Source organism: Gymnoscopelus microlampas (assembly GCF_963454915.1).
Source record: "Gymnoscopelus microlampas genome assembly, chromosome: 6".
NCBI lineage: Eukaryota > Metazoa > Chordata > Actinopteri > Myctophiformes > Myctophidae > Gymnoscopelus > Gymnoscopelus microlampas.
The window spans coordinates 37,079,444-37,223,622 of record NC_139943.1 but is presented as its reverse complement, the minus strand read 5'-3'; the positions used below and the strand labels follow the sequence as shown (position 1 = coordinate 37,223,622).

The 144,179-nt window shown below is 41.5% G+C and overlaps 4 protein-coding genes across 8 annotated transcripts; 2 read left to right on the top strand and 2 right to left on the bottom strand.

Moving 5' to 3' along the window:
• Positions 1-46,052: 46,052 nt before the first annotated feature.
• ces2b (carboxylesterase 2b) lies at positions 46,053-68,545 on the bottom strand. Of its 3 annotated transcripts, none has more exons than XM_084060357.1 (26): positions 68,455-68,545; positions 58,688-58,877; positions 58,453-58,591; positions 57,611-57,744; positions 57,368-57,521; positions 56,942-57,046; positions 55,238-55,339; positions 54,883-55,026; positions 54,490-54,570; positions 52,535-52,682; positions 51,542-51,691; positions 51,391-51,463; positions 50,466-50,639; positions 50,181-50,381; positions 49,909-50,056; positions 49,684-49,817; positions 49,417-49,570; positions 49,172-49,279; positions 48,968-49,066; positions 48,667-48,810; positions 48,189-48,266; positions 47,821-47,986; positions 47,565-47,714; positions 47,375-47,447; positions 46,893-47,247; positions 46,053-46,387 (listed from the first exon to the last, which is right to left on the bottom strand). In XM_084060357.1, the coding sequence occupies exons 1-25, from the start codon at positions 68,531-68,533 to the stop codon at positions 47,064-47,066; spliced, it is 3,312 nt and encodes a 1,103-aa protein (XP_083916483.1). In that variant the 5' UTR covers positions 68,534-68,545; the 3' UTR covers positions 46,053-46,387; positions 46,893-47,063. The 3 variants fall into 3 exon arrangements, with proteins under 3 accessions (XP_083916483.1, XP_083916484.1, XP_083916485.1); XM_084060358.1 differs by having other exon boundaries at positions 47,821-47,977; XM_084060359.1 differs by having other exon boundaries at positions 47,821-47,968.
• Positions 68,546-74,243: 5,698 nt separating this feature from the next.
• Positions 74,244-91,656, top strand: nudt4a (nudix (nucleoside diphosphate linked moiety X)-type motif 4a). 3 transcript variants are annotated; one of them, XM_084060390.1, is made up of 6 exons: positions 74,244-74,416; positions 74,543-74,787; positions 81,394-81,504; positions 87,686-87,730; positions 88,433-88,520; positions 90,934-91,656. In XM_084060390.1, exons 2-6 carry the CDS (start codon positions 74,689-74,691, stop codon positions 91,158-91,160), a joined length of 570 nt encoding a protein of 189 aa, XP_083916516.1. In that variant the 5' UTR covers positions 74,244-74,416; positions 74,543-74,688; the 3' UTR covers positions 91,161-91,656. The 3 variants fall into 3 exon arrangements, with proteins under 3 accessions (XP_083916516.1, XP_083916518.1, XP_083916517.1); XM_084060391.1 differs by having other exon boundaries at positions 74,396-74,412; XM_084060392.1 differs by having other exon boundaries at positions 74,244-74,787; positions 90,938-91,656.
• A 2,183-nt stretch (positions 91,657-93,839) lies between these two features.
• Positions 93,840-116,966, top strand: eea1 (early endosome antigen 1). Its single transcript, XM_084058995.1, has 30 exons — positions 93,840-93,976; positions 97,440-97,520; positions 97,741-97,853; positions 98,023-98,077; positions 98,210-98,275; positions 98,528-98,558; positions 98,641-98,745; positions 99,060-99,181; positions 99,653-99,808; positions 102,270-102,386; positions 104,026-104,364; positions 104,761-104,910; positions 105,235-105,354; positions 105,757-105,960; positions 106,404-106,604; positions 106,911-107,024; positions 107,740-107,895; positions 108,045-108,184; positions 108,897-109,227; positions 109,493-109,594; positions 109,734-109,928; positions 110,109-110,291; positions 110,723-110,908; positions 111,056-111,187; positions 111,815-112,000; positions 112,470-112,708; positions 113,028-113,148; positions 113,514-113,612; positions 113,747-116,034; positions 116,066-116,966. Exons 1-29 carry the CDS (start codon positions 93,953-93,955, stop codon positions 113,867-113,869), a joined length of 4,191 nt encoding a protein of 1,396 aa, XP_083915121.1. The 5' UTR covers positions 93,840-93,952; the 3' UTR covers positions 113,870-116,034; positions 116,066-116,966.
• A 134-nt stretch (positions 116,967-117,100) lies between these two features.
• plekhg7 (pleckstrin homology domain containing, family G (with RhoGef domain) member 7) lies at positions 117,101-138,195 on the bottom strand. The gene is made up of 17 exons (XM_084058999.1): positions 138,092-138,195; positions 136,220-137,020; positions 135,140-135,168; positions 130,863-130,978; positions 130,573-130,613; positions 128,575-128,676; positions 127,432-127,581; positions 127,112-127,207; positions 126,247-126,339; positions 124,675-124,788; positions 123,985-124,159; positions 121,230-121,345; positions 120,622-120,709; positions 120,419-120,498; positions 119,951-120,104; positions 118,738-118,835; positions 117,101-117,964 (listed from the first exon to the last, which is right to left on the bottom strand). Exons 2-17 carry the CDS (start codon positions 136,871-136,873, stop codon positions 117,854-117,856), a joined length of 2,217 nt encoding a protein of 738 aa, XP_083915125.1. The 5' UTR covers positions 136,874-137,020; positions 138,092-138,195; the 3' UTR covers positions 117,101-117,853.
• Positions 138,196-144,179: the final 5,984 nt, after the last annotated feature.

The following is a 144,179-nucleotide window of genomic DNA, read 5'->3' as shown; positions in this document are numbered from 1 at the left end:
GCGCCACAGACCCCCATACAAGATCTGTGTGGATTTGGAAAATATTCCACAACCCCCGTCCCCCGTCCCCCGTCCCCCAAAATGTCTTCTTTAAAAATAGCCTATCTACAACGTGAGCTTGTAGATCATCTATTTTCAAGTATCCAATCCAAGTATTTGTACTGTATATAGGCTTAAAGTGCTCATAGTCGCTTTTGTTGAGCTTGTTTTCACAAACCTGGTTGCTTATTTCTCTCGCAAAATCTGGCAACACTCACAGACAACGACACACACACACACACACACACACACCGCTCGCTCTCTGTGTGTGTGTCTCTCTCTCTCTCTCTCTCTCTCTCTCTATCTCTGTGCAATGGTCTCAAATAAACAGCCCCCTTCGAGCACGCTCACTCACTCTCATTCTGTTTTATAATAATGTTTAACTTAATACAGGACTGGACGGTAACTATGCGGGGGATCTGTTTGTTGTGGTCAGGTCCACCGACCTTCCATAGCCGCGGTGGCTGTAATGTGCTCTCATTGGCTGTTGCGTTCATCTCCTCGCAAGGTGGTCGCAGCTCCTTTCATATTGTATGATATTGTCTGCTGTCCTGTCTGGGACAGAGCTGAATATCTAACAGGGTAGTTATCTGAAAACGGTCGGAAAGCCATCGCAGAGCGGATAATCGCGGCCGGATCGTCTCGCGGAGCCTTTCACACACAGTGAGCATTAGCTCGCCGATCAAAGGCCGATCCGCGTCAGATCGGGAGGTTTTGTCGGTGAGCGCCAAAAAAAGTCGCCGACAGCAAAATCGGACCAAATGTCCTGCAGTGCGTACCTGCCTTTAGGCAGTGTTTCTCTTACATTGGGATTGGGATAGAGCATGGCTAGAACATTCATGACATCTTCCCGGTCCATTCCCTCTGTCCAGTCTGGAGGAGCAAAGAACTAAAAGAGCAAGCAGGTTTTTCTTTTTGTTTGTTTTGTAAAATAACAACATGAGCAAACAATATGTTTTATAAAGACAAAGACTTATGAGTGAAGTAATGTCAAATGTACTTACCATAGGGAGTAGCCAGCCCCCTTCATGATTATTAATGCCTGTTATGAAAGGTATTTTAAGAAGTTCATGGTTTTTGTACAGTTCATCCACAGGTTTTGTCAGGAAGTGTCCATCAACAATAACAGGGTATCTTAACATGTTGTCCTTGAGAGAAAAGCATACCAATGTGAAAGAGATTTAAGAGTTATTGAAATGAAAATCAAACATTTCACTGAGCTCTAATCAAAGATTAAAAATGAGAAGTTATATACTGTTTGATCAAATTGTTATATCAGCAGATTATGTCTACTACATCACTTGTACATGTCTAACCTTTTCAATAGTCAGCATTGCATCAATGTCCATGGCTCTCAGGCAGGCAGAAATCATTGTTGTACTTGTGATGTCACAGCCTGATACATTGGCTAATAGCTGGTGATAAAGATCAGAGAAATATATAATTGTGAAGAAGAAAACATATCAATATTGTTTGCATAATTTACTACATATTGTGTATTTACTTATTTTATACACTAAAATGTAAACTCAAGTTCCATATAGGAATGGCATGTCTCCAGTGGGGATCTCTGACTGGCCAGCCTGTACGTGGCATAGTCATCTACAGGGTATTACATATCTATTACGTATACAAATTTGTAGTCAGGGCGTCATTGACTTCCATTATAAGATTTAAGGTAATTTCTCAAATACCTACTGACATTGTTCATAAGAAATCTGTCACTGATGGCTCCAGCTGTTTACAAGATTAGCTATACGGACAGACAGACATAGAGTTATAGACGGCTAGACTTCTGACGACTTCTAAAAAAATAAGTAAACTGCTAAATTACCTGGGCGATGGGCAAAGGATCTTGCGGAAAGAATAACATATCTAACGCAGCAGTGCCACTCTCAGCGATTCCTCTGTGAAACAGGCCATCAGACAATGGAGACAGAGCCTGATAATTCAAGAAACACAAAGCATGGAATAAATGCCTTCAAACTCATTCAAAAATATTCCTCTGTGTATTCATTCTTAGCCATTTTCCCTCAGTCATTGAGCTTCAGAGAATATTTTTGTGTGGATTGTAGAGGCTACTGTACCAGGAGGGACACGCTCACTCCACCAGCAGACTCCCCAAATATGGTGACTGAACCTGGATCTCCTCCAAAGTTGTGGATGTGCTCCTGGACCCATTGCAGAGCTGCCACCTGGTCCAGTAAACCAAAGTTTCCTGAAATCTGTTCATCTCCAGTACTGAAAAGAGCACATGATCAGGAATCGCTAAAACAACTCAGACCAAGGCATAACTTTCCACAGGATGTCATCATACTCACATCATACTTCACCTTCCTCACCTGAGAAATCCCAGTGCTCCTAAGCGATATTGGACCAGAACCACAACTACATCCTGGTAAGCAGCCAGGGCAGAACCATCGTACAATGAGGCTGAGCCACTTGTTAGCCCTCCACCATGGATCCAGACCATGACCTAGGAAGTGGAACATTGATTATTTTTATCTTTTGAATTTTACCAATTGCACTCACCAATTCTATGAGAAAAAACAGAGATCTTACTGGGAGTTTGACATCTTGAGCAGCTGTTGCTGCAGTGAAAATGTTGAGGTAAAGACAGTCTTCTGAGATGTCAGGGATATCTGCTGTCATTGTGAATAACATATTTATCATATCCAGAAGAACCTGTTTATTTTGGACACAGCTGTGAAAACAAAACAAAAAATAATTGGAATAATGGAATAAAACTCTATCCAATAAACACCTACTGGACTGCATGAAGGACTTACATGAATGGTTGTTGGGTGGCATCCCTCACTCCTTCCCATCCCTCTGCAGGCTGGGGTGGGGTCAGTCTCAGAGGTCCAACAGGAGGCTTGGCAAACGGAACTCCCAGGTAGACATGGACCCCCGTATCCTTCCCCTTTACGCTCACATGCTCTCCTCTCAGACTTCCCAGTTTTGTGTGGACTACAGGCCCTGTCTTTGGTCTGTGAGACAAGTATCATACAGTGATGCTATAGTGAGTTTCAATCCGGACAAAACCTGATTTTTATAGGTATATTTATAGGTATAAGTACAGGATCATACAGTTCACTGTTCTCCATCTTCTCTCTATGTTGTCTGATCTTCTCAGGAAGGGTTTCAATCATGAAGGTGTAACGGTCCTTCTTCAGGTGCTGACCAGGTACCTGCTTCATCCCAATTGAGAGGTAGTCTCTCTCTGCTCCATACTGTGGCCAGTGTGCCAGGCCGGCTCCATTAGGTGATCTTCAAACACACAAACAAACACACAGTACAGAAGGGAACAGCGTAAAGAACATTAAGTCATTGCGTTGGAAAGCTTGTTAAAATGATATAATATATATTTTATATAGATAATTCTTCATCCTACACACCAAGGTTTCCCTCTTTCTCCACTGTTTTTCACGCTTGCCATCAAAACACTGTCAGAGCCCACCCAAAAATCCAAAAGCATAACAATAAGTGCCATTTAATGCTCTATGCAGACATATATTGTTGCTTGAGAAGACTCTGGCTCAATCCCTGTCATCAGATGTTATGAGTTTTCAGGATAAAATTTGAATAATCCCAAATCAACTTGGTTCCTAAAAACAATTGGCCAGACTCTCCCTGCTAACACCATTTTTCATAATTCACCACAAGGATTTATAATAGGAGATTTAGTTCCATTGAATAATGACTCTCAGTTACATCCATCCATCTATTCATCTTCAACTGCTTATCCGGAGTCAGGTCGCGGGGTAAATTGTTTCAGCAGAGAGCTCCATGACTTCCCTTTCCTGAGCAACATTAGCCACTTCCTCCTGGGGAATCCCAAGGCGTTCCCAGGCCAGTGCGGAGATGTAATCCCCCCATCTGGTCTTTGGTCTGCCAAGAGGTCTCCTCCCAGTGGGACGTGCAGCGGGGACCTCCCTAGGGAGACCCTCGGGAGGCATCCGTACTAGATGCCCAAACCACCTGCCACCTTGGATCCTTTCCAAACTTTCTGAACTTCTCACCGTATCTCTAAGGGAGATGCCAGCCACCCGTCTGAGAAAACTAATGTCGGACGCTTGTATCCGCGACCTTATTCTTTCAATCATGACCCCACACTTCATGACCATATATGTGAGAGTAAGAAGGAAGGTTTTGCCTTATAAATAGTAAATAAAAAGTAATACTAATATGTCCACAGTTGTGTATTGAAGGTCTATTTTCTTGCATCCCACTGAAGCACATGACACTCATGCTCATGTCATGATCATTTTAGTGGTTGTATTTGGTTGTCTTGCAAACAATGTCAGAAAAGCATACCTGTAAGTGATTAAAATTCTAATTTATAGAAATTATAGAAAGAAAGATGCCTTCTCAAAACTGGCCAACTGTTTCGTATACAAATGCGCTGCGATTTTATTGAGTTTAGTTAAATTAACTTGCATAAAAGCTGAATGTGTTGCTTTACCTTATATGAAAAACCCATTTCTCGGTTGAGTTCCCTTATTGTATTACCAAACATTAAAAAATTGTATGGTTAGAATAAAAAGGTGACATTGACACTAAAGACAACAAAAACGTCTGCCGATTGAAGAGTAGGCATTTACCTTGTACGAGCAAAGTTGCCCCAGTATTTCATCATAATTCTGCTTAACTCTTCATCTTCCTCTGTACATGACTCTGGAAGTAAAATAATTACAGAAATGGTGTTCAAAAACACTATGACTAATAGACAGACAATAATGATGAACTACAGAACACTGATTGTTTTACCTGTTAGCATGACTTGATCTGTGAAACATATTCCAAAAACATAAATAAGATCATCCCCATGATCAGAGCCAACGAAGCTGGGCCTCATCTTCTTGAGTATGCTGGGTGTCTCCTCTAACTCATAGAAGTACACTGGAAATCCTGCATCTGTTTGGAGGATTAAAAACAGTCATTCATTTATACCTTTGGTCTCTTGTAGTGTTTCCCCAGGCAACAAGTTAGCATATTCAAGTCAGGCAGGAAGGTGGAGAGACGGTCAATGAGTTTGATAATAGCCAACAATTAGCATATAGGATAAAGTGGTAAATGGTCTGCATTTAGTGCTTTATAATGTGTGTTACTGTACATTAACACCGGCCTGACTGGAACTACAGGAAACACAGACTGATGGAGGAAGAACTGAGATTTAAGTCGATGTGACAGAAGTGGAAATCACGCAATTATTTTTAAAATCATAAAACACACATCATGTTTGTTATGTCCTCAATTTCTCAATAGAACCAATTCTACACCAAAATTGATTCTGTTGATAAACATTATCACCTTTGGTTTCTTACCTCTGTGGAAGTTTGCAGTCTTTATGGCAGGAATGGCAAAGATCACATCTCCAATCACCTCAGTAAACCCATTTCTAACTTTCACACGATTCCCCGACGTTCCCATGTATTCATCCGCCAACAGCTCTATCATCCATTGGTCTTCAGGCTAAATCATAGACAGAACATTCAGTAAGGCCTTGAGATATAAAACACCTTGGAAGTGGTGCATGGGGGAGGATGTGGTCCAAATTGATGCTCCATCCTGCACAATGCTACTCACTGTCAGGTAGCTACAGTATGGCTGGTTTGGTGAACTTTCAGGCTCATGCTAATCCACTGTAGTGCCACACAAGCATTTCAGCTAATCATGTGTACCAACAGGAATCTGGCTTTCCATAGTCTCAGTCAATTAGGAGGATAGTAATGTTCTACCTGAAAATCCAGTCCTATATTGCGCTGATCAGCGCAATGGTCACTGAGTTATGGTCATGGTCATGGTCGTTTGAAATGTTAGACACTGCTGTAACACTGCTGTAGTGTCCCATATGTGTGCAATTCAAGCTGTTTTTGTTGGTGTGACAATTGTCATGGCAGACTCCTGAACAGCATTTGTGCCAAGTTTGGTGAGGATTGGAGCAATGGTGTGGGGGCCACATGTGGCCAGCTGGTTTGACTATTATTATCAATTCAATTTAAAATAGTATACAAAAAGCCTCAGATTTCAAGTGTGTTTAAAGGTAGCATAGTGCAGGAAAACAATGATTATGGCAGGACCCTGAACAGTGTTTGTACCAAGTTTGGTGCAGATTGGCACAACAGTGTGCTTGATGCGGCCCCTGGGGGCTACGTGTGGCCCCTGGTGTGGCTAATCTGATGGCAGATCCCTGAACAGTTTGTGCCAAGTTTGGTGAGGATTGGAACAGATTGGAGTCTGTGGCACGGGGCCCATGGGGGTCACACATGGCCCCTGGTGTGGCTATTCTGATCACAGACCCCTGACCAGTGTTTGTGCCAAGTTTGGTGCGGATCGGACCAAAGGTGTGCTTTGCTAGTCCGCATGTTATGTTTGTGACGTCCACCGTCCGTCCGCCCGCCCACCCTCTATGCAATTTTAACATAGGATAGAACATTAGAGGGGTCGTGTTCAGGCGGATAACAGCACAGCTGTGCTGATATTTTCCATACCATATGACCTCAAGTGATCGATTGCTTTTATTTTTATACATATCTGATTTTATATTAAGAATTGAAAACAATGAGATACAGTTTCAAGATTCGATGAAGAGTTAATTATGCCGTTTATATATGCATTATTAAAGATGGAGTGCCATGATATTTTTCAACCCTAAAACCTGATCATAAGGTATTATTATTATGTAAGGATTTTTTTCAAAAAATAAAAGTGTACAGAAATTGTTAAAAAAAATGTTTTTATGTGGACACGCCTCCAGTTCATTAAGTATGCCTGGTTCTCACCTTAGCACCTCCTCCACCACCTTAGCACCACCCACCTGTCCTAGTCCCTCCTCCTCCTCATGCCCACACATGTTGTGTTATGATAATGAGGGGGAGGGTATGTTTTTTGGGGGCTCTGTGATGTCACTATGCCCCTGTTTTTGGATTGGCACGTTTGACTCTCAAGGTTTCAGCCTCCAGGAAATAACTCCAAATAGTCAGAGAAGACATGAAACACCATAAAACCACCAGCGGGGGCCTTAATGAAGTTTTATCAACCTCATAGACACATGAAAAACAGAAAAAGTGCAAAACCATGGCACCACCTCTTTAAGCAACTGTTATAACACATGGCACTCAGCCAATTCGACTGCTTGATCAGAACCAGCTACTGAGTTCTAGTATGCATCCCCTATAGCTACTTGTATCTACATTCTTTGATGAGACATTCTGTTTGCATTTGGGCATAGTGTATAAAAACTGTATACTTGTTCATATCGTGCATATCGTGCATATTTTCAATATTGCACAGAATTGTTCATATTTATCAATTTATGTAGTACTTTATGTAATGGAGATATCTTAAACTTTGTTACAAACACTGTACTATAATTCTTTGAATTTTATTGGAGTTTTTAATGACAGATTATTATATTTTGTGGAGGTTTAAAATGCGCTAGTTAGTTAAATTAGTTAGCCTTATACCGTTTGCTCGCTTTAGACTCTGGCTGAATCTACTTTGGCTACTAAAACCACCTATATCAGTATTATGTTGAACCAGGGAGGGAAATCCAAGAATAATGATTACATTGTGTACAGTATTTTACTATTATGTCCATGTTATTGTAAATCATGTTAACTGAGTACTATCTTACTGGTCTTCTGGCAATTGCACAATACCAGAAATTGCTGGAAGAACAGCAGGGCATACACTCATGTTGCCTGATGCTGTTGATGTAACTATTTTGCAGTATGTTGAAAACATTTTGTTAAATCAAATCTATACAGGGCAGGTATGTTTTAGTTTCTGAACATTTTAGTATGATACCAGACATTGATGCAAGAACTGTGGTGTTATTACTTACATTGGGGTAAAACATGGCCATAATAGGTAGAGCTTCATGCCGGTCCATTCCATCCACCCAACCTGTAGGAGCCATGAACTGTGATGACAGAACACAGAATTATACATAGATATACAACATGGCTTTATCTCTGGAGAAAATAAATACTATAGGACATAATAAATGGGTTAATCAATAATGATCATTGAAAATACCCCTATATCAACTTACGTTTGGGAGGAGCCACCCTGCTTCATCACTATTGACCCCTAACATGAGAGGCACATTGTGCATCTCATGATTTTCGAAAACCTCCATTCCAGACTTGAGCAGGAACTTCCCATCAACAGTCAATCCAATTTGTAGCATTGTCTGTAACAGACAAATGTATTGTTTGTATTATTGCATACAATTGTTTGTATTGTATGACTTAATGAATGAATCTGTGGACTTTTATGCCCAAGATCCAGGAAATCTCACCTCTTTTTGAATCTTCACTATGTCATCTTTGGTCAGCTTCATCATACATTCAGCAACCTTCTCTGTGGTAGAACTGTCACAGCCAGACATGTTTGCTACAGTCTACAAAGCACAATAAAGGGATTTATTTATTTTAATTTTATTATAGGCCTACCTTTTATTCATTCATCTATTTGTAATAGCAGAACTAACCTGGGCAACAAGCAGAGGGTTGGCGGAATACAGTTGCTCAATTGCTGCAGAGCCACTCTGTGCTATTGCACCATGAAACAAGCCAGCAGACAATGGAGAAAGAAGCTGCCAATAAAAGATAGAGTTTTAGAGAGCTTACAGGTATGAACTTCAGCTTGACCATCCCTAGTTTACATCAACAGAACCACAATGGAAATAGGCTCTCAGATGTTTTTTGTGTGTGTGTGTTTGTTTAGCCTTTGGACCAATATGTGCAAATGCAATCGTATATGTTTGTGCATATGTTTCCCTCAATAAGGATAATTCCTTTAACAGGTCTGTTCATGAAAGTCCTTGCGGTCTTGTTTCCAATGAGGGCCTGTGAGCAATTAGGGGTTAAGAGTCTTGCTCAGGGACAAATTTGGGCCTCTGGCTCTCTAGGCAGCTCACTAACCACTCAGCTATGGCCGCCCCTAAAATTAAGTAAAATATTTCCTAGACCATTCTACTGAAGATTTATATTGTTAAAAAATCATTCATTGTTCAGGTTCTGTGTATGTGTGTTCTTACTAATGCAGATACACTCGCTCCCCCAGCAGACTCCCCAAATATGGTGACGGAATCTGGATCTCCTCCAAAGTTGTGGATGTGCTCTTGGACCCATCGCAAGGCTTCCACCTGGTCCAGTAATCCATAGTTTCCTGGTAAATGTTCGTCTCCTGTGCTTTGTGAGAACAGAGACATTTGTAGAACATTAATCTGGGAACCCATTCGGTAAATATATATATATATATATATATATATATATATATATATATATATATATATATATATATATATATATATATATATATACATACACACACACACACACACACACACACACACACACATACTGTATACAGTATATGCATTGATTGGTAGAATATAAATACATCCAGTTTGACACAGCATTACATGGTTCAGGGGAGGACCCAGTCTTACCTAACGAGTCCCAGGATTCCAACACGATATTGTATCAGAACAACAACCACATCCTGGTAAGCAGCCAGTGCAGAACCATCATATGCTGATGCAGAACCCATGCTAAATCCTCCTCCATGGATCCACACCATGACCTTAATGACCGAATCAAAAACACATGACGTGATGTCATTTTTCTATGTAAATACTTAATTACTTATAATATTTCATCTGTTGAAGCCCATACAAATCCTAGATGTACTCTGTCTAAGGATATGAACACTACAGGTTTGCAAGAGTTAAAGACTGAAAGGGCTTTTCCCAACCAATGCCATAGCACAGATTTTTTCCTATTGAAACTGGGGCTAGGTGCGTCTCAGCCAATCACAGTGTTGGGGCGTGTTGTTCACTGACTGAATCAGTCTGCACAGCGTAATATTGTTGTACAGCTTCATTCGACCAAACCCCGCCCTGCCGCCCTGCGATTGGCTGAATACAAAAATGAGAAAACAAGCACTCTTTTTCCAACAAACGCAGACAACTTTTTTTGGCTAATAAAGTATAGTTTTGGACCTGCACAATTTCATCCGACTAAGCGCCGTCCGAGTTATGTACCGATAGGCACAGAATAGTAAATGATGTTGTGGGCACTGCGTTTGCCCCAACTGTCACTCAAAGTGACCACTGGCCAATCACAGTGCGACTTTTCCGGGTCTGGGGCGGGTCTTGGCAGAATGAAGCTGTATATCTCTATCACGCGTCTGGGGCACAACATACAGCATACGGTCCCATCCCCTCGGGCTATGGGATCTAAAGTCCTGCAGGCACTCTGGCAGTGCTGAATCAAGTTTATGTTAATGCATTGCCAATTTCTCAAATAAAATCTTTTCAGAAATATATTGTAGTGTACATTTTTGACTGTGAACAAAAGTTTGTAACGCTCCCCCCGCCATGTTCATTCCATTCAACAGAGTAGCACCGCAATCTAGTGTCGAGCATAATGAATCATAGCTCTGTGTGGAAGAGTGACTAACAGCTTGTCATCATATCATTGGTTGAATTTGGTTAGAATCTGCCGATGAAATTGTGCAGTACATTTTTATTTGACAGGAAGTAATTAAGATTGGACTTTTAATATAGAAATACACATATTTTGTCTTTTTGGGGGGGAAATGTATGTTATATGTCCCCATCATGACTACATACTATGCTCTAGAGGTGCGCGGATCGCGGTTTTAGCCTTGGTTGCCGCGGATAACCGCAGTTTGGGTGGATTTGAGGGGGAAAAAATGTTATATTTCAGCTGGTCTTTAATGCTTAAAAATAAATGTTCATTAATCTTTATCGAGTTCCATACTCACAGGCAGTTTACGACTCTCAGAAGGGGTGTAAATGTTGAGATAAAGGCAATCCTCAGATATGTCCGGAAATGTTATTTCCATGGATAGATTGACCATGAGCATAGGTGCAATGCTGGGATCTTGAAGACACCTGTAAAATATGCATTTAAGTTGCATGGAATTAATTGTGAGGTGTTATGCCATGCACAGGGATATATGTTTTCTATAGCTGCAGCTTATAAACTGTCAAAATGTAATTTACACAAATGTTTTGCCTCTTACATGAATGGTTGTTGGGTGGCATCCCTCACTCCTTCCCATCTCTCTGCAGGCTGGGGTGGGGTCAGTCTCAGAGACCCAACAGGTGGCTTGGCAAAGGGCACTGCCAGGTAGGCATGGACTCCTGCATCCTTCCCTTTAACGGCCACAGACTTGCCTCTCACGCTCCCCAGTTCTGTGTGGACTACAGGCCCTGTCTTTGGTCTGTGAGACAAGTATACAGTGATGCTGTAGTGAGTTAGCCCGGACAAAACCTACTTTAGTGTATTTATAGGTATAAGTACAGGATCATACAGTTCACTGTGCTCCATCTTCTCTTTATGTTGTCTGATCTTCTCAGGAAAGGTTTCAGTCATGAAGGTGTAACGGTCCATTCTCGGGTGCTGACCAGGTACCTGCTCCATCCCAATTGAAAGGTAGTCTCTCTCTGCTCCATACTGTGGCCAGTGTGCCAGGCCGGCTCCATTAGGTGATCTTCAAACACACAAACAAACACACAGTACAGAAGGGAAGGGTGATGACAATTTAGAACAGCGTAAAGATTGTTAAGTCATTGCATTGGGAAGCTTGTTAAAATTATATTATATATTTTTAATATAGATAATTCTTCTTCCTACACACCAAGGTTTCGCTCTTTCTCCACACTCACACTTACCATCAAAACACAGTCCCCAGTTGTGTATTGAAGGTCTATTTTCTGAGTAACTAAATGAGCTTATCCCACTGCAACACATGTCACTCATGCTCATGTCATGATTTTGTGGTTGTATTTGGTTGTCTTGGAAATATTGTCAGTAAAGCATACCTGTAACTGATCAAACCCCTAATTAACTATTTCATATACAAATACGCTGTGAGTTTATTATGTTTAGCTAAATAAACGTATTATGTTTAGTTAAATAAACTCATAAAAGCTGAATGTGTTGCTTTATATGAAAAACCCATTTCTCAGTTGAGTTCCCTTATTGTATTAACAAACATAAAACATGTTATGGTTAGAATAAGGTAATATTGACAGTAAAGAGTTATGAAGGCCACATAATGGATCAACAAAAACTTCTGCACATTGAAGAGTAGACATTTACCTTGTATTAGCAAAGTTGCTCCAGTATTTCATCATAATTCTGCTTAACTGTTCATCTTCCTCTGTACACGACTCTGAAAGAGAGAGAATGATAATGGTGCTCAAAAACACAATGACTAATAGACAGGTACAATAATGATGAACTACAAAACACTGCTTGTTTTACCTGTTAGCATGACTTGATCTAGTGTGAAACACATTCCAAAAACAAAAATAAGATCATCGCCATGATCAGAGCCAACGAAGCTGGGCCTCATCTTCTTGAGTATGCTGGGTGTCTCCTCTAACTCATAGAAGTACACTGGAACTCCAGCATCTGTTTGGAGGATAAAAGAAAGTCATTCATGTATACCTGGTCTTTGGTCTCTTCTAGTGTTTTCCCAGGCAACAAGTTAGAATATTCAAGTCAAGCAGGAAGATGAGCAGGTGGGGAGACAGTCAAAGAGTTTTATTGGCATATCTCTGCTGTCCGGCAGAAACCAGCTAACTCCAAAATTTTCATTTTTCAGGAAATGACCAAAACAAAACAAAAAGTGGCGTTAGGAGGTTTTGTTCATCATTGAGAAGTACAGCTAAATGGACCTCTAAGCTCACAATGAGGTTGGAGGTCAAAAGGGGGTGGAGCCTGGAGTCCGCAAACCCAGCTAACTCCACCCTCCTTTGGTGGACTTCACTGGTTTAGCAGAAAGTTTGAGATTTGAGTTAGCTGGTTTTGTCAGAAGCGCTCTTTGATACTTTCATTAGTTCAATATTGTTTTAATCAACACACAGACGTAAAGGGTGTTCAATAGCACTGATTTATGGAAAAAAATGCAAATGCGGAAAGAATGAGTTTCTGCCGGACAGCAACGAAATAGGATAAAGTGGTAAATGGTTACATTAACAATGGTCTGACTGGAACTACAGGAAACACATACTGTTGTCAACTGTAGTCCAGGAGGAACTGAGATTGAAGTCTGTGATGTCACAGTTTTGAAAATCACGTTCAAAATAAATAGATACAAATCATAAAACACCCAAAAATCATGTTTGTTATGTTCTCAATTTAATTAAAACAGGATTTTGGTGCAAAATCTTACTTGAAAAACTTACCTCTGTGGAAGTTTGCAACCTTTATGGCAGGAATGGCAAAGATCACATCTCCAATCATCTCAGTAAACCCATCTCTAACTTTCACACGATCCCCCGTCGTTCCCATGTATTCATCAGCCAACAGCTCTGTTATCCATTGGTCTTCAGGCTAGATCATAGACAGAACATTCATTAAGGCCTTGACATATAAACAGTAGTGTAAAGTAACTAAGTACATGTACTCAAGTACTGTACTTAAGTACTATTTTCAGATATTTTTACTTTACTGGAGTATTTAACATTTTCAGTACTTTTACTTGTACTCCACTACATCTTAGAGAGACATATTGTACTTTTACTCCACTACAATTCTTTGAAAACTTTGAAAAAAAAGTTAATAGTTACTTTGTAGATTTTGATTATTATTATAAAACATACATGTCGCGATGTAACGCATTGTAAGCTTAGATCTGCTATTTTCAAAAGATTTTTATACATTTGAAAACTGAAATGGGACAATCTGCATAATGAGGACTTTTACTTAACTTTTAAAATGTCTACATTGCAGTACTTAAGTACAAGATTTGAGTACTTTTACCACCACTGCATATAAAAACACCTGAGAAGTGTTGAATGGGGGAGGATATGAATGTGGTCCAAAAACACAATATGTGTGCGTGCGTCTATGTGTGTGTGTGTGTGTGTGTGTGTGTGTGTGTGTGTGTGTGTGTGTGTGTGTGTGTGTGTGTGTGTGTGTGTGTGTGTGTGTGTGTGTGTGTGTGTGTCTGTCTGTGAGCAGCTAATCTCGGCACCTTTGGCTTGGTCGCAGTGAAACTGTGCTCACACACTCCCTGGATGCCATAGCAGTACCTCTGCCACAATGTTTTCACATGGGCCTGTTATAGCGCCACCAGAAGGCCGATTTTTGCTAAACACATTTTTGGACAGTACTCCTACAGATTAAAGGCATCTTCATTCTTTGATGAGACATTCTGTTTGCATTGGGGCATAGTGTAAAAACCATATACTCGTTCATATCGTGCATGCACATATCTCACAATGGACCTTTCAATATTGCACACAATTGTTCATATTCACGCAGTACTGCATGGAGACATCTTTGTTACACACACTGTATATGTGTATTGTATGGAGTTTTCAATGGCAGATAATTATATTTTGTGGAGGTTTAATAGTTAGCCTTATACTGTTCGCTTTAGTCTCTGGTTGAATCTACTTTGGCTACTAAAACCACAAGTCAATATTATGTTGTCTCCATCTGAGCAGGGAGAGAAACCCAAGAATAGCGATTAAATTGTGTACAATTCATGTTATTGTAAACCATGTTAACTGAGTACTGATAACTGGTCTTCTTGCAATTGCACCATACCAGAAATTGCTGGAAGAACAGCAGGGCATACTCATGCTGCCTCATGCTGTATTTTGCAGTATGTTGAAAACATTTTGTTAAATCAATTCTACGGCAGGTATGTTTTAGTTTCTGAACATTTTGGCATGATACCAGACATTGATGCAAGAACTGTGGTGTTATTACTTACATTGGGGTATGCAAGCATGTTCATAATCGCTACAGCTTCATGCCGGTCCATTCCATCCACCCAACCTTTAGGAGCCATGAACTGCGATGACAGAACACGGAATTATACATAGATGAACATGGCTTTATCTCTGGAGAAAATAAATATATATGAGATATGGGCTAATCAATAATGATATTTGAAAATACCCCTCGCACTTATAATTTCCTGTATGTTCCTCCATATAGTTAAACTCTCACTCTGAGTTACTGATGAGAAATGTATGAGCATGCCAGGCTTAAGAGCACCATGCGTGCAGTGACATGTGGCAAGAGACATGAACAACAAAAACAGGACTCCTTCACAAACCCTAAATCAGAAGAATCCTGCTTCTAATGAATCATGCGCTAAATTATTTCAGCCAGTGTGTGTGCGAGCGTGCGAGCGTGCGTGCGTGCGTGCGTGCGCGTGTCCAAATTTGATAGTACGTAGGTTATATCAACTTACGGATGGGAGGATCCAACCTGCTTCATCAGTATTGAACCCAATCATAAGAGGCACATTGTGCATTTCATGATTTTCTAAAAGCTCCATTCCAGACTTGAGCAGGAATTTCCCATCAACGGTCAATCCAAGTTGTAGGATTTCTTCATTCTGTAACAGACAAATGTATTGTTTGTATTAATATATAATATTGTATATTTTTGTTTGTATTGTATGACTTAATGAAAAGGACTTATCTGTTGACTTGTATAGCCAAGATCCAAGACATCTCACCTCTTTCTGAATATTCATTATGTCATCTATGGTCAGCTTCATCATACATTCAGCAACCTTCTCTGTGGTAGAACTGTCACAGCCAGATATGTTTGCTACAGTCTACAAAGCACAATAAAGGGATTTTTTACATTTGTACATTATACCTTTCATTCATTCATCTGTTTGTAATAGCAGAACTAACCTGGGCTGCAAGCAGAGGGTTGGCGGAATACATTTGCTCAATCGCTGCAGAGCCACTCTGTGCTATTGCACCATGAAACAAGCCAGCAGACAATGGAGAAAGAAGCTGCCAATAAAAGAGAGAGTGTTAGAGAGCTTACAGGTATGAACTCCTTGGAAGATGGGGCGGGTATGGGGGTGGGGTGGAGCATTGAGTTTGAAATTGAGTCTACTAGAAGTTCAACCCGCTGCGGGCCTCACATCTAGTGTGACGTATCGGGGCGGGATCAAAACAATGGCCCTCGATGCAACTGGTTAGACCTACAACCAACTACCAATTACAGTCTCCCATATTTGAATACTGGGCCCTTATTAGTCACTCACGTCTTCTGGAGCAGGAAATGGATTCTCTATGGAGCGGTGCCAGACCCAAATCACAGAGTGCACATTTTTTTTGCACTCGCATATTCGTCTGGTCCCAGGCTATCTCTCTCCCTCCCTCCGTCTCTCTCTCCCTCCCTCCCTCCCTCCCGCCGTGTTCTCTGTGACATGATGATTAGTTTGTGTGAGAAAATAGAGCTTCTCAAGTCAACGTGTTGTGCGTAGCATGAGTCCTACTGAAAACAACAGTGGAATAAGATTAGATTAGATGTCTTTATTATTCACAAGGGAAATTTGTTTTGCTCAGGTCAATGCATACATTCAAGACAATACACAAATAATCTACGTATGAGCGGCCAGCGCGAGTAGGGGTGTGTATAGCGTGAGGACACACTAAAATATTGCAAAGATTTTATGATTATAAGAAGTGGAGACACATGTGAAGGTGGAAAATAAAGTAGATGTTCCTATCAGAAAAGGCATGAGCGTTTGTAGGAAGTTGGGAGAGAATTAGAGCACTGCTTTGGCCGTGAGTTGTACCTAAATGTTTGCGAAGAACATTTTTCTTCTTTCTATCATCATGATATGCGTTTTGGTAAATGATGGTCCCATTTATTTTAAAATTGATGATAAAGTAAGGTATGCTCTCTAGGGCGGGTTAATTTGATTGACAAGCTACACAAAAAATAGCATTCATTCCCCGCCCCCGCTCTTGATTGACAAGTTACCCACCAATATTGGTATGGTTGCATTGCGCAGGATATGACGCGATATAGAAAGATGGCTTGCATCACAAAGTGAACGATTCTTCTGAAATATGCAATTAATCTGCTGTACTATTGGAAGATAGGGGGTATGGGGGGTGGGGGAGTGTGTGTGTGTGTGTGGGGGGGGGGGGGTCGGGTATGGGGGGTCTTACAGGTAGGATGGGGCCAAATGCCCGAAGGACACTTTTTCTTGTGGTGAGTAATTGCTACTGTAACACTCGATCTCCATACTGCTCTTAATCAACATGGTAACAGGGGGAATTGGGGATAAAATCTCTAATAATAATAATAATAATAATAATAATAATAATAATCCTACTATAATTCTAGTAACCTGACGGTGGATGGGGTCTTGGGACTCCGATCAAACTGCGCATGCGTCGTTGCCAGGTTTCGCGAGAGAAACAAGCAGCGAGGTCTATGAAAACGAGGCCAAACCAAACGAACCCTATACCACCAACATTGGCCCTACAGCGCTTACCGTACGCCGACATGGCAACTTCAGCCTGCTTCCATCCACACCATAGACCCCGCCCCCATTCTCTGACTGCATTCAGTGGAAACACAGCAGAGCAGACTGTGTGCGAGAAAAGTCTGCTCTGCTGTGCATGGTGTGACACCATGCACATACGCACACGCGCACTTTTAGATCCAGTACTATTTTAAAAGTCTGCGTATGGGGGACTCGCGTATCCGCGCGCCTGGTGTAGCCGCTATCATTGATAATCACTTGGATCTAAACAAACGCGCTGGACGATCTCTGTGTGTGTGTGTGTGTGTGTGTGTGTGTGTGTGTGTGTGTGTGTACGCCATTCTCCGTGCTGTGTGTGTGGGTGGGGGGGAGATGAATCTGATCGCACCACAATTGCAACTTGGGTCCGCGGCCGTGTATGCGTGGACACGCACGTGCGCATGCACGTTAGGGAGCCACGTGTCACAATGTACTTTATTTGTACTTTATACACACACGCGCGACGCCCGTGTGTGTGTGTTCGCGACGGGAGGATGTACCGTGGTGTGTGTGTGTGTGTGTGTGTGTGTGTCTGTGTTTGTGCGCGCTCCCGACGGGGGACGGCTCCGCCTGTTATATGCGCGGGTGTTTGTGTTCTGTGCCTCCACGACGGGATGTGCGTGTGTGTGTACAAACGAATACACCATTGGTTCTCAAAGTGGGGTCCAGGGACCCCCAGGGGTCCCTGAGGGAGTTCCAGGGGGTCCCCAGCTAAATGATAGATTAGGCACCAAATGGACCCACCGGCTACACGAGGCGCGCGGATACGTGCATCCCCCATACGCAGACTTTTAAAATAGGACTGGACCTAAAAGTGAGCGTGTGTGCGTCAAAAACTCTGCTGTGTTTCGTGTGTGTGTGTGTGTGTGTGTGTGTGTGTTTGCGACGACGGGGGGGACGGGGGGGAGTAGCATCGTGCCTCCGTGGTGTGTGTGTGTGTGGCTGGGGGGGAGATGATCGCCCGTGTGTGTTCGCGACAGGCCACGGGCCGCATGGATGTACCGTGGTGTGTGTGTGTGTGTGTGTGTGTGTGTGTTTGTTTTTGTGCGCGCTCGCGACGGCTGACGGCTCCGCCTGTTATGCGCGGGTGTGTTCTGTGCCTCCACGACGGGATGTGCATCCGTTTGTGTGTACACACGACTGACTACACCAGTGGTTCTCAAACTTTTGCATGTCAAGGACCCCCAAATTGACACTTATTAGCCCGCGGACCCCCATTTGAAAAGATAAGCCAGGGACCCCAATAAGAGAAGGTTTATACGGCTTTCTAGCAGTGATTCTCAACCATTTTAATGTCAAGTACCCCCAGTTTGACATGTATTAGGCTACGGACCCCCATTTAATGGCATTTATACCTGGGGCCCGAATTTGTATTATAAAATCAATGTTAATTTAACTCTGAGAGTGTGCAAATGGAACCAAATGGACACGTTAGGGTCCATTTGGTTCCATTTGTACACTCTCAGAGTTACAGAACCATAAGGGTGCATTTGGTTCCTATCCATCATTTAGCTGGGGACCCCCTGGAACTGCCTCAAGTACCCCTGGGGGTCCCCGTACCCCACTTTCAGAACCAATGGACTACACAGTACAAACTCACTTTCGATCCCTGATAAACTCTCTGTTCTCAGCGCATAAGCCAAACTACACACTTTAGGTGCTCATATTCCCCAACGGGTATGGTCTAGTAATAATAATAATACTACAATAAATGTAATCATATATTGGTCAACATAACCATGGCTTTAAATCATGACACCCGTCCCTGATGCTAAACACCGCTTTGTACATTAGTTATGTTATCTGAGAGAAATACCAAGTGGAAGCAAGAGAGGAGGATAATGCCACCATTTAAATAAGCTCTCAGTTACTTTTGTGTGTGTTTGTTTATCCTTTGGACTAACATGTGCAATCGTGTACTTTTGTGCATAATTATGTTTCCATCATTAAAGTAGTCTGAAAGGCATAGCTCTTGAAAGTATGGAAACATATTTCCTAAGCCATTCTATTGACTACTGAAGATTCATATTGTTAATAAATCATTAGATATCATTTGGTCAGGTTCTGAGTATGTGTGTTCTTACTAATGCAGATACGCTAATTCCACCAGCAGACTCCCCAAATATGGTGACGGAACCTGGATCTCCTCCAAAGTTGTGGATGTGCTCTTGGACCCATCGCAAGGCTTCCACCTGGTCCAGTAATCCAAAGTTTCCTGGTAAATGTTCGTCTCCTGTGCTTTGTGAACAGGGACATTTGCAGAATATAAATACATCCAGTTTGAAACAGCATTACATGGTTCAGGGGAGGACCCAGTCTTACCTAAGGAATCCCAGTATTCCAAGACGATATTGTATCAGAACAACAACCACATCCTGGTAAGCAGCCAGAGCAGAACCATCATATGATGATGCAGAACCCATGCTAAAAGCTCCTCCATGGATCCACACCATGACCTTAATGACCAAATCAAAAACACATGACGTGATGTAACTTTTCTGTGTAAATCCTCATTTACTTGTAATATTTCATCTGTTGAAGTCCATACACATGCTAGACTGTCTAAGGTTATGAACACTACAGGTTTGCAAGAGTTAAGGACCATAGCTGAAAGGCCTTTTCGTGTCCATATCGCAGCATTTTTGGGGGATTTTTCATTATAGTTTAGTTTTAGTTTGCTTTGACAAAACATGTTCTAATTCAGTTAGTTTTCATTCGTTTTTAGAGCGGGTTTGCTATTTTGTATTATTTATTATTTTTGTGATCTTAGTTTTAGGATAGTTTTTATTGGTTTTAGTGTTGGTTTTAGTTTTTTTCTTTGTGTTATTTGTCAGGTGCAGGATTCAAAAAGGTCAGAGTACGTATTGTGTAATAAGAACTCAACAAAAGATGGCATTCAAAAAATAAGTATTCTGTTATTGTTACAGTTACTGACAACTACATGTAGACCATACCCGGTCGCCGCAGCGCATCCGTGGGGGGATATGCGCATCTGGCAACCCGGGAGGCAGTTCGTCCCATAGATGGGCAGCCCCGTAACCATGGCGACAGTGTTTGAAACAAAAACGCTAATAAGAAGCTGAGATTTGATGAAATTGAAAAACGGGCTTCACAGTTGCGTTCAGATGGTAATGGTCAATGGCTGTGTGCAAAATCAGAGCAATTGGTCCAGCCACTGAGGAGAACCGGGTAGCTTCACCTACTCACTCACTCACTCACCACTACAGACGGACGGACAGAGGTTACTAGAATTATAGTAGGATCAACAAGAAAAACAAAATCAATATCGTGTGTAAACATACAATACAGTTTAAGTTAGTTATCGTTTTTTTGTCATTATTATTCTAGTTTTTATTTAGTTCAGTTAACGAAAATGTTTTTTCAATTTTAGTTTTCGTTCATTTGTTATTTTTCGTTAACTATAATAACCTTGGTGTGTTGTTCACTGACTGAATTAGTCTGCACAACATCGATCTAAAGTCCTGCAGGCACTCTGCAACAAGGCAGTGCTGAATAAAGTTTATGCTCATGGATTGCCAATTTCTCAATTAAAATCTTTTCAGAAGCTTATTTTAGGGTACTTTTTTAACTGTAAACAAAAATTTGTAACGCTGCACCAGCCATGTTTGTTCAATTCAATAGAGTAGCACAGCCATCTAGTGTCGAGCATAATGAATCTAGCTCTGTGTGGAAGAGTGACTGACAGTTTGTCATCATATTATTGGTTGAATTTGGTTAGGATCTACCAATGAAATTACGCATTACATTTTTATTTGAGTAAGTCAATTAAGATTGGACTTTTAGGGACTTTTTATATAACAATACAGAACATTTTATCATTTCTTCTTTTTTTGGGGGGCATTTTCTTTAATAATATATGACCACATACTCTAAAAGTGTGAGATTTCTTTTTTCTTCATTTCAGCTGGTTTTGAATGCTTAAAGAATGTTCATTCATCTGAGTTTGTGAGTTCGATACTCACAGGCAGTTTACGACTCTTGGAATTGGTGTAAATGTTGAGATAAAGGCAATCCTCAGATATATCCGGGAATTTGACTTCCATGGATAGATTGGCCGCGACTATAGTTGCCATACTGGGATCTTGAACACACCTGTAATATGCATTTAAGTTGCATGAATATAGTGTGAGGTGTTATGCCACATGGAATTACATGGAAAGGTAATTTACATGAATGTTTTGCCTCTTACATGAATGGTTGTTGGGTGGCATCCCTCACTCCTTCCCATCTCTCTGCTGGCTGGGGGGGGGTCAGTCTCAGAGACCCAACAGGGGGCTTGGCAAAGGGCACTCCCAGGTAGGCGTGGACTCCTGTATCCTTCCCTTTAACGCCCACATACTTGCCTCTCACACTCCCCAGTGTTGTGTGGACTACTGGAGCTATAGCATATTGAGACAGATTTAGGCTATGTCCACACGTACACAGGTATTTTTAAAAACAGAGATTTTCGTCTTTCCTTTTCAAAAACATTCCTGTCTACATGAGCACGTTTATAAAAAAATCTCCACATTAAGACGCAAAAAATGCAGTTGTCATCGCGAGAATGTCTATTGACAGCCTGTCAACAACTGCAGTCTCGTGATGACAGGCAGCCCATACCTCAGTAAAATAATGCAATGTGCACTTTGAAAAACAAGAGATCAGAGAACAATATGTATTATGTCTTATTTTATTTTCCCGAGCCGATTATTTGACAAAGTTTTCAATCTTTCAAAAATAGTGTTCATATGCTTGTCCACCCGGTTCTCATTGAATTCAATGCATTCCATTAGGCCACCAGATTTGCCTCCCAGTGCATTAGCTCTCTCCTTCTTCATTGTTACAGTCCACTACCAGTATAAAACCAGTCCTCAATATGGTGGAATAATAACTTTAAATGTATGTATTGTGCAAAAAGTCCTGTTAGTAATGTTAGAAACAGCACTATTTTATCCATGTCCGCCATTATGTAAACAAAGGAGAGCATACCGTGAAGGCCGAAAACTCAGTTTATCTTGTCTACACGGCAACGCAAAAACTGTGCTTTTAAAAATCTTCACTGTGGCTGTTTTCAGAAAAGTCTATTTTTAGAGGATAAAAACGCAATTGTAGGGGAGACCGCGGGGGCAATTGTAACAATCTTTGGTTCTGATTTAATTAATCAAGAACCTCAAGCTATTTGGATGCTATTTTTATGTTGGTATTGTATCTGTGTTCTATTTGTTGTATCTGTGTTCTATTAGTAAACTGTCTCAACATGTTTTTACAAGCAATATTAGAGCCACAATATTGACTTAAAGATTTGAAGTCAAATATAAAATTTCCCCCCACGTTCAGGGGCAATTGAAACAGCATATGAGGGCAATTTAATACGTGTAAAAACACATGTAATACCTTCATATATAAACAAAAGACCACAATAAACCCCCAAGAATGTAGATATATTTGAAACAATGTAACATCATTGAACAATACATCCGAATTTAATTAAAACGTATAATTAACGCTATAATTAAGTATAAATGTACTGTATGTAAAGATCCCACAAATCTCTGTATGTCAGTCTGTCTGCCCTTTATATAACTTCAGAACCACTAATCCAATGTTAAATCCATCGGTTCTCCAGAAACAGCCCGTTCCGTATGACAGCTATAAGACGGATATCCGCGCCACGTCATCACAGAGCAGAATGCGCAATCTGCGCATGCTCGGGGGAAACGAATTGTTGCGCCGTTCACTCTGTTGTGTTCGGGAGTTAGATAGCCATAATTCTGCTATTATAGGCATAATAGGCATAATGCTGCTATTATATACAAACAGATCCAACTTCCGACAAATCATTTTTATTGAGTAAACAAGGTATTACAAACTGCATAATTTAATCAACTTTCATTAAACCCGGTGAAGATCATTTCTTTTATGAATGGACATTTGACCAGAGCTGCTGCGGGTAATGGCGCCCTCTATAGGCTTACCCCTCCTCTGCGCGGTCATATCCTCTCATGTTTACTAACAGGAAACCCGTCTATAGCTAACATTTGAAAAAGATATGAAAAGAAATACCACTGCACTATCGCACAAAATAGAGCATACATTGACATTTAAACTGAACACAAAACACTTTTCTTAAGATATTAGAAAGAAACCCCAAAATCTATTTTGATGTTGTTATAAAATATACAATACTACTTAATACTGTTATAATAATACAAAACTAAACATATTTTAATTAGTTAGACATTAAAGTTTAAGACAGTATGAGAAAAATACTGGAGTGAAAAAAGTAAGAGATATCAGTTTGCCCTCTGGCAGGCAGACCATGTGCGTATTGAATTTCTTGGTTCGATCTATTTTCTGATTGGTGCAATTTGAGATGTTAGAATTGCCCCCAGTCTCCCTCACTGACAGGGGTATCGGGACTACAAAATGACTATTTTCATCTGACATTTTGTTGAGTTGTTCGCAAGACACATGTAGGAGTATTTTCTGCACATCCCTGTCATTTGTCAACAACCACAATATATACAATAGCACTGCACTGTCGTTAATATTTTTTTGGACAAATATTGGTTATAGTGTAGGCCCGATAATTTGAGTTGAGCCTGCCTGTTTACCGTTGCTATAGGCAACTTAATGCCAGTGGACTGCTCCACAACGGCTTTGGAGAGATACTTTTACAGGTGATGCAAGGCTTCGAATGCCTGTTGGCCAATCACAATGCATGGCTGGAACTAGCCGTTGCATAATTAATGTGATAGCCGCCCTACAAACAATCTCACCTAGGCTCTGGCCCTACAAAACATTAACATTATATAAGCACGTTATTGAGGTAAAAGGTTGCAGATGTGGTTGAACAAGCCCACAGCGAACTCAAACCAGAAACCCTGCAGAACTAGTTTGATAGGCATTGGGCAACAGTAACTTAATAGGCAACAGTGGTTTAGTAAATATTGTGAAGGCTCAAATTTCCATTCCGCAAAGAGAATCACTGAAAACATGATTAAATATTGTCTACTTACCATTCAGGTTTGCAGTGGCACATAGAAACCATGTGCATGTTGCTAAAAGGAGTGTGGCTGCTGCTTTTGCAGGAGACTTCATGCTTCACTTGTGTGCTGCTGACTGTGAGTCTGCTGCAACACAATGCTGAGCGGACTCAAATGACAGGAGTGGTGAACTGGTCACCTCACTCACCTGCCTTTAACCTTTGTACATGAGTTAAGTAATAGTTTTTATTGCTCCCGAATGATATGGGTTGGGCTGGCCCAATCTGACTTCCCCCTTCACTGGGTCATAGTGTAACACCCAGGTCTCCCACATGGGAAGGGACACTAAAGGCAAACATCTTAACCACTAACCTTATTTGGTCTTAATATGAGGTGTGGTGTGGTAAATAGATGGAGTGATTTAAGTCAGAAAGCGGTTCAGCCATAGACCAGTCTAACCTGGTCTAAAGTCCAACAAAGATTATCTACATTGTATATTTGCCATGCTGGGAGGCTAATAAGAATACGAACTAGAAAAAGTGCTCCTCTGAGCACAGGTCTCCGCCAGGTCAGGTAGGTTATTGTAGGCCAGCGATGTTCTGAATTCAGCCATTATAGAGGAGTGGAATGTGTAGAAGTAGAGGGGTTAATGTTGATGAGGTTATTGCACAGACACTCGGACGCTACATTCATGATGTGAGGCATTTTGTTCAAAACAAGCCACTCCTGCCAACTTTAGATGGCAATCTTAGCCAATCAGGATGGACAATAAACAATCTGACAGATCCGTCTTGATCACATTACTAAAGACATAATGTGTACCGATTTGCGTGATGTTTGGACAAAATGTGTAGGAGTAATATTAAAAATGTATTTGAAAAAATCAGCCTCCTGGTGGAGCTATAATATGCCAATGTGAAAAGGGTGGCATTTCTTCCTCTGCCTTTCACACCAATCGGACACTGCGTTCATGATTTCAGGCATTTTATTCAAAGCGAACCACTCCTTCAGACTTTAGCTGCATATGTTAGCCTATCAGGATGGAATTCTGGAGTAATTCTTTTTTTTTGTGCGCCATAATAGGCAAATGTGAAAATAGTGGCATTTCTTTTTTAACCTAGTGGGAATGTGCGTGCAAAATTTCACGGCAATCAAACGCTGCGTGATTTGAGGCATTTTGTTCAAAATGAGCCACTCCTAAAAACTTTAGGTGCCAATGTTAGCCAACAGGATGGAATATGAAAAAGTCTTGATTACATGACTATAGAGATGTTTACTGATTTGCGTGATGTTTGGACAACATCTGTAAGAGTAATAGGCCTATCAAAAAAAATGTTTTGTAGAAGTCAGCCTCCTGGTGGCTCTATAAAAGGCCGATGTGAAAAATGCAAGGCAAATGTTTTTCCTTGGTCTCTAGGGAGGGGTGCAAAGTTTCACGCTGATCGGTGCAGTTATAGGTAAAAACGCGAATCGGCTTGTTAAAGCGCCACCATGAGGCTGATTTTAAAAATGTAGGGTGGCATTTCTTCCTTGGCCTTGTGGGAATGTCCGAGCAAAGTTTCACAGCAAACATACAATTTCATGATTTGAGGCATTGTGTTCAAAACTGACCACTCCTGCAAACTTTAGAAGCCAATCTTAGCCATCAGGATGGAATGTGAAAAATCGGACAGATCCACTTTGATCACATGACTATAGAGATACTGTGTACCGATTTGCGTGATCTTTGAACAAAATCTGTAGGAGTAATATCAAACACAACATGTTTTTTGCAAAAATTGCCATCCTGGTGGTGCTATAACAGGCCGATCGGAAAAATGTGGGGCAGAGGTCCTGCTCTGGCATCAAGGGAGTGTGTGTACAGTGTGACGTCGATTGGGCCAACGGTGCCGGAGATTAGCTATTCACAGACGGAGAAACAGACAGACGGATGGACGGATAGACACGGACAGACAGACAGGGGGAAAAAACATCTGTGACGCCTTCGGCCTGGCGGAGACAATGAAAAGTAGAGACGGGTTGTCTCCATGCAAAGACGCATAGCAAGAGCTCAGACAAGGAGAGCGGTCAGGGTAGAGTGAGAGAAATTGGAGTTGGACACGACCCAAGGCATTTGACCCATGCACTTTAGACCATACGGCACATTGCGCCATATTTAATCTAGATAGGGGCCCTTAGTCTTCAATCAGTATATTTGTGTTCAACATCTGTCCTCTAGTTGATATAACAAATATTTAATACAAAAATACATCGTTCTACATTTTCTAAAAGGATCTGTTAATTTCATACTATTTCATTTGAAATTATTAACACATGCTCAGTTTTAAAGATATATCCAGCAAAGCCAGCATCATTGAAAAACATGCAAATTATTCATCAGTTGAGTTTTATGTTCATTCATGATCAGTGAGTGTGTTTAGGTCTGCTTGCGTGCAACTTAAGAATGTGCAGCATGGATATTGATATTCTATTGGTGCAAGTATGCAGGGCTTTTTATAGGTGAGTGGCATGGAGAGAGGAGTGCTGTCCATCCTACAGTTCACTGTGATCCATATTCTCTTGCCCCTGGTGAATCTTGTCATGAAGAGTTTGAGTCAGCAAGGTGTAGCGGTCCTTCTTCAGGTGCTGAGCAGGTACCTGTTCCAGCCCAATGGACAGGTAGTGTTCATCAGCACCATACTGGTGCCAATGTACCAGGCCGGCTCCATTAGGTGACCTACAGTATAACAATTATTAGTTTTTGTTAACCACTTTGAACTTGGCATCCCTATTTTGAACATAAAAATAAAAAAAATTCTAAACATTTTGATTCAAGTATTTCAAGTATAAAAGTGGGTTTAAGTGGTTAAGTGTGAACAGTAATGAGAGTAATGACGCTAGACTTACACATCACATCATCTAACTGTAAGATACTGTGTATTGTGAGTTTAATCCTACCCTGTCCGAGCAAAGTTGCCCCAATATCTCATCATGGTTCTGCTAAGCTGTTCCTCTTCTTCTGTACATGATACTGTAGAGTGATTAAGAGTGGTTTAGTAAAGCTTCTGATATACACTTTCAAGATATACAGGTATTTTATCTGAAGTTCCATTTATTTATCTTATTTTTTGAATAAACTCTTACTCCCTAATTTGTCATGGGAAGTGATGAAGCAGGATCCCAATATGGTGACGATGTCATCAGTATGGTGAGTTCTAACAAAGCTTGGCCTTCTCTCCTGCAGGAATTTGGGTGGATGATGGTACTCATACAGGTATACAGGAGCACCTGCATCTGGTTGTAGACAAAATGAGGTGTGTGTGAGATTAAACTGCAATGTTCGAGGCAAAACAAGCTAAGAAAGATCATTCATAAGATTACATTACTTTATTCTACAGTTACCTCTGTGGGAATTTGCAGTCTTAATGGCTGGAATAGTAAAAAGAATGTCCCCAAGCAGCTCTGTAAATCCATCTCTAATTTTCATTCGATCTCCAGAGGTTTCAAGATATTCATCTGCCACAAGATTTTTCACTGGGCTATCTTTCAGCTTTAGGAGAGAGAGAATTAAGCACTTTCAACCTGGCATCCCTATTTTGGGCATGTCATGCTGTAAGCGAAAAGTTTCAAAAACTTTAAACATTTATTTTATTCAGGAAAACAAAAAGCACATAAAAGACATTGTGTTGTGTGATGCAATGTGAGCTTGTAGATCGGCAAATTTCTTTATTCATCGTACAACAAAGTATATACTTAAGTGGTTAACGCTATCCAGAAAAAAACATGCCAGTGTTTCTCTTACATTGGGATAGAACATGGCTAGAACATCCATGACATGTTCTCGGTCCATTCCCTCTGCCCAGTTTGGAGGAGCATAGAACTAAGAGAAGAGCAATCAGGTTTGTTTTTTGTTTGTTTTGGAAAATAACCACTGAAGAAAAACAGTTTTGTCAAGGATTATGAGTAACGTAAGAAAACTCAAAATAATCCATTGAATGTTCTAATGCAACAATATCAGTGATGTAATGGTGTAAAAGATCAAAATGGTGCATTTGATCTTTACGACGTGCATTACATTCACCCATTCACGCACACATTCTCACACTGACAACAGAGGAAAGCATGCAAGGTATCAACTTCAATATCAAGGACATTTCAACATTAATCCAGGGGGAGCTAAAGGTCAAACCGGGAACCTTCCAATTCCCAAGCGGCCACTCTAGCTCCTGAGCCACTGCCGTCTGCCACATTGGTACTTACCATAGGGAGTAGCCAGCCTCCTTCATGATTATTAATGCCCGTTATGAAAGGTATTTTAAGAAGTTTGTGGTTTTGGTAGAGTTCATCCACAGGTTTTGTCAGGAAGTGTCCATCAACATTAACAGGGTATCTTATCTTGTTGTGCTGCATTTGAATAGATTTAAGATTGCATATTATTTGTGGAAGCCTGCCATGTTAAAAATTAAGCACAAAAAAGGTATTTCATGTATATTTCACAGATTATATCAGAATCAGAATACTTATCATGCCAGCAGATGATATCTAAAACATCAGTTATACCTTTTCAATAGTCAGCATAGCATGAATGTCCATGGATCTCAGGCAGTCAGCAATCATTTTTGTGCTTGTGATGTCACAGCCTGATACATTGGCTAATAGCTGTCAATAAAGACCAGAGAAATGTATTATTTTAAAGAAGAAAGAATACAACTTTTGTTGGCATAACGTACTATATATTGTGTATTTTCTAATTGTTTACACAAAAATTAAGTATCCTGGTAAATAACCTGTGCTATGGGCAAAGGATCTTGCGGCAAGTATAGCGAGTCCATCGCAGCAGTGCCACTTTGAGCGATTCCACGGTGAAACAGGCCATCAGACAATGGAGACAGAGCCTGATAATTCAAGAAACACAAAACATGGAATATGCCTTCAAACTAATTAAAAGATATTCCTCTGTGTATTCATTCTCAGCCATTTTGTGAGTTTAAATAATATATTTGTGTGGATTGTACTGTACCAGGAGGGACACGCTCACTCCACCAGCGGATTCCCCAAATATGGTGACTGAACCTGGATCTCCTCCAAAGTTATGGATGTGCTCCTGGACCCATCGCAGAGCTGCCACCTGGTCCAGTAAACCAAAGTTTCCTGAAATCTGTTCATCTCCAGTACTGAAAAGAGCACACAATCAGGAATCGCTAAAACAAGTAAGAAAACAAGCCATAATTCTTCCTCAAAAGAGCCAGGACATCATCATATGCTCATCATACTTCACCTTCCTCACCTGAGAAATCCCAGTCCTCCTAAGCGATATTGGACCAGAACCACAACTACTTCCTGGTAAGCAGCCAGGGCAGAACCATCGTACAATGAGGCTGAGCCATGTTCTAGCCCTCCACCATGGATCCAGACCATGACCTAGGGAACAAAACACAGATTATTTTTGTAGCTTTTTATTTGTATTACTAATTATACTCACACAATTCTATGGGGGAAAACATGGATCTTACTGGGAGTTTGAGATCTTGACCAGCTACTGCTGGTGTGTAAATGTTGAGGTAAAGACAGTCTTCTGAGATATCAGGGATATCAGAGATATCAGTCATCATGAATAACATATTCATCACATGCAGAAGAAATGGTTTATTTTGGACACAGCTGTGAAAGCAAAAGAAAAATAATTACAGCTGATATGGATATAAAACTATCCTATAAACACCTACTGGACTGCATGAAGGACTTACATGAATGGTTGTTGGGTGGCATCCCTCACTCCTTCCCATCCCTCTGCAGGCTGGGGTGGGGTCAGTCTCAGGGGTCCAACAGGAGGCTTTGCAAACGGAACTCCCAGGTAGACATGGACCCCCGTATCCTTCCCCTTTACGCTCACACGCTCTCCTCTCAGACTTCCCAGTTTTGTGTGAACTACAGGCCCTGTCTTTGGTCTGTGGAACAAGTATCATACAGTGATGCTAGTGATAAACAAAACGAAGAAATTTGTTTTATAGCGTCACCTTGCTAAAATAATATATCATTGTTTTTATGTTTTACAGAAAACTACCTATTTGTGTATTTCTTTATAGAACACATCATCATTTGTTTTTACATCTGCAGACCCCTGTCCAGGACAGGCTTCAGATGCGCCTCCTCAGGAGATTTGGCTCAGATAAATAAACCCATTTGATTTGGTGTTAGGAACCCGTTGCGACCGCATGCCCTTGCTGACGTCGACCCCAGGCCGTAAAATAACTCTCGAATTTGTACGTTTTAAGTATTTGAAAAACTAAACGTTAGGTGCGCCCCATCAATGCACCCCTCTCTTTCATACGTTTTTGGTTTCGCCCAGCCATGTGTATCCAGACTGCTCTGCTTTCAGTTTTCAACAGTGTGGCAGAATCAGACTTAAATTAACTTTGAGGATTTTTACTGTGTTCTACCTTCTCATTTTTTCACTGTCTGTGGCATCACTGAGGATGTACAGTATAGACAGTTTTCTTCTTTACAAACATTAGTGGGTGTGTACGCATCAGGCCAGGGTGCAAAACCACTTTAAAAGAAACACACACAGCTGAGATCAATAAATGTTCGACTAGAGTCAGCTAGATCCATGAGCTGCAGTATGTGATGGTGTTCACAGTGTCTCAAACTAAACATATTAAGACCTTTGCCTAGAAGGATGCATTCCAGATAATAATGTACAGAGTGCTGCGTTCATCCCAAACAGAAACCTGTTCATTAATTGCAATGGTACAGTATAACATACATGGGCATGCAGGCACATGCAACAGCCACCCATGTGGATGGCAACGAGCCAACGACATGCACAATACTGTCAGCACAGCACGTAAGTCACATTTCTTTCAGAGTTCTCCTAACGCTATGGACCAGAGCTAGCTCTCGCTCTTTCACACACTCTCTCTCTCTCTCTCTCTCTCTCTCTCTCTCTCTCTCTCTCTCTCTCTCAATTAGTTTAATAGTTTTGTTTTCAATTTGTTTTTTGCATGATATCTTAGTTAGGCTATTTGTGAAATAGCCTTATTTTAGGCAACATAAAATGGCCTTGGTCACACTCTTGATATAGGCCATTATACTACTGGGGTGGGAACAGCATGATCCTTTCAATAAGGAGACAATTTTACCAGAGGTGGCCAGTGTCACGAAAAGCTGATTTAGGCAAAAAATACCTCATACCTGTTCTCCATCTTTTCTCTGTGTTGTCTGATCTTCTCAGGAAGGGTTTCAGTCATGAAGGTGTAACGGTCCTTCTTCAGATGCTGACCAGGTACCTGCTCCATCCCAATTGAGAGGTAGTCTCCTTCTATTCCATACTGTGGCCAGTGTACCAGGCCGGCTCCATTAGGTGATCTACAATCACACACAAACACACAGCATAAAGAACATTAAGTCATTGCACTGGGAAACTTGTGAAAATTATAAATATTTAATATAAATCATTTTTGATCTTCTCTTGTGACAGATTTATGTATGCCTTTGACGGTATAAATCACAAGACTGAACTTTCACAGCTAATCAAAGAAGATAAAATACTCTTTCTAGACAGCTAATCAGAATTACAATGATTTGGTAGAGAAGATGGACATCCAAATGGAACCCTGACTGCAAATAACCTTCTGAGATAATTAAATAGTCTAGAGCTTACATCCATTGCAACACATGTCACTCATGCCATGGTCATTTAGTGATTGTATTTGATTGTCTTGGAAATGTTGTCTGTCAAAAATACCTGTAACTGATTAGAACCCTAAGTAAGACATTATTTAAGAAAGATGCCTTCTACCAATTGCTCAAATGTACTAATGGATCGTGATTAAATTTTCACAATGTGATTCATGTTGACACTGCAACAGCTTTTATTTTGGCTGAAATAAACTTCCATAAAAGATGAATGTGTTATATGTTCATTTACTCAATTTCTCAGTTGAGTTTCCTTATTGTATTACCAAACACAAAGATGTTTTTTTTTTTTTTTTTTTTTAATTTAACCAGTAAAACACATTGAGACAGAGTCTCTTTTACAAGTGGGAACTGGCCAAGGGGCAGATTAAAAATTTCACATCACTGCTAAAACAAACAATACAAATCAGTACAACAGTAATATTAATACATCCATGACTCACAGGAACCTTAAAAACAAATCTCCTAGTGAAACTACATTATTTTTTTACTCAGCTCAACCAAACCAAGTAACCTACCAGGAAATGTATCCAAATTATTACATGTAGCAATTCATAGAATTTTACCCACACGTACAATAACACTATTGTACGTGTTTAGTTTACACTAAGAGTGAAAATATTAAGGTGATATTGACAGTTAAGAGTTACGGTATGAAGCCACACAGAATGGATCGATAAAAAAGTCTGCACATTGAAGAGTAGACTCTTACCTTGTACGAGCAAAGTTGCTCCAGTATTTCATCATAATTCTGCTGAGCTGTTCATCTTCCTCTGTACATGACTCTGGGAGAGAAATAATTATAGACACAAACGTCTAATAGACAACACGATGAGCTGCAGAACTTGGTCTTGTTTTACCTTGCAATATGACTTGATCTTCTGTGAAACATATTCCCAAAACAAAAATAACTTCATCCCCATGATCAGAGCCAACAAAGCTGGGCCTCTTCGTCTTGAGTATGCTGGGCGTCTCCTCAAACTCATAGAAGTACACTGGAAGTCCTGCATCTGTTTGGAGGGTGAAAGAAATGGCAGGTTCATTCATGTCATGCAATATCTGGTCTTTGGTCTCTTCTAGTGTTTTTCCTAGGCATCAAGTTGAATATTCAGTCAGTCAGGCAGGAAGCTGGGCAAGTGGGTACTTGACAAGAGTTGATAATGGCCAACAGATAAGATAAATGGTCTAAAATGGTAAATGGCCCTCATTTATCCAAAGTGCTTTCTAATGTGTGTTATATTTACACATGGTATGGATGTACCACTTTCATTGGGATTCCGTGTCTGCAGAGCTTGTTTCAAAAGTGATGAAGTGATCTCAAAATGTAATGGGAAGATTGCCATGCATGAAACTTGCATTTAAGCATCACCAGACAAAGGACTATTACTTTTTCAATGACCCCAAAAGCTCCACTTTAAGGCCAAAATGTCCATATCTCTACATCTTTAAGCACATCTTTAAACAATCTGTAGTTAGAAACAAAAACAATAGAAAGGGTTTGATATACCGATATAAGCAAGCTTTCTATGAACTACTAGACAGTTATTTTGACATGAATATATTCAATCAAAAACATTTTTTTAATGTAATATACTTCTGTGAGAGGACAGCTTTCTTGGTTACATTAATATTAATGATTTACCCTGTAAAACACATTTGTTTTATAAAGCTGCAATCCATGACACTTTTTAGTGAATGCAATTTGGACTAATCTGTATGGTAGATACAATTGACAAGAGGTATTGCATGAAGCTCAAAACCCAATTCCTCCTTTGCCCAAATAGGCATTCTGCTCAGCAGTAGAAAGCTTGGTGTTCGTGCGGGATACCAGGGTTGGAACCCCGGGTAAGACATGTACAGTAGAAGGGGTGCAATACGTTAGTCCAACAGCGCATTCCTCCGACAGCGCAGTGCTCCGACATTAAACAGTAAACCCGAACCAAACCCGCACCCTAACCCTAACCGCACGCGGATGCCACATAGTCGGAGAAAATGTCTGTCGGATTAACGCATGCCTCCCCAGTAGAAGTCACGTCCCAAATAATCACCCGCTTCTCATTGAAAATGAATTACATAGGCGCGTTGGCCGCTTGCCATGTGAAAGGACCTATACGCGTGTTGGCCACTTGCCGTGTGAAAGGACCTTAAGACTTACGGACTTACCTCTGTGGAAGTTTGCAGCCTTAATGGCAGGAATGGTAAACATCACATCTCCAAACACCTCAGTAAACCCATCTCTAACTTTCACACGATCCCCCGACGTTCCCATGTATTCATCAGCCAACAGCTCGCTTATCCATTGGTCTTCAGGCTAGATCATAGACAGAACATTCAGTAAGGCCTTGACGTATAAAACACCTTGGAAGTGTTGAATGGGGGAGGATGTGGGTCAAATTGAGCTCCATCCTGGACAATGCTCCTCACTGTCTCTGTAGCTGTAGCTACAGTATGGCTGGTTTGGTGAACCTGAATCCAAACTCATTGGACTCTGAGCTAAGCTTGGTGTGATTACACACCTGTTGTGCAGTCATCTCCACACATTCCCAAACCACAGGTGGAAAATCTAGTTACATGTGTAGTTGCATCATAATCTGAACAACCTATAGTTAAAGTGGTGTAGGCCAAAACATAATTGTATAGCACCATTTGTACATTTTCAGGTGAAGTGTCTTCCCTGAACTACGCGTCAGCGTGCACAAAAGGTTTGACACAGATGAGTCCAGCGGCTTACGAGATCAGGCGCATACAGAGGGACGGACGGACGGGCGGGCGGGCAGACAGACAGAAAGACAGACAGACAGACAGACAGACACAACCATCGGGCAGGTATGTTTTAATGCTTACAGTGGGGTATGTAAACATGCTCATTATGGTTCTAGCTTCTTGCCGGTCCATTCCATCCACCCAACCTGTAGGAGCCATTAACTTGTGATGACAAAACACAGAATTATACATAGATATATACAACATGGTTTTATCGCACGGCCAGCTTTGAGATAACATGGGTAATACTGTAGTATAATAGAAGGATAGATGCAGTGATGTGTGGCAGTGAGTGAGGAGACATAAATTAGTCATTTACAACAACACAACAGGACTCCTTCACAAACCGTAAACCAGAAGAATCCATCTAATTAATCGTGAGCATAATTATTTCAGACATGTGAAAGCAATGTGTGTGTGTGTGTGTGTGTGTGTGTGTGTGTGTGTGTGTGTGTACGTGCGCGCGCGCATGCTTGTGTGCGTGCGTGTGTGCGTGCGTGTGTGTCGTTTCAAATTTGATTGTAGGTTGGTCCAGGCGCCCTATGGGCGCCCTGCCCCCTAGCCGCGCACGGGGCTCTAGTGAGGGCTCGCTTATTTTGGGGTTCCAAAATCGTGGGAAAAAAAATTCCCCAAAAAAGGTTTAAAAAATGAACGCATGCAAGAGGTTGCACATGAACTCTGCAGCCGCACTGAGGCGCTCCAACACAAACACTCTGAAGCTCCCCTAAATCCACTCCAGGGTTTGAAAATACCCACTGCACAAACGGGTGACGTGCATCACCGTTCCAATGACCAAAACTCCACTTTGGGATTTCGCAAAGACCCACAAAAGCGTTCAGTAGTCTGTGTGTGTGTGTGTGTGTGTGTGTGTGTGTGTGTGTGTGTGTGTGTGTGTGTGTGTGTGTGTGTGTGTGTGTGTGTGTGTGTGTGTGTAGCTCAAGGCTGTTAGCGTTAGCTCCCCGTAGGTCACCCATAGTAAGGCTGAAATGCTCTTCCCCAGACTTAAAGGCGTGAATTTACTTGCATTAAGTGGCGTGTGACAACACACAGTTGATGCACGGTTTTTACTCGACAGACACGGGCGCGATGCTGTCGTGTAGTAGCCTGGCGCGAGGCGTTTTCAATGGCGGGCGCCTCGTTTTCGCTCGACTCTTGTCGGCTGCACTCGGCTCGGTACGGTTGCCAGCAGGACCCGGATGAACGACACAGACGGCCGAGGCACGGCAGGCGAGGCACAGGTCGCGCATGCGCACGATTCCCAATTGTAAGATAGGATATAAACTTACATTTGCAAATAGCCAACCGCCTTCATCACTATTGAACCCAATCATGAGAGGCACATTGTGCATCTCATGATTTTGTAAAACCTCCATTCCAGACTTGAGAAGAAAGTGCCCATCAGCAATTAGTTGTCCAAATTGTAGCAATTCATTCTACAAAAGACAAATTGATTACTTCTGGAAGGGTTCAAATAATGCTGACAACTAAAAGATAAACAGAAAGACAACTAGACACTAATGTTTGCTGAACACAATGATATATATTTAAACAATACTGCTGTGTGGCATTCCATCATGAAATGTCAAAATAGATTGATCCACGTAATCTCATACTGTTTGCACGTATTATCAATTACATAATGGTTTCATGACTGTATGAGAACAAATATTGCTTGTTTGATCGTATGACTTTAAAAGGCCTTCTCAATTTACTTTTATCCCCAAGATCCGGGAAATCTCACCTCTTTCTGAATCTTCACTATGTCATCTATGGTCAGCTTCATCATACATTCAGCAACCTTCTCTGTGGTAGAACTGTCACAGCCAGACATGTTTGCTATAGTCTACCAAGCACAATAATGTCTTATTATGGACATTTTATGCATTTGTATATTGTTTGGTCAGGTGTAAAAAATGGTATGTCCAAAACAGTTAATTTTCATGAAATAATAAGAGAAGAACCTGTTCCAAATGTATCCAATGACCTTATGAGATTTGTCACAAGCTCTAATACATGAAGATATCCTGTCATTCATCTACCTACCTTTGCAAAACTAACCTGGGCTATAGGCAGAGGGTTGGAGGAATAGAGAAGTTCCATTGCTGCAGAGCCACTCTGTGCTATTGCACCATGAAACAAGCCAGCAGACAACGGAGAAAGAAGCTGCCAATACATGATAGGAAAATATATTCAAGATGTGCCGATATTTGGACCCATGATTATAACAATATTTGCTGTGGATTAAACGTGAAATAAAATTGTGTGTTATCAATTGGAGGAGGTAAAAAACAGAGAACAGAGCAGAAGCAATTAACAAACAACACAAACTTATACAGTCATAAAACTGAAGACATCCACTCCGTATTACTACTTTTTTGAAGATTTATATTATTTAAATCATTAGATGTCATTTGTTCACGTTCTGTGTATATGAGTTCTTACTAATGCAGATACGCTTGCTCCACCGGCAGACTCCCCAAATATGGTGACGGAACCTGGATCTCCTCCAAAGTTGTGGATGTGCTCTTGGACCCATCGCAAGGCTTGCACCTGGTCCAGTAATCCAACATTTCCTGGTACATGCTTGTCTCCTGTGCTTTGTGAACAAAGACATATGCAGAATATAAATACATCCAGTTTGAAACAGCATTAGGCTACATGGTTCTGGGGAGGACCCAGTCTTACCTAAGGAATCCCAGTATTCCAATGCGATATTGTATCAGAACAACAACCACATCCTGGTAAGCAGTCAGAGCAGAACCATCATATCCTGATGCAGAACCCATGATAAATCCTCCTCCATGGATCCACACCATGACCTTAATGACAAGATGTATTTTTGTAATGTAAATATAATTTCATTTCATTTGCTGAAGTCCACATCCTGGAACCTGGTAAGGATATAACCACTACTGTTTTGCAAAAGTTAAAGCTGAAATCCATAACCTTTTGTGAGCTTTTTGCAAATAAAGTGTAATTTGGATCCATTTAGAGTATGTTGATACTGATACAATACAATATAAATAACCACTGTGGTGGTTGTAGTTGATCTCCCTGCTCTTCTACTGAGAAAGGTATATCCTGTGGTTGGGTATGACCACTACTGGCTGCCAAGAGGTATGCATGGAGCTACAGTAAAAAGCAATGTATCTTCTGAATAATCATATAGGTTTTCTGTATTAGCTCAGCAGTAGAAATGTCAGCGCTTGCATGGAGGACCCTGGTTCGGACTCTGTGTAGGGTAGGACATGAAACATAAAAACAAATGTTTCTTCATCTGAGTTGTGAGTTCAATACTTACAGGACGTTTTCGGATCTCAGATGGTTTGGAAGGGGTGTAAATGTTGAGATAAAGGCAATCCTCAGATATATCTGGGAATTTGACTTCCATGGATAGATTGGCTGCCATCATATTTGTAAAATCGTGGACTTGAATACACCTGTAAAATATGCATTTAGGTTGCATGAAATTAAGGATAAGTTGTTAATGCCACATTGATTATCTTTTTATACACGCACAGCTTAAAATGTCATTTACACTAATGTTTTGCCTTTTACATGAATGGTTGTTGGGTGGCATCCCTCACTCCTTCCCATCTCTCTGCAGGCTGGGGTGGGGTCAGTCTCAGAGGTCCAACAGGAGGCTTGGCAAAGGGCACTCCCAGGTAGGCATGGACTGGTGTATCTTTCCCCTTTACGCCCACATACTTGCCTCTCACACTCCCCAGTTTTGTGTGGACTACTGGTACTATTAACACAGTGAGACAGATTTAGATGCATGTGAGAATTAGACAAACAGGAAGTTATTTTGATAGATAATGTTTTTATAGCGCTTTTGTGGCCCTTAGAAAACATATTACAAAAGAAACGTTATCCTATATCCTTTTATATTAAAGGTAGGGTAAGTGATTTTCTTTGGTTAATATTCTGATAGTACTCATTGCTATAGAGTGTTTGTTCAGTAACAGGAGTCTCCATGTCTCTCTCAAAAAAAAAAACATTTTAAACAGAAAATGCATTTTCAGTTCAGTTTTCAATCAGGATAGAGAACTCAGTCAGGATACAGATTAAACGTTTAATTGGAAGTGATAACACAAAGGAATGAGCAGACAAAATTGGGACTGAAACACGAATAAAAAATGATGAAGCCGCTAAATGGGTACTCTCTCCTGATTGGCTGATATTTTGTCACCTACCTGAAAATATACTTTCTGTTTATTAAAGAGCTGGAGAGACAGGGAGACCACCGCGGCCTGTCACTATGACTCAGACATAACCATATATAGAGTCCACAATGACACAGATATAAACATACATTGTTCCCACTGCAGCTGCACCCAAATATGGCTTGTGTCATGCTGACTGTGACATTATGACATCAGACCCAAACAAATCATAATAAGGATCCATATAAGGAACTCCACAACTTGACCATATATGGAGGAGTTCTGGGTTGACCAGTATGTCCGAATAAAGGGTGCATGAGGTCATTCACTCTCTCTAACCAGAGCCATTCAAGGAGAGTTACGTCACCTCCGTCCACTTCTTCGGGCCCTTGGTGAATATAGTGACAAAGCCCTAAACCGGAAGTTTACGGAATGCATTGAATGGAGTCTATTGGCGTTTGTAACTATTTCCAGTTTACATGAACCATGTGACCGACGCTGTTTCTGCCCCCTCAGTGGCGTAACTCTCTAATATACGTCTCTGTCTCTAACCTCCTGAGTAACCATGGCGATCTAACCTAGTCAACCCTAGATGGCGTGAAATCCCACCATTAAACGTCGCACATATATGGAGATTAACATGCACTCATGTCACATCAAATGCACATAATGGAGATGAACATGCACTGATGATACACAACATAAACCAAATGCACATGGAGATCAACATGCACTGATGTCATACACAACAGAAACCGTGTCATTCTGTACATGGACCCTGGGTGCACTCTGATAATACGCCCATGGGCATATCCGTGCGACGTAGGTGTGAGGCCCGAACTCTAGACCTTAGTTGAGGAAAAGGGTAATAAATGTGGTTGAATGAGTGCACAGCAAACTAAAACCAGAAACCCTGCAGCACTATAATAGTCTGGACAAGAACTGCTACTGAAAGTGTCTAACACCAAATTCACACCATCAGCGTCACGATGCAAGCACGCTCTGATTGAGTATTTAATTGAGTATCAACAAAACAACAACAACACAAAATGGAAATAAGCTCTCAAGCTTTTTTGTGTTTTATCCTATTGGATAAATTGGACAAATAGGCTATATGTTCATGTGCATTTTTGTCTATGAACCTCAATCAATCAATCAATCAATCAGTAGGCAAAAGTGGGTTATGTTGATCATTCGACTTTCATGGCTGCAAATAAAATGACAGCTAAAATTATTAAATATATACGTACCATCCAGGTCTGCAGTGGCACATAGAAACCATGTGCATGTTGCCAAGAGGAAGAAGTGGGCTGCATTTGGAGGTGACTTCATTGTTTACTTTTGTGCTGCGGGTCTGCAACACCCCGCTGACTATACCGCTCACTGTGAGAGTGGAACTGACGGCAGTGGTGAATTGCTCACAGGTGTGTCACCTTTGTACAGTTAAGAAACTATCCTTTGTTCATAAGTGTAGTTCTCCCAAAGGATATGGGTTGGGCTAGGTGTGGAGTCATGTCAACTGCGGCCAAGGCCTACATTCCATAGAAAATGTGTGTTGTTTTAGTTATTTGTAAACAAGAAAAGAATGACATACAATAGATGTCATTGTGACTGGAGAGCTAGGACATATTATCCAATGTGAGAGTGTGTGACGCGTTGTGGGCTTGTAGATCTGCTATTTACAAAAACTTTTGATAAAATGTAAAAAACGTGGAATGTTTTTGCAAACATTTTTAGACCACAAATGTTATGCTGGTCCCTGGCACTAACCTTGTGGTTGGACATGGACATACAGTCAGTGGAAAAAGCATTCACATTTTTTACTTTAGTAAAAGTATCAATACTACAATGTAGAAAATGTAGAAATACTATGTTAGAAGTAAATGTCCAGAATTAAAAATGTACTTGAGTAAAAGTACAAAAACATTGGTATCTAAATGTACTTAAAGTACCAAAACTAGAAAGTAGGCTACTCATTATGCAGAATATCCCATTGCACAAGTTGTCAAATGTATGACATCTTTTGAAAATAGCAGATCTACAAGATCTGTGAGCTTGTAGATCGGCTATTTTCGAATGGACGAAAAGTATATGAAGGTGAAGTGGTTAATGTAAGTTTTGTAATAATAATCGAAATCTACAAAGGAACTAGTAACTGAAGTTGTCAAATAAAGGTAGGCCTATTGCGCACATAACAGGCCTTCACATAATGTACATAGACCTACTGTAGTGTGCACATAACACTATAACTAGCAAGGTTAACATTAGCCTAGTACTGTAGTAGTTCAGGTGACACCTTGTCAAAACAATAACTATACAGAAAAAAGAAACACTGTGGAAACACGATCGCATCGTCCGTCATCAGCGTCATGGCTGAACGTCAACCTGTTTTTTGCACTTTCTCCATTACAACCCGTACATCTACATAAACGTTCAGGTTTCAAATATAAAGGGCTAACCACATGGCCATGGATGTTACAATTATATACGGGCCATTAGAAGTACCCGTGTCTTCCGTATTGTTCAATGAAAAGCATTCTAATTCGATCAGTGGCCTCTTTCTCCGAATTTTCTCAATGCATTCAACTAAGCGACCCTATCGGTTGGGAGGTGTATTGCACTCTGATACATTGTAACTGTATGAGGAAATGGCCGTCGATCGGATTAGAATGCTTTTTATTGAACAACACGGAATAAACAGATACTGTTGAGGAACCATACATATACGACATCTCTGGCAAACACACACACACACACACACACACACACACACACACACACACACACACACACACACACACACACACACACACACACACAACCACAAGAAATCAAGACAGCAGCGTCATGATCCTCACCCCAGACAACAACAAAAAAAGATTGTGGCCTACCTTTCTTTGAGGTAAACTGTGAAGAATAATATTGCAAAAATAGTTCCAATCCAATGCGTAACACACAAACAAAAACTCCTCATTTTGAGTCACGAGCGAAGAAAAAGTGTAGGCTTAATGTGTGTGTGCAACATGTGTTTGTGTGTTGTTGTCACGTGACTACTAGGGGCGCGCACGCACGCACGCACGCACACACACACACACACACACACACACACACACACACACACACACACACACACACACACACACACACACACGAGATTGTCGCGGTGGAGGGGCTACTAGCATGGAGCTAGATGCTATAGCCCGAAGGGACAGTCATGGGTTTGATTGGTTGTTGTTGGTTGTCAGGGCAATATCACAACCAATCGGTGGACGGCCAACAAATGATCACACGTTCCAGACCCTTTTTTAGCAAAAACGCCCCCTTTTTCCTACAAACAGGGAATTTGTTACCCAACCCCGCCCCTTTTTCACCGATGCCCCGCCTCTCTTTAAATAGCTTCAGAGGTTAACTCCCACATTCCGATCATACCGCCACATCTGCGTAGTAGACTGGAGCTACTCTCCAGTCAAAAATGTCATAGTTATTATGAAATAATAACTATGACATTAAAGACCACCTTAAATTAAAAAATATGTTTTTCACCCTTTTCTGCGGTCATGTTGGCCAGACATTGCCAAAAGAATGAACTGTGTTAAAGATCTGTCTTGCTCAGGGACACCTCGCCACATGGCTGGGGCTGGGAATCGAATCTGGGACTTCTGTTTTACAGGCGGCCTCTCTACCCATTAAGCTATGGCTGCCCTGGCCATAGCTGGGTGGTATGTTTAAAAACAGAGATGATTGTCTTACTAGTTAAGTTGAAGACAACTCCTCAGTTTAGCTCTGGATCAAGTCCAGGGTGTTTTTTGTGGCATGAGCATGAATACTGCATACCAGTGCCTGAGCACTTGATTGCCTTGCCCTTTTTACACAAGACTGCACCATGGGCCCTTTGTTGGCAGTTGTTTTCTGATCAGGCTGGTTTCAGATGCCTAGCACAGCACGTCTATCCCATGCATGTCATGATGTTTTGACAATGTGTTTTGCTAAAGTAGACCTGCTGGTGGCGCTATAACAGGGCAATGTGAAAAGGGTGGCATTTCTTCCGCGGCCTAGTGGGAATGTGCATGCAAATTTTCACGGAAATCGCACGCTGCGTTCATTTGAGACATTTTGTTCAAAACGAAAAAATCCTGCAAACTTTGGAAGCCAACCAATCAGGATGGAATATGAAATATCGGACAGATGCGTCTTGATCACATGACTATAGAGATACTGTATACCGATTTGCGTGATGTTTGGATAAAATCTGAAGGAGTAATATCCAAAAATGGGTTTTGCACAAATCGGCCTCCTGGTGGCGCTATAACAGGCCCATGTGAAAATTTGGGGCAGAGGTTCTGAATTGGTATCCAGGGAGTGTGTGTGCACACGGGCCAACGGTGCCGGTGATTAGCTGGTAACACACGGACAGGACGGACGGACGGACAGGAGGCAAAACATACTCTCTCGCCATGCCTTTCGGCCTGGCGGAGACAATTAAGCCAAATGAAGAGAGGAAACTCTTAATGAAACTTAATCGAGGGGTTTATTCCAGAGAAAGTCTCTAACAAGTGTCGAGAAAGTTTCTAAAGTTTACACAGCAAATACAGGCATTTACACACAGATTGTGGTGAAACAGTGAGTTAATTCCTCCTTCTCATAACGTCAGGCCAGCTGGTGAATAGACGTCACAACCTTTATCTTGTTGTCTCCAAGCAACCAGCCATGTCACAGTCACTTATTCCACAACATGCACAAAACAACACAAGGCCATGTGACTGGTGGTGGCGCCACACACCCCCAGGCAGAAATACAGATGAAATACAGATTTATCAGATGGTGGTGTATGTTATATTTTCCTCTTAATAAGTGTGGATTATTATAGCATTAGAAATCATTGCTATAATAGTCTCCAGCTCTTTAGTAAACAGAAGAGGGGTGGCAGACTATTATATGAGTGGGCCGCTAATTGAGTCTTGTTACAGGAGAGAAGAGAACTTTACCAAACAAGGTGAAACTGTTTATGGAATCTGAAAAAGAAGAACTGGTTTAATTTTTCATTGAAAATGGTGTTGTGTATTGGTGAGATACTGTGAATATTTTTTTCTTTGGTATACTTTAGTATCATATGATTAGGGCCTACTTTAAAATTCATTTATTTTTATGTTACCATTTGATTTTTTCTTTTTCCAGTAAAGGAAGAGACCTTATTCTCTGTCAAATGTCAGGAGGAGACATTTAAGAAAGTGGGGATGGTGTGGCGATATGGGTCATATCTGCACATGCTACAGTTGTGTTGTTAATGTTGAGTGATGTTTTTATATTTTTTAATTTAATTGTCCATACAGCGAAGATCATGCAATAACACTTGTCTGAAGTGTAGTACCAATACCATGTTGCATCAGTGGCAGTGTGTCTCAATGGAGTTGTGGACTGTTCTGAAGCTCATTTTTTTAGCGTTTTATTTTGAAGAGGGAAAAAGGGGCAGGAAGTTGCAGCCATATTGTATTATTTGACACAAATACACAATAGTGTAAAAAAATGTTTTTATTCGTCACTGTAAATCATTTGTTTTTGTTTTTTTAAGAAAAATGATTTATGGAATACATACAGTATAACTAGTCTGTTATAGCTGCATGGTGTTGCTGTGACTATACTGCTTACTGCAGAAGGCCTGCTTTAAAGCTAATGTGTGTGTGCACTGTAAATCCACTGGATACAGCTACAGTAATATGAGCTGGACTGTAAAGATTGTTTATGATGGTATTATTGAGGGTATCCCTTTTGGGTTATTATTTACTGTATTACTGTTGATATTATGTATTTGATATGCTAGTGTTGTTGTGATTTTGATGAATCCATGTATTATTTTGGTGCCTACCTTTTGGGGGTTCTTGTTCTTATTGTTGTTAATGCACTGCTTGGGAGTCCTTGGGAATTAAGATTTTGTATACTTAATTATTGTGAACAACTTCAAGACACATGAGAAGAAGCCATATTGTATTATCGGACACAAAATGTGTTTTATTATTCTGCATTCCAGAAAACTGTGGCACCATAAACTACTGTATGTGGATTTACCTTTCCTTGTGGAGTGTGGACCAGTAGTCCATGGGCCAGACCAGATGTCGGAATCACTCAAGGTGGCAAAGGTTACTTTGCCACGTCCATGTCTATACATAATATTTTGGCATGATTACCCTTACTGAGTCACAGCTATATTAGTGTTATCAGCTGTTAAAGTTACCATCCCCCATTGAAATATTGCATTTTAGAAACTGCTGCATATCTTGGTATTGGGGACCACTAAGGGGGCACTCTGAGCTTTCAGATATGTGAATATTCATGACAGTGTACAGTACAGTGGTCACTGGAGGTAATCACACACATTTTCCCTGAAGTACCGCATAAAATATATATTGTGGCCTGGAGCACTGGCGTAGCGGTCCAGGCACCGAGGCTTAGTGTAGCCCGACAGCGTGTCGCGGGTTCGAGTCCCAATCCCAACAGCCTTTACTGCATGTCACTCCCCATCTCTCTCTCCTCGTTTCCTGTCAGCCTACTGTCCTATAAATAAAGGCATAAAATATATATTGTCTTTTTGTCATGACTCATGTGGCATCAGAGACACAAAATACAAAAGCTGGAATACTGATACGACTACAGATTCAGGAAATGTATAATTGGGGGGGGGGGGGGGGGTTGATTTATATAGCCTTATATAGCCTAAACAAGCAGTTTTAATGTGAAATATACAGGCCTTAATAGGCCTAAGATATCACTTAACCCCCGGAAAAACATTATTCAAAACGTTTTTCAGTTGATTCTGGTACCTCTATGCATGCTCGAGAACATACAAAGAAAATATACGGAAAGGCGTCATTTTCAAAATGCCGTCCAGGATGGCTGCCAGGTTAAAATGGATATCTCAAATACTATTCAACCTAGAGCACATTACATATTAACCTATTTGCAACTTGCACACACTGCTTGCAATGAAAATCCATCCGAATTCAACACACTCAGGTTCAACATGATAGATGAGATTGCATTGATGTTGAACAAATAACCAATGATCTGGGCCAGATTATCCATTATGCATATTTGCCATGTTTGGAGACACCAAAAACTACAACAGAAGATGTAGCTTTTATTTATCATTATTTGTATTAATAAGACTATATCTAAAAAGAATATAATATAATTAAAAGTAGCTGCTGCTCTGCGTCTTTGCAGAGCCGGGTTGTCTCCATGCAAAGACGCACAAACAACATTACATTCTACATTTTGTAAAATGGTCTGTTAATTTCATATTTTTTTAAATGAAATATTTACACATATTCTCAGTTTAAAAAATGTATCCAGCAAACCCAGCATCATTGAAAAATAAATGCAAACTATTCATTTGTTGGGTTAAAGGGACTACACCATGAATTTTAACTTTTTCTTATTTTTTTGTGTGTTTTTGGTCTCCCTACCTCTCTTCTATGCCCAAAAATACCCCAGTTTGAACACTCAGGCTTTCACAGCAAATCTGGGGTTTTCTGTAAATTGGTCTCAAAACAGGCCAAACTGATTTGCACCCTGACGTGACGTCACGTCAGGGTACAATAGCTCCCGTTTTTCAGTTCCAACCCAAAAATGTTTTATGTTTTTGTTTTGTTTTTTCTATTTTTTTAAAAAACTTTTTCCACACAGAACCAGGAGATAACATGCATACAAACTGGCTCTATAGCACCCCGTGCCAAACAGGACAATGTGGTATTGCAGGTGAAAGTGCTTTATAAGCCAGAGAGAAGTTAGTTGGAATGAGTATATCTGAGGCTTGATTTAGGCTCTAACCTTTTGAAAAACGTTTGAGGGACATAAACAATATGATATTAAATATATATATATATTTTTTAATTCTTGGTGTAGATCCTTTAACATAATAATAATTAATTTGATTTATAAGGTTCATTCATGTTCTATGTTCAGTGTGGGTTTGCATCTGCTTGCGCGCAACTGCATGTTGGCATGTATTCTCTGATTCTATTGCTACAAGTACAGTATGCAGGGCTCTATTAGGTGAGTGGAATGGAGAGGAGTGCTGTCCATCCTACAGTTCACTGTGCTTTACATTCTCTTGACTCTGGTGAATCTTCTCAGGAACGGTTTGAGTCAGCAAGGTGTAGCGGTCCTTCTTCAGGTGCTGAGCAGGTACCTGTTCCAGCCCAATGGACAGGTAGTGTTCATCTGCACCGTACTGGTGCCAATGTACCAGGCCGGCTCCATTAGGTGACCTACAGTACATACAGTTATTGTTGTTGGGTAATTTTTCAGGGTAAATGGTTAATTATGAACAGTAATGGGAGTATGGAGACACTTACATCATCTAATTATAAGATACTGCATTGAGTTTAATCCTACCCTGTCCGAGCAAAGTTTCCCCAATAGCTCATCATGGTTCTGCTAAGCTGTTCCTCTTCTTCTGTACATGATACTGTAGAGTGATTAAGAAAAATGGTTTAGTGAAGCTTCTGATGTACACTTTCAAGGTACAGTATACAGGTATTTATCTGATGTTACATTTATTATATTTTTTTGAATAAACACTTACTTCCTAATTTGGCATGGGAAGTGATGAAGCAGGATCCCAATACAGTGAAGATTTCATCAGTATGGTGAGTTCTAACAAAACTTGGCCTTCTCTCCTGCAGGAATTTGGGTGGATGATGGTACTCATACAGGTAAACGGGGGCACCTGCATCTGGTTTTAGACAAAATGTGATTTATTAGGTTCAACACCAATGTTTGAGGCAAAACGAGATAAGAATTACCATTCGTAAGATTACATTATTTTATTCTACAGTTACCTCTGTGAGAATTTGCAGTCTTAATGGCTGGAATGGTAAAAAGAATGTCCCCAAGCAGCTCTGTAAATCCATCTCTAATTTTCATTCGATCTCCAGAGGTTCCTAGATATTCATCTGCCACCAGCTCTTTCACTGGGCCATCTTTCAGCTTGAAAACCTGGTGTTCCTATTTTGGGCATGTCATTATAAAAACAACAAAAATAGCAGATCTACGAGCACATGATGTGTTGCGTCGTGATTTTGTAGATCTACTATTTTTATAATTTGTCATACAACAAAGTAGGGTCTAAGTGGTTAAGGCGGCAGCTATACATAACAAAAATATAGAATCAGGCCATGACATGAATACGAGGCAGTATTTCTCTTACATTGGGATAGAACATGGCTAGAACATCCATGACATGTTCCCGGTCCATTCCCTCTGCCCAGTTTGGAGGAGCATAGAACTAAGAGAAGACCAACCAGGTTTGGTTATTGTTTGTTTTGGAGAACAACTACTGAAGAAAAACAGTTTTGTCAAGGATTATGTATAATAATTTATTCCATTGAATGTTCTGATGCAACAATATTAGTGATAATGTGAATGCTGCTTTTACATACTGTAGCGCCTTTATCCAAACCGCTTTACATTGTACATTCACCCATTCACACACACATTCACACACCAAAAGCGTTGGTATGCAAGGTATCATCCTGCTCAACGGGAGCAGTTAGGGGTTCAGTGTCTTGCTCAAGAACACTTTCACAATAACCCAGGGGGAGCTGGAGGTCGAACCGGGAACCTTCCGAACCCCAAGCGGCCACTCTAGCTCAGGAGCCACTGACATCCGCCACATTGGTACTTACCATAGGGAGTAGCCAGCCTCCTTCATGATTATTAATGCCTGTTATGAAAGGAATTTTAAGAAGTTCATGGTTTTGGTACAGTTCATCCACAGGTTTTGTCAGGAAGTTTCCATCAACATTGACAGGGTATATAATCTTGTTGTCCTTGAGAGAAAAGTAAAGAAATGTATACAAGATGAATATGATTGTCAAACATTCAGCACAACATTTCACTGAGATCCAATCAAAGATGTTATATATGATCAACTTGTCATGTCATATCATCAGATGATATCTAATACATCAGTTATACATGTCTAACCTTTTCAAAAGTCAGCATAGCATCAATGTCCATGGATCTCAGGCAGTCAGCGATCATTTTTGTGCTTGTGATGTCACAGCCTGATACATTGGCTAATAGCTGGTAGAAATATAGAACTCTTGTTGGCATACAGATACAGTATGTACTACATATTGCGTATTTACTCATTTCTTACACAAAAAGTAAGCACATATATTAAATAACCTGTGCTATGGGCAAAGGATCTTGCGGCAAGTATAGCGAGTCCATCGCAGCAGTGCCACTTTGAGCGATTCCACGGTGAAACAGGCCATCAGACAATGGAGACAGAGCCTGATAATTCAAGAAACACAAAACATGCAATATGTTTTCAAACTAGGTAAAAAATATTCCTCTATGTGTTCATTCTTAGTCTTTTGTCTCTGTCATTTTGAGTTTCAGAGAATATTTTTGTGTGGATTGTACTGTACCAGGAGGGACACGCTCACTCCACCAGCAGACTCCCCAAATATGGTGACTGAACCTGGATCTCCTCCAAAGTTATGGATGTGCTCCTGGACCCATCGCAGAGCTGCCACCTGGTCGAGTAAACCAAAGTTTCCTGAAATCTGTTCATCTCCGGTACTGAAAAGAGCACACGATCAGGAATTGCTAAAACAAGTCAGAAAACAAGCCATAGTTCTTCCTCAAACATTCCAGGACATCATAATATGCTCATCATACTACTCTTTCCTCACCTGAGAAATCCCAGTCCTCCTAAGCGATACTGGACCAGAACCACAACTACATTCTGGTAAGCAGCCAGGGCAGAGCCATCATAAAATGAGGCTGAGCCATGTTCTAGCCCTCCACCATGGATCCAGACCATGACCTAGGGAACAAATTTGTATTTTGATTACTAATTGCACTTACAGTACCAGTTAAAAAATATATACAAAATTTAAAAAATCAGGGGATCTTACTGGGAGTTTGCCAGCTTGAGAAGTTATTGCTGGAGTGTAAATGTTGAGGTAAAGACAGTCTTCTGAGATGTCAGGGATATCAGAGATATCAGTCATCTTAAATAACATACTCATCACATGCAGAAGAAACGGTTTATGTTGGACACAGCTGTGAAAACAAAACAACAAGCTGATATACAGCTTTTTATAGGTATATACTGTATTACAGCTGATATAGGTATGGAGTAAAACTCTATCCAATAAACACCTACTGGACTGCATGAATGACTTACATGAATGGTTGTTGGGTGGCATCCCTCACTCCTTCCCATCTCTCTGCAGGCTGGGGTGGGGTCAGTCTCAGAGGTCCAACAGGAGGCTTGGCAAACGGAACTCCCAGGTAGACATGGACCCCTGTATCCTTCCCCTTTACGCTCACATGCTCTCCTCTCAGACTTCCCAGTTTTGTGTGGACTACAGGCCCTGTCTTTGGTCTGTGAGACAAGTATCATACAGTGATGCTGTAGTGAGATTTATCCAGACAAAATAGTGTTATACTTATAAGTATAGGATCATACCTTTTCTCCATCTTTTCTATATGTTGTCTGACCTTCTCAGGAAGGGTTTCAGTCATGAAGATGTAACGATCCTTCTTCAGGTGCTTACCAGGTACCTGCTCCATCCCAATTGAGAGGTAGTCTCTCTCTGCTCCATACTGTGGCCAGTGTTCCAGGCCAGCTCCATTAGGCGATCTACAATCACACACAAATACAGTACAGAAGGGAAGGGCTGTGATACTAATACAACAGCGTTACGAATTGCACTGAGGAGCTTGACAATTCTTCATTCTCCTCTGGTGGCAATGTTCTTTTTTCTTTTGAAGGTTTAAATCACTTTCAATAAAACGTTTTAACTTAAGGCAAGTGAACAGGATACAGGTATACAGGTAAGATAAAGGGAAGATAAAGTATTGTTTCTTGGAAGCTAAATTGGAACTCTGACTAATAACCTTCTGAGATAATTAAAGAGACTAGAGCTTACATCCAATTGCAACACGTCACTCATGGTCATGCCATGGTCATTTAGTGATTGTATTTGGTTGTCCTGGAAATATTGTTAGTCAAACATACAGTACCTGTAACTAGAACACACATTTAGACATTATTAAAGAAGGATGCCTTCTCCCAATTTCTCAAATATATACCAATAGCGTTGTGATTTTACTTTCACAATGTGATTCATATTCACTGCAACAGTCAACCTCCCGATTCATGCATGTGCTTTGGGTGAAATAAACTTGCATAAAAGCTAAATGTGTTATATGTTCATTTACTATATTATGATAAATCAATTTCTCAGTTGAGTTTCCTTATTACCAAACAGCAAACATTTTTACTCAAAGAGTTAAATTAAGAAGGTTATATTGACAGTTAAAAGTTATGGTATGAAGCCACACAGAATGGATCAATAAAAACGTCTGCACATTGAGGAGTAGACTCTTACCTTGTACGAGCAAAGTTGCTCCAGTATTTCATCATAATTCTGCTGAGCTGTTCATCTTCCTCTGTACATGACTCTGGGAGAGAAAGAAATTTAGACTATGTCTAATAGACATAGACAGCATGATGAGCTGCAAAACTTGGTCTTGTTTTACCTTGCACTATGACTTGATCTTCTGTGAAACATATTCCCAAAACAAAAATAACTTCATCCCCATGATCAGAGCCAACAAAGCTGGGCCTTTTCTTCTTGACCATGCTGGGTGTCTCCTCAAACTCATAGAAGTACACTGGAAGTCCTGCATCTGTTTGGAGGGTGAAAGAAATGGGAGGTTCATTGGTGTCATGTCATGCAACACCTGGTCTTTGGTGTCTTCTTCTTCTTAATGATCCATTTCTTGATTGTAAGACCTACGGTTCAAGAGAAAAAAACGTAAAGCGGGCTGGTATAGCGGCACCATGGCACTTTAAAACATTTGGGGTGGAGTGACATTAACCATTTCAACCCAAAAGTTAATCATGTCATCTGGGCAGTGTACTGATAATTCTCATCATATTTCATTAAATCTGCCCATCCACTCTTGATTTTTGACCTTGACCTTTGACCCTTTTGACCCAGGGCCATTTGTTCACAAATAATTTTGCCAACAGACAAACATAATCGGGTGAAAATAATGCCTGTCCAACTTTGTTTAAAGTTTCTAGCATCTAAATAGGCAAGAAGTACAGATGCTTCTGTGAGAGGACAACTCTCTTGTTTACATTTATATTAGCCAGTACAAACTACATATTTGTATTTTGAATAATGCAATCCATGACATTTGTTTGTGAATAAAACATTATTTTGACCAAATTGTAGTTTGTTATAACAAAATAACTAATATTGTGCGGTGGTTGTCTTTGGTTTACCTGCTCTTCTTTTGAGAAATGGTTATCATGTGGTTGGGTAGGACCACTACTGGTTGACAACAGGCGCATGGAGCTCAAAACCCAGTTCTTTCTTTGCTCAAATGGGCTTTCTGTAGTAGCCAGCAGAATACATTTTGACACCCACAAGGGGGTACAGGGTTCAAACCCCGGGTAGGACATAGAAGTCAAGGATTACAGCTTTAAATTCGGTTGATAAACATTATCACCATCGATCTTACCTCTGTGGAAGTTTGCAGCCTTAATGGCAGGAATGGTAAACATCACATCTCCAAGCACCTCAGTAAACCCATCTCTAACTTTCGCACGATCCCCCGACGTTCCCATGTATTCATCCGCCAACAGCTCTGTTATCCACCGGTCTTCAGGCTAGATCATAGACAGAACATTCAGTAAGGCCTTGAAAAATGCCTGGGAAGTGGTGAATGGGGGATGATGTGGGTCAAATTGAGCTCGATCGTGGATAATGCTGCTCACTGCAGGTACTGTAGCTAAATTATTTGTACCAACAGGCATCTGGCTTTCCCTACTCTCAGTCAATTATGAGGATGGTAGGGCTCTCTTTGAGTGTTCTTATTTCACATGATACAGACTGCACTTAAATTGCTTGTAGCAGAAACAGTACCATACTGGACTTTCCACCTTCTACACGGCTGCATATTTATGCAAGAGACCATGATAGGGAGTGTTGAGGTGGATAACAGCACAGCTGTGATGCTAGTTGCCATAACACATCAACAGTGATCTATTGCTTTTATTTTGATACATATTTGATTTTATATGGTGAATTGAAAACACTAGATATCATGGTTTGACAAAGAGTTGATTCTGCTGTAAATATGCTTTGCCAAGCATAGCAATACCAGCCATTATATTATTGGAAATGACATGGCTCTCACCCAAATAGATTGCTTGATTAGAACCATCTATTGTATAATTCTATTTAATGTGCTAGTAATCCCCTATCCCTACCAGTATCTCCTTTCTGTATGATGGGACATTCTGTGTGCATTTGGGTATAGTTGCACATATTGTGTATGAACATATTTCACAATGGGACTTCCAATATTGCACATAACTGTGAATACTGTATATATGCAGTACTTGATGGAGATCACATTTTTGTGTAGGTATTATTGTATGTTTTTGTATTGTACTGTATCATTTTGTCATTTTGATGCCAAATACTCCAGCGGATTGCGAGATTAGTCACACACACACACACACACACACACACACACACACACACACACACACACACACACACACACACACACACACACACACACACACACACACACACACACACACACACACACACACACACACACAGCCTTATCTACAACTTCGGGCCTGCGGGATATAATCAAATAATAACTAGAAAAAGGGTGTGTGCGTGCAAAGGTTCACGCAGATCGGTGCAGTTATAGTTAAAAATGCAAATCGGCCTGTTATAGCGCCACCATGAGGCTGATTTGAAACATTTCAAGTGGCATTTCTTCCCCGGCCTAGTGGGAATGTGTGTGTGCAATTTTATGGAAATGGCAAGCTGCGTTCATGATTTGAGGCAGTTTGTTCAAAACGGACCAATCCTGCAAACTTTGGATGGCAACCTTAGCCAATGAGGATGGAATATGGGAAATCGGACAGATCTGTGTTGATCACATGACTATAGAGATACTGTGTACCGATTTGCATGACGTTTGGATAAAATCTGTAGGAGTAATGTAAAAAAAATTGGTTTTGCACACATCGGCCTCCAGGTGGCGCTATAACAGGCCCATGTGAAAATTTTGAGGCAGAGGTTCTGAATTGGCATCCAGGGAGTGTGTGTGCACAGTTTCGCAGCGACCGGGCCAACGGTGCCAGAGATGAGCTGCTAACACACACACGGACACACGGACACACATGGACGGACGGACGGACGGAGGGTAAAAAATACTCTCTCGCCATGCCTTCGGCCTGGCGGAGACAATAAAGTATTCAATCAATCAAAGGTATTTCTTAATTTTCTGAATATTTTGGTACAATAACATAAATGCCTGCAAGAATAGAAAGGCATACTCACAATACCTCATGCTGTACAAGTACGTTTTTTGCAGTAAGTTGTGAAATCAAATATTGGGCAAGTACTGTATGTTTTCATTTCTGAAGATTTTGGCATGTTATTACTTACAGTGGGGGATGTAAACATGCTCATTATGGCTGTAGCTACTTGCCGGTCCATTCCATCCACCCAACCTGTAGGAGCCATTATCTGTGATGACAAAACACCTATTACATAGATATATAGAACATGGCTTTATCTTTGTGGAATTATAGATGATAAATGGAGCAAAATGTAATAATCAATGTATATTACATTTTGATGTAATCAGTGAGGGTTGACATCTTCCCAAAATCGAAACCCTTGCTAATCGCGGCCTCAGACCCCCAGATCAAATGTAATTCTTTTTTTTTGTGTGTGTGTGTATGTATGCGTGCGTTCGTGCGTGCATGTGTGCGTGCGTGCGCGTGTGCACTTGCGTGTGTTCTTCCAAATTTGATAGTAGGTTATATATTAACTTACGTTTGCGATGAGCCAACCACCTTCATCATTATTGAACCCAGTCAAGAGAGGTACATTGTGCATCTCATGATTTTGTAGAGCCTCCATTCCAAACTTGAGAAGGAACTGTCCATCAACAGTTAGTCCAAATTGTAGCATTTCATTCTGTTACAAACAAATTGAGTAGCAATTATTGTTTGCAAAATGCAAGGGGGAAAATTGCATTGGCATCCCATATGAAATGTCAAGATACATTGATCCGTGTAATGTCTTTAGATACCATTTACAGTTATGATCAATAATGGTTCCATGACTCTATGAGAAGAATGTTCTGTTTGTTTGCATTGTATGACTTACCAAATACAAGAAATCTCACCTCTTTCTGAATCTTCACTATGTCATCTATGGTCAACTTCATCACACATTTAGCAACCTTCTTTGCGGTAGAACTGTCACAGCCCGAAATGTTTGCTACAGTCTACCAAGCACAATAATGGGTTTCATTATGGACGTTCAAGGCATTTGTATATCATTCCTCTACTTTGTACATAATAGTGTTTTATATTTGTTGATGATATTGTATTTTGGTGTTATTCTTATGCTATGTTGATGAATTGAATACGTAGGACCACAATGGAAACAAGCCCCGAGGTATTTTTTGTGTTATACTTTTAGCTCAAATGCCTGACTGTACCTCGTGCTGTTTACATTTCTGTCTAATAAAGTATTCAATCAATCAATGAATCGTTGTCAAGTGGAAACCTTGTATGTCCAATGAAATGAAAAAAGAAAAACCTGTTCCAATGGATCTAATGGAGTTATGAGATTTAGTCACAAGCTCTAATACTTTTTGTTGGTTGAATATTTTGTCAAACCCACAGAGAGAAATGAAGTGTAACTAGAATAAGTGCTACTCGGAGCACAGGTCTCCGCCAGGTCAGGTAGGTTATTTTGGCCTCCTGGTGGCACTATGATAGGCCAATGTGAAAAGGGTGCCATTTCTTCCTAGGTCGTGCACGGCAATAGGACACTGCATTCATGATTTGAGGCATTTTGTTCTAAAAATGTGTTTTGCTAAATTTGACCTGCTGCCGCTACAACAGGCTAATGTTAAAAGGGTGGCATTTGTTCCTCAACACAGTGTGAATGTGCATGGAAAGTTTCACCGCAATCAGACGCTGCGTTCATGATTTGCGGCATTTTGTTGAAAACAAGCCACTACTGCAAACTTTAGATGTTATCTTAGCCAATCAGGATGGAATATGAAAAATCAAACAGATCCGTCTTGATCACGTGACTATAGAGATCATGTGTACCGATTTGCGTGAAATTTGGATAAAATGGGAAGGAGTAATATAAAAAAAAATGTTTTACATAAGTCGGCCTCTTGGTGGTGCTATAAAAGGCAGATGTGAAAAATGCAGGGCAAAAGTTTTTCCTTGGCCTCTAGGGAGTCTGCATACAAAGTTAATACAGATTGGTGCAGTTATAGGTAAAAACACGAATTGGCCTGTTATAGCGCCACCATGAGGCTGATTTGAAAAATTTGAAGTGGCATTTCTTCCTCGGCATAGTGGGAATGTGCGTGAAGTATTTCAGGGAAATTGCACTCCTGCAAACTTTGGAAGCCATTTTTAGCCAATCGGGTTGGAATATGAAAAATCGTTTAATGACTATTAGATACTGTGTACCGATTTGCGTGATGTTTGGACAAAATCTGTAGGAGTACTGTCAAAAAATGTGTTTTGGGAAAAGCGGCTTCCTGGTGGCGCTATAACAGGCCCATGTGAAAGATTTGGGGCAAGGGTTCTGAATTGGCATCCAGGGAGTGTGTGTGCACAGTTTCGCTGCGATCAAGCCAACGGTGTCGGAGATTAGCTGTTCACAGACGGACACACACGGACACACACTCAGACGGACGGACGGACAGACAGGGTGCAAAACATACTCTCTCGCCATGCCTTTCGGCCTGGCGGAGACAAAAATAGCATTGATCTAGTAAAACTATGGAGATACAAGGTTTCCCCCCAACAGTGATGATATCCTGTCACTCATCACGGTTTGCAATTGCAAAACTAACCTGGGCTACAAGCAAAGGGTTGAAGGAATAGAGATGATAATTTGCTGCAGAGCCACTCTGTGCAATTGCACCATGAAACAAGCCAGCAGACAATGGAGAAAGGAGCTGGCAATAAAAGAGAGGAAAACATACAAGATATGTCATGATATTGGCACCTTGGATTCATACTATTTGCTGTGGGTTGAACATGAATTTAAATGGCATGTTACTACTAGTGATATCAGGTGAAAAACAGAGAACAGAGATGAAAATAAGGCCCACAACAATCTTATGAACAAACGTATAAAATCATAAAATGACATTTTACATGCATAGCTGTTGAATGTCTGGAAAATATTTAACACATCATTTTATTGACTACTTTTGAAGATTTATATTATTGATTAGATAGCGTTTTGTTCATGTTCTGTGTATGTGCGTTCTTACTAATGCAGATACGCTCACTCCTCCAGAAGAATCCCCAAATATAGTGACAGAACCTGGATCTCCTCCAAAGTTGTGGATGTGCTCTTTGACCCATCGCAAGGCTTCCACCTGGTCCAGTAATCCAAAGTTTCCTGGTACATGCTTGTCTCCTGTGCTTTGTGAACAGGGACGTTTGCAGAACATAAATACATCAAGTTTGACACAGCATTAGGCTACATGGTTCTGGGGAGGACCCAGTCTTACCTAAGGAATCCCAGTATTCCAATGCGATATTGTATGAGAACAACAACCACATCCTGGTAAGCAGCCAGAGCAGAACCATCATATCCTGATGCAGAACCCATTATGAATCCTCCTCCATGGATCCACACCATGACCTTGATGACAGCAAGAATAACATGTCTAGTAGTAGTAATGTAAAAAGTCCATACTGCCCTGCCAAGGTAAAGTGCAGTAACTACGTTTTTGGACACACCGACTTATTTGTGTATCCCAAAGGTCAAATTAGCCTTTGTGATTTTGGGGGATAAACAATGACCTCAAGAACAGATGTAAAATTAGTGTAATATCACTTTTATGCCGATATCTCATTTGGCTGACCAGTTGAATCACTTTTAAACCCATTTTTCAGTGATTTTCTTTTTCGTAGTTACTGCACTTTACCTTGGCAGGGCAGCATACACATCCTAGATTAAACCTGATAAGGATATAAACTCTACTGGTTTGCAAGGGTTAAAGCTGCAATCAATAACTTTGTTTTGTGAATAAAATGTTATTTTGAACAATCTGTATAGCAGAGTATGCCAATGGCAATAATACTAACACAACTGTGGTGGTTGTACAGTAGTCGGTCTACCTGCTCTTCTATTGAGAAATGTATCCTGTGGTAGGGACATGAAGCTCAAAAAGTGAATTATCCTCTGCCCAAATGGGTTTTCTTAGCTCAGCAGTAGACATTGTTGCGTTTGCATGGGGGACCCTGGTTCAGACCCCAGGTAGAAGGAAATTACATGAAAATTACAGATTGCAGCTTTAATACTTAAAGACAAATGCTTCTTCATCTGAGTTGTGAGTTCAATACTTACAGGCAGTTTTCGTCTCTCAGATGGTTTGGAAGGGGTGTAAATGTTGAGATAAAGGCAATCCTCCGATATGTTCGGGAATTTGACTTCCATGGATAGATTGGCCGCCATCATATTTATAAAATCAGTGACTTGAACACACCTGTAAAATATGCATTTAGGTGGCATGAAATTGAGTGTGAGGTCTTATGCCACGTTGATTACAAAGTGTAATTTACACTAATGTTTTGCCTTTTACATGAATGGTTGTTTGGTGGCATCCCTCACTCCTTCCCATCTCTCTGCAGGCTGGGGTGAGGTCAGTCTCAGAGGTCCAACAGGAGGCTTGGCAAAGGGCACTCCCAGGTAGGCATGGACTGGTGTATCTTTCCCCTTTACGCCCACATACGTGCCTCTCACACTCCCCAGTTTTGTGTGGACTACTGGAGCTATTAGCACAGATTTAGATACATGTGAGAAGAACAGGACAAACAGGAAGTTACACCATGTAAGTTACACTGAAAAACATCTGTTTTTGTAGCCCTACTTGCATTTTTCATCTAATTTCTAGTCATTACAAGACATTACTTAGTCACTATTAGACTACCTACTGTAGGTAAGGACAGACTGATGTGCATGCAAGTGCACAAACAGGCACAAATTCACAACACAAGTTGGAGGTAGAGCTTGGCAATTGGAAGGTTTCCCCCCCCAAACCCGGGCTCCCCCTGGGTTAGTAATATGGGTGCATCCACACATGTACGTCAAGTTGTCGTACGGAGGTCGGAAGTCCCATCCACTCCCATGTTAAGTTAAAAAAACGGAAGTTCCGGTCCGGTTTTTCCTATAACATGGGAGTGGATGGGACTTCCGACTTCCGTACGACAACTTGACGTACATGTGTGGATGCAACCTATGCGTGTGCCCACATAAACAGTCCATCATTGATCCAGATTATGGCCACCAGGGGGCCTGCCCTACTGCATGCATGTGCCATCTACAGTGAGCTGCAGGGAGAATCACATCAACAGAGCTGCAGTGGAAAGTGAGCAGCTTCAGGTTCCTCTGGGGGGTTCACATAAGTGAGAGGGAGGACATTATAGCTGGTCACATCATGTCACATCATGTGGAAGATCTTCTACTCAAAACTTAGCCTGGGCAGCATACCTTTTCGGGTCTACAATCCGGTCGGGAGCGGAAGTAACCCTACGTCACCAGGCGCGTCATCAGGCGGCCGGATGGGCAGATCCGGAAAGACTTCACCCCAAAATAAGTCCGTCCTAATAAAATCCTTGATGCGGCGTAGTTTAGCTTATTTTTTAAATATAAATGTGAGTGTACTTTCCGGAGACTATTTAGCGTCTGTATTATCCCACGGGGAAATTCTATTCCATTTAAATAGGGATTGGGGAACCAAAACAAAGCGGCACCGCAAAACCGGATGGGCAAAATTCGGAAAGATAATCTTTTTTTTTTTTTTTTTCGGTAGGCGTGGCCTAAAAAACTGCACGCCAAGGGTCTACATAGGGTGGTTATAATTAAAACAGCACAGCACATCACCAGGACTGAGCTGCCAGCCATGCAGTACCTTTACAACCAGACGGTAGCACAGTAAAGATTGTGTCATGATGGCACCATTAACAAAGGTCAGGGGCAAGAAAATTAACGACTTGGCATCCTGTGTTCACTCAGGGCCAGCTCTACATGGCCTTTTCTAGGGGAAAGAGAACCAGACTAGAGTGAATGTTGTTGTTTTAGGTGATGAGGAGGGAGTAACTGACACCCGTGTTTATAAGGAGCTGCTGTAATTGTCTGTTAGTGATTACTTCAAGCACGTTTTGTTTTGATAATAAAATTGTGTTCAGCATTTATAACAAATTCTCTATGACTTCTGCCTTTCAGAAACAAAACTATTACTATGTACCTCCTACATGTATAAAATACACATGATCAATACTGTGTACACTCAAATGTGATGGGACCACTGGAGGGCAGTGTGTTTTCAGGTAGGCAGGGGGGGAAATCCCCCTGACTGTGGTTATTGGCATGGCTCCGACTGCCTCTTGTCCCAGGAGGGGCGAGATCCAAACGTGGCAGTGGCGTGCGCCGCGGCGGCCGCCGCGTCCGCCACGACCGCCACGGCGGGTGGCGGCCGTCGTGGCGGCCGCCACAACCGCCGTCACGACCGCCACGGCGGGTGGCGGCCGTCGTGGCGGCCGCCACAACCGCCGTGGCAACCGCCGCGTCCGCCAGATCCTCCGCCATAACCGCCGCCTCCGCCGCGTCCGCCAGATCTTCCGCCATAACCGCCGCCTCCGCCGCCGGCGCCGCGTCCGCCAGATCTTCCGCCATAACCGCCGCGTCCGCCAGATCACCGCCGCGTCCGCCAGATCTTCCGCCGCCTCCGCCACCGGCGCTGCGTCCGCCAGATCTTCCGCCATAACCGCCGCCTCCGCTGTGCCCGCCAGATCCTCCCCCGCCCTTCTGGCACGAGTGCCAAGCAAGCCTCTGCCAGCCTCCACAGCCCCTGGTCCCGACCAGACAGAGCATGCAGTTTTTTATCCGTGCGTAATTACGCACGTGTTCTGCTCTCCCCCCTCCCCCTCTACACCGATGACTCTTTGCCCAAAATAGCCGATCTCCAAGCTCACACTCCGCGCATATAGTCAATAAGATGGTTATTATTCTTCATATTATTATTAGAATGACAAACTGATGCCCCGTTGAATATCTGTCTGTCTGACTGTCTGTCTGTCTGTGGGTAAGTCTATCTATCTATCTATCTATCTATCTATCTATCTATCTTTAAAGAATTACATTTCTCTCTATGAAGCGATATCAAGCGAAAATAAAACTTCGTATTTGGAAGGTTTTCTGGCAGACATCTGCTTGTGTGCGTGCGTTCACCACCGTGATGGAGTGTCTGTCTGTCTGTCTGTCTGTCTGTCTGTCTGTCTGTGGGTAAGTCTATCTATCTATCTATCTATCTATCTATCTATCTATCTATCTGTGATAACTCTTTTCCCAAAATAGCCGATCTCCAAGCTCACACTCCGCGCATATAGTCAATAAGATGGTTATTATTATTCATATTATTATTAGAATGACAAACTGATGCCCCGTTGAAATTATATCAAAACAAATTCATAGTGAGTGTGCTTCTGGAGCCCGGAGGGAATTTCTTTAAGGCCTTACATGGCCAGGTTTTATGGGCTGTGCACATGCGTGTGTGTGTGTGTGTGTGTGTGTGTGTGTGTGTGTGTGTGTGTGTGTGTGTGTGTGTGTGTGTGTGTGTGTGTGTGTGTGTGTGTGTGTGTGTGTGTGTGTGTGTGTGTGTGTGTGTGTGTGTGTGTGTGTGTGTAAAAAACAGAGAGTGTTGAGATTTCTTTCGGACAGATCTCTGGCAATTGTACTTTAATTCTTACAATTTTAATGTTTATATGATCTGTAAAGTTTATATTTTCATTTGGTATCAGGCACTATCTGTCATGAATTCATTTTGTCTCTAATCGAGCGAAATAAAAGTCTTCGGATTTGGAATCTTTTCTGCGCAGAGAGCTGCTTGAGTGTCTGTCTGTCTGTCTATACATCTATTTAAATATCTATCTATATATCTATCTAACTATCTATCAGCAATAAGGCCTTCTCCCCCCCCCCCCCCCCCCCCCCCCCCCATAAACAATATCAGTATGATGACAGCCCCGAATTTAATCTCACAACGCGGTGATCAGCAATCAGCAGTAGATCTGACACCTTTGTTTGATTAATGATGCTTGCATGCATGTATAGGAGGTGGGTTAATTGATAATGAATAGAATAAAATCGGGTTCATTCATAGCGCATGAAGCAGCGCCCTATCCAAAATAACAGATCTGCAGGCAGACACACCATGTCGCAGTGCGACAGACAGACAGACAGACAGACAGACAGACAGACAGACAGACAGACAGACAGACAGACAGACAGACAGACAGATGAGCGGGCCGATCCGTAACCCGCGGGTCAGCCGCTCTCACACGCAAAAAAAAAACAACCTATTTTGAACAACATGCTTGTTTATTTAGCCCATGACAATGTTGTGCTAGACCAGGGGTCTTCAACGTTTTCAGCCCAAGGACCCCCTAGCTGAGAGAGAGATGAAGCAGGGACCCCCTCTATATTGAATAAAATTGTGTTTCAGATTCAACTTGTGTTTACGTGGTCTGCTATTATTTCCCTCTACACCTAAACCTCTTTGCCAAAAATAGCCGATCTACAAGCTCACAAGGTTGTGAGCTTGTAGATCTGCTATACTTTTGGCTAAAGTTCTCATCAGAAAAGGGATGCTAGGGTTCAAGTGGTTAAGGTAAAAAAAAAACATATCGCACAAAGATTTGGCGGACCCCCTGTAGTAACCCTGAGGACCCCCTAGGGGTCCCGGACCCCCTGTTGAAGACCCCAGACATTTTAAGCAACTTTGGGTACTTAAAAGAGCGCTATATAATATATTCCCACCGCGGGTCGCGGGGCGGGTTGAGTCATAGATTTATATATGGGTTCGCGGGACGGGTTGAGGCGGGTTGGGTTCCGTGGTGGGGCAGGGCGGGGCGGGTCATGAAAAAACCCGACCCGCACATCAGACCGACAAGTGTGTGTGTGTGTGTGTGTGTGTGTGTGTGTGTGTGTGTGTGTGTGTGTGTGTGTGTGTGTGTGTGTGTGTGTGTGTGTGTGTGTGTGTGTGTGTGTGTGTGTGTGTGTGTGTGTGTGTGTGTGTGTGTGTGTGTGTGTGCGCGCGCGCACGCGCGCGATGCGACGCGTGGCGTTGTAAGCTTGTATATCTGCCATTTTCACATAGCCTATAAAATAGGGCTAAAGTGGTTGTTACGGATAAGAGCGTCAGTGTAGACTGTAGAGGATCTGTTGTCTGTGTTATGTGTGCGCGCGCCCGTCTTCGTCCTCGTCCGTTCTGTCCGTCCCTTTAAAGCCGACTTGAACTATTCATTCACGGCCGCTGTCAGTTGTTGTGATCTGTCTGGGTCTAGAGTAAGCTAGTGGCAGCGCGCCCACCGGAGCAGTCAGAGTTTCTTATCATTCCATTCTCTTTGTACAGGTTGCTACTTTCATTAACGTGCTAAATGTGGTATTCAGGGCAAGTATTGTAACTACTATTACATTTCCTCTTTAATGTGTTAACACCTCAGAGGACAGGTTCCAGTACCTTGTATTTTTGTGTTGGCCCAGTTCAGATTAGAGTAGTCAGCTATAGGTTAAGTTCTTTATTCTTTTCTGTGGATTGTTCAGGTAGCCAGCGTTGGGGGTTCCCTAGTGGTTATAGGAAGTATTGTTTATTTTATTTCGTTCTTTGATTTGGTTCCTGTCCAGCCCTATTCATATTATGCACGAGTAGCACCTCACTATATATATTTGCACTGATTGTATGCCACAATTTAATACCTGAAAATAAAAGCTTAAGTTTGGCTTGAACCATCTTGCCTTGTTGCGTTCCTACTCCCCTAGACCCGCGTAACAGTGGTTAATATATGTTTCATAATATCATAATATATATCTGACAAGTAACTAGTAACTAAAGTTTTCAAATAATTGTAGTGGAGTAAAAGTACAATATTTGCCTCTGAGATGTAGTGGAGTAGAAGTAAAAGTATTGGAAATACTCAAGTAAAGTACAAATACCTCAAAAGCGTACTTAAGTACATTAAAGTAAATGAGTATTATTATTATTGTTATTATTAATAATAATACATTACTATTATTGTTATTATTATTGTTATCATTAAATAGCATAATATTATTATCAATAATAATAATAATGGCATAATAATAACAATGATAACGATAATAATAATAATAATAATAATAATAATAATAATTGTCATAAGGGTACTAATAATAATATATATTAATAATAAAATAGCATAATAACAATGATAACGATAATAATAATAATAATTATAATTATAATTATAATTATAATTATAATTTTAATTTTAATTTTAATTTTAATTATAATTATAATTATAATTATAATTATAATTATAATAATTATTAATAATAATGTATATTAATAAAAAAATAGCATGATGGGGGGGTCCGTGTTTCTAAGTGGGGACCTGTCCCCATCCAGAGGTATAGGAAATAAATGCATAAATTAGGAATTCATTCATTTCAAATGCAACAGACAGACAGACGGACGGACGGACGGACGGAAGGACGGAAGGACGGACCGTCAGACAGACAGACAGACAGACAGACAGACAGACAGACAGACAGACAGACAGACAGACAGACAGAGGCCGTGGGAGGCACTCAATCACACTAACCGATGCGCTTTCTTAATTATAATATAAGAATAATAATTATATTAATCCTACACTTCGCAGATATAAATTATTATATTATGAACCATACACTAACCACTTCAGACCTATTTTATACATATGCTATTTGAAAATAACATATGTATGAAATAGGTCTGAAGTGGTCTACAAGCTACAATAACCGAGCTTGTAGATCTGCTATTTGTTGAACAACGTGTTGCGTTGGGAGCTTTAGGGTAAGTTTATTTCATTTTTAATTTCTGAAACCACTCCATTGGCAGCGCAAAAGTGGAGCTTGGGGGTCCATGATAAAACCTCCCAAAAGGTTAGACTACAATGGGCTATATATGTACAGTAGACCGGACGTTGTGTATTATTATGTTACGTGCGTAATTACTCGTGTGGCCAAAATCTGATTGATATCGTTAGATGAAGACAGAAAATAATTTATAATAAAATATAATATATTCATGACTAATACCAAATGAAAATATAAACTTGAAAGATCATAGAAACATTAAAATTATAAGAATTCAAGTAAAATTGCCAGAGATATGGCCTAATGCAGGGGTCTTCAACAGGGGGTCCAGGACCCCTAGGGGGTCCTCATAGTTACTATAGGGGGTCCGCCAAATATTTGTGTGATATGATTATTTATTTTTTAACTTAACCACTTGAACCCTAGCATCCCTTTTCTGAGGAAAACTTTAGCCAAAAAATAGCAGATCTACAAGCTCACAACGCCTCGCAGCGCGAGGCGTTGTGAGCTTGTAGATCGGCTATTTTTGGCAAAGAGGTGTAGGTGTAGAGGGAAAAAAGAACAGTAAACGTAAACAAAAAAAACACAATGTTATACAATATAGAGGGGGTCCCTGCTTCATCTCTGTCTCAGCTAGGGGGTCCTTGGGCAGAAAAGGTTGAAGACCCCTGGCCTAATGAAATCTCAACTGCTCTCTGTCTCATCCGCAGTTATAGCTGCGCCAGAAGACTGCAGATATGCTCGGCCTGGGGGTCGTTCTCTCACCGACCCCGCAGGGACCCCTAGGGGGTCCTCCGGGTTACTACAGGGGGGGTCCGCCAAATCTTTGTGCGATATGTTTTTTTTTTTTTTACCTTAATCACTTGAACCCTAGCATCCCTTTTCTGATGAGAACTTTAGCCAAAAGTATGATCTACAAGCTCACAACGCCTCGCGCTGCCAGGCGTTGTGAGCTTGTAGATCGGCTATTTTTGGCAAAGAGGAGGTGTAGAGGGAAAGAATAGCAGACCACGTAAACACAAGTTGAATCTGAAACACAATTTTATTCAATATAGAGGGGGTCCCTGCTTCATCTCTCTCTCAGCTAGGGGGTCATTGGGCTGAAAACGTTGAAGACCCCTGGTCTAGCACAACATTGTCATGGGCTAAATAAACAAGCATGTTTTTGCGTGTGAGAGCAGCTGACCCGCGGTTTACGGATCGGCCCGCTCATATACTGACTGTCTGTCTGTCTGTCTGTCTGTCTGTCTGTCTGTCTGTCTGTCTGTCTGTCTGTCTGTCTGTCTGTCTGTCTGGCTGGCTGGCTGGCTGGCTGGCTGGCTGGCTGGCTGTTGCATTTGACCAGTGAAATGAATGAGGATGCGATGAGTTGTGAGTTTATAGATCAGTTATTTTCTGACCGACACACCAGGTTCATTGACCAATGACCCAAGCTTAATTTATGCACGTAACATAATATACCGACAGACAGACAGACAGACAGACAGACAGACAGACAGACAGACAGACAGACAGACAGACAGACAGACAGACAGACTGTTTCTGTCTGTCTGCCTGGAGAATAAGTGTGCTTATATTATTAAGTTCTGCAAGCACTTAAGTTGCTCTATGTTGCAAGGTCTATTAACAATAATAATAATAATAATAATACTGGCACCGGTGATAAAAACACAATGTATTGACTCAAGGAATTAACAGTCAGTCACACTTTTGTGGATTAGGCTACAGTAAAATTGTAATGACAAATTTCAAGGTGAACTCTGCAGCCGCACCGTGTCCCCAGAGCTGAGTCCAATAGTTAGATGCGTGTGTAATTGCGCGCATGTAAATAAATGAAATAAAATAATAAAATAAATTAAAATAAATTCATGCCTGATACCACATGAAAATATAAAATTTACAGATCATATAAACATTAAAATTATAATAATTCAAGTAAAATTCAGAAAGATCTGGGTGGATGAAATCTCAAATGCTTCGTTAGACTGTGTTGTTTATTACGTGTAAATAAAGAAAGAAAATAAGGAAAAATATATATAATAAATTATAATGAATTCATGCCTGGTAGCAAATGAAAATATAAACTTTACAGATCATATAAAAAATACAATTATAAAAATACAAGTTACATTCAGAAAGATATGGCTGAATCAAATCTCAACTGCTCTGGATCAAATGCGCAAAATATACAATTATTACTATCCACCCCTTGGGCGGGGGGGGCGTCCCGGGGGGGGGTCCCGGGGGGGGGGGGGGGACATGTGGGGGGGGGGGGGGGGCTGCGCCAGAAGAGCGCAGATATGGTCGATGGATCGGATGGCGGACCCTACCTGGCGCTCGCGGCACTTGGGGCGGTTTTCACGGCGGTCGCGGCGTTCGCCACAACCGCCGCGGCGCTCGCGGCGTTCGCCACAACCGCCGCGGCGCTCGCGGCGAGCGCCACAACCGCCGCGGCACTCGCGGCGAACGCCACAACCGCCGCGGCGCTCGCGGCGTCTGCCACAACCGCCGCGGCGCACGCCACCGCGGCACTTGGGGCGGTTTTCACGGCGGTCGTGGCGTTCGCCACAACCGCCGCGGCGCTCGCGGCGAACGCCACAACCGCCGCGGCGCTCGCGGCGTCTGCCACAACCGCCGCGGCGCTCGCGGCGAGCGCCACAACCGCCGCGGCGCACGCCACCGCCAGATTTGGATCTCGCTGTCTCTCTCTTGTCTTGACCATAATTCACAGTTGGAAGTAGCTGTTGTATAATTAATGTTATATCCCTACTATTCAACAACAATCTTATCTATGGCCCTTAGAAAACATATTATTGTCTATACAGTAAGCACTGTTATTGAGGTAAAAGGTCATAATGTGGTTGAATGAACACATAGTGAACTCAAACCAGCAACCCTGCAGAACAAAACTGCCACTGAAAGTGTCTGTATAAGTGGAAGTACAGGAAGTACTGTCCGTGTTGAAATCATGTTGATGATGCAGTGCAGATCTGTTTACATGTTGTGATTGGTCAAATAATACAGCTTCTGGGGGAACTGGCCTACATACTGTACAACTGAAATACCACCCTGAAGACACTTTGGGCTGTAGTCATTGTCCAGGTTGTTTTCCTTGTGAGATGAGATAAGGCTGCAAAGTTTACCAGAACTAATAGTTAGTTAAGTAACTTAATATGCAACAGTGGGTTAGGTCAACCACTTGAACCCCAGCATCCCTATTTTGGGGGCAACATTCGGCAAAAATATAAAATCTACAAGCTCACAATGCATCGGATACGATTGTTAACTTGTTTTTTTGGCAAAGAGATCTGCTGTAGATGGGAAAAGTGGTCCAAGTGCAGATGTAAGGTCCATTTTACTATAGGTTTTAAGTGGTTAATAATGTGATGGCTCAAACTTTCAAGGATACGAAGAAAATTGAAAATCAAAAAGTATTAAATATTGTCTACTTACCATCCGGGTCTGCAGTGGCACACAGAAACCATGTGCATGTTGCCAAGAGGAGCGGTGCTGCCTTTGCAGGAGACTTCATGCTTCACTTTTGTGCTGCAGGTCTACTGTGACACACGGCTGACCAGACAGAGAGAGCGGACTCAAATGATGGGAGTGGTGAACTGCTCACAGGTGTTTCAGCTTTGAACAGTAAAGAAACCATCCTTTGTTCCAAAATGTAGTTCTCCCGAAGGATATGGGTTGGGCTACAGTAGGTGTGGAGTCATGTCAGCTGTGGTATACACTTTCATACACAATTTATTAAGCTAATATGAAAAGGTTTTCACGAAATAATTAGCTTACTAAAAGACATTGAAGACCACCTGAAATGAAAAATATGATTTAACCCTTTTAGAGAATATCTGCTGTCATGTTGGGGACATGGTTTACAATATATGCCAAAATAATAACTATAATAATAATAACAGTTTTTTATTTTATAATAACTAATAACTGATTTGACTGACTGATTCCTCAAATTTCCTCTTTTAAACTGTTAAGGAAGGTCCTTGACGTGTGGGGTCAGATTCTAAACTATGTCAGTGTTCCTTTTACATAAACCTGAATGAGGTCTATTCTGGATTTTTTCTAATAGCAAGGTCACTGGTCAGTTACTTTTTCTTTATAATCCCTTCAAAGAATCCTGTAAAAAAAAGTGAAAAAAAAGCTGTAGGCTTGTTGTATACAGAAGATCTGTGGACAATACTGTCAAATATAATAAGTCTCCAAAACGTATTGGATCAGAACCTAAATCCTTAGTTAATTTTAAGTAAAATGTAGGTATCTGTTCAATGAATGTAGTTCCTCAATGTTGCCTCTGAACATACAAAAACATTTATCCAGATACAGTATCTCTTCCAACTTAATAGATTTCTTCAAAGTCTTCAAATAAGCCCTTGTATACGTTTGAAAAACATGTATGGGTGGTAGGCACAAACGTGAGTCCCTTTTCAAAACAAAGATATATGTCTTGAAAACAACTCCTCAGTTTAACTCTGGATCAAATCCAGGGTGTTTTTGTGGCATGTGCATGCATTCTGCAGCATACCAGTGCCTGAGCACCTGTTTACTTTGCCCTTTTTTTGCCCAATGTTATCATTTCTCTCAAGACTACACCAAGGGCCTTTTGTTGGCAGTTGTTTCCTGATCAGTCTGGTTTTAGATACAAGGTATGTCTATGCCTTGTCATGAACTTGGTTCTATTGATAGGCTGTTTAAGGGGTTAACATTTTAATATTTGTAATGGTGCATTCACACTGGTAGCTACGAAGCTACAAAATGACCAAGCATGTTGAGCTACACTGTCACCTAGCCGTAAGTGTAGCTCAACACTCGCCGATGTCAGGAAGCGTGAGTCCGTGTGTGGGAGGGGGTCACTGACAAGCGAGAAAAATATAAAGTCAAATATAGTCTTGGGTTAAAAGCATGTAACTTGCTGATGGCAAGAATTTGTTTTTCCTCCATTACAAGCAGGAATTGTATTGAGAGAGAAGGGGTGGAAATGGAAATGATGAAACAACACTTGAACGGTGATTTGATTTATTATTAACTTGAGCCCGATCCAAAGTGAATAACCTAATAAACCAAATTTAGGGGGATTATTCAATTTAGTTTCACACAAAGGTCTGTCTACGGCCCTGTACCTACCTAGATTCAATCTAGTTCAGCTGTTCATAGAACTCCTAATAAAGTTTTTGAAGTTGGCCAGCTTCCAGGGAAGTTTCACAGGTGCAGCTGGGACTGAAGTGGTTTAGTTGCTGAAACCAGATGGACCAGTTGAACCAACCAACATTACATCAGACCCTCAACACAGGAGCCCCTCAGGGCTGCATGCTGAGTCCTCTCCTCTACTCCATGTACATACACGAATGTGTGGCCACGCACAACTCCAATATTGTCATTGTATGCATGTATGCTGACAACACAACGGTGATGGTCCTGATCATCGTCATTGATGATATTGAAACAATGGTGTCAGGAGAACAACCTCACAGTCAGCATCAACAAGACCATAGGCGCTAATGGTGGACTGCAGGAGGCCAAGGAAGTGATGCATCACAGTGGAGAGGGTCAGTGGGTTCAAGTTCTTCGTCATACAAATTGCTGAGGACCTCAAATGGGCCACACACACCACACATGTGGTGAAAAAGGCTCAGCAACACCTGGTACAGGGCTCCAAGTTGGTCCATTTTGGTCGCACATGCGCCCCAAACATTTTCTTTACCTTTTCCCTCCTCACTCACCGTTGCTCCGGTTTATGTCATATTATCTCAAAATCTCGTGGAGGAGGGGCCAGTGCAGAGCCTCCACGACGACAGTTTTGGTTGACAAAGATAACAGCACTTGAGTGCTGTAGGAAATATGAGTCAAATGAGAAAGTAACCCCATAATGCTATGAGCATTTAAACATTACACTCGATGACCCAATAAACTGTTGTTGAAAGTGTGTTGTCCAGCTGTTGCCAGCCCTAACCCTGTGGTATGGAAGCTGCACCGCCGTCAAATGCAAAGCACTGCAGAGGATGGCATGGACAGACCAGCACGTCACCGGAGGTGAGCTTCCCTCCCTCTGCACTATAAACAAGAAGCGATGTGTAGCCAAGGCTGAGTGAATCATCAAGGACACTCCAGCCACAACCTGTTCACCCACTGCCGTGGCCATGGCCATGGCCTTGGCCTGGCAAGCGATACCAAAAGCCATTCCACCACACTAAAGTACCTTCGGCCTCCACCTTTTAACTAACAACAAGTGTTGCTGAGCCTTGTCGTTGTCAGTATTGACGACACATGATGTCACTCTTGCATTATCACTTACATACAGTATGGCTGTAACACTCAACTGCTACTTCACTTGCACTCACTTATGCATACACTTACATGTTTGATATCTGCTGCTGATGTCTCAGAATTTTGTCACATCACAGGTTTACAGTTGTAAAGCTCCATCGTAATAAAAATGTAAATCAGCGTGTTGTACATGGGATTAAGGTGCAGAGTTGCAGCACTTGTTGACCGCATAGTCCACATAAGGTAACTGTCATTAGCAGCTGTCTGGTTATTAGCAGCACGTGGTACTGATTATGCACTGCAGTATACTGTATCTACTGCTATTCAGATCTACTGTAAATGTTTCTCTAATTGCACAAGACGCATTTCTGCCTACTTTTATTTATATTTTGACAATGCACCGTATGTATATTTGACATTGTATATATTGTGCCTTCTTGTCTTTGAGACAAAACTTTGGCACATTTGGCAGCTTGTTCATTTCAATCTCTCTCTAAATTTATGATGTGACAATAAAGTTAAAGTTTAACTTAGTTGAACCAGTCTCTGATAGAATGTCATTCTTCCACAGGCCAATAAGAAGACAGGTTGCATGCACGTGTGCACGCAGGGCTGTGCTGGATGCAAGTGGAAGTGACTATTATGGTGCTAATAGCCTATGCTGTTCCAAGTATTTTTGCAACGTATAAGGCTAAATAAATAAAAATGTAAACAGATTATAGGTGGCGTATGTGATGTTTTAAAATACATTTTAAATATATTCCGATACCAATCATATGATATAGTGTTTGTTCGGTTACAGTGTTCCTGTCTCTCCAGCTCTTTTGGAAACAGAAAATAGATCAGGATATCAATTTCATCCAAGCACTCGTGTAGGATACTGTAAAATAGTAAAAAAGGAAGTGATGAATCAAAAAATTAGCAGACAAAATTGAAAGTGGAATACTACAAATTTGAAGCTGATAAATGATCTTGGGTTCTGTCTCCTGATTGGATAAAATCAGTATCCTGTCCTGACATTTTGTTTTCTGTTTACTAAAGAGCTGGAGAGATGGACAGACCACTGTTACTTTTAACAACAATATATCACTGATACAGTATGTTGTTACGTTTACATTTTTTCTTTAATGTTCTACGTTTTCAAGATATTTATTTTCTAGATCGGTGAATCTCATTTTTCACAGGCTACTTAAGATTCACTTACATCAGACCAGACACTACTATTAACTAGACGTGACACTGAGGATGTGTGCTTGCTCACGACTGTTTGGCCATGCACAGCTCAAACTCCATTATAAAGATTGCGGACACCACCACCATTATCATTAGCCTGATCACACAAGAGAGGACGTGAGAGATGGTGTCTGGATAACAACCTCCATCACAATGTTGGCAAAACAAAGGAGATGATCTTGGACTTACAGTGCAAGAGTGGAGAGAGTGATCAGCATTAAGTTCCTCAGGTTTCACATCAGCAACCAAGGGCCGTGTCTGGTCACATCATGTGGGCACTGTTTTCAAGTCAGCCGTGAGCAGGATAATGGCTCTTAATATTTCTTTCCAGAATGAAAACTTTCAACATGGATACTGTGAAACTTCAGCACCATATAGAGTGTACTGAGACTCCTGACTGGCTACATCACTGCATGGTAAAGAAGATAATCAAAACACAACCACAAACCTCTACAAAGGATGGTAAAACACATCACCAGACCTGAGTTGCCAGCCATGCAGGACCTCTACACCCAGAGGAGGAGGGTGAAAGTCCAGAGGATCATCAAAGATGGGGTTTACCAGGGTACTGGCGCATTGGGTCTTGAATCGATCCAGCAGGTTCAGTTTCCATCCCCAGCCCATGAAGTGATCCTACAAACTCCAACAAGACAGTTACAGTTACAGACTGCACAGATTTCATTCCCATCTTGCATTGCCATTTGATACATGTGCATGCACACACACAGTCACGCACGCGCGCGCACACACACACACACACACACACACACACACACACACACACACACACACACACACACACACACACAGTACATAGGCTACATACTGTACATACACATAAGATTTAAGGAGATTACCATTACCATACCAACTATTTTAACAATAGCTAAAATAGCTATCACAGTAAATAAATAATAATCCCATGCAAACAGGTTGCTTTGTGCAACAGAAGCACTCCCTCTACTGGTGTAAAGGACACAACTCTGCAAAAGACTATGATGATCTGCAATGAGAGATATACCGTATACAAGTAGGCCTACATGACACACTGGCACCACCAGACACAAAGACAACCGCATGGACATAATCTTAAACAAAAAGTCAATGTTTTGTAGGCCTACATGTCCTAGCCATGGTTCACTTTACAAACATGTAAAGTGGAAAATGTGCGACAATGTCCTGCTAAAACGGCACCGTCAAACGAGGAACCTCATCTCGGAGATATACAGCGGAGGGAGCGGTTCCGATTGGAGCTAAAACTGTAGTAGCCTGTGTTGAGTTGTATGCGTAGGCCATTATTTCCCAAACAGTGGGTCGGGACCAATATGTGGGCCGCGAATACATTTGTATGGGTCCCGGGTAAATACCCCTTTATTTTTTGTTTCCTATATTTTGTTTTTAATTATTATCATTTCAAACAATTTTCAAAAAAAAGTTATTTTTCTTTTTCAAAAGAATTCCATAAAAAAATAACAAAAATATCCTTTAATTAGAGGGGGGAATACCTTTAAGAAGTAGTGAAAATAGCCAATCTACAAGCTCACATGTGTTGTGACTCTGTAGATCTGCTATTTTCACTAGTTTTGGTTCCCTGGCAAACATCTGATTTTTCTTTTGGCTCTTGAGCTAAAATGTTTGGGAACCACACTGGTGTGTGTAGCCTACTGACTACTGTATTAAACGAGGTACCAATTCATTCATGCTTCGCTTGGGAAACGCCTCGCCTGAACACTAGCCTACTGGCATCGTGGAACTGAGCTGCAGTGCCAGTGGCGGTGCTGCAGACAGCTCTTAGGTCAGCTGGTTGCATGTTGCTGCTTTGCTCATTGACCACTAATGTGACACTGACAGTGGGACTGGACTGCTCAAATGTTGACAGCGGCACTAAGCATGGGCATGGTAGGTAGGTACTAGAATGTGATTTGCGATCATACACAAGGCTAGTGTTGTTTACGACCAGGAATGAATAAAGAGCGCACATGTAAATCCCGGGATTGTCTGAAGAAGTGCTTGTGGGTATTTATTGTAGGGATCCATCCAGATCCAGTGCTGTCCTACTACTTGGGCAGGCAGCAGGCAAAGGCAGTCGATCGGTTCGGGTAGGATCCTCCTGATTTGGATAAAGTACACAGATCTTTGACGCATCCCGCCCTTGTCCTCGAAGATTTGGAATACATGATGAAGTTTAAGCCCAACCAGACACGGACTTATGACGGGGAAGGCTTCAAGAGACGAGCGGCGTGTTTATGCTTCAAGAATGAAAAAGAGGACGAGGTAGGTTGTATCTGTATTATAGGGGCGATGTAGAAACTGCTTTCAAATCGAATTAACCCTGGTATGTATGTATTGCTAATTAGAAATAATACAACAATGCAATGGTGGAAAAAAGTTCTCACATGTTTTACTTAAGTAAAAGTATCAATACTGCAATGTAGAAATACTCTAAAAGCCCGAAATTCAAAATGTACTAGTAAAAGTGCAAAAGTATTGGCGTCAAAATATACTTAAGTACTGAAAGTAAAAATACTCATTATGCACAATATCCCATTTCACATGTTTCCAAATGTGTACAAATCATTTGAAAATACCAGATCTACAAGCTCACATGCTTGTTGATTGCTATTGTTCAAATAACCATGACTGATTGATTGATTGATGTACTTCATTTAGTAAGACATGAGAACAACAGTACATGGAAGTACAAATTCACAATACAAGGTCTACTAAACTGGAAGACTCATTAAGCACTGAGCTTGTTTAAGATGAGATCCTAAATCTCACAACCTCACTGAAGTGGAATCATTTACAATGTAACTAGTAACTAAAGTTTTCAAATAATTGTAGTGGAGTAAAAGTATAATATTTGCCTCTGAGATGTAGTGGAGTAGAACTAAAAAGTATTGAAAATTGGAAATACTCAATTAAGTAGACTGTCATGGTATGTCATGTTTCAGGGCTAAAACTCTGTGCCATCTTAGCGAAAATAAAGTTCCAAGGGCCAATTGTTTGACCTATTAAACAACACGAACCATTGTGTTGGCACAGTAACCGAGCACAAGACCATAATAACTCTCTTTTCAGGATTTTTGTTGTTTGTTTCTAGTAATCCCTCTATTTGTGCTCAAGAGTCAAGATAGGCTAGACCGAGTAAAAAGTAGCCTAGACCCAGTTCATAAGACAGGACCTTCAGCATGTTATTATCCGACTGTCAGTGAATGAATGAGAAGACCCAACTCACTGAAAATTAGGCATACAAATGACCATGTTTTAAACATAAAATACATTTTGAAGAGCTTGGCTGTCTTTAGTGATCCCTGTATGACAAGTTTTAAGCCTGCAAGTGGACATTATTATGAAATGTTGCATGATCATGATGGATCTCTGCTCAAGGTAGTCCTGCATAGGCATTATTAGCCCTAGAATGCCTGTGGTATTACATACATTTAATTTGGAATACATTTAATGTATGTAATATCACAGACATTCTACACATCTAACAGCATCCCAAGAAAACGAGTGCCCTGGCCTGTAGCTTTGCAACATTAATGCTCTTGATCATTTAAAAGTCCACATCACAACAACTATGGGTGTTGTAGTGAAATTAGACAAATATTATGTGTTTTGTATTAGCATAATGGGATACATAAAATGCCATTGGTATTGGTGTGGCAAACTTAAAACAAAATGACTGGCATGATGCCAGTGAAGCTCAAGCAGAATGTAAACAATTAGCTCATCCCAGTATCACATGCCATAGGAGGGGGCCATGTGCCACACACACACACACACACACACACACACACACACACACACACACACACACACACACACACACACACACACACACACACACACCAAGTGACCTATCAGCTGCAATTTATAGAAACAAGGTGCAGGCACTAGCTATCCCCTGACAGATTCCCATCCCGCTCTTCCAACCCTCGTTCCTTGCCACCACTCTCACTTTGTCTTCACTGTTAATTCTGTAACCTCTTCATTAGTAGCCTCTAAAATAAATCCTAGTCTCAATAGAACTATCTGTAATTGAGTGCTCACATACCCGGAAACCTCTCTCATTACAGAATGTGTAATTATGGATATTAAGCCTCTTGGGCATGGTGTACCACTTTTACTCTTGTGTTTCATTCAAGAGTCGTGGTGGCTTAGGAGTCCATTAGGGGTGTGCCGATATATCGTCCCGCGATATATCGCGATACGTTTTCGCGACGATATGTATCGTTTTGGAAAAAAAAATATATCGTTTTTGAAAAAAAAAAAAAAAAATTTTTTTTTTTTTTTTTTTTTTTACAATCATAATAATCAGGCATGCAAACGGCCCCGAAGTGAAAAGAGTGACAACATGTTTTTTTTTCGGGTCAGGTGTCATACTATTTGGATTCAAAACGGCTATTGTAGCTGAAAAGCTACAAGTTTGCATGTCTGAATAATGCAAAAACAGAATTATTTGTTTGCATTTTCTTTTTTTCTCCTCCATATATTTTCATAATAAAAAAAGTGCGTATCGTATCGTATCGAAATCGTATCGAAGTTGTGAGCCAAATATCGTATCGTATCGTTTCGTGAAATGAGTGTATCGGCACACCCCTAGAGTCCATGTTTCACACCTGCTGCAATAGGCTGCTATCAGTCCACCACGTGCCCAGTGTACAATTACTTCTCCAACATGCCAGTTAACTTGGTAGACTGCTGTGGTGGCCAGGTGGACAGGAACAGGTCTGCAGATACGTGCTAGACAGGACGAGGAAGTTACTGTTATTTCCACTCAGAAACAACAGTACAGAGCCATCTAATTCTGTCCCTTTTCCCTTTACAACACTATGAGAGGGGGGGGGGGCGTTTGCCAGTTGGCAGGATGACACATTTTATGTGGCTGAAGCTCTCGTAAGCTTACAACAACACAATAACAGCACTGTGAGAGGACTAGGCGATGTGAAAATAGGACATTGCTTCTCAATAGTGGCTAGTTTTTTTCTTCTGGAGAAAGAGCAGCTTTCTTTATCGGTTTGTTTTATTTTCAAATCATCACCTCATTTATAATATTAAGACCTTCCAGTTCCTTGTATATAAAAGGATGACATTTAAATTGCTTTGATTTAATTTCAGTAATGTTAAACATGGTTTGTATCACATTTTAGCATAATAATACCCAATTCTAGATTCTAGGTTACTGTATGTCCCAATTTTCAGTATCAGTACTAGTACTGGGACTCCGACATCCCCAGTAAGTATTGGGGATTGTTTTTCCTGTGAGTGTGATATGGTGGTATCATTCTAAATGGGGGCCACTGTTACACATGGTAAAGGCCATAGAGGAATATTTAGTCAGCCGCGCGCGCGCGCACACACACACACACACACACACACACACACACACACACACACACACACACACACACACACACACACACACACACACACACACACACACACACACACACACACACACACACACACACACACACACACACACACACACAGCTCTTCCTGAGAAAGCCTCAGTGTCAGTACCTACTGGGGACATTAAAGCCTGATTTATACATTGTTGTAAGACGGTGTTGCATGCCCAAAATAGATTATCTACAAGTTCACAATGCATTGTGGAGTCCGTCCTACAATGAAGTATAAATCATGCTTTGGCCTGCTCTACTAAGCTGTTTTGGTTTCATTCAGAATGGCAACTGCTGAACCAGTGCTTTTTGTAAAGCCTGCTTGGCTGTGAGTGTATGTGGCTGTGCGCATGTCGCTCCGTGAGAGTGTATGTGTTACACATTATTTGTGTGTCCATGCATGAATGCATATGTGTGTGCAATTGTCGCAGTAAGAGAGCCAGTGTTTACCTCGGAGCTCTACACAGACCCATTCTGTGGGACAGAGGCTAAAATTATCCCCACTCCTACCCAAATGCTTATATTTACTAACCCCTTGCACTCATTGCCATGGGCACATACACCATGTTCACATGCGGTGGCCTTCACCTATGCTAGACTAAACTCCAGTTTGAGAATTGTTATTCCGTGTTAGGTTTGTATGTTAAGCTTTTCCACATTCTTGGTTGGTTTATTCAAGATGAAAAATGGGAAGGTGCGACATGGCTGGCTGCACGGTGACCTGACCTATGCAAACTTTTACAGGTATACATTTCAAATCAGTTGGCTACATTTTCCTGAACTTCTCTGCTTTAATGTTTGTTAATGATGAGGTCAATGATTCATAATCAGGCCATAGACATTAGACAATGAATCTGTCATAGTCCTTTGTTTAGCTGTGAATGGGTTCTGTGTAGATCTGCCTAATTTAACATGGCTGTTTATTAACTTTAGGTAACCAAGCACTGATGAACTGAAGGTTTTCATTGCCAGTATGCATGGATATTACAGAATCACGCTTCTGAACATGTAGCACAGATTAAACATCATGTGATAGGATTTTATTTGGTCTGTTATTCTTACACAAATATTGACTGAGTTATTAACGTCCATTGCCTGTTGTTCACCAGTCTTCTGAGCTGCTGGAGGGTACATTTTGAGTAGGTAGGTAAAAAAAAAGTATAGGTGACCCCCCTCCATTCCCTTGTGCTCATGCTTGTACAGTATACAGTAGTAACCTGCCTGGGTCAACTGAGTAGTAGTGGGTTAAGGCTGATTTATACTTAGTTGCATGCGGGTGTTGCACGCTGCAAATAGCCGAAGAATCTTGTTAGCTTGTAATTCGGTTATTTTTGGTTCACGACTCCCACACACAACTATAACTCAGGCTTTAGATGCCAAATGTGTGCCAGTGCTCAAAGGTGTGTCACACTCTCACCCTCATGCATGTTAAGAATGTATTTCAGTTATCCAAAGCAGTAAACACTTAAGAGGAACTTTTTTTTTGTGATCCTCTTAGTTGTAATTTAATAGTTTGCTAGTTCTTTTCAAGGCCTATTTTCAGACTTGATAACCCCAGCTAATTCTGAGAGTGAAGTTGATTTCATTACTTAATGGTATGGATTGCAGTGCAGTCTGTAAACCAATATAACTATTAGAATGTAGCTGGCTTATGAATCCTCCTCCTGACCTGGTTTGCGAATGATTTATCAGGAGAGGCATGAAGTGTCAAAGAAAATTCAGTCACCACACAATAATTTTGCTGCAACAGAGAGTTGACTATCTTTGCCGGTGGTCAAGGAGACATTGTCATTACAGATCGGATTACGGATTCATAGATCTGTCAGGCTTCACTGTTCTTTCCTGCAGGGACATTATGCTAATTGAAAACTGTGCAAGGGTGACTGTGGGTTATGTTACTCCCTGAGCCTGTAATGTAGAATATAATAAAGTCTGGCTCTTTAATCAACTCTTGATGTCAAAAGACTTATTAGGGTTCGGTCTAGTCTCTCAAGCCAGACTATCGCTGCCACAATCTTTGAAATTCTACAGAGAGTCAGTCATTCTGTCCGGGTAAAAGTTGAGAACAGGAAGCTGTCATCTGGTCTCCAGACGGGAAGGGTATTCAACCAATCACGATGCGGTGTTCAGCAAAAAGTATTTTTAAATGTTTTACAGTAGGTAATCACACGTGGCCTTAATGTGGGTCAATGTGACACCCAACAGCCTTTAAGGTCAAGTGACTCCAACTCCATAGCGGCATACTGCACTGAAAGCCCGAACTTCTTGTTTCAGGTCAGTTAAACATAGGCTCTGGCTGCTGCTTTAATCCATCAGGTTTTGGCTGGTGTGTCTTTTTTTTATTTGTAATGCTTTTTACCCCATTTTCTCCCCAATGTAGTCGTTATGCCAATTGATTCCTCCCCACACACTTGTGTGTTTCCTGCTGTTGTATCCTACTGACGCACCTGCCAGTGAGGAGCCCATACCGGGGGGACTACTTCTCCCGCCCAACGTAACACGGGCCAAGTGTGTACGTATAGAGTCTATAGACGCTCAACAAAGCCGGATACACCACAGTGGAATCGAACCCACAACCTCCATGGTGGTGGGCAGGCACTTTACCACTGCGCCACCTGGCTGATGTATCTCAATATCTTTTGGGTTTTCAAAGAACCAGGGGTTGGGGTACAGTGACAGTCACTGATGTACAGTATGTCTTACCCTTGATGCTGAGTGCCAAACAGGGAGGCATTGAGTAACATTTTTTATAGCCATTGGTATGACTCTGCCAGGGATTGAACCCCCGACCAGTGTTGCCAGATTCTGTAAGAGAAACAAGCAACCAGGTCTAGGAAAACCAGCCCAAAAGAAGCGACTATGTGCCACATGAGCACTTTAACATATACATCAGCTATTTGAAAATAGCAGATCTACAAGCTCACAACGCGTCGCGATGCGACGCGTTGTGAGCTTGTAGATCGGCTATTTTCAAATAAAATCTTGAGGGGAAATTATAATAAGCAGATCTGGCAACCCTGCCCCCGACCCCGGACACTCTAACCACAAGGCTACTGAGCTGGTCAGCTGTAATGCTTAACTACACAATAATGCATTCATAATTATAATTCAATAAATGAATGTATTATTTTGAAAAGGCCATTCTGCATGAGTACTTTTGGTACAAGTTTTTAATGCAGGACTTTTACTTGTAACAGTATTTCTATACTATGGTATTTTTACTTTTTTACTTAAGTAAGAGATCTGAGTACTTACACTGATCATGTTCTGTTTAGCTGATGTGTGCAGACCTTTAGTATCTACTATCTAGCATGCTGGATGAATAGTGACATACTGTACTCAGCCATTCCAGGATTCTGAACTCGGGCATGCTTCTGGCACCCCTAACCACAGGAGGGAGGGATGGTTGGGGGGGGGGGTGGTGGTGAGACACTCCTGCTGGCAACAGATCTTTGTCCTGTCTGTCTGGCAGGTGCTACTGGTAAGCAGCAGTCGACACCCTGACCAGTGGATTGTGCCAGGGGGAGGAATGGAGCCAGAGGAGGAGCCCTGTAGTGCTGCTGTCAGAGAGGTGTATGAGGAGGTGAGCTTGTCCACAGGAGAATTATGAGAGAATCACAAAAAAAAAACACACACACACACAAAATGAAAACATACATTGCCACGATCATACACTAACAATTCTCTTATGGGAAATTGCACATTGCCACATCGCTTGTCTTAGCGGTTAGTCTGCCTTTTATTTGGTTATTTATACTTTTTTTTGTTAAGCCTTTCAGCATCGATTAATGATTATATATTACCGTAGAACACAGTCAATATAGAATTATGTCGGACTCACCTATTTCACATCTTTGTGGTCAGTGGAGATACTTAGCGGACAAAGGGAGAAGGCAACGATACAGCTACATCAATGGCACCGCTTTAGAGCCACAATAGGAAGGAGATCAGAAATACAAGAATGGACAAGTGACAATGGCTTACGTCAAAACCAAATTGAGCCCCACTCCCGACCCAATCAGTGTCCAATCGATCAAGATCAAAATGGACCATTGCTACTAAGTTGAGGGTGATGAAATACGAACCCGCTCCCGGATTGAGAGATTGTAATCTTCTCTGAGACATGAGATTAACTTCTACCGAGGTGGACCTGGAAACCACCCAAGCGTAATCGGTTCGCTATGTTTTCATATTGACAGGCTGGCGACGAAACCAACATATCAAAGGGGAGTGGTGTGTGCTTTATGACAGAAATAACTGGTGTAGTCTACGGGAAATCTATCGTTCTTGTGCACTTGTTTTAGGCTGATATGGAGTACCTACGCTGTCCCTTTTACTTCCCGAGGGAATTCAAGTCAGTCGTGATGTGCACTCACTGCATTACTACACAACGAAACACCAAATACTAACCAAACACCAAATGCTGAATGAATAGATGTACATGCCTTAACTGCACATTATTTTAATCTGATACTAAATTACCCCCCTAATTCTTAACATTTCCCCATTGTACACCCCCCCCCCCCCCCCCATTTCCACTAAGGTGTTGTTGTTTTTTGCTGCTAATGCTGATGATGTAAATGCATATTATCTATTGCAAATTATATATATACAGTATGATACTAAATTATACCCCCCTAAACATTCCTATTGCACATTCCCCCCTGCTGCAAATTGTTTTTACAGAAGGTTTGTAGTGTGGGTCTTGCCTTTACGTTTTAACCTTATTAATATCTTTTAATCTTATCTAATTTGTCTTGTTCTTTGTTTAAGTAAAATCTAGTATTGTCTTGGGTATATTATATTGCTATTGTTGTCTTGCAGACATGCTACACTAACATTTCACTGCTTGTACCTGTATGAGTGAGTGACAAATAAAACCCTCTTGATTCTTGATGTACAGTCTCAAGTGTGAAATTAACACTGAGGATTGAATGTGTATTTATTATGTCTAACAGTGTTTCTTGTGTTTTCGTGTCGTAGTAGTAGGCAAACTGATTTTAAGCAGTCCACTAAACATTTTAACCTGCATGTCAAAAGCAGGAGTTGCAGTACTGCATTTCATTAGTTGACAGGTCACTTCCGAACATGCTGGACCTAATCATGATATGATCAACTTGGAGCATTATACACATTATCAGGCCTTATGAGCATTATATACATTATCAAGGCCTTATGAGCATTATATACATTATCAAGGCCTTATGAGCATCATATACATTATCAAGGCCTTATGAGGATAGGAGGTATTCATATCTGCATTGACAGAAAGAGAGTGATGGGAATGAAGGAGGTACCGTAGCAACATGATAAGATAGCAGGAGAGGAAATCGTCCCTCCTGGCTATGGACCGGAACTAGCCAGTCACAGACATGCATGGATCTTAACTTCCTCCCATTAAGGACTTGAGAGTGACTGTGGGCAGTGAGAACCTGAGACTTCGCTCTGATTGACTGATGATACAAACAGAATTAACTAATCCCAGTTTGCGGATTGATGAGAAAGTTCAGAATTAAATCATTATTCTGATGGCAATCATTGCTATAGAGTGTTTGTTTTTAGATTGTGTGCTAAGACAGTGAATTCATGGAGAGTTTTTGTTTTTCTTCGCATTCCTAAACCAGTAATTTGATGACCGGGTAATCGGACTTAGTAGGAAACTCTTTGAGTCTCCCACTCACAGACTTCGCCAAATTATTGACTTAGGAATGTGACAAACTAAAAAAATCATGAATTCAAGGCTTCATGGGGTGTGTAATTGATAGAAAATAATATTTTTTTGTGGGTGAACTACTCCTTAGGTCTCATCGTCTATTAACGGAGAAATCCAAGGTAATAACAACAAACAAACAACTATCGATCAATCAGCCCATGCATGGTCTATTTCCCATGTTCCCCTGTCACTCCCAAGCAAAGGCTTTTCAACACCTTGTTCAGGTCCAACTGTCAGTCCACTGGTTTTGGATGTGCATGAAAAGCAGGTGGTTGAGGCGCTTTTCCATAGTAGAACGAAAGTACTGAAGGACATCAGTTGACTTGACAGTTGATTGGATTAAAATGTTGAACACGCAAACAATAGCGATAGGCTTTAGATGTTATTGGCAACGTTCTATTACCGTAATACCTGGCTTAAATGGCCTATTCCGGCGCCCATGCTCAGTGATGACACCATGTCTCACTACTGTTCAATGTGTTCAGTGTCCAAAGATTTGTCTCCATATACAGTAGTCTGTCTACTCTGGTTGCCCTGTGATAATGTCATCAGAATCCTTTATTATATCCCTTTCCCCATATTGCCCCCTGCCTTCATACTCGCACGCAACCCCAAAACATTGTCACCTCATGCCCCAAACAGACAGAGTGATGGAGAGAGGTAGACATTGAATGTATATGAGTGAGAGGAAATACGTTTTATAACTGGTAATCACATGCTGCGCTACTCTGTCACGGATGTAGGTAGAAATGTTAGCTTCAGATATTATTATTGTTTGATTATTATCATTATTATTATTAGGACATGAGATGTTCCCTCTACTGAGCGCAACTTACTAGTTACAATAGTTTTGTATCACTTGCAGCTCCACTCATTAGAGGAAAGACACTTTTGGGAAATGATGGGTAGATTTCCACTCAATTAAACTATTTTGTGTCATTATAGGCGAACATTTTCAAAAGAAATGTAAAAAAATGAGAAATGTAAAAAAAGAATTCAGTCTTGAGAATCCCTAGTTAAGTGAGTGTGGTCAGATGAAGGTGATTCTGGTGCTTATTCAGCGACCGTATTTGAGTGTGTCGTTCTGCTTTAGAGAGAAAGATATTTTTGGGGATTTTCTGCCTTTATTGATAGTACACAGTGGAGATAAGACAGGAAAAGACGGGGAGTGACACGCAGCAAAGGTCATCGGGATTGGGATTCGAACCCGTGATACACTGGCAGGCTGCATTAGAGTCTATATGTGGTATGCGCCTGGACCGCTAGGCCAGGGGGCACCCCCTTTAGAGAGAAATCTGTTGACAATTTTGACATACAGCGGTGACATTTGGAAAGGGTTTCCAGTTACCCTCATCCTATTCCACCTCAGAGAGAGACACGTCCAATGAGTACGGATATACTAACGTATCAAGGATAATAATCAAAATGTGCCAAAATATCCCTGCTGACAAGTTCAACACATCAATTAACTGGTAACATGACTATATATTTATTCTACCATTTGCTGCCTTTTCAATGCAATCCCTAAAGTAACTAGAAAATATTGTTCCGGGGGGGGGGGGGGGGGTTGTAGCTTACAGTGTGTAAAAAATGTTCAATAGTGGAGGTGTTGGTTGTTAGGTGTGATCACTGTGGTGCGCAAATTAGGACGCACTTCTTTCTTTTGTGCTTTTTATTTTTCACACTGTGCAGGGGGTTAAAGCATTTGCAGTTTAGTTGTGTGTGGTTTTCTGTATATCAGACAAAATACAGAAGGAGAAAAGTTACCCACATGTAAACAAAGTAACATAAACATAATTTCATTATACTGCACATCAAAACGGTTACATGGCGGCTTTCCGACATGTCACCTTTCCGACGTTAACGAACCCTATACCTAACCCTAACCGCACGCGGAAGCCACTAGTCGGAGTGGCGAGATGTCGGCATGGAAGACGGTTACCCATCAAAACATATCCAAACTCAAAAACAAACTCACTTAGAATGGACGCACACACTGAACACGCTGCTCTCTGTACCAGACCTGACACACTGACCAAACACTTGCTTTTAAAGGTGCATGGGATTGCAAATCATCAAATCAACAGCAGGTGCAACTAATTGGCCAATTAACTGCTGTGCACTCAGCACACATTGAAGTGGGAACAAAGGGTCCATTTTAGAGGAAAAACATAAACAATACTAAACTTAGAGTTTGGGGAATCTTCTTAACACAGTGTATAAACGTTTTAGCATCAAAATATACTTTGAGTACCAAAGTAAAAGTACTCAAATTTTCAGAAAGTAGCCACAAGCTCATAACGCGTCACATTGTAGATCGGCTGTATGTGGTTACTGTAGGTTTTGTATTAATAATAAAATCTGCAAAGTAACAAGTAACTAAAGCTGTCAAATGCTGTCATTGTAGTGGAGAAGAAGTAACAAAAATGGAAAGTAAAAGGACCTCAAAATTAAACTGTGCATGGTAAGCACTTGCATAGTACTTGTCACACCAGCTGCAATGATTGCTAGAGTGTGTAGGTGCATGGGTTTATATTAATGGTCTTAACTAAAAATGTATATACATCACACAGCTTAGATCTTTGGATTAAATCGGAGAGCAGACCTGTGCTTACTTGGTGATGTAAAATAAATATCTGTAGTGTAAAAAATGTGGCCACAGTGACTTTACGAAAACACAGGGCATTTCTCCTCTGTCCTTTTCTCTCTAGGGGTTTTCAGTTGATATAACATTGACTTTCCCATTGACTTTTTGGGGTGTTTAAAGTTAAATATTTCAAAAACTATGAGAATAGTTTAAAATATCCCTGTTAAAAAAAAAAGAAACATCCCTTGGTGTGTACTGTGTCTGTGTCTCTGTTTGTCATATGATCCACGCCCGTCTAAACAGGTTCTGGGGGACTCTTGGGGGAGCAGCTATGCCAGAAGAATTATGGCATACCCTCATGGTTCAAAAGAACTAAACCAAGCCATTGGTTCCTGGAATGCTGCCAGGTGTTACCAGTCTCCCAGTTAGCAGGGAGAAGTTTTCAATAAATGAGTCGCCTGACTTTTACTTGGGACATTCTGTATGAACTCCATAATTACATTGGCATAAGAGTGCTACAGTTTGTAGTCCTAAAACCTGGAAGTGAGTTTGTAGTGGTTCCCTTGCCAGATTTTTTTTACAAAAGAGTATTCAATATATGCAGAAAATAAGGTCTGTGTCTATCCTAAGCAAGCTCTTGGAGGGTGTCACATTTTGTTCCATGACACTAATTGCACCCATCAATATCTCAGCTGTGAATTATGAGTTAACTACTTAAACCCCAGCATCGTATTGTGGAAAAACCTTTGCAGAAAATAGCAGATCGACAAGATCACAATGCGTTGCAGCAGAAACAGAAAATACACTAGTATAGAGCCCTGAGGGACTCCGGTCAACCATATAGGGTTAAGTGGTGTTGTTTTATTTTTACTTCCCTACATTGATTGTCATAGAAAGTGAGTTGATTTGTGGAGATAATCTTGTTGAGCAGAATGTGTGAATATCATAAGCCATTGTTTGCTACATAGCCTTCTTTTCTTAATTTATCAAAAAGGAAAAACACAATGCAATGCAGAAATTCCATTGGAAATGTCCAGTGGGGACCAATGGCGGAGTTAACTTCCGGGTGGGCCTACAAAAAACATCACCACCACCCACCAGCACCCCAAAAGAATATAGATAATCTTCAGCTAAGCACAAAACATACAGTAATCACTGTAGACTGTACCTTTGATGTCCACCAATGGTTCTGGTGTATGGTTCAGTCAACCCTACATAGTTTCTGTTTGGTCATCACAGTTTCACCTGGAAATGTTTGCATGGTACCAAGGTCTGCATGAAGCTTGGTTGAGGACAATAATATACCCAGTTGAGAATGCAAATGTATTTGAGAGTAGTGACATTCAGTACAGGTGCAGTACAGGGATCTCAGCAGGGTCACAGGGTCCTATCATGCTTGAATGTTTAGTGTCAGTAACCAGTTTATGACTCATTTTCTTAATTTCCATCTGTCGCTCTACACAGGCTGGTGTGAAGGGAAAACTTGGCAGACTACTGGGGGTTTTTGAGGTAAACCTATCATTCAGCATGGATTAAAACGTCATATCGCAGTATTTCAAATCTTATTTCAACATTTCTGTAATTCCAGAAAATCTCTGTTATTGTCCCCCCCCCCCCCCCCCCCCCCCCCGTTAAAGCCACACATCCTCACCTTCTTAAAATAATGGCCTATATCATTTTCTTTTTAAGTTTTTCAGAAAACTGAAAAAACTGAACCAAAACAAACTATATGATATTTCTTAATCATTTCACCCAAAATGTTTATAACAATATATGACTATTGACATAAAAAGAACACTGTCTGTCAGTTATGTAATATAAGAGGATTAAATGACTTGGGCCAATTTGTGTTTTGACTTTGGCAAAACTTAAACCAAATTATTTGTGGAGTAATTGTTTTGGCCTAGGTCACAAGACAATGTGACTTAAGCCAAAAAAAATGGCCCAAGTCACATTGTCTTCGACTTAGACAACATAAAATGGCCTAGGTCACACTCTTGACATAGGCCATTATACTACTGGGGCGGGAGCAGCATGATCTTTTCAATAAGGATATAGGTGATTTTACCAGAGGAGAGCTGATTTAGGCAAAAATATAATTTTCTTCAGAAAATGATTTAGGCCATTATTTTAAGAAGGTGACATACAACATATAAACGCAGCTTATTGCAACGATGGAAACTAATTATGTCATTATGTCAATCTTTGTAGCACAACAAGGACAGAAAGCACAGGACATATGTCTACGTCCTCACTGTGACAGAGACACTGGAGGCCTGGGAGGATTCTGTCAACATTGGTATGCTTCTGCATTAAAGCTCCTTTTTTATCTTATCAGTTTTGCATTTCACTTATTTAAGTTCATGTAAATGTATCCATTTGTGACGCATTTTATACAAAACACAGATTTATTTAACTCCGTTGCTTGCAGACATTATGAATGAATCAGTTGTTGTACAGTAAAAACTCATGTCTCGCCATCACACAGTTAAGGTTGTATCAGGAACTTCTTTAAGTTAATTGAGGTCTCCTCCCCATATATTTTCTTTTCACTTGCAATGTTTATGCTTTGGTTAATGTTTGGTACGGTAATACTTTATTTCAGATAGGGCAGAGATAGGAGAGATACATGTCAGATAAGACAGGGTTGGGTTCGAACCGGGTCCTCGCACTCACTTGGAGCTGTGCACTAACTGGCTGGGAGGCTCCTCAATCAAAGTAATTGTAAACCAAACTTTGGACAATTATGATTGTGTTGATTGAAGGAATGTGATAATTAGTAACATAAAACCCAAGAGAGGAAAACCGTGCAGTGTGTTTGTGTGTGGGGGGTGTCTTCACTCAACACTTTGAAAAGTGGGCCACAGGCACACGTGTGGCTGTCATAAGAGTTCCCTAGTCACCTGACCCATGGCCCTAAAATATTGACTGAAAAAATGTAGTAACTTGTTTGCACACTCAGACCACCTGTTGACCACTTGAGCCCTATTTCATACTTAGTCGTATGACTGAGTCTAGTGGCAAATATAGGTGGTCTATCACATGCTGTGCCGATCTATCGCACCAAAAATGTTTTACCAACAATATTTACCTATGACATACCCAAAAGAGGGAAGCCAGGTTCAAATTGGTTAAATATCTCAGCATTTTACTGGATGTAAAATAGGCTAATGGTTAATACAGCATTAGTTCTGTTTGTCTCAGTTGAATTAACGTGTTGGTTAAAACGTTGAGTACAATTCACCTGAAGACGAAGTGAGTTGCTACTTCATTTGCCTTTTCAATTCTAGTTCAATAATAACAGGAGACGATATATTATATCCTGTACCAGGATTATCTGTTTTTGTTTATATGTCATCACTTGAACATTGAAAATGTAAGGCAATTTCTGTAAAGCCATTTGCTGGACTGTATCCAAATAGAATTAGCATCATTTGTTTTATTGGTTGGTATTTCAAATATAACATTTGACAAGGTACACGGTAATTTAAAACTTGAACTATTTGTAGCTGGTCTGGAAAGAAAGTAGTATTCCTTCAAATATAAATATAGTTGTGCCTGTTCACGAGGGGCAGGCGTGTTTGCTGTGCCCAGTTGCTTTCCCAGTAATCGTCACTCACCACGGCCCCCTCCATGCTTGTCCTCTCTTGCCCTATGCCAGGGCCATGACTACGTCAGAAGGACTCCAGTGGTCTTGTGTAATTTACACATTTTCCTCAAAGCCAACAGTAGAGCAGTGGTACTCAAACATTTTCATGTCAAGGACCCCCAAAGTTATATGTATTTGGCCATGGATACCCATCTTCGAATAGCCGAAAAATAAAATGTTCCTCATTTTGCTGGGGACCCTGTGGAATTCCCTCAAGAACCCCTGGGGATCCCTGCACCCCACTTTGAGAACCACTGCAGTAGAAGACCTCAAGGTGTCAGTGCACAGGGTGTCTCTCCTTTCACAGAGGCCCCTTATGCCCCCTTAATGTCAGAGGTCACGGTAGATTCTTTTTTTATAATATACGGCGTGCTATTGAAAGGGAGGGGACAGTGGTTTTACAGCAGTGTATAAATAACTCCAGCTGACAGTTTACAGGACAGATGATGTTTATGGAAGATGCTTTATGGGCAAGTTGAGTGACATGATGGCTTCATAAACACTAGCTGAAGTACGTCAAACTTGTGTGCTTCCACAATGAAGTAAATGCTCTGCATAATTCCTGAGCATGTTGTATGACTTGTTTGATATTTTTCAAATAAATTGACATTTCGATCTTCCTCCTTCCTTCTTGTAAAAGTGTAGTCATCTTAGTGCTTTTATGAATTGCTTCAATTAACTACTTAAACCAGTTATACTTACAGTAGTTGACCGGAGTCCCTCTGGGGTCTATCCTAGGTGGGTACCCTGATTTTTTTCCTCTCTACACTAAATATCTTTGTCAAAATATCTACACGCTCACAATGTGTTACGGTGCAACACTTTATCTTGTTCTGTAGATAGTCTATTTCCGCTATTTTTGAACATTTTGGAAGATTTTCATCTATAATGACAAAATAGGGACACCAGGTTGAAAGTGGTTACAAAAATACGCAATACTACCAAAAAGACATCTGTATTATTCACACATGTAAATAATGTTTGATCGCCTCGACAGCCGTGTCTAGCAGTTTAATATTATTATTATACCTCCCCCTCTTCTTTCTTTCACTCTTCTTGACAGGAAGGAAACGGAAGTGGTTCAAGATTGACGAGGCCATCAGAGTTCTGCAGAGTCACAAGCCTGTCCATGCAGAGTACCTACGCAGACTTACAGCTACCGGTAACCCCACCTGCAGTCCCATGTGTAGCCCCACTAATGGCAACACAGTGATGTCTCCTGTGATGGACAACAATGGTCCTCGCTACGTTTGCTCCACACAGGGCTCAGATGATCTACTCAACAGATAGGACAGTTGTCAGCGTTTGCCATCATTTGGCTCCTAAAAGAGGACCCCCGAATGGATATATCTACTGACAAAAGACTTTTGCATGAATTACAGTACTAACACATGCATTTACATGCTTAAAATGTACAGTTACGGACTTTCTAACGTTGATTTGAAACTCTCTTTAAGTGGGCTCAAAGATTGCCAAAATATGTTAAAAGTATATTTAATATTTTATATGAATATTTTTAAACAACCATCACCAGCTAATAGATATGCAACTTCAAAGCCTACTGCTCTAACAGGGATTTTCCAGTGCCCTGCTTATGCACTGTAAAGGTCTTGCATTCTGAACAATACTTGGATACTTGATGGCGCACACACAGTATTTGGGTGGTTTCCTTGAGGCCAGCAGAGGGAAGTGTTGGCTCTGAAAGGAAGCCGTGCCAGCGTGATGACTCACTGCCAAATAATGTCTGTGTATAACACTTTTCACTGTAATAAAGACAGCTACTGTAGTAACATGTCTAAGAATATTTGGCTGCAACTCACAGTTTGCTGACAAATGTTTTCGTGCAAGCAGTAACTTTACCTAATCTTCTTGTTGGAGTCAAATCCACGAAATAGGACTGCAACTGTAATGCTAATCTCACATTACTGTAATTCCGAGTCTTGTGACATGCTCCCCCTGACTGAGATAGAGCTGGACTGGGGTAATTCAATGGCGATGTGACAAATGGATGGACTGTAATGATAGAAGGGCCACATGCGCACACGCACAGACGCTCAAGCTTAGCTAGTTCACACACACACACACACACACACACACACACACACACACACACACACACACACACACACACGTAACTAGTTACTGCACAAAATGTGTTATTTGCTTATATGTTGCCAATCTGATTGCTGCTTGCTTACTGTTACAGAGTATACAGACTAGTCGATTGCAATCTTTTAGGTGGTTTTCAAAGTGATGACAAGCCCCCAATTGTCTTCCCCATTTTAATCTAAACTTAGAAATGTAACAACCACCAAAGAAAGACAGTTTTACAAAGCACAATCATATGGACAGTATTAACCAATAATTTAACATTTGATTACTTTTGTGTAATTCTATCTCCGCCAGGCCGAAGGCCGGCGAGGACCGAGATTGTTTTCACCCCTGTGAGTTTGTGTGTGTAGTCAGGGTACTACAGGGTACCTACCCCCGATTTTTCTAAATGGCCTCATGGTGGCGCTATACCAGCCCACTTTACATTTTGGCCTCTAACACTTGAACTGTAGGTTGTACAATTCGAATTCGGCATTTAGTAGCATTTTCTTTGCTACTCCTACAGATTTTGTCATACAGAGCTTTTGATATTCTGTATCAACTCGCTATAAATGGCGTAAGCGGACTATTACAAACAAATCCCCAAAATCATGAATGCATTGTCCGATACATTGAGGGGCCCGGTCCACCACAAAACACATAGCCAAAAGTGTTTTCACCCATTGGGGGCACTGCAAATGCGACTGTTTGTTGCAGAAACAAATGCTATTCTCCCCCGCAGCTTCCTTAGGTTCTGACAGCAACAATCCTCACGCCTTACACAGCCCTGGTTAGGCCGCCTGGACTGGCAGAGATCTGTACTCCGCATTGCACCCCTTTCTTTCTAGTGAGATATGTTTAGTTAAATGCATTTTGTTAAATACATTTTGAGTCATATTTATGTTTGTTTAGAAAATAATAAGGAGGCACTGGGATTATAGAATAAATAACCATGCATGGAGCTTTAGCTTACTGGTTCATGTAAGTGCCTTTACATTGTTCATATAATATGTTCCTTTTATTACATTTGTATGCATAACCCTGATTCTCCAAGCAACAAACACACATCTCCTTAAATAGATAGTGTGTGTGATGGAATGAATATATTTATTTTCCCAAAACACTCCCGCATATCAACAGGAAAATATTACAGTAAGTCAATATAGACCTTGCATTTTTAACAGGAAATGAAAGGTTAAACATTGATTTATGCTTAACTTTTATATTACAGTAATGCAGTAGGTCGGAGTCATTGATTGCTGTTATCTGGTGACTGGAATATTACTATCTGTGCCATCATCTTGTATATAAAATGTTTCAATAAACTGTTGTTTTTATTGAACATGCCTTTTAGAATTTTATTCAATGATTTTATTGTTTCACATCAAATTGACATTTCTACCTAACTCTACTCTCCTAACAATGCTGCTCCATTGTGCCTTATTGCCTATGTCCTCTGCCTATAAGAATGCTTGTACATTCCAAAATGAATAACTGTTATTACATTTATAACTTTTTTAATAACTTTTTGACTTAGGCAGAAATCATTTTGAATGTAACAAGCATTCTGATATGGTGAGAACATAGGCAATAAGGTAGGATGAATCAGCATATTAGGCAAGTAGAGTTAGGCAGGTATAAATAAAGGCAGATAAACATGACTTAGGCAAAATGCGTGTGTTGTGTCGTTTTTGCCTAGGTTTTTTTTTTTTTGCCCAAGTCAATTTTTCATTTATTCTTTCCTGAAAACCTTCAAAATAAGACTGAGGCAATTATGCTATGAGGCTAACGATGTATTGAATATTAATATACAGTTTATGATGCTATAGAACAGCCAGACAGTTCGTCTCAGCCCCGCCCATTCGCCGCTGTTTGCTGTCTGCCTGGAGCTGGTCAGGTGTTCGTTTTATCCAGCGACATAAACTTTACCTCTGGGACATTGAAGATTGGATTATTGTCGTGTTGACACACACACATACCCAGTCAGCACCATGCTCAGACGGATCCTCCAGATGGTGAGTCTTTCTTGGAATAAAAGGGCAGTTTGTTTATGCTGAAACCAACTCGCTTTACATGCGAAACGGGCCTACCGTATAGACTGACTTGGGGGAGGGCGCACGTTTTGAAACGCGCCGTTGCACGGCTGCGCTTTTTCCGCCCGTATTGCAGCGTTGCCATGTCCACTTATTATAAGCGACTTTGGGCTTGTTTTTCTGTCAAGTCGCTTGTATATATTGGTGGTTGCGGTTTGTTTGGGCTTTTTTCTAAAGTGTAGTTGCTATTTGGGCTTGCTTCCTAAATGTAGTCTAAACCAGTGTTTCTCAAACATTTTCATGTCAAGGACCTCCAAATTAATATGTATTTGTCTGCGCGGACAAAATATCCGAAATATTTCAAATTTTTAAATGTTTCTTCTAAGATTTTTGGGGGAAAATAGTAGATCTACAAAGTACAAACTTGTAGATCTGCTATTTTCAAAAAGCCGACAGTCCCCTCTTTTGGGCTTGTTTTCAAAGACCTGGTTGCTTGTTTGTCTCCCATAATCTGGCAACACTGGTAGTGTGTACGTCCAAGAGGAAAGCTCCGCCCCGCTGTCTGGGCCATGACAACGTATCAAGTGCTCCTTTTACTGCGACCCCAGAGCTGATGATTAGCTAGCAATGACTGACTGACTGGATGAGAGTGCTTTCCCTTGCCTGTGTGCCACCGTTGCTGTTATTATTAACCAACCATTAATACACAAATGAATGTATTTTGTTAAGCCAGCCTAGGTAGTTATTAGTGTTTGTATTTTACAGTTTGGCTGTGTGTAATTCATTGCCATGTTCGCTTGCTAACGTTGACATTAACGTTAGCTATACAGGCTAGAATAAGGTTTACCAAGGATTCGTGGGTGACGTCACGACAAGTAGCGGAAGTGTTTGAACCATGCTGTTATATAGTTAATTGACACAAAACAATGTAATGACTAGTTTTTTTCCAGACGAAAATATTTTCTTAAAATGTTTTTGCCCAGGTCTCTTCATAAAGTTGTAATATATTGGGTCTCGGGTCTCTTGCCTTTTCTTTGAAACAAGAAACATGCTTTTCTACTTCCTACTACCGATTGTTTGCGACGTCACTGACCTATCCATGGTACATAATAAAGACTATCCTAGGCTTTAAAAAAATAAAAGATAAAAAGGCTACTGGTTGCTTGTTGGTGGAAACCCCTGGAATACAGTTAGTGGTTTTAAACCCCTGGAATACAGTTAGTGGTTTTAAATCCTTGGAATGCAGTCAGTGGTTTTAAATCCCTGGAATGCAGTCAGTGGTTTTAAACCCCTGGAATACAGTCAGTGGTTTTAAATCCCTGGAATACAGCCAGTGGTTTTAAACCCCTGGAATACTGTCAGTGGTTTTAAATCCCTGGAATGCAGAGTGTCAGTGGTTTTAAACCCCTGGAATACAGCCAGTGGTTTTAAGTCTATGTTTTAAACCCCTGGAATACAGCCAGTGGTTTTAAGTCTATGTTTTAAACCCCTGGAATACAGCCAGTGGGTCTAAACCCTGGCTTTACACTGTACCGTGTTAACCATTTTCACCCAGGTGTCCCTGTTTTGGGTATGTCATTATAAGTAAGAAACAAATAATAATTTAATTAAATACATGCACCTCTATAAGCCCATTGTGGGCTTAATTGTTTCAATAGGCAGTGGTGGCCTTTTTAAGATGTAGTGGAAAATTGGAAATACTCCAGTAAAGTAAAAAAAAAAAAAAAACTCAAAATTGTACTTTAGTACAATACTTGAGTAAATTACTTAGTTACTTTACACCATTGTTTATTGGTTTACGTTAGATGATGTTATGTTAGTTAAGATAAATGATCAACCACTGCTTTCATAGCAGCTGTGTGTGTGTGTGTGTGTGTGTGTGTGTGTGTGTGTGTGTGTGTGTGTGTGTGTGTGTGTGTGTGTGTGTGTGTGTGTGTGTGTGTGTGTGTGTGTGTGTGTGTGTGTGTGTGTGATCTGTTTACATGACTTCTTCCAGGCAGCCCAGCTACTGCTAGCAAATTACTATAATAATAATGTTACTTTATAATGAATCTTGCACAAGAACTGAAAGACAACTCTCCCTTGAGTTTAGATTAGAAACCACAGCCAGGATATGTTATCAGTGATAGGCGGGCAACACCGCACACATGTACACAACTGCCCTATTCATTGTAATGAGAGCTGCTCCACAAAGTGTCTTTTGATAACACAGCGTACAAGACTTGGCTGTCTTGTAGAAACTGTAGCTTGGAGTGAGAGAGTGAGGTCTTGTACATGATATAACATGCTTTATTCCTAATAGAACAACCTTCTCTGTAGGACTCCATTTAAGTATCCAACAGTCAGTGTAGTATTATTCTTTTGAGTGCAGGCAGGGTCAAAGTGTGTTTCGTGAAGTGAAGGCTTAGCCTCTCTTCTAAGGGGCGGTGATTCCCTACTTTCCAGTGTCCTCACATGACACTGCTCAAAGTACGTGTAGGCCAAACAGATTACTTCCCTAACCTCTTCCCGCAAACAGAATTCATTCATTCATGAAATGTCAGGCATCAGCACTGCAGTCAGATCAAATATTTTGATGAATGGATATTTTCATCAGTCTAACGTCCTCTCTCCCTAGCTGGGTTAATAACTGTTAACGTTAGGGTGTTCTTTAATGTAAACATCCGGTTTACTTTTACACCCCATTACAGTGACTTGTGAGGTCTGAGCAGGTCATGTATACTTTGTGCGGATGATCTCCACACAAAAATCTAAACAAAACAATTAGCCTAATTATCTATTATCAAAGGTTGGATTAGCAATAGTTTTAGGTACTGGACAGTGGAGCTGTTTTTTTAATAATATGTTATGAGAACATGGTTTCAACGGGAGAATAAAACACTCCTCTTTGGTAGAGAGGATGTTTGTTTATGTTTGAGACATAGGAATTAGACTTCATTACATCCCCAATGGCAGGAATGTGTTCTGATTGTTTAAGACTTGCTTCAATGTTCAAAATCACAAACAACCAGTTTCAATGAGTATCATGCTTTGGCCAAGATATTAAAATTATTCAGAAACAAAGAAGAAAATGTCCACTCTAGTTGATACATGTTGTAACATTTAATTACACTTTCATTTAGGGATGTCCGATTTTATCGGCCTCCCGATATTATCGGCCGATATTAGCATAATTTTTTTTTTTTTTTTTTTTTTTGCTTTATAAATAAGTTACAGGAGTTCTTACTGTATATGGTGTGTGTGATATGAAATTTGAGCTTACCCTAATCACAATAATCCCCGCATATATCGGTATCGGTTGATATCGGTATCGGTAATTAAGAGTTGGACAATATCGGTATATCGGTTATCGGTAAAAAAAGCCAATATCGGACAACCCTACTTTCATTGTTTACATAGCAAATGAGTCGTCAGACTAATCCTTTATCTTCTCTATGTCCTCTAGACTCCTGGGAAAGCAGGGTCTCAGAATTCAGAGTCAGACCAGCCGCCCAGTGCAGACCTCAACAATGACCAGACCTCTGAGGTAACTGGACAATTAGTTCTCTGGGTGAAAGCTTGTGGCATCGTTCTAACTTGCAGGCCTCTGTTTTCTCAGAATTGCTACCACACCTTTGTTTTTGTCTCTGCATCGCTACATTATGGCAATATTCTTTTGAAGCTGTCTGCTTACGTAAATATGGGATATCCTGGCAAAGTAAAAAAAAAATAATGCTTGGTCCTAATGATTGTTTTTCTCTATGCAGGGCTTCATCTGTCCTCAGTGCATGAAGTCTCACAACTCTGCTGAGGAGTTGTTCAAACATTACGAGTTGTTCCACGACACAGGAGATATGCCCACCAATGTGGGCCCCAGTCGGTAAAAAGAAAACCTCACATTTAACGGATTCATTGTTTATGAAGTGTTATGTTATATTGATTGATTATTAATCACAATCAACACCATAGTGAGATCTCACTGTGCACTCGTGCTGTCTGTGTAATCGGGTATATTCCTTTAACTTGAAAATGTGTCTTCCTTGTTGTAGGGAAGACCTCATAATGTTGAGGCAAGAAGTTCAGGACTTGCATGTCTCACTCAAGGTATAATTTTGTATATATGGACAGTGATTGGTTGTTAACTGTGTTTATTTAAAACAAAACTGTCTACAATGCATTTTGTGTGTGCATATGTGTTTGTAATAAGCATGTGTATGTGTCTCTTCTCTATTTTAGGAAGAAAAATGGTTCTCCGGAGAGCTAAAGAAGGAGTTAGACAAAGTGCAGGGACACCTGAAGCAAGTAATTCATTTAAGTTGCTAAACAACTATAAATTAATCACAGTCACTCTACTGACAAATACCTCAGAAAAACTGGCATGATTTACAAATATGGAAGGAGTTGAAGAATATGAAACTACAATGTATTTAAGATGTGATCTATGGATGCCTGATCTTTCACCAGGTGTTGAGCTCTCACCAATACGGATGATACTGTACATGTCAATGTGTGTCTCTCTCTCTCTCTCTCTCTTTCACTCCTTTGAATTCTCAGGGAGACGGACAGACGGTTACAGAGGATTTAGGTGAGAAGAGTGGAAAATACATTTAAAAAAGATTCCATCATGATCTTTAGTTACTAAAGCTGCTTTGCTCATTTCTTGTCAGTCTTGGAGAAGAAACTGAATGAGGCAGAGACCGAGAAATTCAACATCAAACAGATGAAAGACCTGTTTGAGCAGAAGGCTGCCCAGCTGGCCACAGAGATAGTGGGTAAGTTTGGGGTAAGCAAGCCAAGAGACTGGGGGTCTCTGTGCTGCTTTTGTAAATTACGCAACCCCCATTGTGTCGCACATATTATCTTGTATCAGTTGTTTTTCCACTTGATAGAGTATGTTTGAATTTTGAATATTGTACTGTGATAACAGTTTTATATTGCTGTTTTCCTTACAATAAGAATGGGTAAATCTCCCTTTTGATTTGATTACAGGTAGCTATCTTAAAACGCATTCTAATCAGGTTGGTATTCCAGCTGCTCTGATCGGGATGTTATTAATAAGGCCTGAATGTGTGGTCGAACCCAACAGACATTAAGTCACGCTATGATGAAGAGAAGAGCCTACGGGAGGCCGCTGACCAGAGCTTGACCAAACTGACCCAAGAGTTGCAGACAGCAAAACAGGAAAATGAGAGACTTCACACAGAACTGGTATAATACACACTCAGATTGCAATGCATGAGGTTTATTCCCTTCTTACTACGCTTCGCACATACTTTGTTGTTTGACACATTTCTCAATAATGTGCTTTCCTGTTTGAATGAGACACGCTGAACTGAATCCATGAACTGAAACCATGAAATCAGTTTGGCTCTCAGCTGCTTTCTGGAGAATAGCCTCCCACCCCCCACATGACCCTTTCACTGTTGTTATGGAAACGTGTAACAGAACTTCATCCAAAGAATTTGAATGAAGTGAGTTAAAAAGTTGTCTGTACAGAGTTTAGTACAAGTCTTGGACACACTTTTGCCATGATCCCTGTCTCTGATACATAATGCTGGCAGAAATCCAAGGAGCGATAACCCCTCTTCTAATATGCTTTCATAAATTAGTTCAGCATTTATTTCCCCTACACCCAGAGGGGCCCCTTTTGCTGCTGAATGTCTTTGCACTGCCCCCTAGCTGCAGCGGCCGGGAGTGGAGGACGTGGAGGTTCTGCAGAAGGAGCTTGTGCAAGTGCAGACGCTGATGGACTGCACGACACGTGAGAAGGAGGAAGAGTCGGAGCGCCTCAAATGCCACTATGAGGAGCTGCAGAGTAATTACACTACCTCAGAGGTGAGGGGAACCAAGGAGATGCTTGCTCTGCCCTTTATACTGTTGCTTCTGTTTAATAATGGCTCTTCTAATACTTTCCCTAGAACAACACCAAAACGAGAAACAAAAGGGCAGCAAAACCTTCTTTCTGTCAAAAGGGTATCATGTTGAAAAGACACCTATTCTCCCAGGCCTATGCAAATAATTGTTTTTTGTTTTGTTTGGTGGTTTGTTTGTTGGTTGTTCATTGTTTTTGAAGTAAAGCGTCCTTGGGTTCATGAAAGGCGCTATATAAATTCAACCTATTATTATTATGTTGGCGAACTTCTTTATTCTTATTTGAATAAAGGCAAACACACAGAGATACTTAGATTCATACATACAAACCTCTGTAAGATTATAGCATACTGGTATATAATGTGTATGCTTAAGGTTCTGCACCCTTTGCTGAATTATTTACTTAGGTCCCACATTCTACATTGACTCACCTGCAAAGATGACCTCAAGTTTCAAATTATATTAAGCTACGATATATTTAATCTGTAAATTAGGTGGCTTGAGGCCTAGTTTCCAATCCTGGCATGTCTGCCCGGTGCATAATTCTGTCCTATTTCCTGCATTATTGAACCCTGAAGACTTTTTGAGGGAATTGGAGTGATAATTTATAGGGTTCCATCCATCAGCGACAGTGTATTTCTCTCCCTGCGCCACACCTCCAGCTCATCTCTCATCAGGAGAATATCAAATTCCAACACCCCAAGAAGCTGCATGCGTCCATTTGTGTGGCTCATACTGACTGGCTTTTAATTACATAACCACTTTAAGAGATAATTAACACTGATCATTCTTTATTGCAGTGATCAAAAGTTTCTCAGAGATCTAGCTTGTACATAGGCTGTTGGAAGAACATGTGACGTTGTTCAATTGTCTATGTGCTGGAATGTGCTTGCTCCACTCTTTGGTGCTCTATCTATTATGAGGCAATAATCAATCACATACTAGAAAAAGTGCTCCTCGGATCATAGGTCTCCGCCAGGTTAGGTAGGTTATTGTGGGCCAGCAATATTCGGAATGTTCGCCAATCAGGATGGAATATGAAAAAGGCGCTCGGCAGTCAGAATTCCTTTATACCTACTGTGGCTTGGCATTCAGTGCTGAATGTTAGACAGCACCCACTGTGTACAGTGCTGAAATTGTCATTTTGCCTCTGGATCCCCACTGTTTCTTTCTGAGGTTTGTAACTCCTATGCTCCTCAGACAACCTGTATTCAAAACTATCCATGGTACGTTGCTGGCAGATTGCGGAAATAGAATAAAATAATCACAAGCTCCTTGATTCAGTCAGACACAATGCTCGCATTGGTGTCATCTGTGGTGATGTTTGGTGAGTTCGAAAAGCTTGGAGGTGCAAGTGCCAAAAAGAACATTGGCGTTTGTTCATTTTCTCTGCAATTACATCATTTTGCTCTTGCAACTTGTTCTTATAACTTCAGCTATAAGTATGCTGCAGCCTTATACATCACTGACTGTTTAAATAATGAAGACCACACCAATGTGCACATAACCCCCTCCCCTTTAACAGTAGATAGCTTAATGCTAACATAGCAAGATGATGTGCATATTTGGTTACGTTTTCACCAAGGCTAGTGGTTCAATGGCACTTTTGTATATTAATCTAATGAACCAACCAGCATCTTGCTCTGTGTAGCAGTGTCTGTCTGGCCTGTGATTCACCTGTGTACCTGTCTCTTTCTCCCCACCCCCCTCTCATCCAAACTGCACCTTTCCCCCTTCCGCACTTGCTTGTTCTCGAAGATTCGTAAACTGGAGGTAAAACGTCTTGTTTCACGTTGGCCCCAGACTTGAATATAGGGCTGCATCTTTTCTTAAGAGATTATTATATCGATTACTTTTTTTTGATGAATTGAGTGAATTGACGAGAAATTATTTTGTGCAAAAGTATCAAGTACAAGCTAACAAAGCTTAGTATCTCGCTGTGTTGTGAGCTTGTAGATCTACTATTTTTGAAATAGTTAGAATATCTTCACCTAAAATGACATACCCAAAATAGGGATGGAAAGTTAAAAGTGGTTAACTGTTGCAGCCCTATTGTACTTCACACGTTTTCTCCAAAATCGATTATTTGATTCAAATCATTTTTTTGTATTATAATAGATTAAATGTATTACTTCGGTTAACTGTTGCTTTCTACTTGAATGCCTCCTATAAGTTCAGTTGACTAGATATACAGTAATGTATTTTTTAGCATTTTTTTGTTTTTGTTTTCAGGACCAGGATTTTGTCCATACATCTTATTTATAAGTTAAATTTGTGATTATAGTACTAATACGTGTTTGGATTGTTTTTTACATTTGCCACCTTTTTAGTGATGTATGCCATAGTCATAGTGTGTAATTGTGCGGTTGTTTTATCTTCTACTATATACCCTTCTGGATCACCTGTAATATTGTTGCATTAACAGATGACCATATCCCAACTGAAGGCAGAGCTGGAGAAGGGTCCCCAAGAAGCAGCTGTCTATACACAGCAGATCCACCAACTACAGAGCAACCTGAACAACTTGACGCAACAAAGCCAGGTAGTGCGCACACAAATACACAGTAAAATCCCTATGTTAATTTAACTCTGATCGTGCACAAATGTAACCAAATTAACCTGCATGGTCCATTTGGGTCCATTTGTACCCACATAGAGTTAGAAATGGATAAATCAGCATTGAAGATTTTACTGTGCACTACTAAACAAACAGTTAAGCACAGTTATTTCAGTCATTTGACAGGTTTACAGGGGTGAGCACATATCTGCAACGACAACATGCCTACCAAGGCATTTGCCTGCCAACAACAAAAGCTAGGTGGTGGGATTTACTTTTATACTGGTTAACGAGCCTCACCAGCTGCCCTTAAGTGCAGAACATGGCAGCCTACTTTCTTTAAACCATCCTCCCTTGCTCTGCATCGTTCCATCACAATGTGCCCCCTGTCATCAGGCTGCGTGAGCTTGCGTTGGCAACGCTGATATGTTGACAAAAATCATACGCACGTCTATAATTAAACCCAGCAGGGGTGGGGATCTCTGCCATGCAGCCACTGTCACTTGGGGTGAAATACGATCACAGGTAACTGCACCAATGTACCACAGCGCAAAATTGACAGTTTGCTGTGTGTGCTGCCAGCTAGAGATGAAGTCCTCTCGTGGCAGGCGTGTGTCCATATCGCGCTGTGCTCTAAGCCAAGTAAGTGTCTGGATGAGAAGAGAGGGATTTATGGACCTGAAACCCCCCAGCAGTGTGCCCTGAGACTTGATCCAGGTCCCTCATCACGGGATGAATAGAGACGAGACCGGAAAGGGGAGAAGGCTGAGGAGGATAAAGACGAGATGAGAGAACCACATAGAGGATCAGTTCTAAGAACAGCCAGGTGAACAGCCAGCGGGGGTTTCGTTGAATCCTAAAGGCAGGATTAGAGATGAATAACTGAGCAGCACAACGTGGCGGCGACACGGGGAGAGCTAGACTGTGAGCAAGGGCATGAGGAGGAGATGGATGGATATAACAGCACGAAGTCTCCGGAGAGAGGGATTGTGGGATGGTCATAAATGAGAGCCAGCTGCTATGTGACTTGGGGCAAAGCAGATAGAAGAGGTTTACCGCCACACTCCCTACTTAGCAGAGCGAAGCACCATTAACAGCATTTTGTACTTTATCACCCAGCTGGCAAATTTACTGCAGGAGTTTTACTGTATGGAGGGGCCATGCAATGTATACATAACCCTGGTATTCCAAGTGCCTTGTCATAAAATCTGTCATTAGCAATGTCACATTAGCAATGTCACTCCACTCTATTTTAAAATGTGTTCTTAAAGAGTTCTTAAAGACGAATGTGCGTGTGACACAGGGCGCTTTCACCCTCTTGCTCCTATCACATTTCTGCTTGGTTTCTAGATTGGACGGTGAAAACTGAAGAGAGAGGGAAAGCAAGCAAGAGAGAGGAGGGATGACGTGCAACACAGGTGTTGAGCTGAACATTGGTGCTTATCTGACTGAGCCACCAGAGCACTTTGAACGTTGTGCTGAATCTATTAACCATTTCCAGCATTCCTACCGTAGACATTACCAAGACGACATCAAAGTGGAGAGAAGAATAACTTAAAACCAACACTTGTATGATTTTCACACGCCATCATCCTAACTTCTCGCGCTCATGGCTTTTTCACAGAGCCTGTCAGAAAAGTTATCCCGCAAGGAGAAGGAACACCACGAATCAGAGGAGCGCCTGGGGCTGGAGCTGACTGCCAAGAAGGAAGCGCAAGCAGGTCTGCATCAGAGGGAGATGGAGATACAGGAGCTGCAGGCCAGAGCCGCAGGGGCCGAGGCCTCCCTGCAGAGGGCGCGGGCGGAGCTCGGCGAGAGGGCCGAGGATGTGGCGAAGCTGAAGAGGGAGGTCACAGAGCTTGAGGTGAAGCATGGGGAACTGAAGGCAGAGAGGAAACAGCTGCAGCAGCAAAGAGAGGAGAAGGAGAGCCATGGAGCCCAGCAGCAGAGCGAGATCAGTCAGGTACACCTCAAATAAAATGATACAGGATTTATTTGATTAAAGCACTCTAGTACTAGTACTACTTGCTATAGCCTTTCACTGTTTTAGTGCAAGGTTGTTGGAGATGGTGTTATAATAACAATAATTATATCGATTCGATTTATTACAATTAACCGAACAATCGAGAAGCACAGGTTTTTAAAAGTATATTTTTTAAACATCAACGAATCAATGCAACAAAATTATAATTGATTTTTGATAAGCAAAATGGACCATTTAGTTACATTTTTATACTCAATTAACAGCGTATGTACCATTAAAAACTACTCGGCTGAGAAATGAAAGGGACACCTTGCACTGAGAAATGAAAGGGACTGATGGCGTTCTCCCCTGTCTACCTGTCTGCTCTTCCTGTAGCTGCATGCTAAGCTGCTGGAGGCTGAGCGGCAGCTGGGCGAGTTGCAGGGCCGCCTGAAGGAACAACGGCAGCTCTCCGGGGAGAAGCTGAAGGACCGCGAGCAGCAAGCAGCCGACCTCCAGCTCAAACTCTCTCGTGCAGAGGAACAGGTAGGCTCGGCTGAACCGGAGCAGAATTAGAAAATTAACAGATGCAAATGTATGTCTGCAAGACTCTGCATGAACAGATTTTTTTTAGTTAAATCTGTTTCCTTGTCTTTAAGCTCTATGTACTTCCTCGTACAATGAATAGCAAAAATAACCGATCAACAAGCTCTGAGCTTGTAGATCTGCTATTTTAGAAAATGTTGAAATCTTTTGAAAATGTTCGCCTAATGACACGGCCAAAGTAGGGATGCCAGGTTTAAAGTGGTTAATCATCAGATATCTTGAACAAAATGTAAAGTGGTCACTTTGGTGTCTTTGGATGTCCAGTTGAAGGAGAGCGCCAGTAAGAGCACGGACCTTCAGCACCAGGTGGAGAAGGCCAAGCAGCAGCACCAGGAGGTGCAGGCCCTGCAGCAGAGCACCAATGGCAAGCTGCGGGAGGCTCAGGTACTGTTACCGCCAAGCTGCTCTAACCAAGCTGTAGTTAAATTAAAACATTTTTAACTAGTATTGTCTGGCAGTTACGTGATGTGAAAATTGTCATGCACTGACATTTACAAAAATATTGTTTTGCATATACCTGGTAGCAATGTCATGACAAATCATCTCCCCTTGACCTGACCACTGGTGCTAGTGTGAGTCCTTTAGAATGTGATTTCATCTTTTCCTTTATATTCCGTTGAGTTAATTATTGAGCGTTTCTTTTCACTTGAGTTTTTTTTTTACATTTTATGCGTCAGATGATTCATTTCAGAATTGGGTCAGAACATCTGACAATAATGGAGACATTGAATCGTATCGATTTGATGTTTGGCACTCAAAACTATTATACCTTGTGTCTCTGCTTAGAATGACTTGGAGCAAGTGTTGCGTCAGATTGGCGATAAGGACCAGAAGATCCAGAACCTGGAGGCCCTTCTGCAGAAGAGCAAGGACAGTGTGAGTCAGCTGGAGACAGAGAGAGAAGACCTGTGTGCCAAGATCCAGGCTGGGGAAGGAGAGACGGCTGTTCTCAGCCAGCTAAAAGAGAAGAACCATACACTACAAGAACAGGTAGATACACACACACATACTGACACAACTTAAGTGGAGTTTAGAAAGTGGCACCAGCTTTTATCGGTGCTGCAGCGAACACAATAGACCGTTTACTAAGCTCCGCCTCCAATAATGATTGTCCAATGCTAACTTAGCAACCGTTGCCATTTGCCATGGACTCGGACAACACTCCCATTCATGTATCGGGAGAGACACTTGGTTGTTTACACCCTCTCCAAGACCAACCAATAGGGGTCAGCAGTGACAAGGGACTACAGTATATGGGAGAATTGGCAATTGGCATAATGACTAAATTGGGAGAAAAAAGGAAAACATTATTGCAATAAAGAGAAAGAAAGTGGCAACATAAAGATCGGCTGCTAGTATAACATCATTATCTAACAGGATAAGACAGAATGTGCTAATAGTCTTTTCTGTAACTGGTGCTCGGGGGGTTTAAGGTCGGCCACATGACAGACAAGCTGAAGAACCAGTCTGAAAGCCACAAGCAGGCCCAGGACAACCTCCATGAGCAGGTCCAGGAGCAGAAAACCCAGCTGCGGTCTGCTGAGGACCGAGCGCAGACACTCCAGACCTCTGTCACTGAACTTACAGCCCAGCTCACGGAGAACAAGGAGAAGGTGGCTCAGCTGGACTCACAGGTAACCTGCACAATCACTTGTCTACTTTTACTCATCTTAATGGTCAAACCAGTTATCAAAGCAAATACTGACTCAAATAAGATTTGTTGGACATACACTTTGGGGATTTATTTGGGAAATCTATAGAACAGCTCTAACATGAAATGGAAATTCTGATATTTAGTTATTTTTGAATAGCCAAAGTATAAAAAAAATGATTATAGCTAAAGTCTAAAATGACACAGATGCGTTCCCGGATTTAATGGGTTAAGATGGGTTAATCCACATATGTGTCAGACCGTTGTTTTTCTTACGATGTACCCCCAGCTGAAGGCCAAGACTGAGATGTTGCTGTCTGCTGAGGCCGCCAAGGCTGCCCAGAGGGCTGACCTGGAGAACCACCTGGAGACGGCCCAGCATGCACTGCAGGACAAGCAACAGGTCAGAGCCTTATGTCTCAGGTAGATTTGGTTGCATGCCGTGTGGCACACTGAAAATAATGGTTCCACAGGCTCCTGTGATCTTCTAGATCTGCTATTTTGAGTGTGCAACACCCACACGCAACTTAAGCCCAGTCCACATATGATTTTCGATGCAACAAAACCGTTGCAATACATTGCAGAGAGAAATCTGTTGCCAGTGTATCTGTTGTAAGATATGAATCATTGTATGATTATGAATCATTGTTGTGGACTGGGCTTAAGTATAACTCAGGCTTTACTGGTGTTGAACTGGGAATAACACACAACATAGCTCTCAGTCACCGGCATGTTGACTTTTGTTTTTAGACACCAAAGCGTGTGAGGAGCTGTGCTTTTGATGCGTAATTACACAATTGAATGCTTGTGTGTTATCGTAAAGAACATCACAGCTTTGATAATCTACGGCACTCGCCTATGGTTCCTTCCATGCAGCTACAGTCATAATATATTTTATTATAGCACACAACCTAAAGTGTTCTTTTGCTTTTATACCACATTTGATTTCAATATCTTATTGATGAAAAAGATTCAAATGAGCTCTTTATTAATACAGTATGTGTGTTGCAATCAACTTCTCACCTCGATGTCATCAGGATTTGTGGGCATGGGGATCTCATCTTAAACAAGCTCAGTGCTTAATGAGTCTTCCTGACATCCCTCCCTCCCTCTCCCAGGAGCTGAGTAAAACTCAGAAGAAGTTTGAGGAGCAAGGCCGCAGGCTGCAGGAGAAACGGGAGCAGTGCAGCCAGCTGGACGCTGGCCTGAAGGAGTGCAAAGACAAGCTGCTGACTTCAGAACAGCGAATAGAGAAGTTAGAGGGACACAGCAAGGTCAGTGTCAAGTGTTTGGTGTAAGACTGCTTGATGAAGGAGTGGGGAGAGTGTGAAGCCTGTGTGTGAGTGTCAAAGCCTGTGTGTGCTTACTACGGTATGTGCACTATATTCGTCTCAAGTGTGACTGGTGTGGTAATCTGTGACAGAAAGTTGAGATGCAGTTGGTGGAGGTGCAGGCAGCACAGGAGCAGGCCCAGCAGGAGGTGCAGAAGCTCCAGACAGAGAGGTCGCAGGCTAAGAAGAATGCCAAGGAACTGGAGCACCAGCTGCAAACAGAGAAAACAGGGTGAGACACACAGGAGCACAGATTGGGCCTCGTTCACAAAGCTCTTCTTGAATTTTAACTTAGATTTTCTCCTAAGTAAAGAGCAACGTTGGATTCGTTAAAGGGTGTGTACAGCCTTGATTTTTGTGCATCTCATTTGCTTTAGATGACAAATTAGACCTGTTCGTCAATCAAAATGCCCGTTCGTGTTTGAATCATTTGCATTGTTCCACGCCCCTTTGAACACCATAAAAGGCAACCAGAATATCCAACGTGAAACCAACTTCACCGGGTGAAAGCACTCCGTAGTACAACAGCGTCGCTCGTCAAAAAGAACAAGCCAGTCCCTCGCGCGATGGATCAGAGTGAATAAAGTATTGCTCAAATGTGTAAATGAGAAGAAAGTTACAAAGTTTAACGTCATATGATAAAATAATAGGCTGGTAAAACATTTTGTGTGAGGTTTGGCTCTATTGTATTTGATTTTGCATGAAGAATAAGGTATTCTAATAATATCCATGTATGTTTTGTGCCACGTACGAGTGTCTCATGAGTTTGTGTTTTGTGAATGAGGCCCATTGTGTTTGATAAATAACTAGAAACCAGTAAAGTGCTTTGTCTTTAACTTGCCTTTTCCTTTGATATTGAATACTCTGATTCAATACTTTATTAGTCAGAAATGTAAACGGCACTGTACAGAACACAATAAAAGTCCAGTTTTTTTTGTGATAAGGGCTGTGACACTACAAGAGGAGCTGAAGAAGAAGACGGCTGACTTGGACGATAGCCGCCAGCAGCTGGAGCGCTCTGAGCAGGAGATGGGGGCTCTCAGAGCCCACGTGGACAAGGTGACACAGGAGGGGAAGGCGCAACTAGCAGAGTTGGACAGAAAAGCCCAAAGCTTGGCGTCAGACCTCCAGAAGGCCCAAGAGGAGAGAGACACTCGAGGGAAGGAGCTCGCTGCTGCTAAAGACAACCTGGCCAAGACCAGCAAGGCCCTGAAAGAGTCTCAAAGCCAACTAGACAAGGAGAGGAAGAGCAGTAAGTCTGCTATGGAGGAGAAGGTGAGTTCAGTAAACTGCAATGTGTTTCAAACTCAATTCTGTGTACTTCTCACATATTTACAGCAAGGAGATGCTACTCTTTACTGTACAAGTCATCTAGCAGATGAATCTTAATCCAGTGTCATGCTGATATACTATATCTTGAGTAAAGTGGACCAGCCTTTGTCACATCCATAGCTTTGTGTATCTATGTATATTATATATTATTAATATTATTTTTAATATTGTATGTTGTATATTTCTTTCTTATTATTCTACTCTTTAGGATAAGTTGCATGAGAAGGCCAGACAGGAGCTTCTGAAGAGCACCGAGGCCAGCACTAAGGAGCTCAAAGAGGTCAAAGAGCAGACAGAGAGGCTAAGAGAGGTAAGTAACCTTGCAGTGTAGAGGAAGCACTAATCACATGGTCAGTGGACGGGTGGGTTGGGGTATAAGCAATATGGCCACCATGTGAATATGGCCAACTACTGTGATATAAGTCTAATACACAACAATCTGTCCCTAGGCAGAGAAAGGGTTGAACACCAAACTGGCTGCACTAACACAGCAGCACTCAAAGACTCAGGAGGCACTGAAAGAGAAGGAGAAAGGTGTTCAGCAGCTGCAGGCACAGCAAAAGACAGTCCAGGGGTCCTTCGACCAGGAGAAGAAGAAACTGGAGAGCCAAGTAACAGAACTACAGGGAGCTAATGCCAAGAAGGCAAGTAGCGTTCCCCTCAGTTCCATAATACTGCTCACATTTAAACCACATGTTATAATACCAGTTGCATATTTACATGTATTTGCAGTCCATATTGGTTTATTAGTAGTGATATTGCACGTATACAGTATGTGCCGGTGTGTGCATGTACTGTATATATAAACTGTCCTCCATTGGTAGGGTGAGGAGGTGGGCAGGTTGAACGAGAAGGTATCAGGCCTGGGCCAGGAGTTGGCTGCTGAGAAGAGTTGCACAGCAGATCTCCAGAAGAGCTTAGAGCAGAGCCGGGAGAGCCTCACCAAACTGCAGTCTGACTGCTATGGAAAGGAGTCTGAGGTTTCGGCACTGCGCCAGGACCTCAAGGTATATTTTTGGAAGACGGGGTCTGGTACTGCTGTAATTCATATACTGGTGTCTACAAGTTGAAACTTTCAACTAGCTACTATGGTAAAAAATGAGCCATTTGTGTCACTGACACTTTTACAGTAAAGTAAAATTATGGCTATGGACCTTGTAAAAAGAAATGGAGAATAAATGTAACATTTGTTGCACTGCTAGCCACACCCCATTGTCATGTAATAGTACATATTTAACCGTTGGCACCTGAGGAAAAACTGGTAGTATTACATGACTTTTGGGGTGTGGCCAAGTGAGGCCAACAGTGCAACCCAGTTGAAAGCTTCATCCTGTAGAGGTCAGTGCAACGCTAGTTTTCTGCACTTAAGGGCTGTTAGTCTGTAATGGCATTTCTCCTGTGTGAACCTCATATGAGCTGTGTCTCCCTGTCAATTTAGACGTCAGAGGAGAAACTAAACCAGGCCCAAGAGGAGCTGGCTGCCAACCGCACACATCAGAGGGTCCTGGAGGAGCAGATCCAAGAACTGAAGACAAGCCGGGTCTCTTCGGAGCAAGAGCTGGCCAATCGGGACGGGAGACTCCAACAACAAGACCAAGCCCTAACAGAACTCCAGAAACAACAGGTATACACACGCACGCGCACACACACACACACACACACACACACACACACACACACACACACACACACACACACACAGATAAGACCCACGCACACAACTGCTGTATGACATTATGCAACTGACTTCTTCTCTTCTTCTACCTCTCAGGCTCTGGCTAAGGATGGGTTGGAGAAGGAGAAGGCCAGAGTAGATGAACTGACCAAGGCCAACAGCAGCTTGGAGAAGAACACTACCAGACTGACTGCTGAACTCAAAGCTTTAGCGGAGAAAAGTGAAAAGGTCAGACCGTTACTTTTAATTATACCATGGCCATGGAGAATACTCCATTCAGAATGGCCAGAGGGTGTGCTCTATTTTCAGATAACCGCACAGTTTTGATGTAGCCGTCTCATCACCGTTCTAAATTATTCAGCGTAATAAAAATTGTATTAGGCTAACTGTCATATAATGTTAACATTAGCTACGTCGTTACTGTGGCTACTGGCTTCTCCAACTTGCTGGAGTTGTATTGCCCTATTTTGCATCAAAACTATTGTTCGTTGATGCCTCATTCATGCAGGTTGGTACGTTTATTCACGGTAAAAATGTACCTTTGTCGTGAATACAAATTACAGTTTATCACTGTGAATGAATGGATATTTAATTTTTGTGTCAGGACTATTGCTTGACCCATCCCACATGGGATTATCAGACACATCAGGTTGCAAAATGCTAAACATTCCAGTGTATTACCCAACCAGCAACTCATAACATGTCATTATATGTGTAATGGCAAGATGCCACATCTTATCTGCGTACAGAGTGATCTCAAATATTCTTTGAAAATAATCTTCTTCCAGACCTCATTCCTGTACTAAATCAAAGATTTCAGATTCCATATTTATATAACTAAGCGTTGTCTTTCAGGAGTTGGGTGAGCTGCGGGAGGCCAAGCAGTTGTTGATTCAGCAGAAACTGGAGGGGCAGGGCCAGGTGGAGGCAGCGCAGGCAGCCCTGGGGAAGGAGCAGAAGGAGCATCTGTCCACCCGGGACGGCGTGGCCAAGAGGGAGGAACAGCTTCTCGCCCAGACTAAGGAGGTCCAAGCCCTGCTGGTATGACCATCCAGCAAATCTGCTGAAAACCACTTTAATTTCCTAAATGTGCTACATTTGGATAATTTAAAAAAATAGAGCAAATAGCCGTTCTACAGGCTCACAGTTGTCTCATTGCGATGCGTGGTGAGCTTGTAGATCTTCTTTGCTCACTATCTTTAAAATAATATTAATAATTTAGATTTGATCTAACATTTTCAGACCTTTTTTTTAAAAAGATATTTGTTTGGCCTTTTCTGCCTTTATTTGATAGAATACAGTAGACTGATAGGAAATGGGGAGAGAGAGATTGGGAGTGACACGCAGCAAAGTTTGTCGGCAACGGGATTCGAGCATTAGCAGCCTAGGTGCCCGGGCATTTTCAGATTTTTTTTGAAAATGTTCGCCTATAATGACATGCCACCAGATTGAATATGACATATGAGTCACAACATTAAATCCTCCTAACCTCCCTCCCTCCCTCCTCAAGGCGGCAGAGAAGCGAGCCAGGGAAGAGCAGGTGAAGCGCGGCGAGGAGGCAGAGGCTAAGCTGGGCGTGCAGGTGACCGCACTGAATGAGAACGTGGCCACACTGAAAAGAGAGTGGCAGGGCAGCCAGAAGCGGGTGGGCGAGCTGGAGAAACAGACGGACGAGCTGAGGGGAGAGATTGCCGTGCTGGAGGCCACGGTCCAGAACAACCAGGATGAGAGACGGGCTCTCCTGGAGAGGTTTGTGACATTTGTGGCACCATGAGATGAGCTAACCCCCTTGAACTTGAACTGCACTGTGAAAGGTTTTGGAAATAATTAATTTCTTGACGGTTAAAAAAACGTCCTGAACCACTTCCAACTACTACTATTTTGGGCATGTCATTATAGGTGTAAATGTTTTTTTTTTTTATGTTTTCTACTAATGACTAATTGAACCAGTGTAACCAATTTAGCCTAAAAAGTAACAATTTGTAATGACTGAATCTTAAAATAGTTTGTTAATTTAAAGTGTGATGAGGTGTGGTTTGTTTACCGTTGTTCTGCGGTCATTTTGTAGGTGTGTGAAAGGCGAGGGCGAGCTTGAGAAGCTGCAAGCCAAAGTGGTGGAGATGAGACGGAAGCTGGATGACACGACTGCAGCCATGCAAGAACTTGGCAGAGAGAACCAGTCACTGCAGGTTAGACCGAGGACTTGCACACTAAAGCGATGTATCTTTTGTCATTTCATACATTTAATCTCTAATATGACATATGGTGAAAGTTGACGGTCAAGCTTTGCGGTGAGCCATGTAGCTCAATTATACACACCTCTGGGTAGTCTTTGAATATCAATTGTCATTAACCACATGAACCCTATTCTGGGCATTTCATAATAGTTGAACATTCGGCAAAAACAGCCAGCGTACAAGGTCACAACGCCTCGCAACATGATGCGTTGGATCGGCTACAGTTTTTGCTACTGTATTTGATGATGCTCAGTATAGGTTGTAGGTGATTGTTGTATGCATTGATTTATAACTCTGGCCCATTCTCCCCCATATAGATCAAGCAGTCCCAATCTCTGACCAGGAAGTGGACAGAGGATCACGACGTGCAGAACTGCATGGCATGTGGAAAGGGGTTTTCTCTCTCCGTCAGGAAGGTGAGAGATGACATTCGTGCTCAGGCTTGATTGTTTATGTACACGGTATAGGCCACTTGTAGTGCTGTGAGACTGTCTTGTGCTGCGAGTAATGATAGACCATACCTCTGTCTTGTGTCTCTGTGAACATCCAGCACCACTGCAGACATTGTGGAAACATCTTCTGTAATGAGTGCTCGTGCAGGAATGCCCTCACCCCCTCTTCGAAGAAGCCAGTACGAGTGTGCGAGACGTGCTTCGAGGAGCTCCAAGGGTGATGATCTCTGTTTTTCCCATGTGTACCCGCCCCCTCCCTCCCTCCCTCCCCTCAGGCAGAGCAAGGCATGTTTTGTCATATTTAATGTGCTCTATAATGAACAGACTGAGTGGACAAATGCCCATCTCCCTGCGACAGCAGCGACTCGGCTCCGGCTCTGGTGTGAAGTGTCCAGGGGTTGAGAGCCATTCGTCTGTGGATCAATGACGCTCATTCAACTGCAATGATGATGAAGCAACAGAGCCACAGGGTGGAACAAGAGATGAGAATGGGGAGGGCTAGCCCGTATCTGTATTGTGCCTTTGCTGCTCCTGTGGACTGCCAGAGAGTGGAGCTGGGGAGAGCTGCACAGCACCATCCATCTCTTCACATGCACATATTTGCACCTTCATCTCCATGTGGCATCGGTAGTGTTAGCAAGGTGGTTGGCGTAAGTGTTAGGTGTGAGAGGCATCCAGAGTTCTAAAGCAGAGAATCATACTGAAAGTGTTGTTTGTATTTTAAATGAGGATGTAATAATCAAGCTAAAATCTATTGTTTTGTTAAATATAAAATATGTTCTAGAAATGGACTTACACACCTAATTTGTGTTGTACATTTTTTATCTACAAATCTGGAAATTTTACACAATTAAATTAAGTGAAGCCAAGACCATAAGCATTAACCGCTTATTTTGCCTTTCAATAATTGATATTTTGTAATCAATTTTTTGGGGGTACGTGGTCATTTGCCCTATAATTATTGATTTGTTGTTAAAGTTGAGGACACTTTTGTATGCCAAAATGCAGGCAATTGTCTTTTTGAGCATTCCATGTAATCTCTCCAGGGTATAACTGGGATATATATAACTATTACAGCATATGATCTGACTCACTGTCAAACAAAAGTCAGCTAGTAAAACGTGTTAACATATGTAATAGATTACACAATAATCAACTATTGAAGTGTGGTTATTGCTGTGTGGCTTCATGTCCCCATCACATACAATACTTTTAAGTCGACATTTTCCATGTTTTTCTACTCAAATCTGGTCTTCTACCTTTGTGGGGCAGGATGGTTTTGTTATTGTAAAAGCTAAGTATTCAGCCCGTTTCATGACCAAAGAATGTCTGCAGGAGTCTGTAAAACGGTGAATTTAGGCAAGATGACAGCCATGTTTTAGCCACAATTTCTTTTCAGAAATGAAGAGTTCTCTACAAATGCTTTGGAGTTTTAAACCACAATGTCCTACATTTTCTATCAAACACAAACACGTAGTATGAACATCTCACATGTTTATGTACAACTGATTTTGTGTTGTAACTTCTTTCAGTGCTACTCATTTCTATAAAGCAGGATTAATTTTTTATTTGCTTTTTTTATTTCTACAAATGGTGGTGCTTCCCCCCGGTTAATGCGGTTATGAATGGTGCTTGTATGTTAAGAATTATTTTGCCTGTCTCCATTCAACCGCTTTGACTACTGCTAGAGCCCTGTGTGCTCTGCTTTCAAGCAATAACTGTGTGTGTGTGTGTGTGTGTGTGTGTGTGTGTGTGTGTGTGTGTGTGTGTGTGTGTGTGTGTGTGTGTGTGTGTGTGTGTGTGTGTGTGTGTGTGTGTGTGTGTGTGGTAGGGCTCTGGTGGTGTGTGCCTGTACAGCTCCACTGTATGGCTGCTCAAAAGCTTCTCAGTATCTCTCTTGTGCACATTCTTCGGAGATGTCAATGTTGATTTAAATTGCAGTGGTTGCTGTAGGTTCTGTGTACAGCCTGTGTGACTAATCTGTAACTGACAACACTGTAAAAAAAAGAAAAAAAAGATGTATTCCTTTTTTTGTTATTTAAGTTCGCTGTCAAGTTGTCTGATACCGGTAAGACCTTTATGTGCAATTGTCAACTACAGTGGCTGGAGTAGGCTATGTAACTGAGCAAGTGACAGTGCAGGCTCCCCTCGCATTCTGCAAATGAATGGCTTATGTAGGACATAGGCTGCTGATCTGAGCTCTGTCTATGCCCTGTACTTTACTGCACTGTAGGCTCTAGAAAAGAATGTTCCATTTCAACAGCCAACTTTCATAAGGACACTTGTCTTTGCGTTGCATTTATTTTGTTTGTCTACCTCAGATTGGCACAGAAAAGGACCTGTTTTTAAACCTTGAAGATCACAATTAGTATTTGCTCTAATGCTGGTTACTAACCAGCATTAGAGCAAATACTAAGGTTACTGAGACCTAAATAGAAGATCTGCACCTTATTGTGTTCTGGGTTCAACCATGCAGCCCTCCAGTCCCTGCCACATGCATACAGAAAAGAAAACCCAACTTTTTGCAAGCGTCAGCATTTCTAATGTTTTGGTTATCATCTTAATTGTACTTAATTGCTTATTAAGACTAAGGTTATCGTAATTATCTTTGTAAAATGTTTCTATTTGTAATGGACGGGAAAAAAACACTTGTGGATAAACCCACAGGTCGACAGCAAAACGTGTAAATCCAACAATGTCTTATTCATTTTTAGAAAATGGCACTATAGACCTACACTGAATTGTGGCTTGATTCACGTTGATGTCAGTGGTCATGCATGATGAATCAGTTGACTTGTAGTTCACACACTCTTTTCCATGTTTTGTGTCTTGGTATCATATTTGGTGATGTGGGTGTGCCTTAAGCAAAGGTCTTGTTTGGTCTTACTCTGCGTGAGCAGTCAGTGTGACATGCACCCTGCAAAATAAAATCCTCACTGATAGTTTTTAACTCTGAGAGTGTACAAATGGAACCAAACACTAACCAGGTTAAGGGCCATTCACCCGGCGCACTATAACGATAACTATATCGTTCACCATTGTATTTATTATAGGTTGTTGTGTGGTCTCTGCCATCCACTTGATTTTTAAAATGATATTTTTATAGTTATAGTAAGTGCTCAGTTTGACCGGCCCTTTACAATTAACATTTTACTGTGTGCATTATCACAGTCTCCATGATTGACTACTTGTACTGAGAGAGGGATTCATTATAAAAAAGGAAAAAATATTTTATTTATGTGAAGATGTACCAAGCTTTTCTTTTTCTCAGATTTTCCATCTTGACAAAGTAAATAAAACTTCAGTGTTTATATTTCCCCTAGATTGTTTTTTCCTTTTTATCGAAATGGTTTCATGAAAACTAAAGTCATGACAAATTAAAATGCATTATCTGCAGTACAAACCACATGGCACTCAGTGATACAAATTGTTACTACACGATCAGAGATTTATTGTCCCATCCCAGCAATGCCCTTCCCAGTCAAGGCATTTTCCAAAATGATCCTATATGGGTACAGTAAATGACAAGACTTCAGGGATCCTTTAAGCCTGATACACATGCTTCATGCAGCCTGTGCAGTATACAGGGTAAATAAAGGGTATTTGTATTGATCCCTGTGAGGTAATAATTACTTCTCTGCATTTGACCCATCCTAACTATAAGGAGCAATGTGTAGCCACCATCCTAACTATAAGGAGCAGTGTGTAGCCAAAGGGGTCCTCAGAGGGACTTCCGTGTCTTGCTTAGTGACACTTTCAACACAAAGCCTGGAGGAGCTGGGGATCGAGTCTGGGACCTTCCGGTTCCCAGGCTGCCGCTCTACCTCCTCAGCCTCTGTCACCCCCAAGTGGCATTTGCGATGCAATCGCGGCCTGTGCCACGGTGCATGAAAGTGTAGTCGTGCACCTTCAATATTTTGTAACTACATGGACGGGGGGTGCACTGACCGCTGGCCACCAACAGTAGACTACACAAATAACAGCAAAGACAACTTGAGAAGAAGGGTTCGTTGCTATGGTGATCAGGAGGTCCACTCCGTTCTTTGAATCGCTCTGATTGCAATAACTATTAAAGGTGTGAGGTTCACGGAGACCACGAGCGCCTTCCACACCGCCAAGAAGCACAAACCAGGCTTTTAGAGTGCATGTTGACAGTAGATCCTTTAGGTTGTGTACTGTAGTAGTGCAAGCCAGGGTCAGAGGAGTCATATCTGTGAAGACTCCAGCCACAGGGAGGAGCTCTTGAGTCGTGGCTGCTGGCAGTCCAGCTTCAGCAGTGCTGTCACAGCGCCCTCTATCTTTGACATCCACACTTTCTGTATAAAAGACAAAACACGCACAAGGGGGTGTGAACATGTGGAATACTATCCAGCAGTGTGCAATCTAATGGTTTTTGCATGTCAACGGCTTGAGTGATGAAACACATTACTAAAGGAATACTGGATAGTTTATACCGTGCGTAATTGTAATGCCTAACAATTTGACTGTAATGTCTGGCTGGGGCAAAGATGTTATACATTGAAATAGCCTTAAAACAACCCAGAGTGAGTGGCAAAGAGTTGATATTATTGGCGGGTACATTCCAGGGAGGGAATGGTTTCCAAAAATAACAAAAGGCAAGTTGGCATGAAAGGTATAGTTATGAAGTGTAATTTTGCTTCATTACCTAAAACATCTTTGTCATTTGTACGCTGCCCACGTGTAAATGACATTTGAAGAACTATCTCAGGATTATTATCTCGCCTACTGGAGATTTTTGTAACACCCAAGCTACCAATGAACTTCCACATGACTAATCCACTCCAAGCTAACAGACAGGCGCACGTCATTATTTTAACCTCATGTGGTTCCTGTTCAGATGGGAGAGGTTTTTAAATGATCCACATATTACGTAAGGTATAATCATTTCTGATTCCCATGAGAAGACTGCTAGGCATGCGATCATGCCAACAGAAGTTCATCAGTGCTCTGCCAACGTACTGTAGGCCTGCAGCTGCATTCATGTGAAATGCTAGTATGTCTTATGAAACGTACTGTATCATGGAGCTTGACAAACGCACACATTCCTGGTTTAAGAGGGACAGCGTACCTTGACAGACTCGGACGGAGCTTGCAGGATGAATGCACCTATGCACTGCTGGTAGCGGTTCTGATGCATGATTATGAAAGAGTGAGGCAGGCCCGATGCTGAAAAGGAAGGGTTCAATAACATTAGTTCTAAACATCATCCCTGTAATAGGGTCAAACCAATATCGGATGGGCCGATACATCGACCATTATTTTACATTTTTTATCGATATCGGCAATTACGCAGCTGATACTATGTCCCATTTTAACCACTTTCAACCTGCCGTCCAAATTTGGTGAAATTGTTGCCTTCAGTCAACTTCATTGACACATTTTTATTTCATTTATAATTGAATTATTTGTATACAGAACGCAAACTGTAGGATTGGTGATTGTCAAGGACAGAAGTGATTCTTTCCTTTTCCAACTGTGTTATGTTATACTGATTTTGTTTTTCAATGTAACCAGGCATCAGGGGCAGTTCTCAGCAATTAATTAACAAGCGCTTTTCAGCTGTGCCTCTGCCTTTGATGTGCCGCTTCTGTGTGCGCTCTGTCCCAGGGATTGACAGGCTGAATTGCACTGTGTCAGAAGTCAGAACAGAAGCCGCACACTTTATCGTGTTGGATAAATGCAGCCAACATTATGTAGGCCTGTATTGCCATGGAATCTATAATATTAACATCAAAACCAAAGCCGTACATTAAGGGAGAAAAGATCGCTTTAGGCTATTCTATGAAATCCAGGTACGTAATTTTCGGTTTATAAAAGGAAACCATGGTTTATTAAGAAACGTCCGCTGTAGGAAATCATTCAAACGGCAGTGGAACACAATATGACTGTTTATTTAACTTTACTGGGAGGCTGCTGCTCTTGTAGTAAGCCGTCTGTCTGTAATGACACTGATGTCGCAGGCTACTGCTCATTGTTGAACAGCAGTCTGTGTGGTTCCCGCCAAAGAATATGATTGTGAAATCATTATTTTAACAATTTTGTCAGGTCCAAAATTATATTGGTTTGTTTTCATCTATAAGCAGATGGTGGTCAATATCCATGTTGCTTCTGTTTTAATTGGGAAAGGTACTTTTTCCCCCTAAAGGACACAGGTGCCGCATTAGAATGGTGCAAACTGCATGACTGTTGCCTTGATAGTAAATAAGAAAGGTGGCGGTCGGTCACGCCGGGAGAGAAATGATGTAATCCAAACAATAAAAGATGGAGATCATGGCAGCTACCTGACGCATTGAGCTGATCCACATTCTTGAGCTGCAGCCGGTCCACTGATATGGGCTGGTCCAGAACTGTGAAGGTGCTGCCGTCCTTCAGCAGCTGATCCAGCTCCAGGTTTTGTGGCTGTCTCATAGGACTCTGTTCTGGTCCAACAGACTTCTGCAGAAGATGTGGACAGAGGACGTTCAATAGTGAGAAAACATAGAGGGACTTGATCAATGACAGCCTGCTGAGGGTCAATGACAGCCTGCTGAGGGAACACTAAGCAGTAACATCCTTAAGAGTTACAAGCCAGTAAGGGTCCTTCTGGTTCCATTCGTACACTCTCTGAGTTGTAGGACCGTAAGTGTCTATTCGGTTCCATTTGTATACTGAGTTGAAATAACACATTAAGATTTAACTGTGTATCCTCTGTCTCTTCTACACATTTTGAAAGTTCACGATCCCAAAAAAGTGAAAAAGACTTGATGTACCTTTTTGTTTCTCTTTATCTTTGTGATAAGGAGGAATTCATCGAACAGGAACACGTACACGTCGATCAGCTTTGCGTTTTCTGGTAATAAATGGAAAAACATGGATCTTCAGCATGCTCCGATCAACAAGCATGTTCAAATAATATACTACAGTGCTATGTCTGCACAGCCTTTTATTTGGATTTCTATTAAATCAGTTTCACCTGTGAGCACCAGTTTCCCATCATGCAATAGGCTTCGATGAGAGATGAGGTTTTCCAGAGTGACAGCTTTCAGGAGGTGTTTCAAATTCTGGAAAAAAAAAAATCAAAGGGAATGGAAAATCCCCCAGACAACATAAATGAATAAATAAATAATTTTTAACACCTATAAATTGATATGAATTATTTGCCCCCTGATACTGGGCCTAATTTACAAATAATATGCGATAACTTAGTATAGTAAAAGCTGAATACCAGGAAATAACTTTCTCTTTTCGTGCCATGAACACGATTACTTGATTTCACATTCTGATATGCTGTTATCAGTTGACATGACTTTCTTCCTCAATCTCACACACACAAAACAGACCGTCAGTAAAAGTCCTGCTCACACACACACACAGTAAAATCCTGAATGTTAACCACTTAAGCTCTATATACTTTGTTGTACAGCCAGCCAATATACGAGCTCACAACAGGATGTGAGTGACACATTGTGAGGTTGTAGATCTGTAGATTTATTTTTTTATGTTTTTGCCTATAATGACATGCCCAAAATAGGGACGGCAGGTTTAAAGTAGATAAATGTTTTACAGCGTACAAACACAGACCTCGGGAACGAAGGCGCGCTTGTCTCTCTCCCACACAGGCAGCCACACCAAGGCATCTCTCAGTTGTTTCACCTTCTGGTAGTTATCCAACCATTTGACCTTCCCTTCTAAATCGCCTGGACACACAGAGTGAGATAGTGAAAAACAGTGTTATGTTCAGTTAAATTAAACATCACGATTTTGTCGTGTAGGTCCTAGGCTTATTTTATAGACAAACGAACAGGTAAAATAGAAAAGCAAATGTCTGAAAAAAGAATGTCTCAAGATGTTATTTAAAATACACTGGAACACTTTCTATAAAGCCTATGTCTTTAATGTATTATAATATATATTATTATGATATTGACACCGTTATATGAGACTAGATATAGTCTGTGATTTTTTATATTGTAATATCATGATACAGCATAAGTTTTGTCTTTTACATAAGTGTTGGGTTAATCACGTAAGCCCTATTTTATGCTTTAAAACATCTTCAACAATTTCTAAATAGCTGATCTACGGAGATGGCAAGGAGGCACACATTTGAGAATTGGGATCTGGCTATAGTCTCCTCAGTGGTGGGCAGGAACTTTACCCCTGTAGCACCAAGCGCCCTCTCACTATAATGGATTATAACAGTGATTATAATGCATTATGTAATAAACTATGACAATTATAATGCACTATGATGCGGGCCAAAATGTGTGATTGTACATCATTTATGATACTTCACCTGATACACCATAATAAAATGCTTTGAAATGTGTTCAGATTATTGTTATAAAGCATAAATATTTGTGATATTTGTGAGTGATTATAACTATACTTTTACAGTGTTATAAGCAGATTATAATGCATTACAGACATGGGCTTCATATTATGAAGCCCATTTGTCAGCTTAAACAAGGTGTTCCTAAGGTTGTATATTTGGTATTTAGCCAAAAGACCTACTACTTAGTTTAGATGGACTAACCCAGTTACTGCTGTCATATAATCTGCTCACATTGATACGAACAATATTTTCTAATATATTTGGCATGATACTGTTATAGCATGGTTAGCAGAGCTCTAGTCTAGCATTACATCTCACCAAGTTTTTTTTTTATAGCTTGTGTGTGTGTGTGTGTGTGTGTGTGTGTGTGTGTGTGTGTGTGTGTGTGTGTGTGTGTGTGTGTGTGTGTGTGTGTGTGTGTGTGTGTGTGTGTGTGTGTGTGTGTGTGTGTGTGTGTGTGTGTGCGCGCAGCATGGGCGTGATGGTACCGTGGCGTGAGAGATTAAACCACACACCTTTTCCAGTAAATATCCCCCACGCCCACAGGACATTGGCCTGTTCTTTGAGGCCAGAGTTACAATAATATTCCCCTGTCATACCAACTCCCTGTGCAGTGTTCTTATTGCGTGTTCAGTGTCACACCCATGTAATGGTTATGGGAACACGCGTTATCAAAGAAAGGTGAAGCCAGACTGGTTGGTTTATTTGAATTAAATATGAGACAATCACGTTGAGGTGTCTCTAGCGGCTATTTCCCGTCAATCTAGTTACAGAGTAAACCACCAGTCCGTGTCTACAGGCACAGACATGTTGTGAAGAATAAATGGCCATTTGGCTTCAGGCCAAAGCATGCCCAATCTGTTTGGATAGCAAGCTCTAAAAGACATGAATTGGTATCTCCTTGCTCGTGTTTACTTAGTGAATCCTTTATCAATCCTTTATATAATGGCCTCCCATCCCAAGATAAGGCCCAATGTTTTGTTAAACCAAAACCTGACAAACATATCACTAACCACCATGTAACCCACAGGTTCTGATAAAAGCAAATGCTATCAATGTTCCTTTCATCGCTTGAAATGTAAAGGAGTTCTGCTTGTGAATGTGTGTGGGTCGCAAAAGTCATAGAACGAGCTGAGCAACAATGTTATTATTCCTGTATCAAAACGAGCTGAGCAACAATGTACTTATTATTTCTGTATCATTGAGCATGCTCTGATGAGGCATTAATGAGTAATGACATACTGAGTCAGCACACTATTCTCATGCCAAGACAGTATCAAGGAAAGATAAAACATTAACAGCATGATGTGACTGTGCACTTTGTGGCTTAAATGGGAAGAGCTAGTTGCAATATGAAAATATGGATGGAGGCGCGAAAATTATAATGCGCATTCACATCCAGGTTAAAATTTTAAAAATGCATTTAATTTCGTAAGACAAATATACATTTGGGTTTATTAAGGTCTTTTCGCGGTGCAAGTCCAGGCTTTGGACTCAAAGTTTAACATTGCGTTACGAGGATTCCTGATATTCACTGATGCCGAGGCGAATAAGAATTAGGGCTGTCACGATTATCACATTTTACTTGTCGATAGGTTGTCATACAAATGATTGCGATTAACGATTTAATTGTGTGGCTTTTAGGCCTTGTAAACGAGAGTTGCATGGGGCAGTTATTACAAAAAAAAAAGAAATGCACAAAGAAATGACTGACAATGACCGATACCAATAATCAAAATAAATAATGTGCTATGGCCAAAATACACCATATTTTATATTTTATACTCAAAATGTGTTACAAAATAGTGGAAATTCACATTGTGAGCTTGTAGATCTGCGTTTCCTCTATTTTAGATTTTTCTTCTCAAAATGTATGAACCTATATCAACATGGAAACGATTATGACGATTATGGAAAATAATTGCAATTATCTCAAATAATTGTGATTAGGCGATTATGTAATAATTGTGACAGGCCTAGTAAGAAGAATATGATGCTCACATATGGACGTGTCCACCTGCTCCGCTATGACCTGCAGACCGCTGGTCTCTTCCTCCGTCCTGCACCTCTTCCCAATGTTCCTCAGCAGGAGCGGGTAGCGAGTCAGCCTTTGCAACGGCGCCACCAACAGGTCACGCAGCTGCAGCCTCCGACACTGCTCGTTCCTTTCACACCACTGAGAGAGCGAGGGGGGGTTAATAGAGAGACAGAGGGATAACCCCACAGAGAGAGAGTGGGGAGAGGTTAAAGGAGAGCAGGGTCAGGGAGAGAGAAAGAGGAGGGAGAAGAGAGAAGAAAAAAAAAGGTCAGGGCGGTGGGGGTGAAAAGGGAGCACTTGTTAAGACGCGATGGAGAGAAGGGGGGAGGGGAAATGGAAGTAGAGGAAGGGGAATGTGGAACAGAAAAATGATCTCCAGGAACAAAGAAAAAAAAAACAACAACAATGGAGTGAGGAACTGGGTTGAGAGGGAAAGTTACACAATGCAGAGACAACTTGTCACATTCCAACCCTGGTGAGCCTTTAGTGACCGTGAACAGGTCATGGTTGTTTACGGAGCAGCGTCACTGTGTGTTCTCTCTTCATTCTTGGCCCCCGCGCTGCCTGCCTGGTTGTCAAGGTGCACCGCGGGCCTTGCCGTGCCCTGATTCACTGACGCAAAATAACCTGTGCAGGGAGTCGTCGCCATGTACCTTCACATAAGAGCCAAAGTCCTCTCTGGCTTTGAGGCTGTCCAGATAAACCAGAGCCGTGGAGTAGTTGAGGCAATACTTCTGCAGACAGTAGCATACGCTCTCGTGGAAAGCCTGCAGGCAGAGAGGAACAATAATAATAATAATTAATGCACGCCAGGTAACAACAAAATAAGGCAACAAAAGCTAACAGAGGACCATATTGGCTTTCTGGATATAAATGTGCAGTTTCTGGTTTAAAATAAAATGCAGTTTTTCAATTGTTATATTAGTGCTATCATCACTAGAACTATTAACCACATGAACCGTAGCGTCCCTATTCTGGGGGCAAACATTTGGCAAAAGTAGCACATCGGATTGGTTATTTTCGGTGAAGAGATTTGGTGTAGAGGGAAAAAGCAGGGGGCCCAGAACTGACCCCTGAGGGACGGTTAACAAATAAAGTATACATATTATATCTAATTTCCTTCGACCCCGCTTGCATGTGGTACATCATTTGCCAGTTTACTGAAATGGTGTATTTTATTGTGTTAATTAATCGCCAAAAATTCCCACAGCACAAAACACTTTCAGACTATCATTGTAGCTAGGACAAAGCGCTAGCTACCATCGTAGCTAGGACAGAGTGCTAGCTACAATTGAAGCTAGGACAGATACATACAGTAGATAATGTACATAGAAGCTCACAATGTTGAAAAAAGGAGTAGGCCTAATCCCACACACTGTGTTCACTTACAGAACAATTTATTAAAGTACCTTTTGGTCAACTGACATCAGGTATTTCAAGGACCCCCAATTACCCTATTTGATAAGATTTTTATTTCTGAGGCCCCAATCTAATCTAAGAACATACTTATTGTTAGACATGATTTGGTCCGATATGGTCATTTGAACCAGTATTCCTTTACTGAATATTTACTGATCTAGGGCTGGGGGCAATAACCGCGATACTGCGGTTGTGTTATGCATACAGCGGTGTCGAGTTCATAACCTTTGATTTTATTTTTAAAAACAACTTTTTTGGTGGGGGGCTGTTGGACGTTGTATGAGTGCATACAAAATAGCCACACAATAGTGTGTGTGTGTGTGTGTGTGTGTGTGTGTGTGTGTGTGTGTGTGTGTGTGTGTGTGTGTGTGTGTGTGTGTGTGTGTGTGTGTGTGTGTGTGTGCGTGTGCGTGTGCGTCTATTACTATACTCGTGAGAGCCAAATGTCCCCACAATTACAGTAGAATTTGAGAAATAGTGAGGACGATTTTGCTGGTCCACACAAGAAAAATGGTCGTTTTATGGTTAAATTTGGGTTGGAGTTAGGATTAGGCATTTAGAGGCTAGGTTTAGGGGTTGGGGTTAGAATAATGCCTGATTTATACCTACTTAGTTGCATGCCTGTGTTGTACACCGGAAATAGCCGATCAACTATTTTCTGCTTTAGGGTTGGGGTTAAAAATGGCAAAAAGAATAAATTAAAATGGCATTCATAAAATCTGCATCCTAAAATACTGATGCCCCCACAAGTATAGTAACGCACGCACGCACGTACGCGTGCGTGCGTGCGTGTAGCTATAACATGCCTTGCTCAGCTGCTCCTCCAGCAAGGTGGGTCCGCCACCCTCCAAAGTGCCTTTGATGACATGTAGGAGGTTGTTCAGGAAGCCAAAGCTCACCTGTAACAGAACACAAGTATGACATCAACACCGGCTCTTTAACACACATACCCTGCCGTCAGGTTAGTGGCAGTCTAATGATTACTGTACTGTAAATGACAGAGAGGAACAGAGTCCACATTACACGGAGACATGAAAAAAGATAGCTGTTCAGTTTGACATGAACCCAAGACATAGTTGTTATATGATAGTGGCATTTATTACAATATTGTAATGATGGTAGAGTGTTACTACTCTACTAAACTGTTATTTCTGCTGTTAATTGCGCCATAAGATATGACCACTGCAGTTAGAAATCTGTATTTAAGATTATTTATTATTGTTGCTACACAGGGTTTCCAAAAGTAAGACGGATATTAATATTTGTGTCTTAATATGTCTTTTTGTAACTACACCTCTAAGGCTGTGTGTCCACCGATTTGGTCTAAAGTGTTTTTCCCCCCAGCTGAAAACCCAAGGTGCTCTTCCAAAAACGTAGAAAATATTCCTACTCTCTGCGACCAGATAAAAACACCAGGCATGAACATGCAGTGCAGAATAGACACTAAGCGCCTCATCATGCTGCTGGTTTCCAGCGTAAATATGTGGCACTCCCATTGAAAACATAGGATACTATTTTCGGCACAGGACACCGCCTTACGACAAATTTGACATTTTCGGTTTCGTTTTGTTGCGAATCTTGGTCTTTACTAGGCTCTACAGACCCACGCCATGTAGCCTTTTATTTTGTCATCTCTCAGTGGACAGTGTCTGCATTTGAGTCAGGGCTCACCAGACAGAGCTCGTTGAGATTAGCAAACAGCCTCCAGGAGTCCACATCCGTAAGACAGTTTCTCACCTGCAGGTTGGTCAGTGTAGTCAGAAACACCTGAAAGCCCAAAAGGAATAATGCATTGTACTTCCATTTAATGTTACTTTCTATTGTCAAGGGGTGGAAACAAAACAAAAAGAGACTTTTATCTGTACTTTTTATCTAATAATCAACCCAAGGCAGCAGGTGTGTGTGTGTGTGTGTGTGTGTGTGTGTGTGTGTGTGTGTGTGTGTGTGTGTGTGTGTGTGTGTGTGTGGCAGCTTTAGTTAGAGTCAGTCACCTCCTTGAGAACCATCAACTGATCCAGGAAGTAAACACACTCGCTGGTTAACAGTTCCCACACAGCCTCCTGTCTCTTGTAGTCCTGGGGTTCAGAGTCCGTTTCATACTGGGAGGACTGGTCTCGCAGGAAGTCAGCCAGTGTCCAGTCCTAGCGACAGACAAACAGATCAATGGATGGGCGGGAACACAAACAAACCAAGTAAAAGACAAATAGAGCAGAAAGAAATAAGAACACTTGTCCCCCAGGGCACTATACTAAGTATGATCCTTTTTTCACCTCAACAACAAATCTAGAATCTCACAACGCATTGCAAATGCAAAGTGTTGTGGCCTGTAGATCTGCCATTTTTGCTGAATGTTCGCCCCCAGAATAGGGACGCTAGCCTAGTGTTTAAGTGGTTAAATAGTCAATGTTAAAGGGATATTTCACTTTCAAACATTGTTTGGGGTCATTTTAACATCTGCTCAGGCTTTTGTGAGCACCCCAGACTTTAAGTTGCTTTATTCAGTATTTAGACATTTGATATTCATTTTTATCAGACACGCCCCCTTCCTATACAAACCCATTGTAACTTCGAACTCAATTTTAACCATGATAGATTCATCGAAAACACCCGTCCTTGGTTCTGGTGACTGATACTGACGTGAGGAGGCAGTGATCTTTTCAAATTATTATTATTATTCATTTATATATTTTTTTTGATAATTTTCCCCCGAGAATTTCAAAAAATAAATGAAAAAAGTAATAAAAAAAAACAGCTCCCCTCACACATTAGAAGGACAATATCAGTCAGCAGAACCAAGGATGGGTGTTTTTTCGATGATTCTATCATAGTTAGAATGTATATAAAATATCTACATCTAAAATACTGAATCAAGCAACTTAAAAACTGGGGGTGATACACAAAAGCCTGAGTAGACGTAAAATGACCCAAAACATGTTTGAAAGTGAAATATCCCTCTAACAGAGGTGTTATTCATTAAATTATGTTTGAGACTGAAAACGTGGATATAGTTCAAACATGGATAATGATTGATGGTCAATTGCAGTAGATTGCTGGTAACTACTGCATCTACCATGATTTACAAAGACGACAGCATGGCCAATCATATTTTCAGTTGGCAATACTTATTCATTTACCTTATACTTCTGAAAGTGTGTCTCTCTCCAGTCTCTGATCGGTGCTGTTGAAAGATATTTTTCAACATCTGATGCCGTGCTAGTGGGTGTTTTCCCTTTAGTCTGTGCAGTGGAAAAATAGATGAGATGTAGGTACATGTGAGAAAGAAAACACATTTAAGAGCTAAAACGCAATGCCCACTTGGGCAGGAGATGAGCTTCAGGCAATACCTCAAGCAATTGTGTTCCTACACAGAACACAGGGTCTACATTTCTCAGTAGAAGAGCATGGAGACAACCTCCAGCCACCGTAGTTGTGTTAGTTATACTGTACTAGTCCATACCCGTGGGGGGATACGTGCACATGATCTGGCAACCCGGGAGGCAGTTCGTCCCATAGCTTGCGGGGTCATCCCACAGCTGGGCAACCGTAACCATGGCGACATTCTTTTACACAAAAACGCTTACACAAAAACGCTAATAAACAGCTGAGATTTGGTGAAATCGAAAAACTGGCTTCGCTGTTCCGTGCACATGGTAATGGTCAATGGCTGTGTGCAAATTCAAATTCAGATCAACTGCTCCAGCCACTGAGGAGAACCGGGCAGAACCAATTTTGGCCTCACCACCACTACACCACCACTACAGAGCTTTGTAGAATTATAGTAGGATTAACAAGCAATAAACGCAGCAAGTTATCAACTTGCTCAGCGTTGCCAGTGCAACGTGAGTGTCTTCAGGTTTTGGTACCGAGCATTGGCCAGGTTATTGCACAAAATAGGCACCCCCCCCCCCCTCTCCCACAAACTATAACAAACTATGAACTATGTCTACTGTCGCTCCAGAAAACATTACCCAAAAAAAAAGGATAGGAGGAAAATCTTGGCCTGGTCTTGACTTGGTAGCAGAGGACAACATAAGTTGGTTTATCCCATTAATACCGGTAAAGCCTATACGTTGTTATACCTTTAAAACCGGTTTTAGATGTTGCTATGTATATCTATTTTTTTAATAAAAAATAGATTTTCTTAGGTTAGGATTTAGAGGGCGTTTGATTTATGACATGAAACTAGTAAGGTTGCCGAAGACATTTCTAGGTAAAAGTATCACATTGACAACCGTCATAACACCAGCCATACTGCACGAACATAGCCCAAAGTGTCTAGACAATGCCAGAACTCCCCTCACAGACCAGCGTCCTAAACCTTATCACACTGAATGACCCAAGACGCTTACGACTAATAATGTTACCACATTTATGCAACTATGTGGAAATTCTGTCTGGACAACACTAAGCCAGCCGATATATGTATGGTCATCACGTTTATGTATGCCGTGAGTGTGAGAGTGTGTGTGTGTGTGTGTGTGTGTGTGTGTGTGTGTGTGTGTGTGTGTGTGTGTGTGTGTGTGTGTGTGTGTGTGTGTGTGTGTGTGTGTGTGTGTGTGTGTGTGTGTGTGTGTGTGTGTGTGTGTCCAACATTCTGTGTCTGGTTGCATGGAGTATTACTACAGTTTCAAAGCTGCAAGGCAAAGTGAAGGGGACAACCATTAATCTGCTTTGAGAAATGAGGTCAGTGAACAAGGTACTCTCGGGTGGCGCAATGGTAAAGTCCCTGCCCACCACCACAGAGGTTGTGGGGTCGAATCCACCACGGTGCAACCGGCTTTGTCGGGCATCTATGCAAACACAATTGGCCCATGTTCGGGGGAGGGAGAGGCGGGGAGGGTGATATTAGTCATTGCACGTACTCCTACGGGCTGGGGCGGCACCTGTCAGCACGGAGTGTTGGGCGGGAGGAGTAGGACGTAGGCTCTACGTCCTCCCGGTGGGGGCTCCTTATTGGCAAGTGAGTAAGATACAACAGCAGTGACAACACAGAAATGTGTGTGGGGAGGAATTAATTGGCATAACGACAAAAGAAAAAGGTACTCTCTAATCAGACCAGTATTTCAAAACATGCCCCAATGATGACACTCTAAAGTACACCAATGTTACAAACAATCAAATAAAACACATACCGTGCTACGCCTCGAAAAAGGCCACTTTGACTTCTTGGTATCTGTTAAAATTATAACAAGGCATGGGGTGAGAAGAAAACAACAAAACTGCCAAAGCGCGGCTGAGAAAATCTGCAGTAGAACAGACGGGATTAGAAAGCAAAACAAACAAAATAGTGTGTTGGGGTTGAAACTGTAGCCAAGGGTGGACACAACTTACAGTAGGTACATGTTTTTTTGTCATTTGGGCATTTTACAGTCATTTGCATTTTTTAATTAGAGATATCATGAAACTTTAAATTCAGATGTACCTGAGATGTTGGAATCATTCAACATGTCAGCTACCCCATTGGATACAAATAGATCCCCTGGTGAATCCAATCCTGGTAAGCTGACCACCACAGAACTCCGTCTCCTCTCCTGAAGCCTATGAATAGAGATATGTAGTGAATAGAATAGAACATCCAAACTGACAGTAATGACAACAAGCCAACAGAATGGAAAATGCCTCAGGGTGCCTCTTAAGATCATGTCAAATATGTGCAGTTTAAACCAAAACTAGAAAAAGTGCTCCTCGGAGCACAGGTCTCCGCCAGGTGAGGTAGGTTAGTGTGGGCCAGCAATGTTCGGAATTCGCCATTCAGGCTGGAATGTGAAAGATCGGACGGATCCGTCTTGATCACTTGACTAAAGAGATAATATGTACCGATTTGCGTGATGTTTGGACAACATTTGTAGGAGTAATATAAAAAAATGTTTTGCAAAAATCGGCCTCCTGGTGGCGCTATGTTAGGGCAATGTTGAAAGGGTGGCATTTGTTCTGCAACGTATTGCAAATGTGATGAGTTGAGGCATTTTGTTCAAAACAGAGCACTCCTGCTATCTTTGGAAGCCATTCTTAGCCAATCAGGATGGAATATGAAAAATATGTTTCGTAGAGTTTCGTTTAATAACTATAGAGAAACTGTGTACCGATTTGCGTGATGTTTGGAGACAATCTGTAGGAGTACTGTCAAAAAATGTGTTTTGCAAAAAGCGGCCCCCTGGTGGTGCTATAACAGGCCCATGTGAAAAATTTGGGGCAGAGGTTCTGAATTGGCATCCAGGGAGTGTGTGTGCACTGTTTCGCTGCGATCAAGCCAACAGTGCCGGAGATTAGCTGTTCACAGACGGACTGACGGACAGGGTGCAAAACATAGTCTCGGCCGTGCCTTTCGGCCTGGCGGAGACAACAATGATTAGAGGAAGATGGTGTGGTGGTTGGGTTGCTTAACTCTAGGAACCATACATTCTCCTGCTCATTTTAGATCCAATCCCACCAGTCAGCCATCCACACTTGCCCTCCCTCTAAGCTTTCTCAACATGTCTTAAAAAAGATACACGAGGAAGGCTTTCCCCACACTCCTTTAGATAGTACACAACTATGGTTTTAAAGGTCAAAACAGTAGAAAAATAAATACTTGCACTTCAGGCCATATCTTTTAACTTAACTTTAACATAATTTTCATTCTTACACTTTCACCTGGTTTCAACTGCACTTTAATTTACATGCAAATGTATAGCATAGCATACATTCTAAAGGACAACTACCGGTATTACGTATGTCAAGTAGAATGAAGGCACTGGCTTGGGGCACGGTGCAACCCCCCTTCGTTCTGGATAACTATTATGTGTCTTCTGTCTTGGTAATGTGCAGAAAGATAAGAGACTAATTGATCAGCACATTTCTCTCTTCTATACTGCAAGAGATGAGCTGACAGTATCATGGTTAGAATTCTCCTGGCCTCCTTTTGGAGTTAGTAACCAAAGCTTTGCCAAGACCGGAAAAACACAGGCCTGCCTTTTAGCCTCAGGCAGAGCTCAGACAGACAGCAAATGATTCCATGTCCTTGTGCTGTTGTTATTGGGGGATTGCTGTTCACAGAAATATGCACATCCACATACTGTATGTCAGAATCAAAATGTTATGGGCTCTGATGAATGTTATCCAATAATGAAATCAATTATGCCTAGTATCCACCCCTTGATGTGTTATTATTATGTATTGAATGTTTGTTCTGTACTCCTTACAATAATAAAGATGCTGTAATAATACAGTGACAGATACTTCAATATCAAGCCATGAAGCCATATTATGATTAGGTGTTCAAGTTCACTGTAAGTCTTAAACCAGAACCAACAACTGACTTCAGAAATGAGGCAAAAGGTAACCTGCCAGGCTGGTTTTGACCACAGTATACTGTAGGTTCAATTCTGGAACTGAGTCAGATTACCTAGACAAAAATACTTTGTGTAAATTTAACTTTGATAGTCTGTGGCAATGGCAACAAATAGACCCATAAGGGTCCATTTGTTTCCATTTGTACATTCTCAATAGTTACAAATGGATTTTACTGTGTAGTGTGTACTATATTCACTATTATTGCAGTAATATTGTAAAGAAATCTAAAGAGATAAAATACATTTGATGCCAATAATTCATTGCCATACGACAATTGTAATGACACTAAATGAGACTTATATTTGCATAGCAACAGTTACGAGGAGAGCATGATGGCAGGTCATAAGGAAGATGTGTTGGTTACAGTGTTTACGATAACAATTAAAACTAACAGGAACAGAAGCAGTAGGGGAAGCATGATGGTTTATGATGTTGCATCTACCATTGTGTGTGAATATGTCTCAAAAGACTAAAATTAAGTTAGCTTCCTCTATAAGAGGAGGCCTATTCTGGATCACCTGCATGTTCAACAGTACATAATGGCTTTTCTAAATACTGTATTTACCATCCATAATGCTTTGCTTGCATAACCACCATCTCGCCTTGTGTAAATCAACAATGCATTGACTAAACAAAGTGCATATAGCACATGGCTGGAGGGCCAATATGTACACCTCAATGTTAGGTAAGTCTCATGGATAACTGTTGTAACCCAGTACTGTTTTTCCCCCCCTCCAGGAGACTTTTGTTGGGCTCTGAATGCACCGCCTGTTCTTTGCTCTCACTCCCGGGCTGCGTTCCCTCTAGTAAACTGATCCAACTCTCTGATCGATGTATATGTAAGCAGTCAAAAGTGGCACTGTGAGTCCCAGCAAAAGAGCATTTTGCACACAGAGGATGAGAAGTGGCTGATGATTTATTGGCCAAACCGATATATCAGTCTGGCTCTAGCCAGACTGATATATCGGTTTGGCCAATAAATTGGTAATTTCTCAAAAATCTGTGTTGTCGTTTTTTTTAAGTGATAAAATGAAATGTTTAGTTTGTGTATCTTAAATTAACTCCACTAATACAATTGATTTAAATGTAATATCTATCAAAGTTAGTGTTTTTTTCTTTCTTTTTTTATATGCTAGTAGCTAGTTAAATGTTCTCAAATAAAATCTTTTATCAAAAGTTTTTCAAATTGATTAGAATTTAGCTCTTTTTGCATCGGGGGGCTGCGACTCTCCAAACTCAGGATCGGCATCGGACCCAAAAATCTGGCATTGGTCGTAAGAAAACACACAAGGATCACCCCAAACCAGGTCACTGCTTAATTGCTGATGGTTTCCCTGGTACCCTCACAATGCCATCCTGTTACTTTGTGACCACAGAATGCTCTCTCTGTAGTCCCTTCTGCCACAAGTGGCGCACGCAAAAAATAGGCGCTTTGTTCACACACAAGAGAAATGATGATGCCCAAAAACAAAAACTGTCCTGACCAATGGCTTGTTGGTTCTGGTGACTAGAAGGGGCACAGTGCCCGGGTGTAATTACAGGGACAATAGCTGCCTAATTATCCCGTGAGGGGAAGAGCCCAGAACCCCATTAGGAGGGTGGCAGTAGGGGAAAACACTCTTAATGAGGGTTTGTCTAGTCCACACATAACCATGGGACTCTCATAACTCGACCCAGCGAGCTTATGCCCTTGTTAACAAAGACGTGACACAAAGAATGCACAATGGGCCTCCCTGGGCTCCAGGTCCAATCATCGTCACTCATAAGTGCACATCATGTACAGGACCTCTGCACGGTAAAGACCTCTGTTAATTCAACTCTGAGAGTGCACTAACGCAGTGGTTCCCAAACTTTTTAGCTCAAGACCCAAAAGAGAAATTAGACGATTGCCCGCAACCCAAATAGCAAATCTACAAGCTCACAACGTGGCGTGAAGCGATGCGTTGTGAGCTTGTAGATTTGCTATATTCACTATTTCTTAAACTTTTTAATGATTTACTTATGGAAATTATTCCATTTTTTTTCATTCATTTGGTTTTGTACCCTCTCAGAGTTACAAATGGATGGATTGGCACTGAGGGTTTTAGTCCTTTTAGATGTGTCGGTACAAACACCTTTTTCGTTAATGAATTTGAGACGGAACAGGAAGGCGGTTGATCGTGCAAAATAGAACTGGCTCGGAAATACATGGCAAACAAATTATGTTCCCCATTGTGATGGCAAATGCCCAGAGCTTATCAGTTATCAGAATAATTTTACTGTCTGCGTGATATGCAAATGTATTCCGGCACAATGTCGTAATTGGAGGCCTAACCCTGGTGTTTTGCAGCTCAGTCAAGAGGACACAGGTTGATTTGGAGTACATACCTTTCGGGATCGGGACAATGATTGTTCTCCTGAAAGATGAAGTAAAACAGGACGTTAGCGAATGTTAACACTGCAAAAAAATGTTGTTGATCGTTAGCCGCTTTTGCGCTTTCAGACATAAATTGACACACGCCATACATAATAATACATACAGAATGAACACATAAGCGTTAAAACAGTGTGCTGAGACATAGACTGTATAGACCTAGCACTGTAAACCTTGAAAATAAAAAAGGTTCCGTCAGAGTAGTCAGCCCTACTTGTCTCACTGAAACTATTTTTACATTGCTCTCTGCTCTGAAAGGATGCTATACTGTACACTAAGCATTATACAGTGCTATGGGCCCCACTACAACTAGCCATGCCACTATATCACTTTCAAAGACATTCAAATTTGAATCGGTGTTTAAAGTGGTCACTTGCATTCAAAAGCCTCTGATATCTGAGGAGAATGTCGGGGCTCTATTGAGAATGTGCCCGACTGAATACCGCGAGCCGATGAATAGGTCTCCCCATTATCTTTCTCCATCGCTCACTGACCCCTCCATTATTGGGTGACTGCTGACTGCGGCGAATAGGGGCCCCGGGTAGGAGCCTTCCCAGGGCCCTCTAGACTGTGGGGTTGGTCAGAGCTGTCAGTGCATGTAACTGCTGATTCATTTGCTGTCAAAAGCATGCATTGTGAATGACCACCACAGGAGGTAAGGTAGAAAGAGAGGGACATGTACTGGTAATTCAATTAACCACTTGAGCCCTACAGGCTCACAGCACGTCGCATCGCGATGCATTGTGAGTTTGAAGATCTGCTATTTTTGAAAAAAACAAAAAACATTTACATGTAAAATCCTGAGTGTTAGTTTAATGAGTCCATTTGGTTATATTTGTACGCTCTCAGTTACAAATGGATAAATTACAGGATGACAGGTATGAAATGGGGGTGATATTTCCAAGAGGATTGAGTAACAACTAGGGAATCAAGGATCAAGTGATTAAAAAGGGAATTGGGCCACATGCATTGTTCAGTCATAATGCTGCATTGAAAAAATATTTTGATCAATGACTCAATTAGTAAAAGCTCACCTGAACGGCACCGTCAGGAAACTCAAAATCTTTCCCAACACTCTGAAGCACACACAGAGATGCTGGTCTCGTGGAAGCGATGCCATTGTCAAAAGTCTTTGATCTATGTGATCTGCTTCTCTGTCTGCCTGATGATGAATTATGGTGTTTAACATGATGGATTTCTCCATCAGACACAGACAGGGGGCTTGGTGGAAGTGGAGACTTGTGCCTGTGTGCTGGGGATAAGGGACCTGTGAGAGTCGGCAAGTCGCCAGCGCCGGGCTCCTCCTGCGTGCTCTCCATCTTGACAGGGTCCCGGAAATCCATCTGTGGGCGTCGGGTGCTCCTCATCCTTCTCAAGGTTGGAGATGTGGAGATGCGGCCCGGTGCCTGGCGGTCAAATTGTAACAGTGGCGCAACCAAGCTGTCAACATCCACCAGGGATGTGTGCCTCCGCTTGGAGTGTGTCCGTGCCAAATCTATGTGCATTATAACTGGGTTGCTTGTCTGAGTCTGCTTGTGGTCTGTGGACCGCTGGTCTGTTTGTGTCTGTGCAGTCGCCACACCTGCACTGACAACACCATTTACTAGCCATTCAATGGAACTCCAGTCTAAGTTATTTTCCACGTCTTGGTCTTTATCACTCAGGATAACCTGCTTCAAAGTAGACATGTTGATCTAAAAGGCATTGTAGACCGGGCCAGGATCTGAAAATGTGTGGTCTAAATAATGATCCTGTTTCTTGGCCCAAAGTGAGGTGAAGTCAGATGATAATCCAGTTGAATTCCAGAGTTTTCACACTATTCAACTTTCGAGTTCCTGGGGGGGAAAAAAGAATGCGTTAATCCAGTCGCCTGTAATGTATAGGCAATGTTAATCACCCTCAACCCCTAACCCAAACATTTGTTCAGGGTTTAGACAATGGCACTGTAACATGATGCGCTGTACAGCCTAATAGAGAGATTATTCTAGGTCAGCAGTCAGTGGATCTGGAAAACAAACTAAAAACGATGCTTATCAGCACACAAGAAGACAGCACTTTAACATGGTCTCTCTGTAACATCTTTTCTCGACTGAGGAAAAGCATGTATTAGCATCCATCAGTGGTGTAAAATAAGTAAGTACATGTACTCAAATACTGTACTTAAGTACAATTTTGTTTTTGTTGTTTTACTTTCTTCAGTATTTACAATTCAATACTTGTATCTCAGAGGCAAATATTGTACTTTAACTATTTTCAAAAGATTTTTATATATAACGAACTTGTGAAATGGGACATACTGCATAATGAGTACTTTTACTTTTGGTACTTTAAGTACACATTTTGACACCTATACTTTTGTACTTTTACTCAAGTACATTTTGAACACCGGGACTTTTACTTGTAACAGAGTATTTCTACATTGCACGTATTGCTACTTTTACTTAAGTAAAACATGAGAGTACTTCTTCCACCACTGCCCAAATGGTAAGCATTCAAAGTGTGTCTGGCGTGGGAAACAAAGAGAAGGGACCAGCAGCAGCAGCGACCATACACCTGTTTCAAGTTTCACTGTCTGTTGTCTCTGCTGACTGCTGCTGGACACCATGTTTGTGACCCTAATGTTGACAGCGTGTTATGACCAAAAGAACAGATATCACGTACAAACAAGAGACATAAAGCTAAAGGAAAATAAAGGATTGTTTTATTGTTATATAGACGCGCGGACTTATAAACTATTACCGAACTCCGCACACACTCCACGAGGTAGCCAAAGAAGGTGAAAGAGTTATTATTACGACCTTAAAAACATAAATACGTAATAACTCGCACGTAAAAACATTGATATCACTCTTAAGGAGGAAACGCGACATGGCCTACGTGTGACAAATTAATCGGAAAGTACTTACAGCTGTGTGTCGCGTCTGCTCCCATGATGTTCACAGTGGATCGGATCATTCACTTTGTGCTTCTGGAGCGACGACTAGGCTGGACTCTGTCACGTCAGTGTGACTCTACAGGCCGTGGTACGACGGTGTCGCTTGACAAATAGAACTTGACAGATGTTGGTCCTGCGCCTGGCCTGGTGGCCCGATTTAAACCTCATATACATGCAAGTTGCAATAACTTAACAGTGGTACTCAAGTAAAAGTATCAATACTGTAACATAGTAGCCTACTCTCTTTCTCTCCAACAGTAGAAAGTACTCATTATGCAGAATGTCGTTGAAAATGGATGCAATGTATAAAAATCCTTGTATAATAGCATACTTATGTACAGTTGAATAAATGTACTTAGTTACTTTACACCACTGCTGGTTGCATTAACTACTTACCTCTACATTAAAGGTAGGGTAAGTGATATTTTTTGGGTTAGTTATAAATTAGTAAATTATTAAAAAAAAAATACTATCAGAATATATATTCTGATAGTAATCATGTTTGTTCAGTCACAGGTCTCCTTGTCTCTCCAGACTCCAGCTCTTTAATTATTATTCAAATATTTTTATTGACCCCAGCTCTTTAATAAAGTAGGTGACAACATTTCATCCAATCAGGAGAGAGAACCCATTATCAGCTTCATGTTTGTAGTGTTCCAGTTCCAGTTCCAGTTTTGTCTGCTAATTTATTTGTGTCATCATTTCCAATTTCTATTGTTTAATCTGTATCCTATCCTGATTGGATAAAATTGGTATCCAGACCTGAAAATGCATTTTCTGTTTGATAAAATAGCTGGAGAGAGATGGAGATTCCTGTTATTGAACAAACACTAGATAGCAATTAGTACTATCTGAATACAGAGCTGCTATTTAACTCGTATTTTGACCGAAGAAAATCACGTACCCTACCTTTAACTAACTAACCTTTAATTCACCTCTGCATTTTTGAATACTATACATACGTATACTTTGTACTAAATAATAGGCTATAATACTATTCTTTGGAGGGTGTGTAGCCTAGCCTCCCTCCCCCACTGCCATCTCACCGCCAGGGAATCAGTACAGTGAGTACTTTGTGGTCCACCGGCACAAACCTCGCGTCACAATAGGTCCTAAGGCAATCTACGCCTCGGTTTCTTTGTTAGTTGTCTCCCTCTCCCGACAAAGCAAAGCAATTGCAGCTAATGTCCGAACTACGGCCAAGATGGCTTATGAACGGCACGTGACGCACACAAATACTATTACTGTACCTATGCGACACACACGCACCGGGGTCGAAATTTCATGTGGGTAGGGAGACTAACTAACACTAACCACTAGATGTACTCAAGGGCGTATCGTCATAGAGGCCAATGGGGCCATGGCCCGGTCTGGAAAACTCTGCTCCCCCAGGGAAAAAAAAAAAAAAATCAACATAACAACATTAGCACCCCATCACCCATTCTGTTGTAGCCAACCACAGAAATTCGCCTTTGTTTTCAAATCGGGCTTATTTGCATTCGGCCGGATTGTTAATGGGTGGCCATTAAAAACCGGTTTCCCCGTCAAACCATCGTTGCGCGAGCCTCCCCCCCCCCCCCCCCGCCGGCCCGCGAGGGGGGTTTAAGAATCTGGCCCGGTCCACGTTAGAACCCACCATACGCTACTGGATGTACTTGACAGTTATACTCTATTAAAATACTCTACCATACGTTTTTGTATCTCAGCTGTCGCATGTGGGCACTAGATGGTGGTATAGGTCAGAGATTGGGAGCTTGTACAGCAAAAGTGACAATGCAGTTGAACTGCAGTCATATATTATATTCATATAGCAGGCAGTGTGCCTGCCTCTTAAGCCTTCTTTCAGATAGCCAGAGCTGGAATCCCTTAGTGCAGGCGGTCTTCAACGAGAGAGACAAAGCAGGGACCCCCTCTACAGCTTCATAGACTTGTTTGACAGCACTATCATCAGTGTTGTGTCAAGATATTTAACCACTAAACCCTCTATACTTAGTAAACTTGACAGTTGGCTCTGTACTTGGTGTACTCTTTTTTCCCCCCTCTAGACAAAATCTCTTGTTGCCGAAAATAGCAGATCTACGAGCTTGTAGATCTGCTATTTTCGGAAAATGTTCCCCCCAGAATAGGCCAGAATACGGATGCTAGGGTTCTGGTGGGTAATGTTAATGTACATTTGTTTTACTACAGCCCCCTGTAGTAACTCTGAGGACCCCGGGCCCTTGTTGAAGACAACAGCCTTGTATGCTGGGCCCAGACAGGCCCATGCATGGTCCCCAAGGTCAGGATGGCCCTCTTGAGAATTGGGCCTACTGACACCTACTCTATTCAGGGGCAGATTTGAAACAAGAATCAGCCTGGGAATTTATATTACAGCGGCCCTCATATGTGTTATTGTAAAAGTTATAAACTAGTGAGTACACATCAATCAGCTGATCATTCAGTCTCAATCAAACAATTCAAAGATGACAAAAAAGACACAAATTTGAGAACTATGATGCTACTTTATAGCATCTATCTTAAAGGTGCTATACCCAGTTGCGCAGCAGTCACATTCTCCTTGATGATGAGATTAATACATATTAACTTTCCAGGAATAGAAAGCCTACAGTTTGTTCGTTTTTTCACAAAACTTTATTTATAATAATCATGACGTACAATACTACACAAAACAAAACAAACACAAACAAAGAAGTTATTAATACATCAATAAAACATCAGAGCCAGGGGGATTTAGGCTACTAGCAGAAAACATTAAAGAGTGAACACAAAAGGACAGTTCTTGCAGCTTTAGTCATAAATGTAATCTTTTGAATTGAATGTACTGCTTAGCTTCAATCTCAAATACAATGAAATAGGGTTTGTAATGACTACAGTTTCTATTAGCTTGGATTCCCCATCGATGATGTCACTGGTAGGCAGGTTTCTGAACTGTCCACAGCCCTCCTACAGAATGATGGGGTAGACAAAAATGGTACCATATTATTATGAGCATTAGTGAGGACCAATTATATGAAGATATGGTTGAAAATGGGTGAAGTCGTCCTTTAACTGATTGGCCGAGCTACGTGTAAAGTTTGTGCTGCATAGCAGTATATATATGGAACGTCTATGTGTTGATGTCCATAAATTAATGGACTAAATAAATAATAAATTACAGCTTTATCTTTATTCAAAAGGTTTTTCAATGTTTCCATCAGCAGGATGCAGTGGTGCTCAGGATGTAGAGCGGCCGTCTTGGAATCTGAAGGTACATCTACGCGATGAGTAGGTTGGTGCATTGCATGGTTTGTGAATGTGTGCGTGATAGGTCAAAATCAGAATCAGCTTTATTGTCACATCACAGGTTTACAGAAGTAAAAAGGTGGGTGAAATGTGTTGGGGGTCAAGGGGGAAAGGAGATCAAACAAGAGAACAAAAAAACAAGTTATCTACATATTTACACATGGTACCTGAGATAAAATATAATGGTGCGTGAGGCATAGCAGCAGATGTATACTGTGCATGATATACTTATGGACGTTAGTTAAAGGTAGGGTAAGTGATTCACTTTTGTTAAAATAAGTGTTAAATAGCTCTATATTCTGATAGTACTCATTGCTAGTGTTTGTTCAGTAAAAGGAGCCTCCATGTCTCTCCAACTCTTTATTAAACAGAAAATGCATTTTCAGTACTCTCTCCTGATTGGCTTAAAGCTTGTCACCTACCTGAACATGGACATATATTCTGTTTACTAAAGAGCTGGAGAGACCCCTGTGACCGAACAAAAGCTCTGCCGCAATGATTATTATCGGAATATAGTACTTTAACCTTTTAACAATTTTTTTTTTTTTAAATCCAAGTCACTTGTCCCTGGTATAATCCACAGGTTGGTCCAAGGAAGAGCAAAGGCAGTACAGTTTCCATACCAGGCCGTAACACCATAGATATAGAAACCTATACCTCATTGGCCTCTGCAGTTCGTTGGAGCGACCTGTATCGCGGCCGCCATTTTAGAGGAGGCACGCTGCCATTCAAAGTGACTACTGGCCAATCACAGCGCGTTGACCACTGGCCAATCAGTCCGGTGTCCTTGTCCTATACTCTGAACTTCTTCAGGCGGCGAGGTTGTTCTCCCGGCACCAAATGCCTGTGAGTTGATCTCATCTCTATAGACTCGTCATTGTTGACGATTCGACCTACAGTATCACTGTTGTGTCGTCCGCATACTTTATAATGGTGTTGGAGTCATGTGTGGCTGCGCAGTCATACGTGTACACTACAGGGAGTAGAGGAGAGGGCTCAGCACACATCCCTGGGGTGCTCCAGTATTGAGGGTCAGGGGTTCAGATGTGATGCTGCCCATTCTCACCACCTGATGTCGGTTGGACAGGAAGTCTTGTATCCAGTCGCACATGCTTGGGTGTAGCCCTAGTTCTCGGAGCTTTGTGTCAAGTTTTGCTGGGACAATGGTGTTGAATGCTGAGCTGTAGTCTATGAACAGCATACGTACGTATTTGTCCTTCAGCGGCTTGTTGTCCACGTGCGAGAGGACGGTGTGGAGATCCATGGTGTGGAGAACCATCCAGCGAGGCAGGTAGCATCAGTCGGCAGTGGCTCAGGGGTAGAGTGGCCGGGTAGAGTGGCCGGGTAGAGTGAACTGGAAAACCGCAAGGTTCCCAGTTCGATCCTGGGCTGGGGCGCTCCCCTAGAGTTAGTGTCGAAGTGTCCTTGAGCAAGACGCTGAACCCCTAATTGCTCCTGATGAGCAGGTTGGTGCCTTGCATGGTTTCCTCCGCCATCGGTGTATGAATGTGTGTGTGAATGGGTTAATGGCACAATCAATGTAAAGCGCTTCTGATAGAATATATAAATGCACCATTTACCATTTAGCATGGAGCAGATGTATTAATACATCTGCTCCATGCTTCTCAAAGCATTTGTTGACTATCAGGGTGAGAGCGACAGGTCTCCAGTCATTCAGGCATGTCACTTTGGCCTTTTTGGGAATGGGCACATTGGTTGACATTTTGTACCCTGCAGGGACCACAGCCTGGGAGAGGGAGAGGTTGAAGATATCAGCAAAAACACCCGCCAGCTGGTCTGCACATGCTTTAAGGACCCGGCCTGGAATCCCATCAGGTCCCGCAGCCTTCTGGATGTTGACCCGTGTGAAGGCTGTGTGCACGTCGTCCTCCGAGATGGTTAGAGGACTGGTCTCCTCTAATGGTGCTGCTGATGGCCAAGCTTGGCTGCCGCAGTTGGAGCTGGTCTCGAACCGGCCGTAGTAGGTGTTCAGTTTGTTGGGGTCTCTGGGAGGGAGGCAGGCGGGTTCACTTCACTTCTGATTTTTGCTTTGCCGTCTGTCAAGGCGTGTACCGCCTGCCACGTGCCCCTGATGTCGCCACTATTGAATTGGTCTTCCATCTTTGCGGTGTAGGCCTTTTTCACCTTCCTGGTGGCGCTCTTTAGGGCTGCATACGTTGCATTGCGCGTTTCCATGTTGCCAGATCTGAAACCAGCGTCCCGTTCATGTAGTTGTACACATACTCCGCTGTTGATCCACGGTTTCTGATTAGTTCCGAACTGTCTTTTTTGGAACTATGTGATCCATGCACTTGCTGATAAAACCAGTGGTTTGGTAAAAGTCTGGTAAAATGGGTGAAAGTGAAGCACCATCATACGTCCCGTCACTGATGTCATTCCTTGGCTGCATTGGTACATTGAACATAAAAGTGTTGCATGCAGTGGCATGCATTGCCATCATTCTCAGTGGCAAATGCATTAAGTGCACTGTGCACGAAGTGCATATCAGTGGTTTGTGGCCACTGACACTATCTGTCAGGATGTGATACCTACCCCTGTGGAAAGGGCAAGGTATGCGCTTAAAGTACTCTTAAAATGCCTAGTCTCAATACAGTGTTTGGGGAACTTGATGCAACTCACAGTGACCGTCCTAAAATATACTGGTACAAGGTTCTTCCTTGCATCGTGTCGGCAGAAGAAGGCCAAGACCATGAATAATGATCACAACCAGATATACAGAGGAAAAAGTCACCTGAACTTTAAAAAAAAACATCCTC

What these genes read in the sequence shown, in the direction of transcription:
- ces2b (XM_084060357.1), bottom strand. Translation starts at nt 68,533, where the DNA reads ATGAAGTCTCCTGCAAAGGCAGCACCGCTCCTCTTGGCAACATGCACA. An exon ending in CTGAGAGACGAAAACTGCCT is followed by an intron (nt 57,745 to 58,452) that starts GTAAGTATTGAA and finishes GCTGTCATCAAG; the next exon opens with GTCATGGTGTGGATCCATGG. An exon ending in GAGGCTGGCTACTCCCTATG is followed by an intron (nt 48,267 to 48,666) that starts GTAAGTACCAAT and finishes GTCTTCTCTTAG; the next exon opens with TTCTATGCTCCTCCAAACTG.
- nudt4a (XM_084060390.1), top strand. Translation starts at nt 74,689, where the DNA reads ATGATGAAGTTTAAGCCCAACCAGACACGGACTTATGACGGGGAAGGC. An exon ending in TCAGAGAGGTGTATGAGGAG is followed by an intron (nt 81,505 to 87,685) that starts GTGAGCTTGTCC and finishes CGCTCTACACAG; the next exon opens with GCTGGTGTGAAGGGAAAACT. An exon ending in GACTACTGGGGGTTTTTGAG is followed by an intron (nt 87,731 to 88,432) that starts GTAAACCTATCA and finishes CAATCTTTGTAG; the next exon opens with CACAACAAGGACAGAAAGCA.
- eea1 (XM_084058995.1), top strand. Translation starts at nt 93,953, where the DNA reads ATGCTCAGACGGATCCTCCAGATG. An exon ending in TCTCTCGTGCAGAGGAACAG is followed by an intron (nt 104,911 to 105,234) that starts GTAGGCTCGGCT and finishes TTGGATGTCCAG; the next exon opens with TTGAAGGAGAGCGCCAGTAA. An exon ending in AGACAGAGAGGCTAAGAGAG is followed by an intron (nt 109,595 to 109,733) that starts GTAAGTAACCTT and finishes ATCTGTCCCTAG; the next exon opens with GCAGAGAAAGGGTTGAACAC.
- plekhg7 (XM_084058999.1), bottom strand. Translation starts at nt 136,873, where the DNA reads ATGTCTACTTTGAAGCAGGTTATCCTGAGTGATAAAGACCAAGACGTG. An exon ending in ATCTCAACGAGCTCTGTCTG is followed by an intron (nt 126,340 to 127,111) that starts GTGAGCCCTGAC and finishes GTTCTGTTACAG; the next exon opens with GTGAGCTTTGGCTTCCTGAA. An exon ending in AGATAAAGAGAAACAAAAAG is followed by an intron (nt 120,105 to 120,418) that starts GTACATCAAGTC and finishes CATCTTCTGCAG; the next exon opens with AAGTCTGTTGGACCAGAACA.